At 40.5% G+C, this 138,665-nt stretch overlaps 9 protein-coding genes across 10 annotated transcripts; 5 read left to right on the plus strand and 4 right to left on the minus strand.

The window, feature by feature from the left end:
* Positions 1–7,867: 7,867 nt before the first annotated feature.
* On the minus strand, positions 7,868–13,185 carry actr5 (actin related protein 5). The gene is made up of 9 exons (XM_034208922.1): positions 12,802–13,185; positions 11,954–12,192; positions 11,600–11,769; positions 10,830–11,047; positions 10,448–10,612; positions 9,974–10,075; positions 9,662–9,801; positions 9,283–9,415; positions 7,868–8,811 (listed from the first exon to the last, which is right to left on the minus strand). Exons 1-9 carry the CDS (start codon positions 13,177–13,179, stop codon positions 8,494–8,496), a joined length of 1,863 nt encoding a protein of 620 aa, XP_034064813.1. The 5' UTR covers positions 13,180–13,185; the 3' UTR covers positions 7,868–8,493.
* A 9,532-nt stretch (positions 13,186–22,717) lies between these two features.
* Positions 22,718–25,888, plus strand: LOC117541770 (vesicular inhibitory amino acid transporter-like). The gene is made up of 2 exons (XM_034208946.1): positions 22,718–23,101; positions 23,845–25,888. Exons 1-2 carry the CDS (start codon positions 22,718–22,720, stop codon positions 25,030–25,032), a joined length of 1,572 nt encoding a protein of 523 aa, XP_034064837.1. The 3' UTR covers positions 25,033–25,888.
* An 814-nt stretch (positions 25,889–26,702) lies between these two features.
* On the plus strand, positions 26,703–33,459 carry bpifcl (BPI fold containing family C, like). The gene is made up of 16 exons (XM_034209317.1): positions 26,703–26,809; positions 26,970–27,087; positions 27,265–27,364; positions 27,473–27,604; positions 29,004–29,159; positions 29,243–29,306; positions 29,438–29,498; positions 29,938–30,029; positions 30,135–30,308; positions 30,393–30,452; positions 31,574–31,741; positions 32,027–32,094; positions 32,178–32,220; positions 32,319–32,379; positions 32,874–32,950; positions 33,066–33,459. The coding sequence occupies exons 2-16, from the start codon at positions 26,988–26,990 to the stop codon at positions 33,117–33,119; spliced, it is 1,410 nt and encodes a 469-aa protein (XP_034065208.1). The 5' UTR covers positions 26,703–26,809; positions 26,970–26,987; the 3' UTR covers positions 33,120–33,459.
* Positions 33,460–33,940: 481 nt separating this feature from the next.
* On the minus strand, positions 33,941–40,933 carry LOC117541948 (PRELI domain containing protein 3B-like). The gene is made up of 6 exons (XM_034209320.1): positions 40,793–40,933; positions 38,996–39,164; positions 38,124–38,213; positions 36,269–36,339; positions 35,963–36,065; positions 33,941–35,858 (listed from the first exon to the last, which is right to left on the minus strand). Exons 1-6 carry the CDS (start codon positions 40,822–40,824, stop codon positions 35,742–35,744), a joined length of 582 nt encoding a protein of 193 aa, XP_034065211.1. The 5' UTR covers positions 40,825–40,933; the 3' UTR covers positions 33,941–35,741.
* Positions 40,934–41,440: 507 nt separating this feature from the next.
* atp5f1e (ATP synthase F1 subunit epsilon) lies at positions 41,441–43,416 on the plus strand. The gene is made up of 3 exons (XM_034209321.1): positions 41,441–41,594; positions 41,956–42,080; positions 43,251–43,416. Exons 1-2 carry the CDS (start codon positions 41,563–41,565, stop codon positions 42,077–42,079), a joined length of 156 nt encoding a protein of 51 aa, XP_034065212.1. The 5' UTR covers positions 41,441–41,562; the 3' UTR covers position 42,080; positions 43,251–43,416.
* Positions 43,417–43,986: 570 nt separating this feature from the next.
* On the minus strand, positions 43,987–72,761 carry si:dkey-11f4.7 (piezo-type mechanosensitive ion channel component 2). Its single transcript, XM_034209318.1, has 49 exons — positions 72,743–72,761; positions 72,230–72,328; positions 71,974–72,015; positions 71,723–71,855; positions 71,465–71,619; positions 70,424–70,690; positions 69,022–69,124; positions 68,702–68,823; positions 68,534–68,593; positions 66,945–67,093; positions 66,667–66,831; positions 66,232–66,273; positions 65,898–65,930; positions 65,530–65,642; positions 65,091–65,266; positions 64,714–64,890; positions 64,472–64,636; positions 63,756–63,956; positions 63,466–63,670; positions 62,808–62,909; positions 62,539–62,704; positions 61,429–61,672; positions 61,219–61,315; positions 60,285–60,444; positions 59,829–59,918; positions 58,363–58,445; positions 58,175–58,240; positions 57,875–57,987; positions 57,608–57,728; positions 56,648–56,722; positions 56,338–56,504; positions 55,658–55,857; positions 55,395–55,556; positions 54,144–54,473; positions 53,768–54,026; positions 53,141–53,329; positions 52,803–53,010; positions 51,550–51,682; positions 51,292–51,439; positions 50,999–51,213; positions 49,002–49,160; positions 48,635–48,782; positions 48,180–48,368; positions 47,531–47,623; positions 46,777–46,946; positions 46,288–46,407; positions 46,035–46,114; positions 45,217–45,442; positions 43,987–44,395 (listed from the first exon to the last, which is right to left on the minus strand). Exons 5-49 carry the CDS (start codon positions 71,597–71,599, stop codon positions 44,140–44,142), a joined length of 6,882 nt encoding a protein of 2,293 aa, XP_034065209.1. The 5' UTR covers positions 71,600–71,619; positions 71,723–71,855; positions 71,974–72,015; positions 72,230–72,328; positions 72,743–72,761; the 3' UTR covers positions 43,987–44,139.
* A 9,941-nt stretch (positions 72,762–82,702) lies between these two features.
* LOC117542088 lies at positions 82,703–86,336 on the minus strand. Its single transcript, XM_034209572.1, has 5 exons — positions 86,202–86,336; positions 85,831–86,003; positions 83,841–84,279; positions 83,659–83,772; positions 82,703–83,542 (listed from the first exon to the last, which is right to left on the minus strand). The coding sequence occupies exons 2-5, from the start codon at positions 85,908–85,910 to the stop codon at positions 82,703–82,705; spliced, it is 1,473 nt and encodes a 490-aa protein (XP_034065463.1). The 5' UTR covers positions 85,911–86,003; positions 86,202–86,336.
* Positions 86,337–98,749: 12,413 nt separating this feature from the next.
* On the plus strand, positions 98,750–121,143 carry gnas (GNAS complex locus). The gene is made up of 12 exons (XM_034209322.1): positions 98,750–100,476; positions 104,593–104,665; positions 108,745–108,799; positions 108,905–109,024; positions 112,064–112,161; positions 115,448–115,502; positions 115,901–115,974; positions 116,133–116,191; positions 116,288–116,408; positions 117,549–117,679; positions 118,173–118,240; positions 118,783–121,143. The coding sequence occupies exons 1-12, from the start codon at positions 100,338–100,340 to the stop codon at positions 118,927–118,929; spliced, it is 1,140 nt and encodes a 379-aa protein (XP_034065213.1). The 5' UTR covers positions 98,750–100,337; the 3' UTR covers positions 118,930–121,143.
* Positions 121,144–124,161: 3,018 nt separating this feature from the next.
* Positions 124,162–133,417, plus strand: LOC117541889 (vesicle-associated membrane protein-associated protein B/C-like). 2 transcript variants are annotated; one of them, XM_034209175.1, is made up of 6 exons: positions 124,162–124,469; positions 125,742–125,894; positions 126,970–127,073; positions 128,078–128,158; positions 128,505–128,636; positions 131,435–133,417. In XM_034209175.1, the coding sequence occupies exons 1-6, from the start codon at positions 124,412–124,414 to the stop codon at positions 131,603–131,605; spliced, it is 699 nt and encodes a 232-aa protein (XP_034065066.1). In that variant the 5' UTR covers positions 124,162–124,411; the 3' UTR covers positions 131,606–133,417. The 2 variants fall into 2 exon arrangements, with proteins under 2 accessions (XP_034065066.1, XP_034065065.1); XM_034209174.1 differs by having other exon boundaries at positions 124,163–124,469; positions 128,454–128,636.
* The last annotated feature ends 5,248 nt before the right edge of the window (positions 133,418–138,665 follow it).

Consider the following 138,665-nt stretch of genomic DNA (forward strand, 5'->3'; position numbering starts at 1 on the left):
TTAGTGTTAGTGAGGACTCGAGCAGCGGCGTACTGAATCAGCTGCAGCTTCCTAATTGATTTTTTAGTGAGACCTGTGAAGACACCATTGCAGTAGTCGAGTCTACTGAAGATAAAAGCATGGACAAGTTTTTCCAAATCCTGCTGTGACATTAGTCTTTAATCCTAGATATGTTTTTTAGGTGATAGTAGGCTGATTTAGTAACTGTTTTAATGTGACTGTTGAAACTCAGGTCAGAGTCCATGACTACACCTAGATTTCTGGCTTTATCTGTTGTTTTGAACATTGCAGACTGATAAAGAAACCTCTAGCAATGGAGGTGAAAGTTCCTGATTATTCTATGGATATTTTCATACCACTGTGAAAACCTCTGTCCTCTGTGAAGAATACAGACTCTTATTCAAGAATGTGGGAGTGTTTTACTCAATTTCGAGCCGAGTAGCCCTTAAAGAGGAATATCTGTTAACAATAAAACAAATAAACATGTGGTCAGTTATAATACAGAACTAGATAAAACTACCCTAAAGTGTATATAAAACACTTTAAATTAGCTCCTGCTTACTTGATATGTACTTTGTTATTTACTTGTCACTATTTACTTTTCATATTCAAACTATATTTTGTTAATAAAACGTTGTAATACTTTAGTAAACATTTTATATTCAGGACATTATTCACTCTTATTTGTTATAGCTTTACATTTACATGAGAATATCTTCTAAATACACTGAACACAAATATAAATGCAAGACTTTTGTTTTTGCTCCCATTTTTCATGAGATCTAAAACATTTTTTATATACACAAAATAACCATTTCTCTCAAATATTGTTCACAAATCTGAAAAAATCTGTGAAAGTGAGCACTTCTCCTTTGCCGAGATAATCCATCCCACCTCACAGGTGTGGCATATCAAGATGCTGATTAGACAGCGTGATTATTGCACAGGTGTGCCTTAGGCTGGCCACAATAAAAGGCCACTCTGAAATGTTCAGTTTTATCACACAGCACAATGCCACAGATGTCGCAAGTTTTGAGGGAGCGTGCAATTGGCATGCTGACAGCAGGAATGTCCACCAGAGCTGTTGCCCGTGAATTGAATGTTCATTTCTCTACCATAAGCCGTCTCCAAAGGCGTTTCAGAGAATTTGGCAGTACATCCAACCGGCCTCACAACCGCAGACCACGTGTAACCACACCAGCTCAGGACCTCCACATCCAGCATGTTGATTTTATGTGCTTTTTTAACGATAAAATTGTTACTCTTAGAAACAAAATTAATGACCTCTTGCCTTTGACCAGTATAGTGTTATCAACAGCTCCCGGAAACGTAAGTTCTAATATTACACTAGATAGTAAACTAGAATGCTTTTCAGCCATAAACCTTGAACAATTAAATTCAATGATTCTCTCTTCTAAACCATCAACGTGCATGTTAGACCCAATTCCAACTAAGCTGTTGAAGGAAGTTTTTCCATTAATTAGCACTTATTTATTAAATATTATGAATATGTCTTTATTATCAGGCTATGTTCCACAATCATTCAAAGTAGCAGTGATAAAACCGCTTCTTAAAAAGCACAACCTCGATCCAGAGGTTTTAGCCAACTATAGACCTATTTCTAATCTTCCGTTCCTCTCAAAAATTCTTGAGAAAGCAGTCGCAAAACAGTTGTGTGATTACTTAAAAAACAATGATTTATTTGAAGCTTTTCAGTCTGGCTTTAGAACACATCATAGCACAGAGACAGCTCTGGTTAAAGTCACAAATGACATTCTAATAGCCTCTGACAAGGGACGTGTCTCTATTCTTGTTTTGCTCGATCTCAGTGCTGCATTTGATACTATCGACCATGATATCTTATTGCAAAGACTAGAGCACTTAGTTGGCCTACAGGGAACTGCTTTAGACTGGTTTAGGTCCTATCTATCTGAACGCTCTCAGTTTGTACGTGTCAATGATGAATCTTCCACGCAAACCAAAGTTAGCCATGGAGTGCCACAGGGCTCAGTGCTCGGACCTATTTTGTTCACATTATATATGCTTCCGTTAGGCAATATTATAAGGAATCATTCTGTACATTTTCATTGTTATGCGGATGATACTCAACTATATTTATCCATCAAGCCTGATGAAACCAATCATCTAAATAAAATTCAAGACTGCCTCAAGGACTTAAAAACGTGGATGACCTTAAACTTTTTGATGTTAAACACGACCAAAACTGAAGTTATTGTACTTGGCCCGAAGAATCTACGAAACAAATTATCTAAGGATATACTAACTATGGATGGCATTAATTTGGCCTCCAGTGAGACTGTAAGGAATCTTGGTGTTATATTTGATCAGGATTTATCCTTTAACGCCCACATAAAATCAATTTCAAGGACCGCCTACTTCCATCTACGTAACATTGCAAAAATCAGGCATATCTTGCCTCAAAACGATGCAGAGAAACGAGTCCATGCATTTGTTACTTCAAGGCTGGATTATTGTAACTCTTTATTATCAGGGTGTACCAAGAAGTCAGTCAAGTCGCTTCAGCTGATTCAAAATGCTGCGGCTCGTGTACTAACCAGAGTTAGGAAAAGGGACCACATTACTCCTGTTCTGGCTGCCTTACACTGGCTCCCTATAGAACACAGGATAGAATTTAAAATTCTTCTTCTCGCCTACAAAGCCCTTAATGGGCAGGCGCCATCTTACCTTAAAGAACTCATTATACCCTACTGTCCTACTAGGGCATTGCGTTCCAAGAATGCAGGGTTGTTGGTTGTTCCTAGAGTCTCTAAAAGTACAATGGGAGCCAGAGCCTTTTCTTATCAAGCTCCACATTTGTGGAATCAGCTTCCAGTTTGTGTTCGGGCGGCAGACACCCTATCCGTTTTTAAGAGTGCGCTTAAGACCTTCCTTTTTGATAAAGCTTATAGTTAGGGCTGATTAGATCCAGCCCCTAGTTTTGCTGATATAGGCTTAGTTTGTCGGGGGACATCTTACTTCTTCCTTCTCTCTGTCTATACCTGTGTACTCTCATGTTCCGATTAACCCAGCTTCCCCAAATGTCTTTCTTTTTGGTGTCTATATACGCCGGGATCCGGAGTCATGGATGATCCTGCGCTCCTCTGTCCTGGATCGCGAGCCCTGGATCTTGAGTCGTGGCTGTGGTCCTGGATCATAGGTCCTGGATGGATATCCTCGTGGATTCATCTTCCTATTATACACACATGCATTTCCAAACATTTGGACTACCTATGTTGCAAATGTATTATCTTTTCAATTTACACACGGCATCTATTGCACGTCTGTCCGTCCTGGGAGAGGGATCCCTCCTCTGTTGCTCTCCCTGAGGTTTCTCCCATTTTTCCCTTTAAACTGTGGGTTTTCTCCGGAAGTTTTTCCTTGTACGATGTGAGGGTCTAAGGACAGAGGGTGTCGTATTGTCATACTGATATTTTGTACAAACTGTAAAGTCCACTGAGACAAATGTAACATTTGTGATATTGGGCTATATAAATAAACATTGATTGATTGATTCACCTCCAAGATCGTCTGAGACCAGCCACTCGGACAGCTGCTGCAACAATGGGTTTGCATAACCAAAGAATTTCTGCACAAACTGTCAGAAACCGTCTCAGGGAAGCTCATCTGCATGCTCGTCGTCCTCATCGGGGTCTCGACCTGACTCCGGTTCGTCGTCGTAACCGACTTGAGTGGGCAAATGCTCACATTCGATGGCGTCTGGCACGTTGGAGAGGTGTTCTCTTCACGGATGAATCCCGGTTTTCACTGTTCAGGGCAGATGGCGGCGTGTGTGGCGTCGTGTGGGTGAGCAGTTTTCTGATGTCAATGTTGTGAATCGAGTGGCCCATGGTGGTGGTGGGGTTATGGTATGGGCAGGCGTATGTTATGGACGACGAACACAGGTGCATTTTATTGATGGCATTGTGAATGCACAGAGATACCGTGACGAGATCCTGAGGCCCATTGTTGTGCCATTCATCCACGACCATCACCTCATGTTGCAGCATGATAATGCACGGCCCCATGTTGCAAGGATCTGTACACAATTCCTGGAGGCTGAAAACATCCCAGTTCTTGCATGGCCAGCATACTCACCGGACATGTCACCCATTGAGCATGTTTGGGATGCTCTGGATCGGCGTATACGACAGCGTGTTCCAGTTCCTGCCAATATCCAGCAACTTCGCACAGCCATTGACGAGGAGTGGACCAACATTCCACAGGCCACAATCAACAACCTGATCAACTCTATGCGAAGGAGATGTGTTGCACTGCGTGAGGCAAATGGTGGTCACACCAGATACTGCCTGGTTTTCGGACCCCCCCAGACCCCCCCAATAAAGCAAAACTGCACGCTTCAGAGTGGCCTTTTATTGTGGCCAGCCTAAGGCACACCTGTGCAATAATCATGCGGTCTAATCAGCATCTTGATATGCCACACCTGTGAGGTGGGATGGATTATCTCGGCAAAGGAGAAGTGCTCACTATCACAGATTTTTTCAGATTTGTGAACAATATTTGAGAGAAATGGTTATTTTGTGTATATAGAAAATGTTTTAGATCTTTGAGTTCATCTCATGAAAAATGGGAGCAAAAACAAAAGTCTTGCATTTATATTTTTGTTCAGTGTACTTCTTTAATCACGGCTCGCATTTAGGTGCATTACTGTACAGCAAAAAAGTAACAATTCAACCCCTAATATACATTTTCAATTTGAAAAAAAAGTTGAATGCCACTTGCTTTACCAGGAAGACATCATGACATCCTGTGTTTTAACCACAGTTCCACTCGACCAACTGGAAGTCTCTACCAAGAACAAAATCCCAGGCTTCCTACCCTCTATTCCAACCCACCTGTTCGCAAAAGTCTGCAAAAGTGTCCCTGCATGTGCAGAGTGAAAACCTACAGGAAACATGGCAAGCAAAAGCACGGGTGTCTGCAACAAAGGTTGAGTTGGATTTCAACATGTCACCTTGTGTAACCGTGCCAACAGGACAATCTGCTATCAGGCTTTTTTAATCTCTTTAACTGTCAGGACAAAAATAGTAGCTAATGTTGTTCAGAATGTGTGACAGGCTCCGGTTTTAGACAGGGAAAATAAAATAAGATTGTCCAACCATTAGGAAAACTCTCATTGTGCATCTGTCTCATGGCCAACTCTAGCTCCTTATTTTCTGCTCGCCTCCAACACAGGACTGTGACATGAGCTCAGCCTGCTGCTGCTGCTGACCTCACAGAATCCTCCTAATTGGACAGAAGCCAACACCATGGCACAAACAGTGCCAATCCAGGATCCAAACAGGGCAGGCGTACCTGCAGCTTCACTTGAGCTCTGTAGAGAATTTATTTAGAAACCTAATGATGATGTACATTGGTCCTAGCAGGGAAATTGAGTCGTATATGGCTGACATCTGGCAGGGTGGTGAGTACAGGGGGAGGGAGCAGGAATGAACATGATTATCTGCAGGACACCATGAGCACCATCACATGTTGATGACGACATGAGCCGAAGGGATAAGAAGATCAAAGCTTTATGAAATAATACATATTAAATATGTCCCACAGTAAGCCTTTTAACCAACCAAAATCACAAAATGGGTTTAGAATTAGCTTAACACAACAAAAATACATTATCCATTGTCTTCTTTGAGTTCCACCTGCAGTGGATTTGTATTTATATTTAAATATTATTAAGAAAGCCTTGTGGGATTGTATTCATTAGAAATTAATCCTGTTTATAGCTTTTACACGTAAAGATTGCCTTGTTTTTTCCTTATTAATCCCTCTTGCTACATTTGAGCCAATCAGCCTGCATGCAGTCACAGGCCTGTTTTGGCTGATTAGCCTGTGTGAGTGTGTGTGAGTGTGTGTGTGTGGGTGTGTGTGTGTGTGTGTGTGTGTGTTGTGTGTGTGTGTGTGTGTGTGTGTGTTGTGTGTGTGTGTGTGTGTGTGTGTGTGTGTGTGTGTGTGTGTGTGGTGTGTGTGTGTGTGTGTGTGTGTGTGTGTGTGTGTGTGTGTTGTGTGTGGTGTGTGTGTGGTGTGTGTGTGGTGTGTGCATCCTTTGGGGAGATCATACTGTATATTCCCCTCATGCTTCATCGTTCCTAGCTATCTCTTTATTGCCTAGAGTCCCCCAGGGTGTTTAAAGATTGTTATTACCACATAATGCTATTACACCACAGGTCTGCTGGGTCAATAATGTGGACAAATAAGAAGCACACTTGCAAGACTCCGGATCCTCAGTGAGAGTCAGATCAGGTGAGCGAGGGAACTACAGGTTCCTGAGAACATTAGGCTGTTTAAGCAGTTTAATTTTAGATTAGTAGGCTGAACACACAGTAACATTTGTTCAAAAGGCATTCAAATGAAACATGATCTGTTTGAGCATTAGTAGAAACCACAAGCGTCTCTTTTTAAGGCCCTGTCACACTGTCCCGAAATTGACACCCGATGGACACACGAATATGGAATTTCGCACGAAGATGGCCCCGAACCACACACGAAGGCAACATTTACATTACATTTAAGACATACAACTGCAATGAAAGTACCAAAAACAATTATGTTACAGTACTATGATACTGTACTGATATCTTCAGACTTTGTTCTTTACTTTATCCGTCGTTATATGTAGAAAATATTACGTTTTCTCCGTAATGTTGTTTCCATAACAACAACAACTTCCTGTCAACTGTCCTTCAAAATAATATATTATATCCTTTTTAGTTTCACAGAACACAAATTGGGTTATTTACATAATATATTTACATGATTTTGTTGTGCAATAAAACAACCCGATGGACACACGATAAAGGAAATGTTCAAATTCGGCTGTGATCGTAGCAACATCGGGCCATTCGTGAGGGCATCTAAGCCATCGTATGACCGCCGGTGGAGTTTTTCAGGCTCCGGCAGCAACTTCGTGAGCGGTGGCAAAATCTTTGGCATGCCAAAAAAATTGCCGAAGGACCTTGCGAAGGTTCATTTTCGTGTTGAATTCGTGTGTCAATTGTGCCCTTCGTAAGGCCATCGTGAGGGCATCTTGTTATCATCGGTGCCATCGGGCATTCGCCCCGATCAGAGTGAGGGTGAATGCACCGATGATAACACGAAGATGACACGATTTGACAAGATGCCCTCACGAGTGCCTTACGAAGTTGCTGCCGGAGCCTGAGAAACTCCACCGGCGGTCATACGATGGCTTAAGATGCCCTCACGAATGGCCCGATGTTGCTACGATCACAGCCGAATTTGAACATTTCCTTTATCGTGTGTCCATCGGGTGTCAATTTCGGGACAGTGTGACAGGGCCTTTAAAGATGGCTGACGTTGCAAACTTTGCTGCTGTACTTACATGAAACAGCTTTTCAGAACAAAAGTGTGAAACTTGTTCTTTGGATAAAATCTACAAGACATTGCTATTATAGAGGTCAGTCTACTTTAGTTCTATAATATATCTGCCATTGCAGTTGCTGTAGAGGCTGAGAACAGGACATCTAGTGTTTAACTGTGTCATCTAGTGGTTTAAAACTATATTGCAACACCTAATTATACATACTGCTTTCAAAGGCTCAGTACACACTGTCACATAGATCTGGTCTATTCTATTAATGCCAATCTGTTTTGCACTGGTTAAAGCTTGGAGATGTTTGTCTGCACTGAAAATGAATGATCAATGATTTGTTGAAGTTTTAGTTATTAATCGTGCACAAATATTGAAGTTTCTCTGGTCGCAGCTTTTCGTAAGTGAGGATATGTTTTTGATTTTTTTTTTTAAGTTGTAAATTGATAATGGTTTCAAATCTTGGTTGAAAAACTGTGGCCTGGAAAACTGAGAGGGGAGTTCTTCAAGAACTAATTGATTTATTAGACATTGGGTCACTTCTGTAGAAAGCTGCCATACTTGACTCTCCACTCGTCATTCAATCAAAAGCCAACAGATGTTTGCATTGGTGAAAATATATTTTACAAACATACAAAAACAAAATCTATTTACATATACAAAATATAACCATTGTCCTTTTTAAGATCATTAATTTGATGACCATTCAATATGAATGTGATGTAGCCTAGCATTATGAAAAGAAAACAAAGCTAACTCAGTCAGGAGGTTACAAAAGTCAGAGACAAAACGCAGATAAAGGAATATTGAGAACAGACAGGTTAAAAGATGGAAATGGTGACTTTGTTGGTACTCAAAGTATTGAGATAATACTTGAATTGACAATAATGTTCGGGATCACATATATTCTGATAAACAACAAAAAAGACCTTGTTCTTTTTGACCTTTGTATGCATCAAGTTCAAACCTGCTTGTTAGGTGTTGTTGAAAGGCATTGTGGGAAAGATTAGAGGTCACAAAGTAGTCAAATGAAAGTGGGTGCACCGAAAAGGTAAACACTTCCCCTCAACAAAAAGGACTTTCGGAATTCTTTGAACATCATTTAGTTGTGGTAAAGGAAAGGTCCCAGTTTAGGAGGCAACCATAGAAACATCAGCAGTAACAGCAGAACAGGATGGAGTAAGGGCAGGCGTAACCGTGGTGACAGCAGCAGAAGGGACAGTTGATGTCGGCATGGTAACCGAGGGCTCGGCGGGGCGAGCAAGAAGTGGTTTGACGAGTTTCATGGGAATAAAGAGGTTGGAGGCACAGTGCTCGCTGAGGTACTCGCCTCCCTTCTCCTCGTACTCCTGCCTGCTGATCCAGCCCTCCCCCCCCGCTGGGTGCTCCAACGCCCAGTCCCTCGCCCCGTACCAAGCGTCCAGGGCCGGCTGCGACGCCATGGTTACCTAGAAAAGAGCCAGTCACAGTTCAGATGCATTAATAAAGAGGGTCTAGTATTTTCTACCATTCAATTAACTTCGGCATTCATTCAGTGAATTTATGTTATTACACCAAGATTACATTCGGAGCATTTTGGCAGAATGGCCTCGGGAACTTTTAGCTCGATTATGGGTTAGGGTTTACTTTGAACTATTTACTTTACTTTTAACTATACTTCTTAATTAAGTTACATTATGGATAGGTTATATTCTGTGCAAACAAAGAAAAAAATCAAGTTCCAGTTCAGAATATTTGTACCTGTATCATTTGCTCGGAACTACCGTATATACAGTATATCAATCTCAGAAACAAAAAAACCAAGACATTTCTTTATTGGTCAACATCAGTATCGAGGAAGAAGGCGGTGGTTCAGAAGTGGGTGGTTTGACCCTTTAGAAGTGTGTGGTGATAAATAGGGTTTTAAAGGGACCTTATACCTTGAATTGTGACTGGAAGGGCCTCATAGCCAGCAGCTCTCTCTCCACTCTCTCCTTCATCCCAGGGTACAGCATGTTCCCTCCTGTCAGAAACACATTGCTCACCAGCGCCTCCTGCTGCTCTGGAGTGTACCTGTATGACAATATGACATCTGTTTCACATGTCGTTTTCTAATACAAACAAGTTAATATGAGAAATAATGTGTTTAATATGCTAAAAGGAGAGGGCGAAAATACAGTATTTTTGTGTTAGATCAAATAAGAAAGAATATGTTGGTTGTGTCTGCAGGATTTCATTAGCATATGGCTATGTGTTCACATACACCTTATTGTATATGCCGTGTGTTTTGTGCATACACCTGTCCTTCTGTATCATTACCTGGCCAGGACATACTGCAGCGCCTCCATCAGTCCCATCTGCTCCTCTCCTGTCGGCGAGGGCTGAAAGAGGAGCTCTGGACATCGCAGGCGCTCCGTCCCTACGAACAGCTGGTGGTACTCCGCCATGTTGAACACGGGCTGGAGACAAGACCAAATGTTCAGCTTTTGAGCTAAGTGTGCTTCATCGCTGACTCAAAAACAAAAAACACAGGACAAACGTTCTGCCACACAGTAAAGAGGCAGACAGCTTCCTGCGCAGCATTAATGAGGATCTAAATCTTTATGTAATCCTGAGTCTCTGTGCCACTACCTGAACATGAGCAGGTTTTTCTGGTAGCGTGTCCTCAGGGAAGTCGGGGTCCATCAGCGCCACGCCGTCTCCCTCGTCCATGGGGTGCTCCAGCTCAGACACCTGGCAGAGAGCAAGAGAACAGCCTCAGGCTTCATGTCAGCTGCAGCACATCCAGCGTGATGACATGCAGATCATTCATTATTATTACATTTGAATGTGATCTCAGCTCTGTGGCTCCTACATGGATCAGCGTCATTACTCTTCCATTATGTCATTTAAATATTTTTATTTTATTTTATTCTATAACGGGACAACTAATATGAAACCCAATTCCTCCTGAGATAATTAAAGTATTCTGATTACTTTTGTGGACACTAAAGTGTTGTTTGTCCTGTTGGAAAGCATTTTATTGTTGGTTAAAGCATTTACATATCTAACCTGTAGAGAAGTTTTTATATATCTATGTATATATATACTGTATATATGACCCACCTCCGTCTTGCCCTCTGCTCCGTCGCTGTGCAGCAGTTTGTGTCGGCCCTGCTCCACAGCCAGCTGCAGTTTGTTGATGTAGGACTGCAGCTCTTCTGCAGAGTCCATGTTGAGTTCTACCAGGTTCTTATGAAAGTGATCCAGCAGGCCGTCTTCCAGCAGCTCCTGAATAACCAACATCAAATCAAAAACAAAGGAGTTAACGCTACTTTTTAAATTGTGGATGTTTTAGAGTATTTGTCCTAGTATACAGTTCATCTTTTATCACGTGATTGTCGGATGTAAGTCTTCCTGCAGTTTATTAAATCTCACGTCTTACACATATAAAAGTCATCTTAAAGACCTAAAGAATACACTTTGTATGATAGAATAGGCCTCTTGCCTGCACGCCCATCAGTCTGTCCAGCCTCTCCTGGTCCTGCAGCAGCTTCTCCTCCCGCCGGCGAGCGTTGATCTCCTGGAGCCGTCGGAGCTGCTGAGCTCGTCTCTCGTGCCGCTCCTCCACGCTCACAGAACCGCCCGGCACCTTCCCCGAGAAGGGGAGCTGCATCCGGTGAACCTCCCGCTCATAAAACTCTGGGCTGCGCCACTTCTCCAGCTCTGGGGAGAACGAAACAAGAAGGGAATGGAAAGTCAATTAAAAAAGAAAGGAAGAAAGTTGACTACCTGAATCCCTTCTGGCCACAGGGAAAAAAATGAATGTCTGTGTTTTTATTAAATAATCAACTAAAAACTTGCAATTACTGTACGTATGCTTTCTATTATATGTTTAGTGTACAATGCTTTGGTGCCATTTGTCTGTAATTTAGGCTTTCGTCCACATTACTGCAGTTTGTATAAGAAACTTGGCTTGTGTTCCTTATAATAACATTACACAAACAGCCTCCTTATTTATGATATCTAGTGACTCTGAAAAATATCATTAGCTTCCAGACAATTCTGTACATCATTCCTTGAACCTGCATACTATTTATGTGAAATGTCTTTTATTTTGTCTTTGTTTTACTTTGTACTTTTAGGTTTTAGGTCTGTTGTTTGTGCTTTTATTTGAAAACCTTATGCTGCAACCTTGGCCAGGAATAGAAAAAAAAAGACTTTAAATGTAAATAAAAATATACTGGTAAAGTAAAACATTTAAGATATAAAAGATACCGTCTTGATAATCCTCAGCAATGTAACTGTGTTCATGCAGCAGTTCCTCCACACGGCTCAGAGTGACAGCAGCGAGGTGACCAGGGTATTTCAGCTGGAGGAGGCGCTGCAGGTAGGACGCTGACTGACTCCCAGCCACGTTCATACGCTTACAGTTCACTGCGTCAAACCTGGAATCAAAACCATATAAAAATCGCGAAATGTTTGTATGATGCATGATGAGAGTCCTTAACCATTTTGGGGATCAAGGACAGACAGGAAAAATCCTTTCTTGGAGAAAAACAAAACAAGTAAGAATATATAAAGTGAACTCTAGAAAAGGACAAACAGACCACATATAAAAGGCTTCCTCACCTGCCATTAATGACCGGCAGGATGTGTGAACAGTGGTATCCTGAGGACAGAACGATGCCGGTGTGAGGCGGCTGGACGCTCCTTTGGGTGTTATTGTGGTAGAAACTGTACAGACTGTCCACTCCATAGGAGACGTACGGGACGTGGTAACACTCAAACAGCAGCTCTGACATCATCTGCCGGCAGTGCAGCGGGTTGCAGGGCGCCTCTGTCACGACGATGGGTTGTGACACACTGCCCTACAAAAGCATGGAGAGAGTAACATTGACTGGTTGTCAGGTAGACTGATGTAGACAGTGACAGATAAAACCATATTGGCCATACATTATCAGCATGCATTACTTTATATTCACTTAAAAAAAAAATCTCTTTGTGCTCTCATTGCTTAATTTTCCTCGCAATATTTGTATATAATGGAAGAAGTCCAATAAAGAGAGATCTCTCCTACTTGTTAGGCACAGTAATATGGAGTCAATGTGTGACAGGACAGAATATATTGAAAAAAGGTAATTCAATGTTTGATTTTAATTAACACATCAGTACAAATAATACAAAAATGGTTTCCAAATAAGACACATTTAATATATCTTAAAAGTAATTGATATGAGCAAGTTAACACGGAAGTATTGACATTATCATTAGTTTTGTGTCATTGAAACAATACTTTATTGATGGTCCCTAGGTGAAACCCTGTCCTTAAAAGCGCGGGCCAGGACGTGAAATAATTTCCCTCTGAAATTGTGAAACTGCGGAAGAACACGCAGCTAGATCCAGAGTGAACGTCTTTCGAAGACCCCAACCTTAACGAACCCCCGGGGTCTCTCCCCCAGTCCCCGTGCAGCACTAACCTCAGAGCCGATCCCCAGGTGAGCGAACACATGGTCGAACATGAGCTCCTGGATCTCGAAGTTGACCACCACGTTTCGGTCGAACTGGCTCTTGAGCAGCCACCGCAGCGGCTCCAGGTTCGGGATGTCGTTACCGATCTGGGTCTCGCTGCGCGCGGCCCCCCTGCTTCGCGCGGCCACCGACTTGAAGATAAGCCGCGGAGCCTCGCGCTCCTCCAGCGCCCAGCCGGCCCGGGTCTGGAAGGAGCCGTTATCGATCACTATGGGGGCCGCTGTGGGGGCCAGACTCTGGGAGGGGGGTTCATAAATCGGGTCGGGAGAGGATTTAAAGTCCTGGAAAGAGAAGATTTGATACACCGGTTCATGTTTGGAAGCCATTTTGGAAGTGCGTTACTGCAAAATACATTCGAGTGGAGTCTGTGTGTCACCCACTGATGGTTCCCAGTTGATTTTAAATACACTATTTCAACATACAGCCAGTGAATCCGCTTGCAAAATCTACAGCAATATAAAGAAAAATATCAGAGTAGAAATGTATATATTTTTGATAAATGTAATATAAACGAGGACAACAATAGTGATGTTTTTGCTTGTTTCAAAGTGTGGCACATATACATTCGTATGTTTTTTTTATTCTTTACAACTAAACACACTTATTAGGCAGTATACGAATGTGTTGTGTGTGTTATTGTCGTATTTCTAAGCATTTACATATTCAAAGTTGTGAAATTTGTTTCGATATTCTACCACCAGATGGCGTAATACACTCTTTGAGCCCAAGTCACTCTGAATTAAAGGTCCCATGTCTTGGCCATCTCTACTGATCATAATTCCATTGTTGAGGTCTACTAGAATATATTTATATTGTGCAATTTTCCAAACTCACATTGGTTTCTCATACAGCATCTCTGTATAGTATGTGTATTCACTCTCTGTCCTAAACGGCTTGTTGGAGCTCCTGCCCCCTCCTCCCCTCCCATACTTGCTTCGTTTCTGAAGGAAGTGACTTGGAAGTACGCGAATACCAAGCTAGCATCCTCGCGATTGTGAAACGGCCAAAGAGTGGAACAGGCTAGCAGGTGTGCGTCATATGAGAGGCCCCGCCTTACATTTTCCGCCACAGATTTGGGGAAATTGGTCCGTGCGCAAAGCATTGTGGGGATTTTAAGACCGCGGAGTCTACACATGTGCAGCCTCGACATTTCTCCAAACGAAGTACGCCGGGCTCGGTAGATTTCCAAGTATAGCCTACTGGACATTGGAACAGTACTTCGGCGGCACTCGATGACGTATTATGCTTGAAATAGTGGCTCTGGAGCAGCTTTACTCGAGATTGAGAAACACCGTGGCCGTTTCTCAATCTCGAGGATACTGGCTTCCAAGCCAATATTTCAAGGATGCTACGTCATCGAGTGCCGCCAAAGTACTGTTCCAATCTCCAGTATACTTGGAATTCCACCGAGGCCGCGCCCTTGGTTTGGGGGAAATTTCGAGGCTGCACATGGGTAGACTTCGCGTCCTTAAAACCCCCACAAGTTCATAATTAGATAGACATCGTGAGCAGCCGTGACTTTTATACCTAGGCCCTCTGACCCCCTCCCTCGAAAAAAAAGAAGAGATATTACGTCACAGCGTTTACTTCAGCGGAATATCAAAACAGCGGCCCGGGGTGCAAAACGCATCAATGACAGCGACCCAATACCACACAAAACAACACCATTTATATAAACACCTATCATGACAGGGCACCCACAGCCAAGTAACAATTACAAATGAATTAAGTCGGCACGGCGGCCCACATTGAAAATGACTTAGGCCTACCTTTGATGATCAAATCACTTAAACACAAAGTCTATCCTCCTGTCCTTTTGGATGAAGCACTTGCGGGTCATTCAGCTGATCCTTTGCCACTCCAGTTTATCATTGTAACTCAATCTTGAAAATGAGTCGGTTAATAATTTCGCAACGATGTCATCACTATCACTGACATGTGCCATCATTAACGAATTTATGCTAATTATAAATCTATCGATCATAAATCTATCGATTAGATTTATGATTCGAAAATAATAAAAGTAGGGTAGACATGTGGATATTATCCGGCTGAACAAAACGTGAATTTATCTAACAGGTTCGTTTTCCACAGACCTTATTTCAAGCTATCTTCTAAAATCCTATGGAGAAATCCCATTGCTTTCTGTCGAGGGAATCCGAGCGCAGCTTACTTCCGGGTTTTAGGACGCGTCACTGCACCTCTTGCATAGACCTCACAGCGGGCGGAACCTGTCATAAAGTCCGTGAAAATAAAGCCCGCCCATTTAGAGGGAAGATATGATTGGTCAATTGTACTGTCATTTGACATTACTCTCTCATTGAGTTACTATAGCTGGCCCTCTGTGAATGTAGAGAGGGACCAACAAGCCCTCCCGTCTTCACATAACTCGCAGAGACGGCATTTAAGCCTTCACATTCCAACAGAACTGAACAGGCAGATTCGAAGGATTTATTTCTTTGGAAATATTATTTTAAATACAATTAAATCAAGTTATTTTTGGTAAAACTAATGAAAAATATAACAACAACAAAATATAAAAAATAATATTTTTTAAAAAATGTTTTTTTTTTAATGTTTTCAAATATTATTTTTTAGAATATCTTAGGCCCTCACAGAGGGCCTAGAGGGCCCTGACGGCTCGCCACTGATCGTGAGGTATATTTATTTTCGGTACAGTTTATGTTGAAACCGTTTGAGAGAGTGGCACACTTGTTAGCCTGTTCCATTCTTCTTCATTTTCCGAAGCCGTGGCTTGGAAGCCTACTTGCTTAGTTTCTGAAGGAAGTGACTTGGAAGTACGCGACTACCAAGCCAGTATCCTCGCGATTGAGAAAGGGCCCCTGTGTGTTTAGATAAGGCTGAGTGCGTGTGTGAAGAGCTCCGCGGATTGGTCCATTTGGACCAATTCGCGGAGGGGTCGTCGTTACGTCACTTGGTTCCCGGAAGAAAAAAATGGAAAAAGAAAATCTCCAACGAGGCGTTCTGGGGCAGCATAGACAGGTCTTTTCTGTGTTAGTTTTACTCGCTACAGTACTTTGAGGGTTTGTGACTTTGCAGACCGTTTACATGCATAAAAAGCTACATAACACACAAGGGGACGGGTAATAACCGGAAAAGCATGTCATGGGACATTTAAGACACACTGTTTCATTCTAGTAGATTTCAAGGAAATGCCTATTTATTTTTTCGGTCAGGATCTGTATAAGCATCACATTTAAAATCTTCTTTTTCATATTTAAACATGCTAGGTAGGAAACTGCAATACTATATTTTAGATTACCTTTTTTAGATTGACTATTGTTGCCCAGTCGGATGGAACTCATGCTGTGCATTTCAATTTCTTTAGTGGAGAGAGCCAAAAATCTCAATTTTCAATAAATAATGTAATATTAAACGTATTTTTCAGAGCCATTTCTGGTGAATATGCAATTAAAAAGGGATGTTTCACTGCCATTCTCTTATCATCAAATGTTGGGTGAACTGAAAAATATGATAGAAATGTAGGAGAACATTTTGAAGCCAGATTGAAACCATGTGAACAGACATTTCCCCTCAGGCCCTGAGATCCCTGATTCCTCTCCGTCTGCCCTCCTGTTACTCTCAGCTGACCGAGTGAAGCCTCAGCTGGTGATGTGGGACACCTGCACACTGTACACACACCCCAGTCTGCAAAAACTCAGACCATTCCCTCAATGCTCGGCTCATGTGGGAAATCTCAAACTCTGATTTAGGTTATCCTGAACTGCATGATCTAAAGCAATTAACAATGCTCTAATGGTTCAAGAGTAGCTTTAGTTTATTTGGCTACAGTAAGCTAACACATTTACCAAACAGGCTACACAAATACTGCTGCCTGCTGTTCTTACAGAATATTTGACACTTTGTTTATCATAGCAGTTTTCATACCTATTTCAATGATTGGCTGAATTTGTTCTTGCCTTGTTTTAAATATGTTTTATATGTGCTGACGTGCTGACCAGTGCAAATCGTAAAAGCAAATTTGAAATGACTGATTGTTAGAGCCCTTTAATGCTGCCACATTAATCTGCGAATCCATCTTTACACTGAGAAAACTGAAATGTTGACTTTTAATTATATGTATTATGTCAACAAATTTCTCACAACTGTATTCGGCAATAATATTGAGTTGAACCTAATATTTTGTATTTAAACCTAATTATTGCTTTCAACTAACCCAAGTAATGTGAAATCTGTTGACATACAATATTTAATTTAAGTGAATTTTCAGTGTTTTTAGAGAATCTGCTGTCCACCCCACAGCACATTTTAATACTTATCAAAACCTCAGATATGACAAAAAGGTCAGGCATGTATGTATAAAAATAGTGCTGGAGAGTGCAGAGAGAATGCAGTCATATTTCATAGCTTCTCCCGTTTGAACATTTCACTCAATCTACTGCTATATTTACATTTAGTGGGAATGCCCCAACTGAATTACACATTTGGATACATTTAATTCCTTCTCTTAGGAATAATTACATTTTTAAATTAATGATGTCTAATATTGCCATTGTTTTACCTTGACATTGGCCTTAAGAAAATGCAAGTAATGAGTGCTAAAGTGTGTTTTCCGGGTGGGTTTATTTCCTGGGTAGCACATACATTTGGGAGCAGAGGATGAAAGGGATGAAGGAAGGGAAGTGTGTGGGAGGAGTGTTACTGTATGAAGCTTGATGGTGTGTCACTGAAGCACGAGCACAGTTCACTGCTCAGGCACAAAGCTCTAAGTGACTGCCGGCCCCCTCCTCCTGATGCTAATAAGCAGATCTGGGTCAGCTCACCCTCTCGCACACACACACGGTTACATACCCACTGGTAAGACACACACACACACACACACACATCCCCACCCACACAAACATGCACATACGGTCACAAACTCAAATGAACCCCCACCAAGTCTCTCTCCTCTCCAACACACACACACATTGACGTCCATCCCTCCCAGGAGGCAAGACGTGACATTGTGTCGCTGTCCGTGCACGACGCTCGCAGCCCTCTGCTTGTTGTGCTTGTCATCCAGCGGTGATGAGGCGCAGGGGGAACTAATAGGCTACAAGCACTCTGGGACTGCCACGCGTGATGCCAGGCAGCCTCCATTTTGTGGAGGAATGAGCAGACTGTGATTTCCCACTGACGGGGAGGGGAAGGAAGGGGGAAATGTTGAATAGGGTCTAAACATGTTTAGTGTTTATGAATAATTAAACAATTAAATAATGTCTTCTTTTTTTGTATTACTTTATCATTATTCTTTTTATGTATCTTTTACATCTTTGGTAGTCCCTTCTGAAACTGATGTGTTTTAAAAGAGAAATGTGTAGAAAATAAAATACCTGAGTTAACTTAATACTTTCTTATTTATATGATATATTTTTGTATAAGTGCATTTTTTATTGCACAAGGGTACATTGGCATGCTCACTTCCAGAACATATTGAGGGTTTTCACCGCCCCCCCAAAGGCTGTTTTGTGGAGGCACGATGCTCTTCGCAAGATAAAAAAACATCTGTCAGTGACGATTATGTTTGTGATTATGAATCACAGCATTATGAAGTCATTTCCATTCAGTCCGCCATGAAAACACATAATTGCTTTTGTAAACATGAGTCCTTTTTTCCATTTCAAATTCATATTAGCGGCCTTGTGTACGTTTATTGGGATGACCTTAATTCACCCAAAACTTCTGACGTAAATTATAACGTGAATTGTGGGAGTCAGAGGCTGAACACAGACTAGAAAATAGAAAGCTTAGTGTGTATGTGTGTATTGTATTTGTGTGTGTGTTTGCGTGCGTGTGTGTGTGTGTGGGAGAGAGAGTGAAGGAATGACAGAAGAAGGAGGAGAGGCCAGTTTATGTAACGATCGTGACTCTGAGCACTTCTGATATATCAGAGCCACACTGCGGACAAAACCCCCCGCAACCTCCATGACTCCTCCACACCCTGTCACGCCTGCAAACACACACACACACACACACACACACACACACACACACACACACACACACACAAATAATCTGTCACTATCGTTCTCTTCAGTCTCTGACCCTGTAAGCCAAGCAGATATTTTTGGGCCAATGAGTGATTAATGTGTTTGTGCACCTGCCACTATACATGCATTCATGTATGTGTTTGAGGTATTTTTCTAAAAATACTAGCATTTTAATTTATTAGTATTTAGTTGTGTGCATGTGTGATCAGTCAAAGTAGTTAAAACACTTTTTAGACCACAATAATACTCAGTTGGTGCTCTGTGAAATTGTTACAAGGGGCCCTGGTAGTTTCAATATGCCTCAGAAAAACAGTCACATCTGACACTGCAGCACCATGGACAGCACCACTGATTTTTGTGTGAGAAAGAGAGAGGATATTTCTACTATACCAATTAGTATTTGTAATGGTAAATGGACTGTACTTATATAGCGTTTTATCCAGTCTTTACGACCCCTCAAAGCGCTTTACATACTACATGTCATTCACCCATTCACACCCATTCATACAGAGCAGTACCACTTGCTCTAGGACCTAACATTCACACACCGTTGGCCATGCCATCAGGAGCAACTCAGGGTTAAGTATCTTGCCCAAGGATACATCGACATGTTGGCTGCACGGGCTGGGATCGAACCTTCTGGTTGAAAGACGACCACACTCCCTCGCAGCCACAGTCGCACAGGTAATGTGTGTGTGTGTGTGTGTGTGTGTGTGTGTGTGTGTGTGTGTGTGTGTGTGTGTGTGTGTGTGTGTGTGTGTGTGTGTGTGTGTGTGTGTGTGTGTGTGGAACATGTATATTGTTATGGTCTAAACTAATTTCTTGAGACATTTCAGACAAAGTGCTCATCTAATGTTTGTTTTTTGTTTGTTACAGTCAAACTAAAGGTTTGTGTCTTAAATGTTTTAATTTTCCTTCCACCCAGGCAGTTTTCTAAAATCTCAACACACACACATGCACATACCCTGTCCAATTACTGTGGCCATGGCAACTATCAGAGATTATTGCTTGCAGTCAGCACTGCACGGCTGTTAGACGAAGCTTTAAGCCCCTCCGTATCTCAGGCCTACACTCACCCATAAACACACTCAAACGGGCGTTCTTGCGAACATACACTCCCATCTCTGAGTGTCTCTTGCCGTCTCTCTCTCTCTCTCTCTCTCTCTCTCTCTCTCTCTCTCTCTCTCTCTCACACACGCATGAGCCTGAATTAATCCTTCTCTTTGTAGCCTTAGAAGCTAAATTGGTCGCCCCAGCAACCACAAAAAAAGCAATTTCAGAGAAAAAAGGCTGACTGAAAATCCATTTTGTCGTGAGGAAGTAGGCTATATCTGGAAGAGAGAATTTTGTTTTTTTCAATATCGATATTATTTATATTATATTATTAATATTCGCAAACAATATTATGTTTATACAACGTTATTTTTCTGCGTGTATTTCTTTCATATTTGAAGATGTAAACGCAGTATTATTTTGTTCATAGTTAGGGTGAGGCAGCATGTATTTCGCGTGCTTGCGTTTTTGTGTGTGCGCGTGTGTGTGACATTTGCTGCGGATCCTCTGTCCCAGCGTCAGCCCGGGGTCTGTGCATGTGATGGGGGAGGGAGAGACGCCTCAAGGACTCTCCCTGCTTCACACACACACACACACACGCACACACACACACACACACACACACACACACACACACACAAACACGTGGGCGCACATACCCCCAGACATGGATGACACACACTCACTAACAAACATTGTGTTGGCCTGAGCACAAATAGCAGCTGGCAAAGCAGCACAAGCCAAGCATGAAAATATGCGGAACTTTCTCTGTCCTCTGGCTGGTTTCTAAATTTAGACCATCCATGTTGCGTTTTTCTGTCTTGCAATGCTGCCCGTAATATATTGCATTTCTTCCAACATGTCTCTGTTTGACCATTTCAATCAACCTCGTATTCCCTAATGAAAAGCTTAGAAACGGCTTTGAGAGAGAAACCATTTTATTTTGCAGCCTTTATGCCGCAGCGGGCTACATATCTGCTAGCAGGCTGCAAAAATGTGATGACACATTTGCTCAGCCGTGTCACAGCAGATTATGGAGAAAGAGACGAGGTGCTTCTTCCCGAGGATTAGAGTTGAGAGGAAATGACTTTACCCTTGAGATTTGTTTCCAATGTGCACTGCAGACATTTAGTAAATATACAAGATCACAAATAAATATGGGTTTTAGTGCATGATAAATGGGTGGATTCTGTTTTTTGTTTTACTCAGTTTGAAAGTAAAAAGGCTGAGGAGGAGTCTAACCTGTTTTTTCTTTCAGTGTTTAAGGAGCTTTCCGTGGTGCTGTCGGGCTCTGCGGAATGCAGGCCAGCTGCAGGATGTTCATCATATCAGCAACGAGTTGCATCCCTTCACAGCCTGCTGAACATGCTTATCTGCATCAAGCTGTTTAATGAGCTGGAAACTTAAAATCTGTACACGTATGCATTTGTCAAAAATATAAACAAGCAGATCGGAAAATCATTTTGGCAATCATTTAAATGTTTTACATTTAAGATAGGGCCCATTTTGTATGGCAATACATGCATTCCCCCCCCCCCCCCCCCCCCCCGGTCTGTTTATAAGAACACATCAAATTAAAATATTGGAATGTGCATTGAAATATTTTCTGTCTATACCATCAAATTAAAAAATGTAATTTCATAATTCCTTAAAAATATTAATCTACCCTTGAAATATAAGGCCTTTTGTCTTGACATTACAGAAAATACCCATGCACCGATATGCTACTGCGGCTCTGTGTGACGCATATGTTGCAGTTCGCCTGCTTCAGTTCACAATGTAAGATGTATTTCACATGTTAAAATACATTTGAGCAGGTCAGACGGAACAGTCAACATTTTGTCTAACGAAAAAAAGTCTATAAGGTGAATTCATATAGACGGCGTTTTATTTGCTGCATTGAACACATCGAACATTTTGAAAATACAACTGTAGCTCTGTAAGAATGTAAACAAATGAAGACTATGTTTTAATTCAATAAATGCAGGGTGTTTTGTTTGAGAGTTATTGAGCATGACTATTTGGTTTGAAAGCATTTTGACCTGTTGACATGAAATCAGGTGAAATGTTTGATCTCTTCATTCATGGCAATGTCACGAGCGATTCTGTAATAATGTCTTTAAATGCCCGGGTTATCCTCGCGACGCGAGTCGTGATTACTCTACTGGTGAATTAAAGTCTCTCTCTTTCTCCCTCTCTTACTCCCTCTCTCTCTCCCTCTCTCTCCCTCTCTCTCCCTCTCTCTCCCTCCCTCTCTCCCTTTCCCTCTTTCTCTCTCGTTACAGTTATGTTGTGCGCGAGCTGTTTCTCTGCCACTCTATGCGGACACGTGCACGCTCCTCTCTTTTCGGTGATGCAGTCAGATATTCCAGCGCTCGTGCTCCACAGGACGCCCAACTGAAAAAAAGTGCTAACTTATATATATATATAGATATATATATATATCTATATATATAGATATATATATAGATATATATTATTTTTTTTAAAAAGACAAATTAGGACCAATTTCCCTACTGTCTCTTTTTTGGGGCGTTGCTTCGTTGATGCAGATACCAAGGAGCATTATTTGAGGGAGTACTATGGATGAGCAAGCAAAGAAAAGCGGCTGAGGATTGTTAACGGTTTGGATGAAACGGAGGGTAAGCTTACTTTGCGACGACATCGAAGAGGCAACAGGCATGACTTTACTGTAGCAGCTCAAACAAGAGAACAATCACCCTGCATGCATCTGCCTCTCTGCTCTTTACTCGGTAGTATCATTTTCACTTGAAGAACGTAATTTATTGGGGTAACGATGGCTCACCTAATACGACACAAGCTCTCCAACAAGCTGACCAATGCGGCCCACACGGTGTCCAACAAATCCCAGGCCAAGGTCAGCGGGGTGTTCGCCCGGCTGGGCTTCCAGGCCGCCACGGACGAGGAGGGTGTGGGGTTCGCCGAGTGCGACGACTTGGATTATGACTACAGGCAAGGGATGCAAATGGATGTCCTCCAGGGAGAAGATGAGGGGGGACAGGTGGAGGGCGAGGGCGAGGGGGAGCTGGATGGAGACAGCCACTACCAGAGAGACGGCACCGGCCACGCGCCAGGCCTGAAGACAGGAGGCTCTCTGGACGAGGAGAAGCCAAAGATCACGACGTGGGAAGCAGGCTGGAACGTCACCAACGCCATCCAGGTAAACTGCTCTCATCCTGCATGTCTGCATGCTGAGACCCCGTCTGGTGCATGGCTGAGGCCTGCACCAGGACCAAAAGTCACCTTGAAGATTTTCATTTTTTAAGATTTATTTCTAGAATTCCAGATTGTATTTAGAGTGGGATGCGCATGATTTCACATTATCCAAGATAAGAATAAAGCAATATGTTCTAACAAATATGCTGAGCTTTAAATGTCTTTAAACATTTTAAATGTTATCATGATTTAATGCAGGCTTCAATTCAACGTTTATTTCATGGTTTGAGAGTGGATTCGTTGCATCCAATGGGTGTTAGGATTTATGTATTCAAATCTTTTTATCAGTGGGGCTGCAGGCCGGGCCTGCTGCCTTTGATAGTCCCGAGGCTGAATGGCCCTGCGCGTGCTTATCAGCGTCTCCATCAAATTGAAAATGTAATCAATTTCATTTAAAATTTCGTTTTTACATTGTCTTTTTAATTGTGTTAATTCGATCCAGCACAGCCTGCTCAAACGAAAGGGCCGATTTTCAAGGGCATGGCTTGTGGTAACATTTATTTTGTGAGGAAAACATGGAAAATGAATATAAATAAGACTTTTCTGCGATGCATTGTAAAATATATATATCCTTTTTTGTTACTGTTATTATGTAAGAGGTGAGCTGTTTGAGCCCTTGCATGCCGGGTGCTCGGCCTGTCACTGTGATGCGGGCCTCGTCCATTAACTGCGCCTCTCTGTCCGCAGGGCATGTTCGTCCTCGGCCTTCCGTACGCCATCCTCCACGGTGGCTACCTCGGTCTCTTCCTCATTATCTTCGCCGCGGTGGTGTGCTGCTACACCGGGAAAATCCTAATCGCGTGTCTGTATGAGGAGGACGAGGACGGAAGGCAAGTGCGCGTGAGGGACTCCTACGTTGACATCGCCAATGCCTGCTGCGCGCCCCGCTTCCCAGCGCTGGGCGGGCACGTCGTGAACGTGGCTCAGATCATTGAGCTGGTCATGACGTGCATCCTGTACGTGGTGGTCAGCGGAAACCTGATGGTCAACAGCTTCCCGGGGTTCCCCGTCTCCCAGAAAGCCTGGTCCGTGGTGGCCACGGTCGCGCTCCTGCCGTGCGCGTTCCTGAAAAACCTGAAGGCCGTGTCCAAGTTCAGCTTGCTCTGCACCCTCGCGCACTTCGTCATTAACGTCCTCGTGATCGCCTACTGCCTCTCCAGGGCACGCGACTGGGCCTGGGATAAGGTCAAGTTTTACATCGACGTTAAGAAGTTCCCCATCTCCATCGGCATCATCGTGTTCAGCTACACCTCCCAGATCTTCCTCCCCTCCCTGGAGGGAAACATGTCGAAACCCAGCGAGTTCCACTGCATGATGGACTGGACTCACATCTCCGCCTGCGTCTTGAAGGGCCTCTTCGCCCTGGTGGCGTACTTGACTTGGGCAGACGCCACCAAAGAGGTCATCACAGATAACCTGCCTTCCACCATCCGGGCTGTGGTGAACATCTTCCTCGTGTCCAAGGCGCTGTTGTCCTACCCGCTGCCCTTCTTTGCTGCAGTGGAGGTCCTGGAGAAATCCTTTTTTCAGGATGGCGGGAGAGCCATGTTCCCTGACTGCTACGGCCCTACTGGGCAGTTGAAATCCTGGGGTCTGGGCCTGCGAATTGGCCTGGTGGTCTTCACCCTGCTTATGGCCGTCTTTGTCCCCCATTTTGCCCTCCTTATGGGTTTAACTGGGAGCCTCACCGGGGCTGGCCTGTGCTTCCTCCTGCCAAGCCTCTTCCACCTGAAGCTCCAGTGGAGGAAGCTCCTGTGGCACCACGTCTTCTTCGACGTTGCCATTTTTGTTATTGGGGGCATATGCGCCATATCTGGCTTCATTCACTCGGTTGAAGGGCTCATAGAGGCGTACACGTACGATCTCCACGACTGAGAGCTTCAGAGATGACCTTTATTGAATGGTGATGTCTTGAAATGCCGCACTCTGGCAGGTTGTCATGACGCAGACCTTATTACAACATCACGTTAGCCACTTGACAAAGAAGCTCGTGAGAAGGATTATTTGTGTGAAATGTACATCTTTTTATTTTGCCTTCGTGAAAATGTGCAATAATGAACTCTACAATCATATCGTAAAGTAGTCTAATCATTCCAGAAAACATGTTTTATTCACTGGACAGAGGATCACAAGCTCCGCATGAAAAAGGGGGTGGGGGTGGGGGGTGGCGAATACGCGGGGATTAACATGTCCAGGTATCAGTCTTCATGCAAAGTTGTCAAAGATCCAGTGAAAATATCCGCCATGGGTCTTACTGTGAGTGTGTACGTGTTTATATCTGGGAATGAAATAAGTGAAAACAATGGAGTGAATATGTTATGAGCTGCTTGATATTTCATTTATCCCACTTCAGAGAAAATATGACAACAAGGTGCTGGGTGGATAATAATAATAATAAACAATGAAAACCGTATGTGTAGTTGTTTAAACAGAATTTATTTATTTCAGTTCGTTTTTGTGTTTTATTTTCCATCTTTTGCCTATAGTAGTCTTCGTTGGCTTGTTTGTTTTCTTGGTGTTTCAAGTGTCATTCTGGATGAAGTGATTTCAAAGTGCAAGCTGGTGCAAAGTGGGTCCTAATTGTGTTATATGAAAAAATAAATGTCTGATAATATTCTCTTCCTATTGAACTTGTTAAATGTGATTTAATGGAACTAATCATGGTGTGTGTGAGACCAAGAGTATTTGTTGAATTAAGAGATAAATAAATCAAATATTTTATGGCTGGTGATTCTAATGTTTCCTTGAAATGTAGACAGGGATGGCCGAGGAGCCTTTTTATTTTAATTGTTATGTTCTCCAGAACAACTACATTTGCCCAATTAGAAAGTTTCCCAATGTTAGCATACCTCCAAAAACATCATGTTAGTCGTTTATTAAAAAAAAAAAAACTATTAAAAGCTAGTAAAATAATTAAACTTAATAAAAAATATATTCTTTTTAAATAAGGAAAAACTAGTAACACTAGTTTGATTGACATTCCCTTTAATGCACAAAATAAATAAAAAACAGATATATTACCTTTGCACATGAACCCTTCACATAGCACACTGCATGAAAACCTGGTACTGCTCTCTTTGGTTTGTATTCATGGTCCCAGGGGGATATTTGTTTCCACAGCTGGTAAACAACAGACCAGGGATTACAGAACATGCAGACATCAACATATTTACAATTGATATCTGTTGATATATCATTGGAAATATTGAAGTCAGATGTGAATTCAGGATGTAAAGTCAGCATAGAGAAGATCATTTTCACATCCTTTTTCATGATAGTCCACCATGACGGTACTTTATTTTAAGAATGAGGGTGTCGCTCAATACCCTGTTTCTGATCACAAAAACATTTACATCAATCTGCTTTTTAAAAAATGGTTATAATATTCTGCTTTTTTCAACATAAAAGCTGAATGATGTTGAGAATACAATATTCTTTTACACACTCAGAGCAGATTCAAAAATAGTTTCCTTTTCTTCACACAGAGACACACCCACACACACTCAAAATAAACAATTCAGCAGTTTGTCAGAGTCTGCATGAGTGCAGTAAGTTTCACTTCTCGTGAACCAGGAAGCTGCAGTAGTTGAATCAACGCAGAGAAGCAGTGAAGACGCCTTTCAACTTGGTTAACCATTCTGCAGTAATTCAGGTATGCTACAAAATATAACTTTAACAGCTTGACAGGATACTAGTTTGACTTTATTCACATTGCACAGTAACATGTAAAAGTCTCAGTATAGTTTGTTGACTGTGAGGAGTTTTGTGATTACATTCATACTCACAAGTTGTATTTGGTAAATTGCTTGCAGCTCAGTAGACCCAGGAAGATGCTTCCAGCAGTGATTGTGGTGCTGATGCTCATTTCTTTTACCCGTGGTGAAAACCCTGCCATACAAGTCATCCTGACTAGAAAAGGACTTCAGTACGGTAAGGCAAAATGAGGTGCCATTCACTCAGATGTTCAGTTTATTTAAACCTAAAATAACAGCTTCATGGGGCGTTAGTAGATTGCTTTGACTCTCTTTTTATAAAGAACCCAATTAAATCGTAGGAGAAATGTTTCATTCACAGTTTTAAACTGTACACATGTGCTGTTTGTCTCAGGAAAGCATTTAGGTGCAGGATGGGTTCAGGAGAAGTTGGAGCATATCACTCTCACTGACTTCAGTGGTGAAGTCTTGGGCATACACTACATTCTAACAGGGTATGATTACATTCCTGAAGACCTCTACATACTTGATACATTTTTATTTGACATCTTTACACCCCTAAGACCTGTGTCCTGTCTCTCCCCTCCCCATGTGCAACACAGCATCACCATAACGAAGTGTGACTTTCCAGAGCCGATTGTTGAGTTCAATCCGAACAACACAGGATTCACCACATCCATCGCAGGCCTCAGTGTGGCACTGACCGGCGGCTGGATGACACACTTTGGTTTAATGTGAGTTTCTGTTGCCAGTATACTGGAAGAAGTACCTGGATCTTTCAATTGAGTACAAATATCAATACTACACTGCAGAACATTAAAGTCCTGCATTCAAAAACTTAAGTTAAAGTGTACAAAAATATTAGCAAAGCATATATAATCTAAAATACCTAAATCAAAAGTATACTCAAAATGTTCCATTTCAGAATAATGCACTTTAATATTGCAGCTGGTAAAGTTGAAGCTCTTTTAAATGACTTTAAACACTGCCACACCTTAATCCATTGTATAATCCTGTAAATCATGTTGAAACATGTTGAAGTCGAAAGTATATTTTCCTCAAATATGTGGTGGAGTAGAAGTTTAAGGTAGATTGAAATGGAAATACGTAAAATGTTACTTAATTGCAGTACTTTATCAAATGTATTTAGTTGCTTTCCAACACTAGTGATGTTTGGCAGCTGCTCAGAAACCTGATATAATCTGATCATCCTCTTTACAACTATAGAAAAGTGATGACAAACAAAGATAACAATTTAAATATAAAATAAAACACTTCTCTTCGCAAAATACATTTACATGAAGGCTAAATGAGGAAGTGAGATTAAGATGAACATTTCCCTTTGTCTGTTCCGTTTATCTGGGATCAATTAGAAAAGGAAGTGTCTCCTTAAAGGCACCATGTCAATGTCTCACCGCAGAGCTATGGTCATTTTAAGATAATAAATCACGTGTTCACTTATGCTACATCGTCATTACTTTCAAAAATCCAGTACTATTTTGATTCAAGACCAGTTGGACCAGTTAGGCTAATGTTAGCAGTGTTGATTCTTAAAATTGGCACACAAGTTTGTTGTGCCCATTCTCCCAACCAAAAAAATCAATAAATCCAGTAAGTTCTGTGACTTCCTGTTCCTTAACACAGTACCATGATGGCCCTGAGAGTTCATACTGTAATGTCATCCACAGAGTTGAATGTTTACTGCAAGCAACAGCCTACTGGGGATATTATAAGGCCTTTTTTATCATGCAGTTTAATCAAAGCACATATCATTGTTTTAGATAGTGGCCAAGGTCTAAGGACTACAGAGCTGAGCCCATTCTTAAATTGGCATTTTAATCTGACTTCATACTTTTTCCTAACTCCATATTTACTATTTAGTCGCTTATGGTTAAATTGATAGCAAATGTAATCAACATGGCCAGGTGAGAAACAAATATTTGTATTTCTTAATTAAGTTAGATTTGCAATCAATACATGTATAATACGTTAGAATATTGACAAGTCACTGAGGTCAGTCTGCGGATTTTATACATACATATTCACACACGTGTCAAATGGTTTCTGTGACTTTGGGGGAAATAATTCTCATTAACACCAACTTGAACTTGCTTTTTTATTGTATGTTTTAAGCCATGACGGAGGAACCTTCAAAATGGCTATCTTTGGTTTAGATGTGACCTCGGTGGTGGAGCTGGGGAAAGATCCTGACGGGCATCTGTCCGTCACCAGCGTCAGCTGTGACGCTCAGGTTGGAGACGTGGACATTCGATTTGAAGGTGGAGCGAGGTACAGTAGAACAGAGGTAGAGAGAGAGAAAAGGGAGATACATGATGTGGAGATGTAAGTTCTGCATTTCCTTTTGTCAATAGTTGGATCTTCCAGCCTTTTGTGGAGCATTTCAAGGGGCGGATGAGGGGTGAAATAAGGAGCAAAGTAAGAGTTTGTCTTTATCACATTGAACAGTGGTGGATTTGTCAATGCTGTTTCGTCATCAGATAATTCTCACTGTAAAGATGTTGGTGGTGAGCATGGCAGCACATTGGCCTTGTTTTTTCTCTTTATAGATCTGCCCTAATGTGGAGGAATCCATTGTGAGCTTGGACTACCACCTGCAGGCCATGGAAGGTATTACAGCCAGTTATCTCATAATAAACAGGTTTTAATAGTTTTTTTTATATTTCCTTTGGGATCAACACCAAAAATATAAAAATATATATTTTATATTTCTTTCTGCTCTGGAAAAGGTACAATGATTGTGTATTGTGTTGGTACAGAACTACTTTATATCTGAACTTACTCTTTAACCAAACCATGCATACGTTTGGATAATTATATGTGAAATTATTTAATGTATTCCTTAAATCAGTTTGAAACCCTGGGGGGGCTGCCTCAGACTTTTAAAAACTCTGCCCCAATATATAGATGTACTCTTTTTTTGTTACACATTGATACTAAGTGCTTAGTGCAAATAAGACCTTTATTTTAAAGCAATTGTCAAATAAGAGTCAGGAATTTAAATGTATAATGAGATTATTCAGTAACAAATTATTTCTACTCTCATCAGTGTCCATTCAAGTGGATGAAGACTTAGTACTCAACATCCCTCTGACTGGCGTACCCGTCATTCATGCATCAAGTATGATTCTGGGTCTTAAGGTAAGCAACACATCATTTATATTGGGTGCCAAAACGTATGAATATAAATAACAAAATGGTAAACAGTAGCGGTAATGGGTCATTTTTCCAACGTTCTATTTAAAGGGAGAGTTCTACGATAGAACTCATGAAAGGCCTCCCTTTGAGGCCCAGAATTTCACTGTGCCTGAGCAGCCCGACTACATGCTGTCGATGGGCCTGTCTGAATTCACCGTGAACTCTGCCTCATACGCACTCTACTCTGGGGGACGGCTTCAGGTTCTCATCACTGACAGCATGGTAAGTGCACCTCAAATGTAAGAAGCATATACCCATTTTTGACATAAAACATGACTGTTAACAAATGTTGTTTCATCATCTCAGATACCTCCTTACATCCATGTACGCCTCAACACCAGCTCAATGGGGCCTTACGTTCCTCAGGTAAGTGTAACTGAATCAGCGTTAAAAGAACACTCGAGAGTTTCATTAATGCGGTCCATGAGCAGGACTGCATGATGATGTCATTGTGGTTCAATCATTATTATTGAAGGAATAACAATCCTTTAGTGGTTTAGTGAAACCACAGCTTGAACACTTAGTTCTGTCTCCAAAATAATCTGGCTTCAAAGTAGTAAATAAGTAAAATAACAAATACAGGGCACATTGTATCTGAAGTTGTATTCATTTATATTTGAAAGGCTTGTGCAGTGCATTATATTTACCTGGTGACATTAAATTGAGTGACTCTTAGTATGTGAACAACTCTGTTAAAAAAACATCTATATATTCAAAAAGCAGTTTTACGTCTGAAATGTAGAACCTTAAAGCTCTTTCTTAAAACCACTCTTGACTGCAGTTTCTTAGAATACTCATGGCTTTCCTAATATTTGATACAGAGGACTTTTAATTAAGTACAAAACATGTAGTTTAAAGTTACTAGTAAGATGTATATTGAAAGATACACTAAAAGTCTGGAAAACATCATCATGCAAATTCTCATGTGTTATTTGACCATACTGTATATATCATATTCATGATAAATGATTGGACGGATTTAACAACAGCCTTCAACAATCAATATATCATGTCATTATGTTTTTATAAATAAGGCAAACAATAACAAATAATGAAGTTGCTTTAGTTGACATCTTACCTCATGAATCTTTTTTTAGGAAGGAAGTGATTGCATGGACCAGTCACTCACTGTCATGATTTCAAACAAGAACAAATAAATAAAATATATAACTGACCAATTATTGAGTATCCTTAGTTGACATCTTACATTATGCATTTTCTTAAGAATATGTAAGAATATATTATTATTAGCTCTACGTCTACTCACTTAAAACTGGAGTTACCCAGGTCACAGTATCATATTCAATATTCATACAAAGAGGTTGAAAACGATCCTTACCTTAAGCAGTGGAGAAACACACACAGGCACACACACGCATGCACACCATCGGCAGAGAAGGGGGCCGCTGTAAGCTGTCTGTAAAGAAAACTGATGCTGATTATGTACTCTATTATCTCTCTCTCTCTCTCTCTCTCTCCCTCTGCAGCTTCCCAAGATGTTTCCTGGTCTTCTGATGAATCTGAAGGTTTATGCCAGTGAGGTGCCAATGTTTTCCTTCCAGCCTGGTGTTGTGAAACTCGAGCTTGCGGGCGCAGTGAAGGCTTCTGCCATCGAGCCCAACGGCACCCAGATCCCTCTGTTCAAACTCAATGTTGTGAGTACTTCTGCTCTCAGTCCTATGGATATGATGAGTACATTCATGCCACAAACAAACATTTTGCAAGCACATAAGAAATATTTTGTAGAAAAATTGTTATATCTCTAATAATAACTTGATTTGAGCAAACAAATACATGCACGTGCTTGGACAAAGGGTCACTTTTTAATGTGGAATCGTTTAACCCACTGTGGATAAATTAATTAACAACAAAAAGAACAGATGGATTGATCGTAATAAAATAAATATTGGTTGTTTTGACAGCTGGCACCTTTCTTTCAGGACTTAACATTTGACGGTAAAGTGTGGGTCGCTGCTGGAAGACTGAAGGGCTCCATGGCACTGCAGAAGTGAGCATCACCATGTCGTAAAACACACGCCTCAGCCTGCAGTTAACTAAAGCAAAGTCATGTTGTGTCTTTCTTTCAAACAGTTTAACACTGACGCTGGCGGACAGTGAAGTGGGACACTTTGAGGTACATAACTACATCACATAATACGTTAGAGGCAAACTTACGTGTGCACTGAGGAGAATTAAACCCAGACAGTAATATATCACATGTTCTCTCTGCAGACGGATACATTGGAAAGCTTAGTGAAAATGGGAGTGATGGCTGGCCTCGCAAAACTGAACGGTAATCTTTTAAAGTTTGCTTTGCTCAACAACATTTAAACTTGGCAGTGAAAGACTTTGTATTTCTTCACTTTTTGTGAAGTTTATCTGGGAAAATAAGCATAAAAGCTGTTATTTTCTATTGAATGTTGTGCCTTTTATCTATGTCTGTGTGCATGTGTATATGTTTTATTATGAATGTGTATATATATAGGTACAGGTGTATGTATAATTTTATTTTTGTATTTGTATTCCTCTGGATTGCGCGAGAAACCGCATTTCAATCTCTCTTTCTGTTTCATACAAACAGAAGATTGACAATAAAGTTGCTTTTGACTAAATATTTATAATAATTTATTTAAACGTGAATAGTGCTGCATCTTTAACATCAAGGGAAACAATGCATTTAGTCCTACAGTTGAGAAAAAGCACATTCCATACTGTATTGATCCAACATACTGAACATAATGTATTCAAGTGTGGCTACATAGTCTTTGTTTCTGTTCTCTGTTTCAGTGGAACTGGGCAAAGGCGTTGTTTTACCCAGAACGAGGAACGCTCAGCTGGTCAACACAGTTCTGGGGGTGGAAGAGGTCAGTGTTAGCAAAGGATCACTGTTTTCTGAGGTTAATGTTTGGCTTTGAGAAGACATTTTGAATCAGGGGCAGAAATTGTTCTTGGGCTGACCATTGTCTTTATTTCTCACAGGGATTTATAGCCATGTGTTCAGACGCTGAGGTGTTTACAGACAGCTTCAACTGACATCAAACTGTCTGTTTACCTCATCAAACATGGACGCTCTTCATCTCAGCACACATTCTTTGCACCTGTAAACAAAATGGATTTGTGTCCATATTTAACGTCATAAAGCACCTGTGTTTAAAAGGTAATGGCGTGCTGATACACAGCATGCCTACAAATATATGCATTGTGTTTACAACTGTCATGACATATCAACAATGATTTAGCCTGCAGTTGATTTCTATAAATGCTTCAGCCTGAAACCTCATCTTTTATGAATGTTTTAGCATTTTATATTTTGTTAATAAGTGCATTCTGTTTCATATATACAAAAAAAAGATGTGGTGAGAATAAAATCATTTTTCTAAGTTTGTTTATATGTTACTGTTGCATCAAAGACATGATCATTGGATCTGTCATTATAACCATTATCATGTGTTGACTCGAGGCTTAAACATTCGTACACGGTGCTGGTACCAGAGGAGACTACATTTAAAACGTAAAAACTATATATTCACAAATCCGTAGAAATGTGCAGGATGATGGATTTACCAGACCGTTGTCCTGCATGGGGACCTCATTTAAAGACACTAACTTTAATGAAATTGATGATCACTAAGAAATAATTTCTCAATGTATCTGCATCTCGAAACCAATTTAGTTGTGCATATTTTGTATTGAAGTAAAAAAACTGAGACGAGACACTACAAGATACGAGGCAACAGACTGATGTGACCAACTGAACCTAATGCAAGAACTGGACAGGTGAAGTTAGATGGTCAAATCATTTGTTTAGGGGCGATACACCTCAAGAGTACAGGGTAAAAAACATCACTACCAAATTCATGAAACAATGACATCTCTTTATTTTGAAACATTTCTTTAGATTCTGTTACATGTTCACATTCTTGGAATGTAACACCACCAAAATATAAATAAAAGCCTATGTACAGCCACTGTTCCTAAAATGTTCCCCGTAGAAACACATCACACTTCAGTAATGACACTCTGGAGGACTGGCTGATTCAACAGGAGTTAGTGATGAAGAAGCTTTGAAAAAGAAGCAGGCGTGATAAAGACACGACCTACTGTGGATAAAAGGAGATTTAATTAAGTAACTGAGAGCGGGACATCAACTGACCTTTTGATGTAGAGCGCCATCAACAGACATGATAACATCACTTTTGTTGTCATTTTAGCTTTTGTCGAACTGTCCTTGTTAAAATGTCTAGAGGAGAAAAGGGAAGAACGCACAGAGTTACAAAGTTATTATGGCGCCTTCATCTCAGTGTGGCCTTTAGAGGAAGCAGGGAAACTGAACTCTGTAGCACCTGAGAGTCTGCTATGGGGTAAAGAGAGGAAGTGCATACAAATACGACAAGCTTTTAATATCAAGTCAACAGCTTTTGTCAATGTTCACTAATACTATAAATAACAGTATCTATAGATGGTATGAAATGAATGGACGCAGCATACAGAGTGGGTTTGTTCACAGTTAAAGTGAATTGGGGTATTAAATGGGTAGAGTAATTGGAATCTGCACATATTATGTTGGCACACTCAGTGATCCTGAACGTAACCCTCCTTCTGAACGTTCGCAAACATTAAACACACTGCGGTCATTTTGATAAGCGCCCATACACTCCATTTTTTTTTACAGCTCAGTACTTGCCGCTTCTTAAGTGTATTTAAGTACACATGCTGAAAATAAGTTAGACATTCAAGTACTCAAATATGTATACTGTAACACACAACTATACAACACATCATCAGTGTAAGAGAAAATACTAACAAAGGCAGAAGAGACTTTAAGAAATGTAGAGACCTTTAGCAAGAACAAGAGCAGAACATCTGAGGACCAGTCCACCATGCTGACAGCTCTAACAGATCTGCATCGAAATGAACACTCATTTCCTTTAAACGGCTTTGACAGTTTGACAAATAAACCTATAATACAGCACCATGCAAGTACACCCATAAACTGGGCACGTAACCTAAATGCAGATCTGGCTGTCCGACAACAGCTCTGCATCGACTCAAATACATCTGTGACAACGTCCAGATGGGGCAAAAAAAGCTGTGTTACTTTTAACTTTTTTGTTAGACTGTTTTACTTTGGTGGCTTCTTGTTACCGAGATATTTTAGTCTGTTCTGCTGTACAAAGCAAGCTAAGCCATCCAGAAGAGCTAGACAAATGACTTCATGTCAGCGGTTACAAGTACTCAACCTGCTAGCAAGGATAAGGAAACAATAAAAAGAGAGAGAGAGAGAAGAAGAAGGGGAGGAAGACAGAAGAGAAATTGATGAGATGACATGGAGGCACAGTGTGATTTTTAAAGAGCTTTAACATTACAAGAATAATTCCTATGAGCTTCAAGTGCAGTCCAACTCAACCCCGTTTCTTTTTTTAACTGTCATCAGCTCAACTCTCCCCATCATTGCCCAAAGCAGCGAGAATCTAACTCGCCAACGCAGACTGCTGAGGAGGGAAGACCGCACACACACACACACACACATACACACACGTAGGGCCAATGGGTGAGGCTGTGGTTATCAGGCTGTGTTGGCAGGTTAGGAGAGAGTAACTGTCCGAGAGGTCCACCGGTTCATGATGGCGGGGGGGAAAGCTGCGGGGGCTGCGATCATTTGTCTGTGACAGCAGCTGCCATTGGAGCACGTATAGAACCACGAGCAGTCGCCGCCAACTCCTCGATTTCTGTGTTTAATCGCCTGATGACCCACTCCATGGCTTCCCGACCCTGAGACAGACACACAGAGTTAGAAACATAATGTGTAGCGGCAGAAAGGCAAATTGTTCTGAAAATATATATGATGATAAGGAGATTTAAGTAGTTGGCTTCACCTTGCCGGCGTTGACAGAGATGGTCTTGGCCATGAGACCCTCGAGGTAGCTGCTCAGACTGACACCTTTCACAGTGATTAAAGCCTCCTGTGTCAGCACTGTCCTGAACACAACAGTCAACACAATGTTAAAGCTGTTGTATTTTCAGAAGAAGCCTTTTTAATATTCTTTTAAAAAATACATGACATTTTTGCCAACAAAAGCCATTCATTATTCTTAGTAATTAAACTTATAAAAATATTCAGACCGTAGGCCAAAACCATTTATTCATTACCAATAATAATAATCAATTAAAAAGTCACTTACTTTTCGGGGTCCTCTGGATGCGGCTTGTATGTCAACTTCTCATCCACAGATACAAGGTTAGTGAAGGAGATCTGAATGGACAAAATAAAGCAAGCATTAGTCTTTGTCTCTTGCACTCAAAATAAACTATATTCATCATTTTTCATAAAGCCCCGCACACTGATCTGCTAGCTGTAAAGGGACCGCTCACAGTGACCACGGTAAGGACACAGGTGTAACTGATAACACTAACGATAGCTGGTTTGGAGCAATTATACATGTAATGTATTTACACCTGTGTTTGACATGTAATGTTTCCACTGTTAGACCTTTACAAAGACAATCACACAGCTTTATTTAACACCATGTTGGATTTGTGGTGAGGTTGCAAAAAAAGAGCATATCATGTCTAGGTGTAAGAAACACATAACATGGCAAACGCATTCCAAACATCATTGTAAGTAAATGGATATCTAAATATACAAACGTCTAAAACAGGGGTGGGGAACCTCCGGCCTCCGGGCCGTATACGGCACGCGAGACAATTTGGTACGGCCCTCGAGGTAATTTATAAACACACGCAAAAAAGAAAAAAATGTAAGAAATCTAGACCGCAAAAGAATTAAACAAGCGAGTGCCTGTTTTTCCTGGCCAAGGTCAGGGTCCTTGAACACAACACAGCCTAACGTGTCATCACGTGGTATATGTCTCGACTGACAGGGGTGCAGTTCTGATGGAGAGCACCAGAACGCAGCTCCAGCACTTCAAAAATTGCAGTACCGATAAGGAGCCGTACACATGCCGCAGTTTTTGCGTGTCTGTGTCTTTAGTTGAAAGCCCAGTGGCGATCTGTTCATCTGTCATTCTGATCATACAGTCAATAACGTTGTTGTTATTAGCATCTGGTTAGCTAGCTATGCTAACGAATATAAGAAGCTTTTTCTACAACCAGTGAGGTAAAGGCACATCTTTATATGATCATTATAGTTATACAAAAATAAGAGAATAAAGTAAACAGGTATAAAATACTATATGATGGTAAAAAAAAGTTGTTATTAATAAACAAGAATACAGTTTAAAAGGGGAGTGATTTGTAAAATATCCATAAAGAAAAATAAATCTGCTTCCAGTTCCGTTTTATATGGGTGTTGAGAGATGTTTCCATAGATCTCCTAATGTTGCTCTCAAAGTGCACCAGATTGATGCTTTTAACTTCAACATTTAAAACAAAATATGCCCCCCGGACCCCCCTAGAGGAGGTTAGGTCCCCCCCCCACTTAAATCATGGGACACTAAATACATTTGCACACATGTTGTGTCCATATCTCTCTGTTTTGGTGGTCACGCCACACCGTGCATGCATACGCGAGTCATGGTGAGATATCTGGATTAAGATGTTGCTTTTTCTTTGCACAGAATGAAATGAACGGGCTGTGATTTTAGTTTTTTAAGTAGAGGTCAATCATTTGTACGGCCCTCTGAGGATATTGTAAAAATTGAAATGGCCCTTGAGAGGAAAAAGGTTCCCCACCCCTGGTCTAAAAGGTCCCTCCTAACATGACCTAAAACAATCTTCAACAAATAGGAAGTAATAAGTCTTACGAACTGTGGATTGTATGTTAATACAATTAATAATAATCAGGCGCAAAGGATTAAGAGTTTAATCAGTGAAAAGTTTTACAAAAACAGATAAATGCTGTCTTTCCAGATATAAAAAGTAACACTAGAAACAACACTTGAAGTCCACGTATAACTTGGTGTTATCAATTGCACAGAAAAGTCAATGTATTCGTTTTCTCTCCTACTAAATATTGGCACTAATGCCACAAGTGTTATGTATAAAGTAATAACAATGATCCATGTCAGATCTACTTACATTTGTAGATTTCAACTCAAAGCTCTTTTCTTTGGGGTCCACCACAGAATGTTCCTCAACATAAGTGCATGACCTTGTTACCCCGAACATCTGCAGGAAAAGGACACAGCTCAGGATTAGTTCAAATCCTGACATTATATTGTTCGAGATGAGTCAGGAACCAATTTCTGCTAACACCAGGAATGCGAGGATAATTCTAATTAAATGTGTCCAACAGTCTGAATATCTCAGATCAATAATACAACAATAATAATCATGAATAAAATGGAAACTTCTGGAGCAAGGAGTCAAAACACAATTAGACACGGGAGAGCTGGAACTTGATGGCAAACACTGAAGATGTATTTGAAGTTACGGACAGAGAATTGACAAAGACAGTTGCTGTAGACACAAAGTGACACAGCTCCCGCCTAAGGAATTCTGAAGATCTCTCCACTAGTCCCATCTATTTAGCTAGCTCTGAGAGAATAATCTACATTCTGCATGACAAGACATAACAAACAAATCACTATAACACCTCTATCAGCTGACCCCAACCGGCAGGAATAAGGAGAAAAAACTACTCTGAGAGAGAGAGCGCAGCTTCCCAAGGTCGCAGGCCTGTGCTCAGCGAGGGGAGTAGAAAGTGATAAACTGGGTCAAAGTTATGGGCTTAGGAAAATATTTCCTCAACAATTAATGTATTTCCTCTTCGTGGGCATTTTAAATATTGCTTGAGAGGGACAGCTCGAGCAATGAAATCTGGGCAGAGGATTTACATAATGCGGAAAATTGAGGACGTCACAAATATAAACACTGAAATAAAAAAAAGTGTGTTATCAATCAAAAATAAAGCTTCCCTGCCGCTCTAGTGCTCTCATGATCTAACTTACAGTCTTGGCCATGCTGGGGAGGCCCCACTCTGTGCTGAGCAGTCGGTGGCTGTGCAACCGTCCCTCTGTGTCCACACTTCTGTCCAGGACATCTACACCGAACACACCGGGGTTCATGGGGTTGGGATACTTCTGCATCGCCGCCTTGGTCACCGTCTCCCATGGGTGGCTGTTCAAATCAAGATTACATTTAGAAACCGAAAGTCCCTAGGGAATACTTGCATTGTAATACAGTGACATATGGACTTACCAATACCACAAACTGCAAAGCTACTGTATCCGACAACATGTTGGAAATCAGATTTATTGATGATGTCAATCAGCCCATTTTCACCACTTAGTATGATGGGCAACAAAAAAAAACTTTGACGATCATCTAAGCTTAAAAGGGGACCTATAATGCTAAATCCACTTGTTCATGTCATTTATACATAAACATGTGTCCCCTCTGTGTAAAGAGACTCTGAACGTTTCAGGAAAAAAAGATTCACTCTTTTTGTCCTGATCCATTTCTATAAAAACCTGTCTGAAAATGAGCTGATCAGATTTTGGCCACTTTATGATGTCATAACGATTGTTTTGGCTTGTGTAACCATTAGCCAATCAGCAACCAAGGTAACACACCCCCCCCCCCCCCCCACACCTTATCACCTGAATCTCCTCCTAGAGCACCATTGTGTTCTTTTTAACCAAATATCTCTCAGAGGGGCGTGGGGGAGTGGCTCCTTATTTTATCTAAAGTAACAGACAGAGAATCAGCACTTTTGAAACAGGGCTGAAACAGAGGGGATTATGGGATGCTGCAATGATCTGTTTGGTATTTGGAGCCAAACACTTCAGAGACATGTTTTGTATATATCTGAGACCTATAATCTATTGATGAAAACCCGTATAATAGGGGACCGTTAAAGCAAAGCTGCTCCCATTTGTTCAGCCTTTTGCAAATCCACTGTAAAAATAATCCTGAATAAGTCTTAGTAAATATACGTACAAAAAGCAGTAACAACATGAACAACTGCAGAGATGTATTTACAAAGAGTGAACATAATCACAATCAAAATGGAGGAATAACCAAAGACTGAGCAGACAGGGGGAGGAACGCCCCCTACCACAGCATCATCAACATGGATTTCGCTGGAAACTTCTTATAATGGACAGAAGCGTTTCGACTATTGTTACACACTGAACGCCATCTGTCTGAAGAGCAGAGATATAAACAATAGACTATGTTGTATTTTCACCGCAGACTGACTAGTCGACAGCAGCCTATCCCGTTATGTAACTGTATAACAGCGGTACATAATATCATACTCAGCGGCAGATAACTTCCTTGTGATTAATACGAAACTCAAGAAAACCACAAGAATTATTTCACCATCAAAGTAACTTGAGCCTGAAACATTTTAATAACATTTATTATGACGCACACGGCTGAGCAACTACCGTTACAGCATCTGATAGCCAGCGTTAGCTTCAAGGCTAACAAAAGAAGCTAAACTAGTTAACTCTGCTAAAGCGGTTTACCTCTAGTGCACACACACCACCGAGATATGTGTTGAGGAAATGTGAAACAAAATGGCGAATGAAGGTTACATTTATTTATAAAAAACGACAAACAGTTAGGTATTTCACGGCAGGTATTTGGAGTTTAAGTTACCCAACTTATGTACAACCTTAGCAGCTAAGAGGCTAGCAGCTGCCCGGTGAAGCCACACAAAACGTTATTATAAAAGAGGAAACCAGTTGCTAAAGACACACATGATTATAATACACAACTACAGACACAAAACTACTCACTTGAAAGTGTGCTCTGACGACCAGATCTTCATTTTGTTAGGCTTTTCCGTCAAGGCTCGGGAGCCGGGTCGCTTAATGACAGCGTGACCGAGGTGAGGAAGGAAGGAGGAGCTGAAGGAGAAACCTTTAATGCACGACCCTGACGACCCTTCCCTGCAGGCCGGGACAAGAGCTGCACTCTACACAACAAGCTACATAGACTGTATAACAGTCTCAGGGTCAGGATAAAAAACACAATAACAAATCAGGCCTTCTCAACTGATAGACTCTTGAGTGTTTAACATACCAGCTGCTTGCACCTTTATCTGCACTAATGCATTATAAACATGGCTACCTACCGGGGGACTACTACATATAAAATGTGTTATACTGTTTTTTATATGCACGGTAGGTTTAGGCTACAGTGCTATATTTTTACTTTTCGATTCCAGCAGTAGGTTATATATTCAATACCGTTGGATCCACTTGTGACTTATTTGAACACATTCTTCTTTATAAATATACATGTACATATGTATATATATTTAAATATGTGTAAATGCGACTTGTAGAGCTTACTATAGGTCAGGATCATATTGAAAATTAACAATCATAAAACAAACTTGTATACTAAACAATTACTGGGGGCAGGACAAGCCAAGGTCTAAGCTGTCAGTCGTGGTCAGGCACGGTTCTAATTGGGTGGGGACAGAGCTGGGGATAAACAACGTAGATACATTACGTCATCACGCACAGATCCTAACTGTCCTTGAAGGTATAACACAGGCAAGATGGTCGCATACTGGAGACAGGCAGGCCTCAGGTAAAAAAATATATATAATATACATTTGCAGATTTCGCTTTGTGCTAAGTGTTAACCACGTTATTCTATTTAAGGTTTTGGCTTGATAACGTGGTACTTTAAAAAGTCCCTGTAGCTATTCTGTCTATTATATAACTGAACAGGCAACATAGCTAACATACGATAGTAGCTTTAGCTAGCTTTAAATCCCATATGTTTAACTTAGGACGCTTACGTTAGCCGATAACCCTCCGAAATATGACTCTGCATCGTATAATGCATAGGATACATTACTTGTTTTTTAAGAAGCAGTTGTGCTTTTTGGAGGTCAGCACACTGCTGCCTTTAGCATGCGGCTAACAAATGTGTCCTCTCTCTGCAGCTACATCCGCTTCTCGTCTATCTGCGCCACCGCGCTGCGGGCTGCGATGAAGCCTCAGCTCAAAGCCGAGGCGCTGAAGGCTGCGGAGTCCAACGTCAAAGTCTACAAAGCTAAAGTAGCATAATGTAAGTGCATTAAACAATAAGTACACGACAACAGAGATGACAGCAAATACATGCACCATGGCCTCTAAATGTTTGAAGGAGAGGCAGCTGCCTGTGACATTGAATGTTGACCCAGGTTACTTGTGTGGAGGAAGTATGTATAGCATTTAGCTTATAGCAATCCACCATTCCAATTTACGAGAATTAGAAGCTACTATATCCTATGCAGTACAGTAGTGACGGTGTCCTTTCTTATTTGCTTAATAGCCCCTTTCAGAGAGGTGTATACGGATTAATACAATCTGATACAATGGAGATATGTGAAATGGGAGTGGGACTCCCTTAAAAGCTATATGAAACGTAGGGGTCCGAGACACTAAGCAAATAGTATATACAACGCGTATAGATCTGAACAAAGTCTCACGAACTACATAACGCATAAAGCTTATTAAACACATATAAACGTACTGGACTGAATTGAACTAAACATCAGTAAATAGGCAAGAAACAATCAATGTAGGGATATGGAAATAAGTTTGATTTAAATGAATTTCAGAATAGATATTATGCTAGTTTATTTGTCACCAGCCGTTTAGAGTATTGAACATTTGTATTACAAACTACTGGCTTGCGCTCTCGGAAAACCAACAGGACATTTTCATAAGTCTGTATTGATATTGGAATAATATTGCTGCTCATAATTACTGTACCCAATGTATTTATATGCTATGAGTATTTCAACCTAAAACATATTTTCTGGATGCATTGTTTTGGAAACAGGCATATGTTTATTTATGCAAAATCACAACCTCAAATGAACTATTAATTGGACTGTTTGAATAAAACCTATAACAGTCTTATCTCATGCTTAAGTCTTTACCAAGACATGGTCATTGTTTCAGTGTACTTAACATTTTCGAATTATTTAAAAATCAATAGTGCATAAACCTTTATAATAACATCTTAAGTGATACCCAACCTACCTTACATTTAATGGTGTTACACCCATGGAAGTGTCCGCCAGACATTATTGCTCTCAACCCGTCTTTGCACCCCTACTTTGCAAGTAGATCAACTCCAAACCTTCAGTCACTGATATGAATGATGCCTTTGTTCTGTCTGGGATGCAAAATAATTTTCATGAGGACATCTTTTCAGTAATGTTTCTGTACTTTCTCTGTTTCCCTCCAGGATTTGAGAATCTGATGTTGATAGTTTCCCCATGAGTTGTGAGGTCCTTTATTGTCCTGTCCTGCACACCGCAGAGAAGAAAGATGGATGACATCAAGATGACGTGGATGAAATTCCTCTTTCATTTGTAATTTAAATTTTATTAAAGATGAATATCGGAAATACATTTTGTTCCCTTGTATTCTTGCACTTCCAGAACTGCACAAAGAGACACTGGAACATTTGTCTATAAGAATTTTTATTTTGGTATAAATAAATCAGTGCAGTAGTTTACATGCTATTTACAGAGGTGTGTGTGTTAACCATGAGTTCATCAATGGTATGTTGAGCTTGTGATGATCCTGCCAGAATCTGAGTTGGGGAATACTGTTCTAGTAAAAACTTGAATCCAAAATCATCAGAAATGAATGCATTGCCATGTGGGCTGGAAGTAAAACAACAAATGCAAAAACACTGGCACACGCTTTCATTGTTTTACTGTAACCAAATGTAATTGGTGTTATAGTTTAGTGACTTTAAAAGTATTCTGAAACATGTCAGTTGAGTTTCTGTATGATAGAAAATTACTCCTTTAGCTTTTTGCTAGGAATTGTAGTGTTGGTTAACAGATCATTGTTTCAATTATTTAAATGAATGAAACTGATCACATGTAAAGGTATGAAAACCATGTGATCATTTTTTTTTTATAGAAGCGCTTTAAAAGATGCTCTGCTTTCTTTTTACCCAAAGGTCACAATCTCGCTCAGATATTCAGCAGATTGATTACAACTGGATCATTTATCACAGGTTCCACCTGCTGCTCATTTTAATACAAATAAAGGACATTACTGCACCAACGGTTATTTGCTCTAATACATCCATTTTGAGTGATGGGTGTGCAGGCGTGACCCTAGCTGTCTTTCTTTTCTCTGGTCATCTTGATCATGGTTTCCGGCGATCGGTAGAGGAAGATGAGTTTCTCAAACAGCGTCTCCTCCAGCTCCATCTCTCCCGTCTCCCGGACAACGAAGATGTCCGTGCAGAGCTTCAGGACCCGGTCCACATACGGCAGCTCCTCAAACATGATGGACCTGGAGATCCCGTTGAAGAACTCCCTGACAAACTTTCCAACGACCAGCACCACCGACATGTACAGACCCACGATGCTGTGAGGGAGGGGGGGCAGAGACACAGGACATGTTCAATATGTTTATGTGAGAGATGCCACTGTGAAACCACAACAGCCAATCTAACCAACAAAAGTTTTATTATAAAAAGAATAATACACTTTATTTTTACAGCATCTCTTTTGTAGTGGTGTAGTTCAAACTCTTATAAGAAAGCAAAGAAAAGATAATACATAAAAACAGGTAGCAGCTGAAGATCTAAGGGTCTGTGAAGCATTATAAATAGACTAAGGATGTAGGCTAGTCACGAACCTTTAGAAGCTTAAAGTAAAATTAACTTTAAAATCAATAATAACACAATGGGAGCCAGTGCAGGTAAACTGTGCTGACATACTCCCTATTTCTTGTTCCCGTTTAAAGCCTGGCAGCTTTAATTTAAGGCAATCTATCAATATATGTTATGGGAACAAAACAAAGGGTGCATAACAGTAGTCTAATCTACTTGTAATGTAGGCATCTTGTTGGGATAGGAGCGTCTGTACCTTTTGCTTTATTGTAAATGATTCAAAGGCTTTCACATGCTACAGCTACAGCGTAGTTGTTGGCAAAGAATATCTAAAGAACCAGACTTCCCCAACAAAACAACACACAATTATACTTGAGACATAATAAATAAAGCAACCAAAGGAAATGCAGGAATAATTCAAATATATACACATACAATGGATTAAGTACATAAGTTATGAGTAACGTTTTACTGTCAAAATGCAGGTGATGCTTTAACCTCCTGATCAAAGTGTATTTAATGAAATCTGAAATAAAAACTAAGTTTAAAAAAAAAAAAAAAGCAGGTGACGTACCCGTGTCCGGCCAGAAAGCCCAGACTGGAGGGGCTGACTTTATCGCTGATCACCACGATCTCTATGCTGTGGCACTTGTGGTGGGAGTATGCGACGACGGGGGAGCATTCCTCCACCACCCACCACTGGTCAGCCCCTTTCTCTGAGCCTGAGTCCACCTGCTCCAGCTTCACTGACATGGGTCTGAAGAAGGACAGCGCCTGCACCTCCGGGCGCTCCGAGTACCCTGAAGGGAAAACACGAGACGGATTAATTAAACTGTATGTTTTCAACAAGCTTTGATCAAATGAGCTCGCCTTTATCTAAGATGGATGCCTTTGGATATTATAAGTTTAATGCAGTAATCATTGATAAAGGATACATATAAAATAGGCTGTCACAATGAGGTGGTTAAAATCAGAGCCATCCACCACTATATGGATAAAATAACACATTAAATATATATATAATATGGAAAGGTAATTTTACCTCCAAGTAAAGTAAAACAAAAATAGTCTATAGGATCAGACTCAAGCGGACTTGATTTATATAATTGTATCTAACAGCACACACTTTATTTGTATTTTTGTAATTTCCAAGGTGGAAGCGTCCCATGTTCATTTGTAAATAATTAAAGCTAATGTATAAATAGAAAATAATGTAGGAAGAGCCAGGCTGTAAAATGGGTCTCAAATGTACCGCTAATATTTTTGTTTTAATTGTGCACAATGCTATATGCTTTTAGCAATACCGATACAAAATAAAATAATAAATGTAAAAGGAATAGTTTCCCCCAAAACACCTGCAGGATGGTCTGTGCACAATAAGCTGCAACTTACCCACTTTCATGCTTTTTGCCATTTTGGACTCGGCTCCTCTGTTACCTCTGATGAACTTCGGCAGCAGAGAATGAATGAGCCTACGGGACAGAAAAACACGTTTAACACTTTTTAGGACACATTCTGCACCCCTCCATTTCAACAACAAGTCTATTCAGAGTAAATCTTAGTTAGAACGATTAACAGCATGATTGTTTGATTTAATTTCTCACATTATCATTTATAGTATGTAAAGTGTGTGTGTGCTACTCACACAGGTTTGCTGCTGCTGTTGCCTTGGAGCATGTGGATGATCCCTTCTCTCAAAGCTTGGTCCTCAAACTTCACAGTGTGTTCTCCCACCGTCTCTACAACCATTGAGATGGACGTGTTCCTGAAGGAAGGAGAGCAGCGTTAAGGGCCAAAGTTTACACGCTGCAATGTGCATCTGTTCGAATTCCAGATGCTTGAGTACTCAAAGTACTTCCTATTCTGATATGTAAAACAATAAAGGGTTCACAAACTGACCAAATTCCAGAAAACACAGGAAGTAATAAATATAATTGAGCTTTACATTTTAGAAAAATGTATTTACTAAATATCCATACTTAGGAATTCATTTCAAACCAGTTAATGTTCACATTTTATACAATGATTTGTATAATCATTAAAACCTACAACGAGATATACAAGCCCACTGGATCTGCACACGCACGCGTGCACAAACACGCGTGCACGAACACACACACACACACACACTGACCTGAGCAGCGACCAGCGTAAGGTCATGTATACGTGAGTGGAGTTGCTGAGCTCCTGTATCATGGCGGCTCGACTGGCCGGGCTGATGCTCCACAGCAGACTGGCATCGCTCTTGATCTTAGCCACGATGATGTCGTCTGCACCGTAGTTCATTATGAACTGCATCGCCGACTGGAAAGAGTGATATTATTTTAACAACAGTTCTATAATAATAATTTTAAATGAAAATTAGAAACTCAACCTAAACTTGATTACTTGTAGTTGTTTAGAAACTTTAGATGACAGAATGCATGTAAAGAAAATGTATGTTATTAATCTGATTATTATTAGCAAAATACCATATTCATTGCAGCAAATTTGTGAAATAAAAACCCTGACGTTACTGTCTTCATATCCTACATAAAATCCTGCCTGGATACATTAAAATAATGCACGGACTATTCTGTTGTGAATGAATGTGAAAAATGCCTTGTTGTTGAAAGATGCTTTACAATAAAGGTGTTGCTTATGCTACTTAACCATTTATCCACCAGGGGGAGCCAAACTGTTACTTGTGTATGTCTCTGCATACAGCAGTGCCTACTCCTGACCTTCAAATATGAATTACTTATTTTGAAAACACGTCTGCCTCCTGTGGCAACACAATCTGTCTCATTAAAAAATAATTAAAAACCCATATTTAAAGAAAAGATACCATAAGAGTGTACAATTTTAACATTTATTTTTCTGGTGTTTTAAAGTAAGTTAAATCTTACTGGATGGGTTGCGTAGACTTTGGTGAGTCGGTTGAATCCAGCTTCTGTGTACGGAACCAAGTTCTGCTCCTGGGCGGTCATGGTGAACAGAGGCTGTGGAAACACAATCAGACACACAGAGTAAAACATACACTCACACTGGAGATGGACAAGTACTGTCCCCTGACCCGCACAGATAGAGGACAAGTAAAAAACGTGATTGCTGGTATGAACCATATCTTGACAAATGATGGATTGCCAATGCAGTTTTGTGCAGAAATTCATGGTTCACAGAGGAGGATGTACCTTACTATATTTGGTGATCCTCTGACTTTCTTTCTAGTGCCACCATGAGAGTGTAATTGGACAGAGACCATGTTACACTTGCTGAACATCGGCATTTTTACTTGTTAGCATTAAGCTCAAAACAGTAAAGACGTGTACACCACATTCATTGCTGTAGACTCAAGTGTTTGACTTTCACTCACAAGACACCACACTTGCATTATTTTGCTGTAGTCCTTAAAGCTAAAAGCAACTTAGCTGTTTAGAAAGAATCCCTAGCTGAACATAAGCAGCCAGCTAGGTTCAATGTTTTAGAATATAAGTACAAGAACTCTAAAAGTTGAGAATTTAGCACACAGTTCGGTGTCCTCGTCTCCATGCTGACCTCGTATCCTGCGATGCTGAGCTGGATGGAGACCTCCACCGGGGGGTTGTTCACTCCGGCTGCCGACTGGACCAGCGACATGAAGAGGAGCGGGAACCAGATGATGCTGATGAGAGCGAAGATGATGAATCCTCCCATCCCGTATTTCACCACCTTCTTCTTCTTCTGACCCGGAGTGTGGGGGTATTTCTGGAAGAATTCAGTCATAAAACATATTAATATTAGTTACTTCCTGTCATCTTAGACGTTTTTATACAGCATTTTTACATAAAGGATAAAGGATAACACTACAATTATATTTTAAATTAGAATATGGATGATAGTTTCTGTCTGAAAACAAGAGTACAGGAGTTAAATAAGGCAACAAGCCCTGCAGAAATTCATATTGTAAAATCATATTGTAATTTTAAAGCTTTAAAAGTGAGAGGTGCAGCGAGTAGTGCACTATCAATTACTTTCTCGGACTCCCTCCAGCACTTGAGGATGAAAATGTTTGCATAGATGTCTTCAACACAGATCCAGCTGGAGAGGGACAGAGTGGTGTCGGTCCAGACCCAGTCCATCACGGCCCTCAGCTCTGTCAGGAAGGGAACCAAACGGAACCTGGAGCAGGACCCGAGTAAAGGTTTTTTAAGGAAAATTAAGGATTTTATTCAGTTTATTTGGTCAAATTCACCATAAAAACTATCCTTAAGATTAAATGAGAACAATTCAAATACACTCTGAAGACTCTATCAAGAGTCTTTAAAGTTTTAAAACTGTGTCTCATTCAATACAATAACTGCATGCGTAACAGAGTTACGTCAGTAACCGTTTTCTTACCCCTGGAAGAGGAAGAGGTTCAGGTAGTTGTAGTTTTTGGTGAGGAAGTTGCCCAGGATCTGGTTTGGGTAGCCACATTTGATCTGGTAGGCAGACAGGCCGAAGTAGATACACTTCACAAAGTACCAGAGCTGAGCAATAGAGTTCCTGTTGAACCTCCTGTGGGGCGAAAAAGACATGATGAGATACTGAAAGAAAAACACAGTGAATGTGTACTTTCAAAAAAAACTTGTGTACTTTCAAAAAAAACACTGTCTGTTTAATTTGGTCACAATCCTGTTTTATCTTATAATCAAAGCAATTAAAACACCATTTATTTGTAGTTGTGTATCCCAGCTAGCAGGGAACGTTCTCACAACTTTGGCTAACGTTACATACAGGTTCTAATAATGTTTTAAAGAAACGTTTTAATCTGATGTTCAAAGAACCTTTTTAGGATGTTTATCATTTTAAATAATGTTCCTATAAGGTTTAAGGTTAACTAAGACATAACGTTTTAACTGCAACATTCAGAGGACGTTTTGAGGATGTTATTGAGGCCTGAGATGACAGAAAGTGTTTTTATAAAACGTTCCTTTAATGTAATATGTTAACAAAGGTGGAACGTTTTGCCTGCAACATTCTAAGGATGTGTTGTGGACGTTGTTGGGAAACACATTAAAGATGTTCTTTATAAAACATTCCCTCAATGTTACATGATAACCAAAGAAGAACATTTTCAAAGCAACATTCAGAAAATGTTTTCAGGAGCTTATTGAGGCCTGAGATGACAGAACGTTTTTTTTTTATAGGTTTTCAGGAGGTTATTCTTTTTTTCTAAAACATTCCTGTGATGTGAAATATTAACACGGTCATCGTCAACGTCAGATTTATTTGTAGAGCGCTTTAAAAAACAAACCAGGTTTGTGCCAAAGTGCTTTACAACAAACAGAATTGAGCAGAAGTTGTCATAAAACACAAGTTGTTGCATTTGTTTGAAAAGGATGTTTTAAAAAATCTGATGTCACCACATTGTCCTTTTGAAAAAACAAACAAGCACGTAATTCATGATAAGCTGTAAGCGGATATTGCATGTTTGCGATGGCATGTGTGAGTTCCCAGATAGACATTTTTGGTTATAAAAACATTCATTGTTCTAGGAATGTTTTCAGTGGGACGTTTTATTTTGGTTCCTAGAATGTTCTTCTGAAAGGTAGGATAACGTTCTCTAAAAACATTCTTACATTTTTGGTGATAACCTTCTTAAGATGTTTTTGATAACATTGTTCGATCATTATGCCCTACTATTCTTAAAATGTTTTCGTTGTTTATGCACATGTCTCTATTGTCATATTGATAGAATAACACTTAGAAAACCAATTAGGTTTATTTGTATCATGACAAAAGCCACTTTTAGTATCGGCGATTAACGTTGGTAGTACTCTCCTCCGGCAGCCGAGTTGGTGCATTTGCATAATGGAGTGCATTGAGCCAATGAATAGGACGTATAAAAACGAATTTGCATGCCAATATTCACCCAGATGCACTTATAATCACACTAAGGTATGTAGGCCCACATTATTCATAATATCAAATGTGTAAAATATCAGAAAATAATCCCACTTTTTCTGACTATGAAGGTTGGGTCTCATATGTAGGTTCTAACTGTTAGATAAGCTATCTGGCCGTGTGTGGTTTGTGAGGGCTGCGTATAAACAGTGTCCGCTGTTTATGCATAGTGGATACAAATCGTTATTGCACCCTTTAGATTTGAGACCAACAGACATATAGAAAAACGGACTGACTGTCACTGCCCGTCCCTGAAGCCCCTGTATGTGTTTGTTTCTACTGTGTGTCTCTCTCCCTACCTAGAATGTTTTTAGAGAACGTATCCTACCTTTCAGAAGAACATTCTGGGAACCAAACTAAAACTTCCCGCTGAAAACATTCCTAGAACAGTGAATGGTAACATTCTCAGAATGTTTTTAGAACATGAGCATGAACATGAGCAGAATGACCTCTCAGTGACGCCCGGGAGGATGAAGAACATCCAGAAGTGTATGCCGAACACCAGCACCACCTGGAAAACACACTTTCCCAGCAGGGACTTCTTCAGGTAGAGGGCCCGGTCCACTATCATGGTGCCGAACTGCATGAGCAGCATGACCAGGAAGGCCTCTGGCACCTGGTCCTCCGACAGAGACTCTGAGATGTCGGCCGCTGAAGAATATTTCTACAGAGACCAAGATCAGTGTGTTAGTGTCATACTATAACAGGCACTTTAAGTGTGTGTACTGAGGAAGACTCTTACTCCAAAAGCCGAGTATCCATATATCGTGACGATGAAGTTGACTACATCGATGAGGAACATGAGAGCGTAGACGTCACACACAGGACTGTAGTCTGGGTGGATGATGTCATAGAAGAACTGTCTTATGGGTAAGTAAATGTGAAGGGCGCTGTGGATGAAACATATGCAATGTTACAACACACTTTTCTAAGCTGTAAAATGGATATGCTAGCTGTTAAAAGAAATGGTGACATATCTAAAATGTCACGAGGTGGTTACACTTCTATGATGGCAGCTTTGGCCTGCAGCATCCTCTCTTTGATCTGCTGTCGGATCCTCTGCTTCCTGGTCAGAGGAATCTTGTTTCGCTGTCCTCTCTTCTTCATGCTCCGCTGCTTCTTCGGCTTCCCCTCTCCAGTGAAAAAGAAAAGAGAAAGAAAGAAATGTAAGTCATGGAAGGTGAGGTAAAAAAATGTTTTTAGAAATCTCTATGTTTTAATCCCTGCAACCAGATGAGTAAAACCTGCCTTCCAAATCACAATGTGCTTACAGAATACTTAATTTGGTTTATACTAAATACTAGATATAAGATCCTTGCATGAGTTTACTTAAAAAGTTTAAACTGCTAATGGAGTATTATTTTTAACATTGTAGTATTGTTAGTGGGAGGCTATGGCTCAGTGGGTAGTGTGCTGGACTTCACTAATCAGGAGGTAGCAGTCAGCATGTCGTTGTGTCCCTGGGCAAGACACTTCACCCCAAATTGCTCCTGTGGGGATTGTCCACAGTACTGAATGTAAGTCGCTTTGGATAAAAGCGTCTAACAAATGACATGTAATGTAATGTAAGTTTTACATGCACAGGGTTCTTTTAAATAAAGCGATACACATATGCATTATTAAGTACCGTAGGTAAATTAATGAATATATAAATATTACAGCATGGCTACTGCGTGCCAAAAATATAGAGAGTCCTAAATCAAAAAATATAGAAAACTAAATGCACTATATGGAAACAATACGGTCACTATAAAATAGAAACTCACTACACAGCACTATCGGATATATAACTCCCTGTAGGAAGATTATTGAATTAATATAAATGCCTAGTAGACAAGGAGAGTAGGTCACTAAATGTAAGCTGCTATTCAGTATCACGGACTCATTTGAATTTCCTTTTAGGCAATAATGATGTGACAGCAGATACAATTACACAAACAGTATCTGCTGTTGTTTATACATAACATTTACAAAACCCAATGGTTAACTGTGAAGAGAAAGGGTTTTGTTAACCATGGGACCATAGAAAAAAATACAATAAAAAAAGGAAACATTTTACAGTGGATTCTCTTAAACTGGTCAGATTTTGATTTAAGTTTAGTTCACCCTGAATTGCTCCTGTGGGTATTGTCCACAGTATTATTATAATGTATTACATGTCTAACATATGTTTTATGTAATGTAAACAATTTGAGCCCTTGCAAAAGCACTAAAATAAATACCATGAATTATTATTATTATTAAATATTTTACCATCAGATTCTGCTGAGTCGCCTTTCCTCCGTCTGCAGAACAGGGAGGTGGTGGAGGCCTGGATAGGGAGGAACTTCAGCCGGCGTTTAGATCTATCACTGCTGCCCGTCTTATCTCCTCCTGTCATCTTCTTCCTGTCCACTTTCTTCTTCATCTTCTTGAAAAAATCTGGCATCTCCACCTCTTTGTTGTCCCACAGCCCGTGGCACTGCGCAGTCATGGACACAACAATTATTTTAACCTGATAAACTAGCTGAACTAAAACAATGCTGATGGTCCCCTACTGGACATACAGCAGCATGCAGGTGGGTTTATTTGAATGAGCAGATCATGATTACCTTGAGAATGGAGCGGTGGAAGAACAGAGCGAGCAGCTGGATGAGGTCGAAGAGGACGTAGCCGTCTTTCTTCTCCACCCCGATGATGTTGGGCAGGGCGAAGGGCCGCTCTGCGTTAATGCCTCGGTATGCAGAGGTGGTCCAGGGAAAGAAACCAAACTGGAAGAAGTACTTCACCACAACAGTCAGCTGAGAGAAACAGAAAACAAGTTCTGCATCAGGAATCAGCTAGAAACATTCGATCAGATCATGTTTTCCCAAGAACAAATGTAGTTTCTGTTTTCTGCACGTGACAATTAATCAGACTCTACTCAGCTCTTTCTGTAGCCATGTCTTAAGCTCTTTCTACCCAAGTATGGGAGGGTCAACATGCACCTTTACACATATTTGCGTACATTTAATCTAAGAAAGAAGTCACAGTCTCATGTTTACTAAAACTAAAATAAAATGCAGATAAGATGAATAATCAAGTTTAATTCAACAAAACGTAAGGCTTTTGATAATACATGTATTGGTGTCTGGTGTCAATTTGTTCTAAAAACAATATCCCACCAAATGATGACCCCTCACATTTGAATATTATGTCAAACACAGCACACAACAGAGTGTAATATTAACCTACTGTACCTCGGTGTAGATGATGGCGGTCATCCAGAAGCGCTTGGTGGGCCGGGGCACGGACAGCATGGCCCAGAGGAAGATGAGGATGGGCAGGATGAGCGAGAGGAAGGACGCCGTCACGATGTGGTTCAGGATGATGACAAAGTAGCACAGTATCTCTGACTTGGACACCATGGTGTTGTAGAGGGCGAACAGCAGCTTCAGCGGCCGCGGCAACGTCACGAAAAACTTATCCGACTCTGAGATCTCATCATTCTCAAACATACTACAGCCAGGAGGGGAGGGAAGGAAAGACAGAAATGATAATACTGCCATTAGTGATGCCACAAAGCAACTTGTTTCTCCTACCAAAGATTAAACATGCTTTCTCGTGTGTACTGACTTGTTGAGCAGCAGCTCGCTGGCGGTGAGGTTCCTGGTTTCACTCAGAGGTCGGGGGGATCCCAGGAGGTTGATGCTCTTCTCTCCATCACTCTCCCTTAAACTCAGCGAGGTGCACTCTGGGTAATCTGCGCATTCATATACTTCTCTCAGAGACGTTTTCTCGTTCAGCTCTTCTCCCTCCACCTCATGGTCCACCTCTCGTGGTCCCTCTTCCTCCTCTTCCTCCATCTCTTCTTGTTCTCGCTCACGTCTTGTCTCAGCCTCCATTTCTTCCTCATCTTCCTCGTCTTGTTTGTGCCCTTCTATTTTAGGGGCGCCATCTTCACAACTTTTGAGACAAGGAGAAACACAGGGACATTTAAGGTCAAGAATCTGGGACATTATTTAGTGAAATGTTTTCTGCCAGGTTTGAAAGACTTTTAAGGAATTCTAGATTTATTATAAACAACGTTCTTGCATCTTTGCACCTATCATAACAACTAATTTTTTCATATATGATTGAATTTGATAATTAAATGAATAATTTTGTTCGTAAAATGTCATAAAAAAAAAAAAATGTCAAACACCGTTTCATTTCTTCAAATGTCTTGTTTTGCCAGTCCAAAACCCAAATATATTAGTTGAATACGATGTTAAACAGAGAAAATTGATGAAATCTCCATATTTAAAAGCCTGTAAAAAGCTATCTTTAATTTAACACAAGGTTTCATAATTCAATTAATACATTTAAAATTATACATACACATTATATATTACATTTTAGTCTAACAAATCTATACCTTTAAAAAACTGCAGTAAATGATATACTTGTTATGTCAAATGATCAAGGGGACACATGTAAATCAGGAACCTAAGTATTTTCTTTATGCTGACCGGGGTCCCGAGCTAAATAAAAGTGAATGACCTCTGCCGTCTAATCGTTGCAGCTCAAGTACATGTATGTACTCGCATGAATAATTTAAACCGAGAAAGAGGTGCTTAAACTGTGAAGCACACTTTCCAGCAAGTAGTAGACAATTATATTGATTACTTTTTTAATCTTTATTTATTTATATGTTTAAAAGTTTATTTAACAGGGTTGCACATTAATAAACATTGCTGTAAATAAACAAAGTGGCTATTTTTCATCTGTAGAATCTGGACGGATGTTTAATAGTCACCCTAAAAGCAAATATAGGATAGGCCAGACTGGCCAGTTAAGAAAAACATTAAAAGCATACATATCAGTAAGTAAAGACTTCTCCCTGACCTTGGTGAAAGTTCAACAGTCTCAAAGGTGGTCAGGTCGATGTTGGCTGTCCTCAGGAGCCTGCGTCTGAGCTGGTCAGCAGCAGGAGACACAGCGGGGGGGTCGTCCAGCTCCTCCTGGGTCGGCTGCCGGGAGCCGAGCAGCGTCTCGTCCGTCATACAGCTGAGGAAGAGGAGCAGAGAGATAATGATAATATCTTATTCAGGTCTTTATTTTAGATATACAGGAAAGAAAATGTGAAAGAGCGACTCTGTGTCCAGTACCTGGAGACGCTGCTGCCCCAGGACAGTTTGGAGGCTTGGTTCTTCAGCTTAGCATAGGCGTGGGGTGAGGAGGGGACGTCAGGCGGGGAGGAGGGGGAAGGCAGGTAGTCATCCAGGTCGTCTTGGGAAGAAAGCGTGTTCTGACGGGATATCCAGTTTTCATAAAACTGCTTCACGATCTTCTGGCTCACCTCTTTACCCTGCAGCGAGGAAGCCACGTGAGTGAGTGAGTGAGTGAGTGAGAATGCACATTATGAGGTTAACATAAATGGGACGCAGCCATCACAATAAAGGGGATATATAAAAACTCAAAGAAAAAAAAATAGCCAGAAGAAATGTTTAGGCGATTTTGTAATTACAGCACATTTTTAAACGGAAGATATGGAAATACAGATAATGGAAGATTTTACATATTTAAAAAAATCTCACATATTGAGTGCACATATTTATTTTCAAATTCTGTAAATATTTGCATATAGTTATTCATCAACAAAAAACTGAGAAACAGACTCACTTTCTGTGTCACAGATGTTAGTCAGGTAAAAGTACCTTAAAGTCAGACCAAAGTTTTACTTGGGAATAGAATTTAAAATGATAAAAAATCTATGGATCGTGTTGAGGCTAAAACTCAAACCCAGTCTTGAATAAACCATCATCAGCTCTCCATCCTTTCCTCTCACCTTCTTCTGCTGCTGGTTGAGTAACGCACGCTCGAAGCGCAGCACCTTGGAAATGTCCAGGCCTTCTTTGCAGAAGGAGTTCAGGCCCTGCGTCAGGTCGTCCAGAAGAGACTTCACAAACACAACACCGAACTTCAGGGTGCTGACGACACGCTGCAGGATGTTTTCTGTGATCACATTACAAATGTGTTTAGATGTAAGGCTTCCCAGCTTGTTCATATCACAGTTATAACAAATAGAAAGTCATTTAGTCATATTCATTTTACTTGTGGTATAATCCAGTTGAATGCAGGGACTTATGTCTGTTTACCTTTTTCCTCCTCTCCCTCTTCCTCCATAACGCTTTCATCCAGGTCATCCTCACTAGAGTCTGCTCTTTCAATGCCTGGAACAAAGAAAGTGTTATTGTTGAAATATTTCAGCAGGATGTCTGAACAACTCAGGAGTCATGTGACCTCTTGACCTCTCCTCTGGCTCCAGAATCCCTTTTGAAGGTGTGGTTTACACCAAGGAACCAACACATCTGTCCAACCTGACCTTTTCTCAGGTGCCATATTGCCAACCTTTACACAAGATTATTATGTGATGGACAGAATGAAGCAAAGACGTATTTAATGGCCCTTTTATTTGGAACACTAAGGGCAGAAGAAAACTTTGGAAAAGAAAATGTTTTATCTTATCATCTACTGCATACAGAAAAATATAAGAATTGCTGGGCCTCATAAATTAAGTTATTAAGTTAGCTAAATCAATCAAATGTAGGTAAATTATTATTGATAATTGAATATGCTAAAAGAGCCTACATCACAGCTTTCCATTAACAGAGCTGCATTTATTTTGTAACAAAAAGTGTTGGCAGCTCATTCCTCAAATCAGCCAAAAACTTATGGAAATAAGTTATTGGGCTTTTTCTATCAACTAAGATTTGTCAGAGAATGTTTTCAACATGAATTGACTGTATTTATGTGAAAATGGGGCAAATTAATACATATTAATACTGTGTAGAATTTGGTAAGAAATATTTAAGAAGTATATTATGAGACAAGCACAAAATTCATGTGTGGGCCATATTCAATTATACTTCAGAATTGGCTGAGGGCCAATTCAAAATGGACCACAGGCAGCCGCTTGGACACCCCTAATCTACTGCGTTTAAATTATCCATATATGTTCATACTACGCAGAGGGTAAACCTTATGATTTGAATGACCCTCTATCAAACCATGAATAAATGAAGACTACAGGAGGGTTAGATGTGAGAGTCTCTCACCTTGCTGTCTCTGCAGCTCTCTCTTTGCTCTCTTCTTCTCCTCTTTCTTTATCTTTTTTTTCTCCTTCTTCAGGTCCTTAAGAGCCGACTTAGAGCTGTTGACCCAGGCGTCGTACGCCAACTGGGAAAAACAAAAACACAAACACACCTCTCAACTAAGGATAACAAAGAAACATCCATCAGTGTTTAAGATCATTTAACATATGGAAAAAACGAAATGTATTCATCATTCTTTTGTATGTACGCTGTGTTTTTGCTGGCTCTCACCTGGAAAGCAGATTTCTTCTTCGGTGGTGGTTTCTCTTCATTCTTCTCTGTAACGTCCTCCTCTTCCTCCTCACTGTCACTCTCAAACAGGTGGTAGCCACAGTTGTTTTCCACTGCATAAAAAGAGCGATGTCAGAAACTGCAGCACAATGCATACAATGATCCAAAGCTGCTCCAGTGCAGCTCAGAGGCTGAATTCACTGATTTACTGCATAGCCATAGAGTTAAAAACACGTGACAAATAATAGGAGATCGAATGATCAGAAACAGCTCTAAACAGTTTAACATGTTGCCTCTCACCTCCAGGCTGAGACACCCAGGGCTTCCACCATTTTCCGACGTCTTTCTTAGCCTTCTCATCGTCAGCTGGAAAACACAGATCGATCGGTTTAGTTATGTTAGATATATGCAGGAGTTTTCCCTTTAAATGACAAAGACTCCATTGTTTAATAAACAGTAGAAACAGAAAATGTATTTGTTTTAGTTACCCAGTGTAACCTGCTCCTGATCAGCAGGAAGAGCTGGTTTGTCTGCTGGTCCACCCTTCTGTTTAGATTTGATCTTCTCCATCCTGCAGGAAGAGGGTGGGAAGATGATAAAGTGGGATATTAAGAGGGGAAGTTGTGTTGGGAGACAGTAGAACGTGATGTTATTATTTCATTCAGTCAGAACAGCTGAGTTGTTGTAAATGTACTTTACACTAAATGTTATGCTATTTTACATTACATTACATTTAGCTGACGCTTTTATCCAAAGCGATTTACAATAAGTGCGTTCGACCAACAAAATACAAACTTGAAGAAAACAGAATCATATAAGTACATCAGGCTTCATAGAGCAAAAACATTTCAAGTGCTACTCAACTGGCTTTAGGTAAGCCAGTCCTTTATGAGTATATAAGTGCTTTGTTAATAGTTCTATCGCTCGAAGTGGAGTCGAAAGAGATGAGTTTTCAGTTTGCGCCGGAAGGTGTGCAAGCTATCTGCCGTCCTGATGTCAATGGGGAGCTCATTCCACCATCTTGGAGTCAGGATAGCAAACCCACGTGTTTTTGCTGATGGGAACTTGGGTCCCCTCCGCAGCGAGGGTGCAGCGAGTCGTTTGGCTGATGCAGAGCGTAGTGCACGCGCTGGGGTGTACAGTTTAACCATGTCCTGGATGTAGGAAGGGCCAGATCCATTCGCAGCATGGTAAGCAAGTACCAGTGTCTTGAAGTGGATTCTAGCAGTTACCGGAAGCCAGTGAAGAGAGCGGAGGAGCGGCGTGGTGTGGGAGAATTTAGGAAGGTTGAAGACCAGACGAGCCGCTGCATTCTGGATGAGCTGCAGAGGTCGGATGGCACATGCAGGTAGACCAGCCAGGAGGGAGTTGCAGTAGTCTAGGCGTGAGGTGACGAGAGCCTGAACCAGAACCTGAGTCGCTTTCTGAGTCAGCTGGAGACGTATCTTCCTGATGTTGTAAAGCGTGTATCTGCAGCAACGGGTTGTAGCAGCTATGTTTGCAGTGAAGGACAGGTTGTTATCTAGGGTCACACCCAGATTCCTTGCAGTCTGAGTCGGGGAAACAACTGAGGTGCCGATGTTGATTGTCAGGTCAAGAGTGGGACAAACTTTTCCCGGAAGGAAGAGCAGTTCAGTCTTGTCAAGGTTGAGCTTGAGGTGATGAGCAGACATCCACTGAGAGATATCAGCTAGACAAGCAGAGATGCGTGCGACGACCTGGGTCTCTGAGCGGGGAAAGGACAGAATTAATTGGGTGTCATCAGCGTAGCAGTGGTATGAAAAACCATGCGGGCTAATGACAGATCCGAGCGAGTTTGTGTATAAGGAGAAGAGGAGGGGACCAAGAACCGAGCCCTGAGGGACCCCTGTAGTTAATTGACAAGGGTCGGACTCGGACCCTCTCCAAGTAACCCTGTAGGTGCGGTCTTTGAGGTATCTATTTAATGTCTTACTGTTTCTTCAGTGTCTGCATAGACTTCTTCTCCATCTCCAGCCTGGCTGCTACCTCCTTCTTCACTCTGGCCTCAAACAGCTCAGCGCCCCTTAGAGGAGGAGACAGGTCATATTGAAAAACAGCCTGTCTCTGTAAAAAATAATATTCTGGTTTCAGCTATAGTCAGAAATGTTACAACATTTTTTGTAAAGAATCAATTCCTAATTTTTGTAATAAGATGTTTCCTAGAAAAGTTCTTATGACTTCATTTCAAATGAATTATTTCCAACTAATGGCATGCTTAACATAGATTATCTTTTAGCAAGTCTGTAACATTTTAACACGTATAAAGAATAACGTTTTGAATATTAATGAAAAAAATATCCACACACAATTTCTAGTTTCTAATTTGTGTCCCCTCTGCCTTATTGTACACTTCCTTTGCTGGTGCTATAAGTATGTTGGGGTCGCAGACCTGGAGGCCAGGATCTTGGAGGACTTGAGATCCGACACCACGTAGAGGAAGTAGTAGCTGAGGAAGACCCTCCTCTGAGCCAGCAGGACCGTGAAACAGATGGCGTCCCAGACGATGCCGGCCTCACCCTCCGGCAGCTCGCACCCATCGTCAGGAGCAGCTGACGGGACGGGAGAAATATGTTAGACTCTGTTTATATAATGTGTAAGTTATAGTATGAAAGAGAGATTTTAGATTATACATCATACTCTCACACCAAGAGGCGTAAACCAAGACGTGTTCTCTCAAATGAAAAATGATGGTGTATCATGATGGTTTTTCAAATTAATTATAGACCGTGACACACGGGTTTGTAAATATGCCTAATCATTTTATAATAAGAGAGGTCTCTGTTTTCTAACTGTGGTTTGATCTAGCTAAATATAATTGATTTATGTACGTGTTCAACAGCTCTTCTCATTTTCTCAAATTCGATGCAATAATTGTAATGTAGTGGATTTATATTGTATTATATAGGATGAAGAATGTGATGCTTATAAAGAGGATGTATCTTTGAAATATAGAATTATGGCTTTGGTATGACTGCTTTTTCTTTATGCAATTGTTCAATGTACTTTAATGGATTGTTAATAGACAGTTTGTTTTGGAAAGTTGTATTACCCTGGACGTTGTGGAATGTGTGTCCATCCTTTAGGTCTGCTGACCTGACAAACGTTAATTTAACTTTTGGGGCATGGATTAAGTGTTCAGGCATTAACCCATTTAGGAACGTCAAATGCTCCTAAGTAGTTTAAGTAACCTCATTTCTGAATCCTCTTAAGATGTAACTCTGAAGTCTAACATTAACTGTATAATTGTATTATTTCTATTCAGCAAATATGATAACACCTATTTACTATACAATGAGAAGATTGTGCTGAGATGTATCACTCACGGACGTCGTAGCCTTTGATGGTGCAGAACAGGCTGAAGGCCTGAATAAACCAGCAGCTGCTCTTCAACAGGCTGTCCAGGTAGGCACAAGACCCCAGCTGACCACACACAAATAAACCACATAGAAGGCACAGTTGACTGTATGAAGTTTGAAATAAATGAAGTGCTAGGCGTCTTAAAAACTGCATGTGTTTTTGGTGTGTTGACTCACAGACAGCAGGTTCTTCATGGCGATGACGAAGCAGGTGTATCCGATGAGCCAGTCCCACAGGCGCAGGATGTATCTGACCGGCTGCAGCAACACGCTGCCTCCAAACAGCATGAAGTAGAAACAGGCCACCAGGTAGCCCAGGCAGAAGATGTTGATCCGCGTGGTGCCGGTGATGAAGATGAGGCACAGCACCAGCCAGAAGAAATAGCTGAACACAAACACTTTGGCCATGTCGAGGTAGCACCTGAGAAGCAGACAGAGAGTGACGCTGAGAAAGAGAGGCATAAAGAAAAAACAACAAGCTGCCAGAACAGATTTCAAGAGGGGTATTTAATGAAATACTGTGAACAATACATGAGAAACTGAGATTTTTGTATGCACAGTCACCGGTCGGACTTAAAAGCCAGCTTCATGAGTTCATTAGAAACAATGCAGCTTCTTTACATTGTTACTGAAACTGTTAAAGGACCCCAGCTGATGTGGAATCAAGCCTATAAACTAAATCGGAGACGTCCATAGATGCTTATCCAGCAGTCTCAGTTTATTAGAACCGCTTTCATTAATTGAACATACAGAGCAGGAAGCTGTTTGAAGTAACTAAACAAGTCATGGAATATGTTATGAGTTTCCTGGCATATGTGAGGGTCTTTAAATAAAGACACTCAGGGCCATGTCGGGCAGAGAATTTTTTTTATCATACATCAAAAGTAACCCCTTAAAGTATAGACTCCTCATTCCTGTTTGCAATCACTGTCTCTACCACTACTTTATATCATTTATTTTATTGTTTTATATATCTTACATTTTAACTTCTGCACTTTTTTACATCATACATTCTTTTTTTGTTATTATTTTAAAGTAAATATATATATACCAAATATAAAATATTGTGTATACAAAATATAAAACATATATATAAAATCGATATAATATATATGTTAGAAGGAGCTTTAGATCAAGATTTAGTTGGTTATGACATAACATAAAATAAACCTAAAAACTGACCAAAAGAAGTCTGAAATGTATTTGAAATGGAAGAAGGACTACTTTACTGATTAAAAATACTTCATGAAAAACTAAATGAAAAGAAGTGCTTGCTGTTTTCCTGACCTGCAGTGAAGGAAGTTATCGACAGGGATGAAGGAGTTGCAGGAAGAAGAGTCCAGACTACGACTGATCTCCACGTTGTCTCCAGCCAGCAGTCTCACAGCCGCTCGGTTCTCCTCCTCAAACACCTGCCACTGCAGAGAGGAGCAGAGCAGCAGGAGGTGGTCGTCTGCAGAGGGCAGGAGAGAGAGGAGGGGTCAACATCTGACACGAGGAAGAGATTCAAATCAGGAGAGGAGAGAAGAAAATAAAGATAGCTAAATTAAACTCACAGAATATGAATAAAGGATCGGGGCTCATGGCGAAGTCCGGCAGGTAAAACCACTTGATAATATTTGAGGTGAGAGGTCTAAGTGCCGTTCTCCAGGGGTAATCTGGTAAGAGAATACATTGGAATAGAAAAGCATACAATGATATAGCATGACGTATATGCAGCAGGGACATTTTTTATTTTGAGGTTGTGTGAAAGGAGAATTAATCATTAGGTGAAGTGACAGAACATTCATTACCAACTTGTCTCTATTTCTACCATTGTAGGATAACGTTATATCACCCTATAATTTATGTTAGCTTACTTACCAAACCATTAATAGTTTATTAAAGTGACAGATCATTTGATGACATATTTCCTGTGTGCTTTGCCTTATATTTAAAAATGTATATTTTGCACATGTTTCTTTATTCAATCTCTTGTTCAGCAATTTGTGTAGATCATACTATAGCCTCTTCATCCCTAGAGTTTAAACTTCTTTATCACTACTCAAGTTCCTCATCGATATATTTAAATCAAACTGCTTAAGACTCTTTTTAGAAATATTCTTTCTGCGAGCTGGTGACCATACAACGACAGGGTATTTAAAAAAGGGACCTGAATTTATAATTATATCAATATTATATTTGCATAAAAATCTGAATTACAAGCGTCCATACCAACACAGACGGCAGGAGGGATGCCGATGCAGAGCAGGTACTGCAGCACCATGAGCCCCGCAGTGAAGCAGCAGTATTTAGGCCACACCTCCCCGATGGCCTTCCTGCGTCTCCGAGACACAACAGCCAATAGAGCGCAGGAATGCAGCAGGGCATAGAAATCCATCCTCTGACCAATCACATTGACCGCCACGATTAAACTGATCTAAGAAGAAGTGAGGGTATGTTATTAAGTCAAAGTCAAACACAGTTTCGATACACAGACCCACACTCCAGTTCCTGATAGGTACCTCCAATCCAAATTTGTAGTAGAAGAAGTTGATGAAGTACTTGATGCAGGGCAGGACGCCGTGATCAAGGTGCTGCCTCGTGATGCCCTGGAAGATGATGCTGAAGGACGGGGTCTTCAGGTTGTTATGGAGACGGAAGTAGAGTTGGTGCCGATGGACGGTTGCCTCGAACACCAGCAGCCCGAGCACCATCAGGTGGTTCTACAACACAAAAGTTAAAGGTTTAACATTCACACTGCTACATCTTTGATACATCTGACAGTCCAACTAAAGATGAGACATACCTCATTTAGATCTGGCTGATGACACATAAAAAGGCCATTACTAAATATAGTCTTCAGAAAAACTGAATGCCAGCCTATTTGTCAATGATGTTAAACACCTAAATCTACTTTATAAGACTCCACAAAGAATTTATAAATAAACCGCGGGAAAGAGACAAACCTCTTATAATTATTGTATGTACTGCAATATTGTTCTTTAAATGTATTGTTCATCCAATGGCCTTGTTATTGCTTGTTGTTACTTTTTAACTTAAAAAAGGAGAAAAAAGGAATTTATAAATGCTATTTCACCTACAATAAATGCACAGCAGGGTCCCACTCTTGATGGAATGTACTTGATCTTTAATAATGGATTTCAAGAGCAGCTTTGTATGATTGTTGGGATTAAGAAAGATACAATGTTTTTAGACTTCGGCAGGCGTATCACCGTACCCTGAGACAGGGGAGGATCCTGCCCTCACATTTGAGCAGCGCTCCGCACCAGTACACTGGGTCCACAGGCTCGATGTAGAGAATAGACCTGGTGAGCAGCTCCACCATGTTCCCCCTCAGCTTCGCCCCGTCATCCAGGCCCGAGCTGTTGGACGGCACCAGCCCCTGAGATACAAACAAGGTTAACGCCCACTGACAGGGGATGCAGCTGTTAGAAACACACATGCTGTAAGGATACTCACAACTGTGCAGTTAGAGGAGTAATCGAGCGGTTTTATGACTTTGAGCTGGTAAAACATCTTGCACACCACCATGACGCAGGCCCACACCGCTGAGATGCTGGAGGCCGCAGGTCGTAACCTTGAGAACGGGAGCGCAAACACCCACAGAACCAGGAAGAGTGAGTTCATCAGAGAAACCTGTGAAAAATGAAGAGGTATCACTTAACATTTAAGTACATGACTACGCAAAGAACACCACATTTGAACTGGGGCAAATAAAATGTTAGTGACAAATATTTTATTCCAAGAAAGCTTTGGTAAACTTTTTTCTGTACTTTTTTTATAATAATCAAATATGAGCTGAGTAACACACAGACTCCAACGTTTATTTACCCCACCTCTTGCAGTGACACCCAGATGATGCCGGAGGACACGATTTTGAGGCTGTGGAGCTCCAGCAGCCTCCAGCTCTGCTCCTGCAGCTTCTGGAGTCTTGACAGAGCCTGAATGAGCAGCAGGCTCGCCCGGTCCACGATCACAATCCACTTATCCTCCAGACTGCTGGGGACAGCTTCTGGGAGGAGGAGAAGACATCATTTGAACAACTCTCATATGGCTCAAACAGCAAAGATGTCTGTTGTAATGCACTACTTTAACTTGACACTATGACTCACAAGCACTTTAACATTATTGCCAATTGTATGTATAAAAAGAATCAATGAAACTAAAAACAAACTTGTTGTAAGCTCATTGTTCAATTAGTCCCAGGCCTAATTGGCCTAATGGAGGCTGAGGAGTCATATTTGGGTATTAAGCATGGTATTAAGCTGTAGTTACCCTCCTCTGTCTTCTCTTCCTGATCCTCCGCTCCTTTCTCTGAGGAGGTTTGTAATCCAACGCTGTCCAAAGTCTCCTGACTCTTCCCATTTCCCATTTGCTCCTTCACAAGTCTTGAGGAATGGAGAAAATGTCTTGAATATTAAGTATTGGAAAACTATATTAAGAGAAACTTACAAAACTGAGAAGATTCTGCACCAAGGAGAGGTTTTATCAGTTATTATGTGTCCACACATTAGTTGACACTAAGACTTTGATTTATTGGGTAGCCCACCTTGTGTATTTCATACAAAGGTAGAGGCACTGTAGATGCTGATCTGTAAGCTTTGATCTGAACAAAATAACCAAGATTCAAACAACAGCCTTACCTTTTCTGGATCTTTTCAATGTTTTCTTTGATGCTATAAATTAAATCAAAAAGAGTCACATGACAATTATGATATTTATGTTACTGTGATGAACACTAAAATAAGTCAATCATTCTTTCCATGTCACTTTTGATTACCTTTCACACAACGTAAGCAGAAACTAATGTTTCCTAGGTAATACATTTACACCACGTATAGCTAGCGTACTGACTAAACATTGATTACTGTATATCTACAGGCAATACATCAACTGTGTGAGATATGATCATTGTGATGGGCCATCTGAAATGTGAGGGCCTCAAAACATTTATGTAGGAATAAATGTATCTCTTACATCTCAGATATCACATTCATTGAAATCCTGAGCTCTTCTTCTCTGGGAGGAGGAAAGGAGACAATCAAATACAAATGAGACAAGCCGTTATATATGTTTTGCTGTCAATTAAATACAAAAACAACAGAAAGTGTTTGTTTTAGCATTCAAGAAAGAATGGTATAAATAGTAACGTTCATGAAGCAGGCTCAGGAATTTATTTATTTATTTGTACTATTTTTTAAATAAATAAAAATAAAGGATCAGTAGAAAATGCTCCATATTACTGTCTAATAATGACCAGATATAAATAACTCTGAAAAACTGATTTTGTGCTTTTCCTATAGAAACTCTTAATATAAGTGATCTTATTTCTGCTTGACACATTTATTTAGTGACACTTTTATTTCTTTAGGGCATTATTTTCTGTGCCTGCGCATATTATTGCCTTCTCACCTGGGAGCCTCTCTGATGGGGACGTTGTCGAGGTCAGTGAGAGTCAGGAAGTCTGAGTTGAAGTAGTGCAGCTGGAGTATACAGGCCAATAGGAACACAGCAGGAAGCAGGATACGTGCAAACAGCTCCACTGTGTCGTAACGCTCCAAACCAATGTCACGAAGACTGAGAAGAAACAGATGTATTGACATTATAACAAACAAGAAAGGTCTGCTGTCTGATGAATCATGAATTTTCTTGCTTCATTCTCAAAAAGACCATTAAAAAAAGAAGCTCACCCTTCCTCAGACATGCCCATGATCTGTTTGAACAGCCCGGACACGCTTCTGAACTGGTACATGTAGATGGCGATCAACACCACCATGGAGTACCCGACCACCACCGCCCAGAACGTCTTCAGCACCCGCCGCCACACGTCGTAACGGATCTGAGAGAAAACAGACAGAGTGATACAATACCTTATCGCTGCATTTACAGATCTTAACTCATTATTTTTCAACTTATTCTAGAGTCCAGTTTGTATCTTCTTGGTCGAATGCACTTATTGTAAGTCGCTTTGGATAAAAGCGTCAGCTAAATGTAATGTAATGTTACACTCATTGTAATGTAATAATTACTGCTTGAGTTAATTAACAATGAATTTAACAGTAGAATACATTGATATTAGTTAGTTTAAGAGGTAAAATGCAAAATAAAAAATAGTGCTTTCTATCATCTGGCTCATTTTGGTTAGTTGCAGTCAGTTCTACTACTTCTATTACTATAATGTTGGCAAATGCAGTTTTGTAGAAAGAAAATATGTCCTAAATGAAACTGTCCTCAACATCTTGAGTAACTGGGTGAGGATTTCTGAAAAGACTCATTGCTGTTACATTCTTTTAATGTTTTTTTCGCTGCAAGTCGAGTGCGATCTATTGTAGTTCCATTATATTGGAGAAAAGACAGACATCTCTACAACCAAAATCTCCAACTATCTCTGCAACTTACATTAAAACAATCTAGATTGATAAATAGCACTGAAGGTAAGATAATAAAAATGTAGTTTTGAACTGTCCCTTTAACCTCATTATTGAACTACAGCTTATTTTAGTGCTACAGTCATTGTAATTTAGTTCTCCTTTTCGTATTCAACAACAACCAAAGTTACTCAATCAGAACTCAAGCTAAATGTTTCCGTCTCCGAAACATCAACATAACAACAGTGTTTCCTATATCCCTTTCATCCCACTCTGCAGTATTTAAAACACCAGGGTGTTGCTGATGTTGTCCGAACAGATACATGATGTTGTTATGTCTTACGTCGCCTCAACAGTCATTAGGTCTTCCTGTAAGTGCCGACGTGATTCTAAAAGGTCAGCAGAAACATAAGATGGAGGAGGAAAAAACTGGAAAATAGAAGCAAAAAAGACTGTGTACGTGTTTATAAGTCATAATCAATACTTTTAACTGTAAAATAGCATCCATGAGCGGCACAGAGTTTATATAAGGGCAAGTGTTTTCATGCACAAACAGCAGCTGAATGGTTCACTGATGATAATTCAGGATCCAACACATTACAGTGTAAGCTGACCCTGAAATGATAGTGGCTTTGTGTGTTACGCAACAATGTCTCGGCTATAAAAGCAGATTTCCTCTCCATTTATTGAGGCCTGCCATCTCAATATCAAATTTACACCCCCTTTTAGTCCGGGAATAAATGCATTTACACACGAAGGTCTAACATACAGGTCATTGCTATACGAGATGTTCAATGAGTTATAGCTTCACTGCAATATCTTGATGACTAAAGTCACTTTACTTCATTACAAAAGACAGACAGATTAAATGTCGGCTGTGTATTAGCAGCCAAATTACTGAAATCACTTACATGGTAGAGGACAACACAGAAGAGGAAGAGGACAATGTAGAGGATCTTGTAGACAACCACCTAAGCAAGTGAAACAGGGTCATAATTAGGTGCATTTAAATACAATAAAACAATTAATAAAAGAGAGGACATCCTGCATTCTCAGGGTTTAAGTTTGTCAGTAAATACCTTTCCAGAGAAGCTGATCACAAAGAACATGGAGCAGCAGAAGAGGATCCAGTATTTCACCAGTGTCCCTTTCACTCCTGAGATCAGCATCACTGCCAGAGGTGATGGCGGACTTTCCTCCTCTGATAAAAAGAAAAGAAGGATGAGCAGGGACAGGAAATAATTAACCAACAGGAAGAGAATGAGAAAAAGTGAGACATTTTTTTTATTTTAGTCAAATTGAATTCAGTCTCAAACATTTCAAGAGACTGAAGACTCCAAATGAAATATTATTTTCTAAAATTCAAGCCGGTAATCAAAGCAGTTCAAAAATATATTACCTGACACGACTTGATCAAGAGATTCGGCCTTTAAGCTCTGCTCCTCCTGTCTCTCCTTTAGCTGCTGACGAAACATCAACCAGAAGCTGAAACTGTAGAAGACCTGCGGCACCAAAAGTGTATCATGAGTACAAAACACACAGTTTTACAATTTGCTTTTGTAAACATAGTTATGTTATAAACAGTTGTTGTGTTACTATCAAGAAATGGGTTACAGATATAAATGTAAGACTCTGCTTGGTGATTTAAAAAAAAAGCTTGATGACAAAGACAGATTAGGTTGAACTACATTAACTGGTGGAAAATGTGTCAGACGTGTTAAGGGCTGATCGATTTGCGTAGATCCTAAGAAGATGAAATGATGCCTTCATGTGTCATCTTCTTTAATGATCCTGAGTAGGCCTACCCATTTTCTCAAACCGCTTCCTATAAGCAATAAGATTAAACCATGCTGGTTAACTCCACATGGGAGATTTCGTTTTTTTCTGTATCCTCAGTGTTCTTGGGAAGACATGGCAGCATTATTCCAAGAACCAATCTTATTTTTAAGTAACATTTTGTTAGAGATGTATCAGATACCAATTGATGATATATTATTCTAGATTAAAGGTGGGGTAGGTAAATTTGAGAAACCGGCTCGAGATACACTTTTTGTTATATTCCATGGAATGCTCTTAACGTCCCGATAGCAATGAATATCTGAAGTGCTTTGACAAAAAATCTATAAAAAATGTAATCTGTGGAAGCCGTAGTTCTGTAAAAAGCACGACCAATCATTTTAGGCTAAAGTAACTGGATGGCCTACCTGCCTGTCAGCCTTCCATCCGTGCACAAACTTATCTCGTGCCCTCATTGGTCATGTGCGCGTTCGTGTGTGTTGGAGGAGGGGCTCTGTAAGGAAGTGGCAGATTTTTTCCGGCTGTGTATTTTCAAATTCTAGCGCACTCGAGCTGGTTTCTCCAAAATTACCTACCCCACCTTTAAGCTATGCAGCAGTACAAAAAATGATGTTGAAATTGATGAACACATGAATCCTATAAAAATCACAATCAACTAACATAATATTATTGTGAAACAGGTCATTAAGCATAATAAGTACTTTTAATATTGATACTTGAGTATATTTTGTTAATACTTTTGTTTGAAATTATTATTACACTGTACTGAATGTACATCTGAGTAACCTACTTATTCTACCATATAAAACGTACAATATTGATTGACAAAATGTACAAGTTTAAAGAAGGATACAACAGAAACACAAAAGTACCTTTGCTCGAAATGTAACCTATTTGTTACAACAACAACTTAAGTTGTAAAAAAAAGCACGAGAAAGTTTTCGTTATAAATATCTCCATGATCTCATAACGTTTTCAATTGAGTTAATGGTATTTTATTGTACCTTTGCTCCCAGGTGGACACAGGGCGCAGGATGGTAGCTGTTCAGGTCGAAGTCGGTGATGACGGCCTTCGGCAGGCCGGGGTACAGCTCGGCCCGGCTGAGCCGCAGGCCGCTGAGGAAGCCCAGAAGCAGCAGTGCGGTGCCGTATACCGCCAGGAAGGGCGCCGACAGCATGGCGTAGCGCCGGCGGTCCCGCATCATCCAGATAATACAGGACCACACCAGCAGGGCGAAGGTCAGCCAGCTGTTGTAGGTGATACTCCACACCTAAATATACACATGTTTGATAATGTGACATTGTTCCATTGAAAAAGCTTTTCAAATATATGCCTTTCTTATATTTTATGTTATCTTGTTCAGGTGGCAGTTAACTGCAGCTAACTTTAGCTAGCTACTAAGCTAATTGTACCTTTCTTGCTAAACATACGATTCTAACGTTAAAGACCATATTTGCGCTGTATTCGTCGGTTTTTGTCTCGAAAAAGCAAGATGGTAAGCAAACAACATGACAATATCAGTTATATTGTTTTAAATCCTTTGAATTAATGCTAGCTATCACAGCTAATGCTATCATGGTGTGCTAACTTAATTAGCCCAATAAGGTACTAAGCAAGCTAATCTTTACTCACTCAAAAGGTAAATCAGTCACTCAAGGAAAATGAATAACCAACTATTATATAATACCTTAATTGTTTAAGTAATTTTTCAATATGATAATACATTTTACCTTTGTTTGGGATTTGGGAAAACAAAACATTTGAAGAAATGAACTTTGGCTTTGGGAAATGTTCTTTCACTACAATCATTTAATTTAAAAATAATTGTGGAATCAATCAATAGTGTAAAGAAAATCAAATGTACTACACATTTAAGTTGCAGGGGTCTTTTGTAATATATTTTATAACATGTTATACTTATCTGTACCAACTTCTTCCCTTTTACTACTCTAACATATGAATCCTCCTTATTTTATGTTATCTCCACATTACTGAGCCAACCTATTCTAGAAAAAGATTCCCTTTTTTAGATAAGGTGGTTTACCATCATGATAATGAGTGCGCTGACATAGCTGTGTTTTTGCACCAGGCGTCCAAAGATGACCAGACCACTCGGGCCTGAGGGGGGAGGCAAGGTCTCTGTTTGGGTTTTCAAGTCCATTTCAGACTTCTCCTCCATTTCTCCCTCTCCTTCTGTCTCTGGCACAAGAGAGGTAAAAGTAAAGAAATAAAGAGATTAGTAAACAGATTAAGCAAACTAATACATATATTGATAAGGTTTTTATGGGATTTAAGTGATTACCATGTGACGGGGAGCCTTTGCCTTCATACTGTGGTGGAAGGTAACAGTTTGTGTACCCTGCCACGTCTAACAGAGAGCAGAGATCATTTCTATGGACATCTTGCCAGGAACTCCCTGGTATTAAAATAATTGGCTGCAGAAAGAGAGCACATCATACCGTACATTTAGTCCAATATTCACATGGCCCACCTTATAATCAGTCAAAAACACGATAAACCTTGAACTCTAGGGTTACAAATAAAATGACTAACCTCATCAGGAAGATAGGTTTCCTCGTCCGTGCTACTCAAAAGCTGAAAATTCAGAAAATCTTAGAGTGGTTTTATATTTATTGTAAAATGGCAATTTTTAAATGCTGACTTGTGTTTCAGCACGAAGTGAAATAGTAGTAAAACTATGACTTCTGTCACAATGTGTAGCTGATACTATCCAGAACACCTAAAAATGTGGACAACGGTAGAATACTGATCACTGAAATAATAAAACACATCAATTTTTGTGGGTTACCTCCTGCTTATCTCCTGTGATGTAGATGACCCGGGAGAAGCTGGGAGGATCCTCTGGACTTCCTGCTGGACTTTCACACTCCTCATCATCCACAGCATCCTGAGAAACACAACTCTATTTGATAAGCCTGTCACGTGAGGTAAAATTGTCTCAGTGCTTGTATGTGCCTCTATGTTTAACGCTAAACAGAACTTTTGTAACATTTCCAGTAGTAGCCGTGGCAATAGTAGGAGTAGTAGTAGTATTCTGTATTGTCAACCCTCCAGCATTAGCCTTTCAAAGTTGGAAGTGGGCCAAACTGTTTCCAGGGATGCTTGATAAATGGATGATAGAATAGCTTTAATGTGTATGTTTTGGTTAAAGAGATAATTCACAGTAGTAGATTTCTGCTTTTTTTTAACGTTTTCCCACTTAAACCAGAGTCTGAAACAAACAAGTGCCTCAGGAACACCAACGTCACACTCACACACAATATAACAAAACATCATTCCCGCAAATACCACTTGTACAAACCTCCTCTGTGATGTGGACCCATTTGTGCAGCAGAGCCACCAGAGTGTAGTAGAGCAGCAGCAGAACCAAAGGGTTGATAAAGTCGGGCCAGCTGACATGTGGGTGCAGACCGAGCATGTACGGGTCAGAACTGTTGGTTCGGATCACTCCTGTCATACCAAACAACCTGCCACAGGTAGAGTGGGACAATTGCAGGATAGAGAGGGAGAGATAGAGGGAGACATACTTAGTGGTTATACAAATATATTTTAGTCAAACTTTAAGGAGAATGCTAACCTGGAGGTAAACCAACCAGGAAGAAGGTAAAGGGCAATTTAAATAAAGCCAATAAATAAAGGTCTAGATCTGAATAATTTTTGCCTGGCAACAATATTTGCTTTTTTCTCATCTCCCCACGCAATAAAATATCACATAAACAAAAAAAACTAAAAAAAGCGTCAACGAAGTCCAGGATATATTAACAGGTGTGGGTGTATTGTCAAAATTGAGTTCTGGATTAAGTCGTGGACTTCGGGTCGTGGCTGAACCTGTCTCTGCGGTCCTGCCTTGGGTCTCGCCATGCTGCTTCCCTGATGGCTTCCACAGGATTGTAGCTGACATCCTCGTGGATTCATCTTCTTATTACAAACACATGCATTTCCTAACATTCGGTCTATATGCTGTAAAATGTATTATCTCTTCGATTTACACACGGCATCTATTGCACGTCTGTCCGTCCTGGGAGAGGGATCCCTCCTCTGTTGCTCTCCTTGAGGTTTCTCCCATGTTCCCCTTTAAACTGTGGGTTTTCTCTGGAAGTTTTTCCTTGTACGATGTGAGGGTCTAAGGATAGAGGGTGTCGTTTTTCTCATACTGATATTCTGAACAATCTGTGCTGTTGTATTTGCTGTAAAGTGTCTCTACTGTAGGCTATTTTTATTATATTTACAGCACTTAGGCTCGACCAAAAATCGTTTATAAATGTGCTATATAAATAAAACTTGATTTGATTTGAAAATTGATAAACAGATGACCTGATTCTGATGTAGATGCACCTTCCATTGAAATATTTACCTGACTAATTCCCAGAAAACCTTGAAGCATATTTTGTTTATTTATTAGTTTATAGTTTATTTATTTAATAATAAAAGCAGTCCAATATACATCAGTTTAATCCTACTCTTTTATCCCTACTGTACCTGGCATAGACGTCCTTCGGGGGGATCAGCTGCTGGGACAGAGGCAGCTGGTAGAGGTAGAGAGCCAACAGGTGTCCTCCGCTGAAGATGGCCAACATCACACACAGAGAGCTGAAGAGCAGCATGCTGATGGAGCGGCTGAACACCCACCACCAAACCAGCCCCAGAAACACTCCGAAATACACCCCTGAGGTGAGGGATGGTAGCATGATACCTGAACACACACACACACACACACACACACACAGTATGTCAAGCCAAGTAAAACAAAAAAAGTAGACAAAACATCCTAAGACACTTCAGGCAACAGCATTTTTTCATTCTATATGTCTATATTTCCTTATTAATGGAGTGATACAAAGATATAACCAACATTCCCTCTGCATAAACCTTTCACTCTAATATGTCAACAAAATAAAAAAATTACCCTGGCTTTATCCAACACCAGTATTTCAGTTTTTGCAAATTCGTAGTTACTTAATAAGATTATACCTCATGAATATTTAAAAAATATCAGCAATGTTTAATTCAAATAAATAAATACAAATAAAATGATTTCTTCATGTAAGTAATCAAGTGAGTAAGTTTCTTGGTAATATCTATTAGTTAAAGTGTTAACCTGACTCAGCTGTAGTGTCTCCCCTGAATACTACCATATACCTGCATGCTCACACAAGCTGCTGTAATGTACCTGCCAGTCCGAGCAGTAAAGTCACCACCACTTTCCCCGCCGTGTTCATGATCGCTGACAGCAGCAGCCTTAGTGCGGCTGCAAACACTATCAGCTTCTGGACAAACTGGGGCGGCCCCGTCTGAACCGGCACCGTAGTCTCATCTGAGCTGTCGAAGGACGAGCCCTCCGTGTCACTTTCATCCTCAGACTCTGATTCAGAGGTTTCCACTTCCTGCCAGACCCACGAAACAATCAGATTTATATCAATGTGCTTTCTAACGCATTGTGGAGTTACAACAATTGATGAGTGAACGATTACCTCAGAGTTTGACGGCGGTATTCCGTTCTCATGCAGACTGACTTGGGGCAAAGAGCGTAGAAGTTTTCTGCACAGCCTCAATATGAAGAGGGAAGAGAAGAGGAGGCCCAGGTCCGGGGCCAAGAGACGCACAATGTTCCCAGCATCCACCGAGCTGAACCTGAAAACACACAAGCATTATCATAGGTTTCTTCATAAATCTCCATTCAACAGAACGGTTTGAATGGAGATGTGATTGCTTAGTTACACAGTTGTCCTGTAGTTCTAGTTTTAAGAGTTAACTTACCTTAGTGGTACTGCTATACCATATAACAATAGCCGTGTTTCCATTCAATTGTCAGACACATTTTAAGAGACTTTTTGCAATGTTGCAAAAGATACTTATTGGGAACATATGAATGCATTCTAAAAATGCTTTAAAGTAATGTGAAGTAAATGTTATTCGAAGTCTTCTGCATAGTTAAAACTGCATAAATAATTATATGATCAATGAAAATATGAAGGTCAAGTGTGTTTCCATACCTTATAATGCCCAAATGGTAGAGGACATCTTCCCAGTGGCCACTAACTGTTAAAAAAATGGTCATCATTATTTTCAACTAGTTTTCTTGTTCCTTAATGTTGACATTATTACATAACAAGGAAATGTTTCAGTTTATTAATCTCTTTGTTATTTTTTCAACCTAATATACTTGAAGTCCACTCACAGGACTTGTGAAAATGTAATCTGTGAAGTTTCCCGAGTTTGTTTTTTTACCTTGCGGGGGGATGTAGGCGAAGGGGATCTGCATGAAGCACTGCAGGGTCAGGAGGGTCAAACTAGTGCAGATGATCAGCCGCAAGAACTGACCCGTTTTACCTGAATAATTAAGCAAAGGAAAGAAACCAGGACGAAACAAAAGCCAATTTAGAGCAAGTTATACAGAGTTAGTTTAGTCTTCAGCTACTTTTATCTCTTTATCTTGTGAAACTTCTTTCCTATTTCCTAGAAATTATATTTATTCTCTTGCCTAAATGGTACACACATGCACATTAATTGATGGACCCTGTACTTATTTTCAAGACATTTTTTATAAAAATATTTCTCAGAAACACTTGGCAGTATTTTAAATTGAACCAGTCCTGTCTTTTGTGAGCACTTTTACGATCAATAAGCCAGCTAAAGGGAGAGATGTGAGTCTTGGTAAGCGTTATTGAGGTGGAATATTAAAGCAGATGTTTCTTACAAATTATCTTTTTAAGGATTAGTCATTAAAAAAACCGCTGCCGTAAGTGCAGGAAACTGGACCACAGCCCTGTTACCGTCTACCTTAATGATTTGGTGGATTTTATCATTGATCCTGTAGTGGAAAGAAAACTCCTGGTTTCATATTTGGCTTGGCCCCAAACAACTGTTGTTTTGTTATTGTAAGTTATTTTGAAGTTGGCAATGCTACAGTGACTTCCTATTACATAGGTGATTGCTTCTGAATAAACTGCGCTTGACATTTTGAAACAACACCTTTAGACATTACCAGGGGCGGATCTACCGGGGTGGCATGGGGTGGCAACTGCCACCCTAAAAAATAGCCTTGCCACCCCAGTTGGCATCTTTGTTTTGAAAAAAACGTTGTGGCTCATCGGACATTTATGAGAGAAAATCTCTAATGTCCGAGTGCAAGTGAATGCAGCACAAGACGCGAGCCTTGTAACCCCTCCCCCGGCCCTGGCGCGAGCTTGGAAATATGCTTGGCGGCGATTTCATTTGAACGGGACGGCGCAAAACAAGAAGCATTCGGACCCAAGTAGACGGAAGGAATGAGGTATTTGCGGTCTACAATGACAGAGAAGAGACTGTCAAGTTTAGCTGCACTCAGCATTTAATCAAAACGCACTAAAACTTTAGATCTTAATAAGTTTGTAAGGCGTTTTGCTGAACAAAATGGTAATCGCGGAACTACCATTCAGCTGAAATAGGCATGCCAACTTGATGTTCTGCTCACGGATGACTCGATGAGCATAAAAAACTGTTAAGATGATGACTTTGTATGTGTGTATATATTTTTTTCTTTGTGGGGATCTGCCCCCAAAAAACTGTTTCAAGTCCTGAGAAAGTCAAATAAGACGGTGCGTAAAACTACACTGCCCAGCCAAAAAAAAGTAACCACTTTGATTTAACTAGGCCAGTAGGTAAGGGCTTTCCACTGGATAATAACTGCAGCGATGTATATGTTTTAGCTGAATACACATTTTTTTAACCCTAACGGCCCGTCCACACTACAGCTTCGACAGCTTCAAAAACGGTTTCCAACGCGTCTGCCCATTCACTTTGAATGGGGTGACGTCACTTTTCGCCGAATTGCATTGTGGGAAGCAGAGCGGAGCTTTCCTGGCGTTTCAGGCTGCAAAAGTTGAGCAATGTTCAACTTTTGAAGCTTCTGAAGCTTTCGGTGGAAGCGTCAGCCAATCAAATCATATGCCAGTACAAGCTCTAGCCAATCAAACCGCTGCTTGTGTGTCAGGGGCGGGAGATTCATGTGATTGGTTGTTGGTCGAGCTTCCCACACGCCCAGCTCCAAGCTTTTTTTGAAGCTGTAGTGTGGACGGGCCGTAACTGATGCAGTTAGTCACTTCTTTAATGTGTGTTCTTTCTGATGTAAAGTCAAGGTTGTAACTGTTTGCAGTAAAGTCGTGGGGCGCTGAACTGTTCCTTTGAATCTTTTGAATTTTGATATATGATAGTAATGACTTGTTTTTCAAATTTGAAGGAGGGTGGGCAAGCATCTTGAGGAACATTCATCATTAACTCCTCCAAGAAATATAGTTTATTCAATAATAAATGAATATGTGAATCATAACAGTGATTGACAGCTGATAGGAATAATATGATTGTTAATAGTATCATATTCATACAGACAAACATCGATGAGACAGTTAATTAATGTACTTATATATATTATAAAATATATATATATATATATATTATAAAATATACCAATAAAATGCTGTAAATGGGTAGCTTTTTGTTTGTTTTCATTTCATAGTCTGGAGTCTGACGCTTGTATTCAAATGTCGGACATATAGAAGCAGAGATGGCTGATGTGGCTCGATATTAGCTGAGCCTGCAAATGTGCTGTTGATGTTCTGTTTTTTTTTACTAAAAGCCTCGTTTCACTTAAACCCTCTCTGCTTCCCAATAAGGACACACATGCACTCTCCCAAGTATAGGTGGATGTTAAAAAAAAAACTCATGAAACAAATGCACGCAGGATGTACAGTACACACACACACACACACTTGACCACTTAGCTCACGGAGAGCAGATCATATCAGGGAGATGAAGATAACTGGGGGAGCTTTCAAAGACAATCTGAAAGGCAAACAGTTTTTTGATGGAGGGACGGAAAGGGAAAGATAGATAAAAAATGCTGTCAAAATGCTGACATCACATCTTTTAATTCCTCACTGTAATTACCAGGCTATGTATAATTGATTTGACCGTTCCGACCGCATCCCCTTTACAAAGTACTTTGAGGGAGGGGTACAGATACTTTAATTCACCAGAATGCAGGGATCAATACAGAGAAAGCCCACACCCACACACACACACACACACACACACACACACACACACACACACACACACTCTTACTCAATATAATCACTAGTGCTTTATCTGCGCTCTGCCTCTTTGTTTTTCTCTACATCAAACTTTGACGGAACAATTACGAGTTAACTCATCATTTAAGAGTTTACAGTTCAGCAGTTCAGCGAAGTTACCAAATCCATTTTTTTATTACCAAAATGTTTTATTATATTCCAGATAATCACTACATAATAAATGACAGAAAAACATATACAAACCTAAAACAATATATAACCTACACTGTGAAGTAACATGTTGAGTTTGTTTTTTATAGACTCAGGTCCTTGTCTGGCATCAAAAACATGTATATGCAGAACAGACAGTGCGGTACGAAAATATACACAACCTTGAAATTATTAAAGTGTATCACTAGACATTTTAAATACTTAAAACTGGCTTATTAGTAGACAAAGGAACATAACAATAATTTGTAACATGGTGAATTGATCTAATTTTTATGTGATCGTCTTGCAGATACAAGGGACCAAAACCTTAAGAGACCGTAAATTAATTTGAATTAGATGTATGCATTAAGACTTTCTTAGTGATTCCGAGCAAAAACCTGTGAGATCACTTTAATAATGCGTATGGAACATAATTAGTTTAGATCACTTGAATTTAAATGCATTTTCATCACATTTCTTTTCCACGTCTTACACACCAAATGTCCATAATAGTGATGGTATTGGTCTCTGTAGCCGCTCTCACCTTTCATAGTAACCAGGCTGGGGTTCGGCAGCAGGGGCAAGGTGAGGAGAAACAGAAAATACACCACCGACAGACCATTGTAGCGGAACGAAGACGCTGAGGGGCAGAGGAAAGAGCACAAACACTTCATCTGTTTAATAGAACTGGTTTTAGTTACTGTACTTCAATTTTTATATTCTTCGAAACAGGTCACATTAACCATCAAAACTAGAAAACAAAGCGGCAAATGTGATTGCAACCTGCTTCATGTCTAATTTGTAATGTTTGAACCAATACAAATGTATTCTTAAATGAAATAGCCACAGCTCATCTGAACCATGAATTGCTAAAAAAACATGGAATACAGAAACCAGTGCCAATTGAGATTTTTAACAATTACCAAAAATTACACATCTTAATTTATTTTTATATTTCATGTTTTATTATTAATCTGGATCTGTTAAGTAGCTTGTAATTTAGGTTATTAAATACATTTAATTTAAATGAAAAGTAGAATATCTGCCTGTGGTGAAAAGTATGTCAATGTACATTACAGTACAGACGCTTTTATCCAAAGCGACCTACATACTCAATACTGTGGACAATACCCACAGGAGCAATTTGGGGTGAAGTGTCTTGCCCAGGGACACAACGACATGCTGACTGCAGTGGGGTTTGAACCTGTGACCCCCTGATCCCACCACCAAGACTCCACCACTGCGCCACACGCCTCCACGTATATAAATCAAGAGTAAATGTACATAGTTGCTTTCCACCTCTGGATTTTCAGATTGTTCTCATTATGAAATAATAAGCTTTGTCAGTCTCTGTGTGACTCTTTGTCTGGTAATAAGACACTGGGTTAAACAAGTGTATATGAAATAATAATTTGTGAAATTGCCTTATATCCCTATTTTTTATGCAATTTCACTTTGCAAGATACCCATTTAAGTTATGTTTTATTTTGCTCTGTATCACATATTTCCTGTTATTCACTAATGAAAGAAGACATTCACGGCAGTAGCATATAACTTGTCTGACGGCTGAAAAACATTTTGACCATCAGCAGATCAAATTTAAATTTTAAATGTGTGAATTCATCACACATTTTGTGAGGTTAAGCATCAACTTTGCTGCACATAGCGGCATGCTTTTTTCTCATACTGATATTCTGAACAATCTGTGCTGTTGTATTTGCTGTAAAGTGTCTCTACTGTAGGCTATTTTTATTATATGTACAGCACTTTGGCTCGATCAAAAATCGTTTATAAATGTGCTATATAAATAAAACTTGATTTGATTTGATGCTTGATTTCATAGATTACCACAAATGGAGCCTGGAAAACAGTAATCCCTAAAACTGAATCATTTTTTTCCTGTTTCATTTCCCTTAGAACTGGACAAACAAAAGGTCAACCATCTGCAACAATAAGCACACATTTACTTGCTTTACTACAATAACTCGTACTCATCTATGCTGCCTTTAATACAACCCGTTTCCACTAAAGTAATGCATTCTAAACAGTATATAAACATTAACATAATGTTTATACTATTAAGAAATAATATCCACCACAAAAAGCAGCTTAGTTTGCATTTCATCCCTTGAAACCTAACGATAACTCTAACTGGATCTCAGGACCAGAAATGGCAGCAGACTTACCATTTTGTAGACTTTAGCCTAAAATGACCTATTTCCCCCTAGCTAAAATCTGAATAGGGACTAGAAGACAAGAAATGCCTTTTTTTCAGTTTACATGCACGTGAATAAAACAGACTCACCAGCCAGAAGGAGCAGTGGCAGTAATAAGTTGTAGAGCATCCCCACCACGAGGTCCCCTGCCATGTCTCTTCCTTTGTGTCAGAGACACAGCTCCTTCAAGTACGATTAGCAATGTGGAGGGAAACTCCAACCTGCTCACACATCTCTCAGAAGAACATCTGGGAAGCTTTGGTCAAAGCATCTTGCAATAGACCAGTAAAGATACAGAAAATATAGAAGTGTCCAACAAACTGCAACAAGACAGAGATGAGGGCCGTCCAGTGACGAGCTGCGCTGAGAGAGCAGAGTAACGGGAGTTAAAATTGTGTGAAGATGATCTTTGCTTGTGTCTCTGTCACACCCTCCTCTCCCTCCCTCACCTCTCTCTCTCTCTCCCAGACATAATGGGCTGTAACCCAACATCTCTGTTACTATGCTCTTATTGGGGCTAATCTAACTCAGGAGAATATCCGCTATCACTGCATGACTGTAAAGCTTCCATTAATACATAAAACCAGGCCGACAGAGAGCAGACAAAAACAATGACTTCTGACAAACAATATTATGACCTTGATTGATTCTGCTTTTCCTGTTTGCGCATTCATTCACGCAATATGTTGAAAGTACAGTCTAATTTCATTATTTGTGATACTCATACAGCACTGTGTTTGTTTCCGCAAAGCCTCGTCAGGCTGGCTCATCATATTTGCGCTGAGGGGTGAAGGGAAGTGTATCTAATATTCATGGCTGTGAGGCCATTAAGAGCTGGTGTGACTACAGAAGAATGATCAATACCAGGACTGGGACGAGCAAAAGCATTAACTTTAATCCTAAATATATGAGAAACACATTTAGTCTAGTGGGTAGAAGGGGGTATCATGCACCCCCCTGAAATATACTTCTAATCAGCTTTTCTAGATTGGAACAATTGTGTAGAAAACGATTAGCTATGTTAAAAAGTTGACAAATTGTCCCACGTATATTTTTTCCCCAAATTAGTGTTTATTTACCCTAAAAATCGAGTTTCACTCTTTTTACACCTTTCACTATATTTCAGCCATTATTGCAGATAACTGAACAAATAAGGTATCCAGATCCATGTTTTGAGGGTCAAGGAACACAATAAAACTATTCTTAAAGTGATCACATGTGTCTGTGGCATGCTATTATGCTAATTAGTGCCGCTATTACAAGAAAATAGCATTTCAGTCTTGTACCAAGAAGGGTGTATTTTGCACCGACACAGAAATATACTTATAATCAGTGTTTCCTAAGTGGAAAAAGTATGTAGAAAATGATGAGCTATGTTAAAATGTTGTCTGGATGTCCCACATGTATTTTTTATGCAAATTAGTGTCCCCATTACCAAAAACGAAATGTTCACACTTTTCACTCTATCTCAGCCAATATTGCAGATAAATGAACAAATAATGTGTCTAGACCCATGTTTTGATGGTCAAAGATCACAATAAAACTATTCCCAAAGTGATCACATGTATCTGTGGCATGCTATGCAAATTAAGAGACGCCAATATTGCAGTACAGTAAGTGAACAAATAAGGTGTCTAGACAGATGTTGTGTATTTAACCAATATGTATTTGTTTTGTACTAGCCTACAGCAAGGGTCAAACATCATAATATAAGTATTGATGTGACTACTCTTTCCCATTCCAGATAAGCAGTCAAGGTTTGGCTCTCCACTATCTGATTAATACTCAATCATCGTTTTCAATGCTATCATCAGAGTCAAATTCCTCTTCCTCTTCGTCTTCCTGTTCACGCTCTGTCGTGTCCAGGAGATCAACCAGGGAGGTTGGCAGAACAGGACCACAGGACCACACCGGTCTCAACACTCCATCAGTCCTCATCCATCCCTGCTCCTCATCATAGGGGTTTGGTTTTTCTAAAATTGATTCATCAGCTCGCTTGTACAGGGCGACGCGATGGTTCACACGTTGGACGTGCGGCTTCAGAGCATCATAGCATGGAGGAAGGCGAGCCAGGTCAACCTTAGACTTGGCAGTGAGTTTATCGTCCTGCCCCACCATTTTGCGCAGCAACTTGGCACGGACTACGTCCACTGAAGACTCACGACTCTCTCCATATATCAGACAGGTGAATTGCTCCAACTGCTTCAGTACCTCAGGTTTGACATTCCAGTTGTCACCGAGTTGACTGAACGCCCTGTGAAACTTCGGGTTCTTCTCCAGCTTTTTCAAGGGCCCCACCTTCCCCTTCCCTTTGAAGGCACTGGTGCAGTCTTCTCCGCTGAACACATGGAATCCAAGAAGTGTGGCACAGTAGTCTTCTCCCAGGGATTCTGCGAGCTCAGAGGGGTTGAGAAGTTGTCTATGTTTCCCTGACCCCGTATCCAGGTATATAGTCAGCTCGATGGCATGAGCGTGGTAAAGAAGAATCACAAAGATATCTGTGTCAGGTGTTCTGACTACAGCATTCTTGTACCCAAGGGCAGCAGCGTGATGAAGGTAGAGTACCACCCTTGTATCAGTCTCTTCCTGGTTGCTGTAGATTGTGGGGAGCTCACGTACCTCAACCTGATACACAATGGGACATTGCACTTTGATCAACAATGACAGAGACACAAATCACAGATAATCACTTTGAGTATAATTTAACCATCAATCACTTTTAATATGGGCTTTCAATTTACCTTGCCATTTGAGGAGAGAAGTTGATGGGCTCTCCCTTCCACAATCAGCACTGCCATTTCTGTTCTCTCCAGACTTGAAGCTGCCTGTTGATCACTCCATACTCGCAGCAGTAGCTGGCAGAGTTGCTTTTGTTGTCATCATTTGTGAGAAACATCTTAAAGTCATATGGCTTCCTGGTTGCTGGTCCAGCCAAAATGATCTTCTCTGAACTGCCACGTCTCAACCTCTCCTGTGCTTTGATAGATCCTGGATGGTAACTGTCAGTCGAGAACAAAAAGTGCTTTTTGGCCACCATCTGATCAAGCACTTGTAGGCATATCTCCCCACAGGTTGAGGGAAGGTTGGTGAGGACATGGAGCAGAGCCATGCCATCCTGGATGAACAGGGCATCCTTAGGGTATGGCAGATCCTTTGGGGTGGTGTCCTCCAGAATGTAGTGCAGAAGAGCCGCTTTATTAGTCTTGGAGAAAAACCCATCTGGTGTCCCAAGGCTAGGGGGCACAGGCATTAGGGGATATTTCATGAGTTCCTCCAAGTCCAATGGCTCCTCTGCACGTGGCTCCTTGACAATTGACAAGGAGCAGGAAAGCAAGATTGCTTTGCTCCTGATACTGGATGACCTGGAATGATATTGATAGTGTATCATTAACAAAATATGGGGTCACAACAATACAAAAATAAAGGTTATTCAAATACTTAATTTCAATAATATAGTAGACCTCAGGTATTGGAACATCTCATTACCTTTCCCTGTGAGGATGTGAGGTAGTGTTAATTTTGTCAGCTATTTTTTAATTTAGTTTTAGTCTTAGTCCTGTGTTAAATTTCCTTTTTAGTTTTAGTCATATTTAGTCACCTTCATCCTGTTTTTATTTAGTCAAGTTTTAGTCGACTAAAAGTCTGAGCATTTTAGTCTTATTTTAGTGAAAGAAAACTAATTATTTTAGTCTACTTTTTGTCAATGAAAACTGTTGAGTCTTTTTTAGTCATCAGATTATATAGAACATTTCAGTCAAACTAGTCTAGCCAAAACCAATAATTTGTCATTTTAGCATATATAAATAAATAAGTTTATATCTTGTCCTTATTTGATGAAAAACACAGGTTGAATGATTAAGAAGCTTTGCAGAGATTATCTGCTCAGGTTTGTGGTGTTTTTACCAGCTGTGTTTTGGCCACATTGCTTCCCTTCTGATGAAACAATGCATTCGCTTTTTTTCTCAGCCTCATTGTAGCGAAAATGGGCCCAAATATCACATTGTTTCTTTCTCCCAAGCAGTGGTGGCATTAGACTTTTTCATTGTCAGTCATTTTGACGGACAGGATCGTAAAATGTCTGTCATAATCCATTATTACCCGTCGAGTGCACAATTTATCCCTCACTCGCGCTGACGGGGGGGTATTTGGTTAACGCGAGTGCGACCACTGCTCCCAAGCCCTGTTGTTGCCTTTTTATTTTCTGTTAAATAAGGTTAGTTAGACCATGAGTTAGACCCGAGTCTTCCTGACAGTTCACAGTGTGCCGCTGGCCCGGTGTAATTCAAATGTACCGCCACGCGCAGCACAGACACACAGCTGCTGCCCTGCTGCAGCGCCGGAAATGGAACTGCTGGGAGAAAAACTGACTATGAGAGATGTAACGTTATCTTTGATAATATTTCGTCTCCTCATTTTTCGTCAACGAAAGTAAAGAGAGATTTTGGCATAGTTTTTATTTAGTAAACTACATTTTCGTCTCGTCACTTTTCGTCAACGATATTGCATGATGATTTCGTTACAGTTATTGTTTACTGCCGTCGGTGCCGTCTCGTCATCGTCTCGTTTTAGTCATGGAAAAAAAGGTCGTTGACGAACATATTTCGTCATAGTTTTAGTCAACGAAATTAACACTAATGTGAGGGTGACCTTTTTGTTACAAGCTTCCATGATCTTGAGCTTCTTCTTTTTGATTGGGTCAAAGAAGCTACCTGGCTATCTGCTCTGTAGCCGTTTGATGAACTCAGCTTTAGCAGCCTTGCCCACAGTTTCTGCTTGTAGCACGTCCATCTCGACCTCCATGAGGACAGGAGCACCATAAGCCAGGGAGTAGAGCCTGTCCTTGTCTGAGATGGTGAAGGGGTTCGTAAAGTTCCTAATTGTATCGATGGTTCGCTGAATGGCCTCCTCCTCACCCTTTTTGACCTCTGCCTTCTCCAGCTCCCGATGTTTCCCCGCCCTTTGGCAGTCTAGGGTCTTTGATGAGGTCCACCATCTCAAGGGTCTTTTCATAAAACTGCCCGTGTGGAGGTTGTTCGACACCACCTCTGGTATGCCCCAAACTGGCTGTATAGTCCAGTGAAGCCACCTTAAAAGTATGAAACAAATATGTGATCTACTGCTCCCACACAATAAGCTACATGCATTTTAATTCAGAAATCATCAAATAAAATGTGGTTTTGTGAGAGTAGTATACAATTGTATTATATAATATAATAATCTTGATACAATGTCTGTATATCTGTTCATGTACATACACAATATCTGAGTAAAAATCGAAATGTACCTGATGATTTGGCAAAGTGCATGAACGTTTCCTCCATGGTCTTGTCGACTGCACTAAGTGCCCCTGGTATCATTGAGCGGGCCACCGCAATTGCACCCTTAGAAAGCAGGTCTTTGGCCCCTGGGTGTGTGTTCTCCAGGTTTGTCAGATAGACCTCCAGCCAAGTCAGATATCCGCAGATAAGGAAATGCACAGATTACACATAGAAACATTTATTTTCAAAGCTTGTCTCATAATGCCAATTTGGTAAATTGTCATGTAAATAGCACAAACCTTGAGTAGTTGTGTCCATCAAATGCAAAGAAGATATTTGCCATCTCTCCATTGCATTTGTGAAACAACTGGATGTTGTTGGTCTTAACGGAGTGGAGTAGCATGAAGACAAGATGACAGTGGTTAATAAATGACATCCATAAGGCAGCTGTCTTTCCCAGGTGACCCTTGAGCACCTTCTCCTCATAGGCGTGATACTTCTCGATGAGGGTTAGAGTTGAGCGGTCTTTGAGGGCTTCATCGAGATGCTCTCGATTGCAAGAATGGGTCATGTTGAGAAGTGCAGCAGGGTCAGTGATAAGGACGCTTTCCTCCTCAATTAACCGCTCCATCAACAGCCTCTCCATTGACTCGCACACAGTGTTGAGGCAAAAGAGGGACTTTGCGTATGCCTTTCCACTTAAAACACCTTTGAGGGATCCACTTGTCACTAGTTGTGCCTCAAACAGAATCTCTGCATATCCAGAACCACATATTTTGTGGCGTGTGAGCATCCCAATATAGTTCATGGATGTGTGAAAGGGTCCAATCATAACCACATGACGGACAAATGTATCTGGCCAACGCCAGATGATGGGTAGGGCTTTCATACAGACACCAAGATCAAATGTATTCAGGACCCACCTCTGACCCACCTCATCAGTGGCTAGCTCAGAACGCTTCAGTAGCTCACGAACAACTGCATTGTCAGTGATTGGTTGATGGATGGGCGTGAAGTAGTCCACTGTTGATTTTCTGAGTGGAGGGGTGTCACGATCTGTCCGTGTTGTGTTTTGTCTTGTCTTTTTCTGTCTTTGGTTTCCTGTTTTATTCTGTAAAGTGTTCACCCCCCGTTCCTGCCTGTTGCTTTCTCTCTGTTTTCCCTCCCTGATTACCAGATTGTGTTCACCTGATGCCCCTGTGTTTTCTCCTCCCTCCTCACCTGTCTCTTGTTTGTTTGATTAGTCCTGTGTGTATTTAGGTTCTGTGTTTTCTGTTAGTCTTTGTGAGTTCCTTGTCGTATTTGGACGTTGTTCACGGGGTGAGAGTACTGTTTTGTCCAAGTTTGTTTCAGTAGCCTTGAAATAAAGGTATTTTTTCTGTTCATCTGCATTTGGGTCCTGCTTGCCTCACTCAGCCCTGACAAGGGGTACCAGTTGCAGAGGTGAAGCCCCCAAGTCCAGGCACAGGCTGCTTTCCATTGCTTCCGATGTACCTGATAAAGAGCCAGATGTAGTACACTTGCATCTCAGTTGCATAGACTGTGTCATTCTCTGCTGGCGGTGTGAATGATGAGCCATCATTAAACTTTGGGTCGGCGCGAGTGAAGTGCAAGGGTGGGAGTGTTTCTGGTGTGTTGACTTTCAGGCTACGCTGTTGCGACTTGTCGAGGACGGGTAGCATTCGGACCTTGTTGCTCTCAATCCCAGGCTTGACCTCCTGGACCATGATTCCCCCAGCACTGTTGACAATGTTGCTGCCGTGCACACTGGTCGTGGTTTTATTCAAATTGTCCCACTCACAGTGGAATACCAGGTTTCCCTCTCCTATCACAATTGCGGGTGTCCGATAGGATGAGACTTTGTCCAGGACCTTTGCCAGGGCAGTTTCCAACTCTAAACCAAATCCGTAGCTCTCAGAGTGGCCAAGCCTGTGTAATATTGTGGTGAGCTGCTTGATTCTGAACAAGTGCCTGACAGTCACACAGAGTAGAATGTGTTTTGGTAACTTCCATTCTCCCTCTGACACTGCACGGCACAGGTCTTGCCCAATGGAGAATACCAGGCGCTTCATCTTTTCATTCGTCTCCATGTCTTCCTTGTCAGCCATAACCATGCTGAGAAACCGGACGAGGTCTGTGGGTAGGAGATTTTCAGGAGTGAGCTCCATGTCGTCAGCTGTTGGCGACCACTTTAGGTCTTTGGACTCTCTGAAAGCCTGCAGAATATTCTGGCGAAGTAGGAGAGCAACGTTTTTGTACTTGTCTGTGGTTCCGAGAGTGTAAGCTCGTGCAACGGCATTCGATACCGTGATTTTCAAGCTGTACACCAGCCAGAATGAAATGGCATTGTCGTGGTCAACTCTCGTAAACTGGATATGCTCCTTGATTGGATCTTTCTGTAGCCGTTTCTCTGAGCGATAATTTGTGTTCTCGTACCCATTCAATTTCAGCTCTTCCACATACAGCAAGCGCAAGGAAGAGAGCTGTAGGACCTCATTTTGCTGGACTACATGAGTTCCAATGTGTTCCAGTACTGAAACAAATGCCTTTTCGTGGGGTTACTAACCAAGGCTGACACGAAAGCTTGGTTAGTATCCTTAGCTCCTGTTTTAAGAATACTGCTGCGCTCGTAGTTGGCGAATGCTGTGCGGAAAGATTTAAAGCACGACTGATGGTGTTTAGCCTCACAAGCAAAGAGGTCTTTGCCCTTCACTTGTCTTTGAAGTCGAACTAGACCCATTTTCTCAGCCCGTGATTCTATTTGCTTCCATGCATTTTCTTTGTTCTTATAAGATGGGAAGTATTCAGGTCTCTCAGTTTTACGATGACCATCTTTGATCTCAACTTTGTCGCAAAAAATGCATTCTGGTGGGAAGATGGGTCCCGCAGAACCCCCATAGGACAATTTACGTGGGGAGTGATTCCACTGTGAGGTTGATGGTTCTAGATTATCTTCCAGAAGTTGAAGGTTGCAAGTAAAGTGCTGATAACAGTTGCGGTGATACCCAACACTTTCCAGGTCATCAGGGAGAGTTGTAGGGATCTGGTCACACACTGATTGCATACAATATTGGGATTTATGTGGTTGATGGAGACGTTGGTCCCGGATCTCATGCAGCTGTTGTAGTTTTTCTATAGCTGTTCCTTTAATTTTAGTGAGGGGTGTAAACGGACCATGATCAGACATGGATGGCACATGAAGGATGCAGACACTTGGCGAGCATTTGTGGGCTGGACGATCTACACTTTGTTTTCTTTTGGGCATGCTGGCTTACTATGTCACTGTCAGATAAATGAAATAGAAATCACCATTCAAGTTAAAAGGCGCTTTCACACCAAGTACTTTATGAATATATATATATATATTAGGGGTGTAACGGTACACGTACCCGTACCGAAATTATTCGGTACGGGCCCTTCGGTTCGGTACAGGTGTGTACCGAAGTGTACCGAACGAATATAACGTTAAACGTAAAAAATTGAGAACGTGAATAACTTTTTGGAAGTAATCTCAGGTGCTGCGTCGCAGCATTCAGAGTAATTTTCTCACATTGGGTTCAACGCGTCATAGAGCGAGCAAGTCATTTAATTGGATGAGAGGCATACTATGAGAGCTGGTCAGAGGGATGCGTTCAAATGTAGTCAGTAATTTGAGGAACTGTCAAAAATGTATGGCGAACGCAGATAAAGTTGAGCTCGAAAATCCTCCAGCATCATTGAAGTCTCCGGTTTGGGAACATTTTGGTTTTGCAGTTACGTACAAGGATGACGGACAAAGACAGGTGGACCGAACCAAAGCTGTTTGTCGGCATTGTTCAACTAAAATTGGTTACGCGGCTGGCAATACATCAAACTTGCACACTCTTTTGAAAAGGCATCACCCGAACGTGAATATCACCGGTACCAAAAGAAAAAAGACTGAAGTGCAAACCCAACTCCAGCTAGCATTTAAGCCTCCACTTCTTCAGACCGAGCCAAAGCTATTACAAACGCCAACTATCCTTATGTTGCAATGTTAGCAAAGCGCTACCTGGCTGTATCTGCTACCTCTGTCCCTAGCGAGAGGGTGTTCTCCACAGCAGGAGACATTGTTAGTGCCAGCAGATCTGCCCTTTCGGCAAGCAATGTGGACAAGTTCATTTTTCTTTAAAAAAACATGAAAATACAATGACAAGCAAGTCCTAATGTCAAACTGGCTGCTTAGGTGCTAGTACAGTACAGTTCAAATACAGATTATTTCAGTTCATCGAAATGCTGCACCTTAATGTTCATTTTATTATATTTTGTATTTATTTGAGTGAATATTTACAGTTTAATAATAATTAAAAACCCCAAACTAATAGTTTATGTTTTGTGAGTACTAGTACAGTAAAGTTCAAATACAGATTATTTCAGTTCATCGAAATGCTGCACCTTAATGTTTATTTTATTATATTTTGTATTTATTTGAGTGAATACATTATTCACAGTTTAATAATAATAATAAAAAAATATATATATATGTTTTGTTTTGTGAAAAAAAATTCTGCTGTACCGAAAACGTACCGAACCGAACCGTGACCAAAAAACCGAGGTACGTACCGAACCGAAATGTTTGTGAACCGTTACACCCCTAATATATATATATGAATAATATTTGTTATCAAAGCAATGATACACCTGTGAGTTGGCTGTAGAAGTGTCAGAATCAATATAGATATTGCTGTGTCAGAGTAAGCTCAGGTTAAACCCCCCGCCTAAAAAAAACATAATGATGGAAACCCTCTTTCCTGGCTGCTAGTTCAGTGAGTTTTGTCGTACAGTGATGAGACTTATACCAATGGAATCTGATGAATCTCAGCTTTCATATGATATGTCATTTGTGCAGATAGCATGAAGTAGAAAAATCGCCAGTCATGTGCTAATGTGGCGTTGTGAGTGCTGATTTAGACGCTTGGTGTTGGAATTATGTTTCGTTTAGGTAAAAATGGTTATTATCATCTGTTAGCTTAGTTTCTTCCTGGTAAGTGGGTATGCAACGTTAATAGGTTGTTACATTTTAACAAGCCCTGGGACGCTGTGGTACCGGGGGCAATCGGGCTTAACGGGTTAAGAATACTGCCCCACAATTTTGCATTAGAATTACTGCCTTTTTTAATTAACATTAGCTAGCTTAGGAGTTCATTAAGCCTAGCTAGCTGTACAGCTAGCTAGCTACCTAGCACTACCTAGCTAATAGCTTTATTCAACAAGCTACACCATTAGCTATCCCACATTCACTTCACTGTTAGTTAGTTAGCTAACGTTAGCTAGCTAATAGTGTACCATATTTTACTGCAGTTGGCCTCTGCAGGGCAGAATAACACTAACACATGTTCTAGTGTGTAGCCTACTTTGGGCTGCAAAATGATGTGTTAACAACAATTAAGCTAGAAACCTACATAAAACATACAAAACACATGAGTCTAGTTGAGTTAGCTACTTACCTTGTTTGTTTGAAGGATGAATGTGTATGTGTGTGTGTGTGTGTGTGTGTGTGTGTGTGTGTGTGTGTGTGTGTGTGTGTGTGTGTGTGTGTGTGTGTGTGTGTGTGTGTGTGTGTGTGTGTGTGTGTGTGTGTGTGTGTGTGTGTGTGTGTGTGTGTGTGTGTGTGTGTGTGTGCGCGCGAGTCAGCTACTTGTTTGTTTTTGGCGGGGAAAAAGGTGGGAATTTTCACTACTGCCAGCGCTGTATACTAGCATGCCACAGATACATGTGATCACTTTGGGAATAGTTTTATTGTGATCTTTGACCATCAAAACATGGGTCTAGACACATTATTTGTTCATTTATCTGCAATATTGGCTGAGATAGAGGGAAAATTCCGTTTTTGGTAATGGTGACACTAATTTGCATAGAAAATACATGTGGGACATCCAGACAACATTTTAACATAGCTCATAATTTTCTACATACTTTTTCCACTTAGGAAACACTGATTATAAGTATATTTCTGTGTCGGTGCAAAATACACCCTTCTTGGTACAAGACTGAAATGCTATTTTCTTGTAATGGCGGCACTAATTAGCATAATAGCATGCCACAGACACATGTGATCACTTTAAGAATAGTTTTATTGTGTTCCTTGACCCTCAAAACATGGATCTGGATACCTTATTTGTTCAGTTATCTGCAGTGGCAGACAGGTCCACAGAAACTACCGGTATGCTTAGTCCTACTTTAGTTACTGTTCTGCAAAAAGCAGACGGCGCTGCGCTCAACACACACACAGACTCAAAACCATGGACACACTGGCACATAAGTTACATAAACAATTTATAGGCCTAAATTGCATAAGCTACAGTATTGCAACTAAGCAGACAGTGCTGCTGCTTCTCTCTCTCTCTCTCTCTCTCTCTCTCTCTCTCTCTCTCTCTCTCTCTCTCTCTCTCTCTCTCTCTCTCTCTCTCTCTCTCTCTCTCTCTCTCTCTCTCTCTTTTCAAAATCTATTATACAAACAAAATGTCCAAAGTTGTCCTGAAATTAACTTATTAAATAAACAAAACGAAAAATATAGCCATACTTATGCAAACAACATTGAATCTGGACTTGACATTATTCTGATTAGGCCTAGCCTACATTGCAACTAAGCAGACAGCGCTGCTTTTCACACACACACACACACACACACACCTTGGGTTTTGAAGACTGATAAATCCGAAATGGATGAACAAACTTTGCAGCCCAGTTTCCCAGCTTTGCAGTCTATCCACGGGTATTCCTCTTGTTTCCTCCACCACATCTTCTCCGTCCATACCTCTGGGAAAGGTGAGCTTGAGCTAGCCAGGGAAACGTTGCTAGCGCAGCTAACGTGCACGTTAGCTAGCATTATCTACGTCTTTAGGCGGCTCTTCTGATTATGTATTACTAGCAGCTTCACTTGTAGCTTCGATGCTGCTAGCCTCTTTCTTCTTGTGAATTATATTCTTTTTAGAAAATAAGTCAAGTAAAACATGTTAGCCTGCCATTATAGAGCTTTTTCGTTAGTGTTCTTGAGGGAAAGAGCTGCCGCAAAATCGGCGGGCGCGGCGAGCTGGCTCACCGTGGGTGTGTCAGTGACCGCGGGGTCAGTATGAATCATACTTTTTTAAGGAAATCGTTTTTATTTTTTATTTTAATTACTGTGAAATGTATTATGTTTTCGTCATTATTACAACAAATACACACTTGCAACTGATAACACTGGCAATGATTTTATATTTATTAGACTTAAAAAAAAAGATCATGCTCCAACTAAGTGGGGGTACGGCGTACCCCCGCGTCCAACGCCCACTACACCACTGGTTATCTGCAATAATGGCTGAGATATAGTGAAAGGTGTAAAAAGAGTGAAACTCGATTTTTAGGGTAAATAAACACTAATTTGGGGAGAAAATATACGTGGGACAATTTGCCAACTTTTTAACATAGCTAATCGTTTTCTACACAATTGTTCCAATCTAGAAAAGCTGATTAGAAGTATATTTCAGGGGGGTGCATGATACCCCCTTCTACCCACCCAACTAATTGCACTATTCTCCAAGGAGAATCGAAAATGATGTTTTGGTGTGTCAAATTACCTTTTTTCCTGCACAACATAAACTAACAACATAAACCTGCTCAAATGGCAGCGAGTCTGCACAAGTATTAGAGGCGTGAGTTGGAGAAATAGGTTAAATGTTTTATTACCAGTTACGGACATCTAAAGAGCCCGTTAATTCATTTAATGGCCATTTCAAGCAGGTATTTTATGCATTGGATGCTGTAATGTTGATTAAAATCAATGGGGAACTGATGTTATTCTGCATTGTATTGTGTTTAATATTACTGTTATTCCATAGTTTAAAGGATATTAATACAGGGTCAGAGTGGGACAGTACAGGACATGCCTTGCTGCTTAAGAAACAAAAGAGTAGCGAAACGCTATAGTGGGTTATGTATTTAAAAAACATTTTCCTTATACTTGTGGAAATACCCCTTACATCTCGACAGCAACCAATAAATAAACTGCTTTGACCAAAACAAACATGCCATCTGTTGCTGTGAATTGGCTGTTATACTGCCTTCCTGCCTCCCTACTTACCTGTGACAGCTCTAATACTATCCAGAGCTATGTTTGTCTTTTTTATTTATGTTACATGATCATGTTGTTGGGTGAGGGGCTGTGGAGGAGGCCTGAGGGGATGGGCTGTCAGTGTTGCCAACTTGGTGAATGTATCGCTAGATCAACAAGCGCTAGTGCTGCTGGCTATTGTCATTTTAAAAGAATTGGCTAAATTAAGATGGGTTTTCTTTGGTTAAATTATTTAAAAATCCAACTTGCTCAGCAGACATCTCACATGTTACTATGCAAGCCTTAAAACATAACAAAGATTGTGTCTTGAATTGTACCGTCCCTCAGTAATGCTCTGAAATCCAGACATTTTCTGCTTATTGGTTCACTTTTTATGGTGCATTGCATCCTCTCTAGCTTTAGAGTTAAGCACTTAAACTTGAGTTTTAGAAACATAAAATGGAATCTTATATTTCGACGATGTGTTTTTCTTACTTAAGTTTGAATTCAGACTCCTTCAGAGACCTTTCAGTAAAGTGTTGAGTAGGTGTTGCTGACAATTGAAATAAAATATAATTTGTTGGATTTTAGGAAATAGTGATTTTTCACTAGTTTCTCACATTTTATAGTCTCAAAAATTAATAATGAAAGAAATGAAAATAAGCTAAAATCAACAAGGGAAATCAAAGAACAGGAGCATCGCTTTTCTTATTTCTCAGCTTTACAAAATGCTCAGAATACCATAACATTTAGTTTACTGATTTCTATTTGACCATTGTAACCCCACAACACTCTGTTAACTAAGCCCAAAGTAAACTAATAAATTCCTTGTGTGTGTTTGTCTGTAGATAATGATGCTTCTCTGCGGACAGATAAACCCTCTGAGTCAATGAGAGGAAATAACACACTCAATTACTCCTCAGCAGTAGGTCCAAATTGATTTTTGATGAGAATGAGTGCTGATCAGGCAGCTAACATTTCATGACAGTGCAGTTTAAAAGCAGACGTACTGATAAAGGTTCTTGGGTGGTGATCTAAGGGGAGAAAAGTGTTTACAACTATTTACCTATTTATGAGGCTTTGAGGATAGAAAGATGAGAAAAACAGTTTGAGAAGTTCTCTGTTGTCTCAGGATTTGGGTGTAGTTCAGAGTGAGTCACAGCTTGTTCGATAATTTGTTCTCAGCCTTTAGGGAAGAGGAAGTGCAGAAGTGCATTTCCAAAAATGTAGTCACTTTGTTTAAGCCTAAAGTCGATAACTGGCACACTGACACATGATGGTTAAATTCGTACACATTTTAGTGCAATGGTTTTTAATGAGCGCTGAACTCATATCGATCTGTTGCCAGGAAAAGTATCACATCATTAAATGTAACATTTGAATGTTAAGTTGTCTTTGAGGTGTTGCATGCTAGCTATTAGTATTAAAAGGAATGAGTGAACAGTTTGTGAAAGTAAAGGACACAGAAGGAAAGGTCCCTGCTGCAGTCTGTTGTCCCCACATGTTTTAAACACTCCACCATCGTTCCTGTCCCCAAAAAGACAAAAATCACCAGCCTCAATGACTACCGCCCAGTAGCACTCACTTCCATCATAATAAAGTGCTTTGAGCGATTAGCCAAATCATTCATCACCTCCTCCCTCCCTGACTCTCTGGACCCCCTGCAGTTTGCCTACAGAGCAAACAGGTCCACAGACGACGCCATAGACCTCACCATCCACACTGCCCTTTCACACCTGGACCAGAGGAACACATATGGGAGAATGCGGTTCATTGATTACAGTTCAGCCTTCAATACCATTGTGCCCTCCAAGCTGGTCATCAAGCTCAGAGACCTCAGGCTCAACAGCGCCCTCTGTGACTGGATCCTGAACTTCCTGGCGGGCAGACCCCAGGCAGTGCGGGTGGGAAATATCACATCCTCCACCCTGATCCTCAACATCGGAGCCCCTCAAGGCTGCGTGCTCAGCCCTCTCCTCTACTCCCTGTTCACTCAAGACTGCGTGGCCATACACAGCTCCAACACCATCGTGAAGTTTGCTGACGGCACGACCGTCATCGGCCAGATCACAGACGGCGACGAGACGGCGTACAGAGAGGAGGTCGAAAACCTGACATCTTGGTGCCAGGATAACAACCTCCATCTCAACGTCAGCAAAACAAAGGAGCTGATTGTGGATTACAGGAAGCAGCAGAGAGAGGGACACGCCCCCATCGCCATCAATGGGACTACGGTGGAGAGAGTCAGCCGCTTCAGGTTCCTCGCTGTCACATCACTGAGGACCTGACATGTACTCTTCACACCACCACCATCACCAAAAAAGCTCGACAACGGCTCTTCTTCCTCCACAGGCTGAGGAGGTTCAACATGGACTCCAGGATACTCTGTAACTTCTACAGGTGCACCATAGAGAGTATCCTGATTGGCTGCATCATGGCCTGGTACGGCAGCTGCACCGCCCTCAATCGTAAGGCTTTACAGAGGGTGGTGAAAACTGCACAGAACATCACCAGGACGGAGCTGCTTTTAGCCCGCCACAGATGCTTTTACCTTTTAATGTTACTAAGATCCTCTGTCCTTCTTTTGTGCTCAGTTTCTGGGTTTTGAAGGTGTGTGCTAAGGATATAAGGTGTTTTCATGAGTTGTATAAAGATAAGGAACTAGATAAGATACGTGGATGCCTTATTGTTTACATAAAATGTTTGCCTCAACCAAAAGCAAGGCACTGTTCTCCTTTAATAAACATATGTATGTCATAACAATACAACAGGAATTTAATATAAATAATCTTACATTCCCTATTGAATTATTTAAATAGTCTTCATTCACATTTGGATTTATTTTGCAAACCTTTCCAGACGTAACTATTAAGACTGAGGAATTTTTTTTAAACCAGTTTTAGATATGAGTGTATGCCAATTATGCATTTGTTTGGGTTGAGTTTTCAGTATAGAAATTAAACCAAATGCTTATATTAGAGTTGGAAGACTGCCCCCTAGCGTCCAAGCTAGTGGTCTGCCCCTGTGGCCACTATTAACCTTTTTATTAACAGCATAACTCATTTAAAGAAATATGATTTCATTTAAAAATAACAGATGTTCTACATTTAGCCAAAAGTGGGTCAAAAAGTAGTTGTTTTTATTTGATCGTTTTGTTCAATTTAGTTTTTCATTCATTTAAATTATAAAACTACTAAGAGGACATGTGTTAGCAACTTGTTCTAACATTCCTTTTGCTATATAAACATTACACGGCTGATAAGGATGACGACTGTTTGTGCAAAAAGCGTTTTAGTAACCAATATTCAAAAACTTTGTGATATTTGTAAGCAGCATTTGTATATAGTACATGCAGTACGAGAAACTAACCCGTTATCCCGATTTTTTTTTGGAGAAAGTTACCGGTGCGCCAAGGAGGAAGTGGAGCGCACAGGAGACAACCGTTTCATTGCAGACTGTTATGTTTACGTGGGGAAATGACATGATATATGTCGTACTCAGACTTAATTTTAAGGACATTTCGGCCAGTGTGGTCACTCCAGGAGACAGCGGGACGTGCAATTCAGAGAAGAGCAGCACCAGCGCTCAAAGAGCTTTTACGCACCGCCTACAATGTGTTTTCCTTCATTCGAACAGCTAAAGAGTGACCGCAGGCTGTTACGTTTTAACCACACACACCTCTACACACATCAAACTGCCCGATTACTCCCCCTTTTATTAGTTTTATGAAGGAGATGTCCGGTCACCAAGGCGCATGATAGCCTATGTGTGTGTGATCTGCTCAGCTCCGCTCTGTCTGTATGTGTTCTGAGTGTTTGTTTACCTTTAAAACAGCTGCGGGCAGCAGGTAGCCTACTCTGAGAGTGACGTACATTAAATCATAGATCAAAGCAGACTGGTTTACAGACTCTCCTGTTTTGCCAATCCGGTGCTTAAACAAATAGCTCTACACCCCGGGCCGAAATGTCCTTAAAATTAAGTCCGAAATATATCTTAAATAATGCACTGTCATTTCCCCACATAAACATAACAGTCTGCAATTAATGACACAAAATGGATGTCTCAATGAGGCCTCATGGGACCTTTGTTTACAATCAATTAATAGGTTTGACATATTTAGGAAAAAAGTCATAATTCTCTGTTTCAAGCTTTCAAAGAATGTGAATGTTTTATGTTTTCTTATATGAGAGTAATTGGAATATTTTGTATTCGTCTCACCAATCAACATTTTGACCAAATAACTAATTGATGCGCAAGATGCAGCCCTGCTTCAAATAAACAAGCGCTACAACTATTTTCAGTTTCCAAAGGTTCATTACTAATCTTTGTAAACACACATCTTAATAATGACCACTTCAGCTCATTTGATCACATTCTTCACTCTTGTGCATATCTACTCGTGTATGTGTCTGGGAGCCCCCGGCCCGGCTGCTGTGCCCTGACCCCCACCTTTCAAACGGTGTTGGGACTTTTGTTTGAAGAGGGCGCCGTTTCCTCCGCAGAGCCGCGCCGCTGACGCTGCTCCGCGCCCGGGCCACGTGACGAGGCGAAGCGGCCTCTCCTCTCCTCCTCTCTCGGTCCTTCCTTCCCAGGGTTCAATGAGCGCCGTGTGGCCCCACCCCGTCTCTCTTCATCGCTGTCTATCTCCTCAATGTAAGCTAAGCTACTATTCTCGGAGAGAGAGAAAGGGAGAAAATAATAACCTCCAAGAATTGGTTATTCCTGTCTTTCACCTTCCTCGACCAGCGGCAGGAGGGGAGCGGCCTTCGCGGTGGGAATGTGCTGCTACAACAACCCCGCGTCCTATTTTTTGTGAATGTAAATGCACATGCAGTCTCAAGCCTGTAGCCTATTTACCCAGCACGGATTCAAGAGGAACATACATCTTTGTATGAGACAGTATACATATAGGCCTTATGTAGGCTAAAAAAAACTGAGCCTGACAGCGGGGGTTGCTTTTTCACCTGCAAGAAACGTGGATACATTTCGAGGGACTTTCACATCTTGGTCACGTTTTCTTTTTCTTTTCTTAAATCTTTTTTCAAAATGTTTTTTTCTCTTGGAGGGATTCTTCGGAGCCGAGCCGGGAATTAAAAAAAAGTATCGGTGCGCAGTTTTGGAGGCTCGGTGGTGATGTGAGGGGCTGATAACACATTTCAGCAACAAAAGCAAGGGGCAGGGAGAGAGAGAAGGCCTTTTGGAGGAGAAAACACACCGAGGAACAGCCAACACAAAAAAGGAGGACAAATCGGGGGGTATTTGGATCGTTGTTGACTCTGAGGTGGTGGGGGATCCAGCCGAAAAGACAACCGCAGTGAGTTTGGAGCTGTTTCGGGTTGATTCGATGCAGAGAGTGAAAACGAGCCGGATGACGACGGAAGCAATGAGAATATCACACATGTAGTTGGGGTGTAAATATTATTTCCATTCCTCCTGTCCTGTGGCCCCCCCGACGAAGACAGCCGTCGGGGAGACAGAGAAATAGCTAGAGAGTTTAAGCGTTCACCTATGGAAATGTTTAACATGACAGGAGACGTGGAAACGAGCCGCGCCGCAGCACTGGCGAGGTTTTCGGACACGCCGAGTTCGGCTCCTTGTCACGGGCAGCAGTGAGACGCAAGACCCGGGCTTTTGGAGATGCAAATTAGGCTGTCAATTCTGCCTCCGTTTGAGGTGAAACCCCGATATTTGGTGTCTTAACAGACGTTGTGGATTACAATTGTTTGCGTTACACAGTTGACCGGGGGAGAGAGAGTGGGGAAAACAAAACAAAAACGATACTGCATGAGAAGGAGGAAAAGCCCGAGCAGGATTCAGCAAACTGAGAAGGCGGCCTCGGTGTCGTCAGCAACAGTATCCTGCCCTTTCTCTGACAGCAAAATACGCGTTATGGACACATAATTTCTACAAGGCTGCACCACGAACAGTTTTTGATCAGGCCAGAGACGTTAAATGGTGTAAATGTGGGTGTCATTGCTGCCAGGTCCGCATGTCAAACGAGGGATCTAGACTAGTTTAGTTTATTTATTTTCTTCCTACATACCCCTCCACCGCCACTTCTTCTTCCACCTCCTCCCCTGGACCCCCTTTTTGTCTTTCTTCGTACGGGAAGATGGGTTGTTTGGGCAACAGTAAGACCGAAGACCAGAGAAATGAGGAGAAGGCACAAAGAGAAGCAAACAAGAAGATAGAGAAGCAGCTCCAAAAAGACAAACAGATATACAGAGCAACTCACAGACTACTACTTTTAGGTGAGTGTTTTTAATATTCCATGTGTTCTGTGCTTGCTGCTTTACAGCTCTGCTTCCTCCCTGCATAACCTTCTGGGATGTTGTTTTGGGAAACATTGTCAACAGTGTGACTTTGCTATTGCATAAGGCTAAAAATGCAGCACTGTGCTGGGTTTTCAGCATGTTGTTGTCAAAATGACTTTACAGAGTCTACCACTAGCAACACAAACATGCTTTAGCCGGTTGGTTTGGAAATATACATGGGGTGTAAGGTGGGAAACTGCTAGCAGTAGTAGGAGAACAACCTTCTTCAAATAAACTAAAACAACCTGAGTTTATTGTTAATACATGCACATTTTTAACAGACACTATCCTTTTAAGCTGTTTTAGTTTGGGACTAAATCTTGTGCCATGCATGTAGGCCTGAATGGTTTTACCCCAACACTGGTTACATTACAGTTTGTCAATGTGCCTGAGAGAAAAACAATGAGTCCTGCCTAAGGTAGAGGTGAACATGTGTTCATAAGACTCAACATGTGGTTGTGTGTCAGAGAGTACACTGGAGGTAGGCTGGGTCTCTACATTACATAAGAGCCAAATAAAAGTGTCTAACTTTCGCCCGGCATGCTCTATTCTGTACCCTCCTCGTATGTCTTAATCGCAGGTTTACCACCTCTAAATAACCTAGGTGTTCTTTGTCAAAATCATAATATTTGATTGCAGAGGTGCCAGCGAGGGTGCTTATTGTACGACACGCCTGTATTTATGTTGAGGAGGAAGTTGTGGTGACTTTAGGAAAGCAGAAGGACAGGACCCATATGAAAACCAAAACAAAGTGTCTGTTGTCAAGTTTGTCCCCTTTTCATTTATACTATCTGCTTGTTTGACTTTATCACAGACCTACAGGTTGTTTTTGTTATTCTGCATATTTTATATATGTTTAAACAGTTAACAAAGCTTAATGAAGTACACAAGAGTCACTATCAATTCAAAGCCTGTGCAGCTAAACAACTGTCTGTAACGCCTTGTGCTTGGGTTGTATCCATGTTGGAAATATTGAAAATATATATTTTTACCGTCAATAATTAGCAGTTTAGGTGGCTATCCTGAACTAAACAAATTACAATTGTTCATCCTTTGTGATGTCATCATTGGATTGTGTTGCTCAGTATTATTGTAACCTCAACTACAACTAAACTGGCCATCGGTTTAAAAAGATCTTCTGGATAAATTGGTAAGAGTTTGTGACTCCTGTGGTTCACAATCAACCATATGCACGAAATGTAAGATTGACTATCAGTGTTGCATCACTCCAGAGATCATTCACAATTTAGTTAATCAGAGTTCATGACTTACATCTGACATATTTGAACAGTTTACACCTGTGTTTGCTTTGCAGCCAAACTTCTGAAATCCATCAGTGTCTCAACAAACATCTGTACAAAAACAAATACAACTTAAATATTTCAAAGGCTAAATATCTGATCCGAAAGAGCATTTTAAGTCATGTATAAATAAGAATAGGAATCTGACTAATCATAGAGGACCGCTTTTTGTGTATTTCACCGCTTTAAATGCATTTAGCTATTGACACAGCTACTCAAAAAGATTCAGGTTCAATATGTAACTTGAATGAGGTTTCTGGTACACAAATATGGCAAGTTACACTGTTAAACTTTACTTTTACATGCAGATATTTTGCAAAATGCTGACTGCTTCATCATGTAGTGTGGGAAAAGATATGGAGATGGAAGAGGAGGACTGACATTGTGCCATGAGGTCCTCAGTCAGATTTGAGTGTGTGATGTTTTGAGCTCATGGTATTTGCTTTAGCTTCCTGAGCCACCAATATGTGCCATGTGATAATGTATCGTCTGTCGCTAATATGCATCAAGGTTGGGAAACACTGGCTATAACCTATTATTAAACACCTGTACTACAGTCCTTCAAACCATTTCGTATTAGGATTGCCATTAGATAAATGAATCAAATCTTCAGATGTCAGGCATTTATATAAAATCACACATTTATTTATTCTTTCCATCAGAGACCCAACATTGCCAAAAAGAAAGTCTCTTTACTGAGACATTTTCATATAAACATTATTCTCCACTATAATCAGCTGTTGTGTCAGTACATTTATTACTACTGCAAAAGTTGTCTCATTACACGCATTGTCTTCACTTGTAAGAAAAAGGCAAAATATCTGTTTACATTTCTTTTTATAACTGATATGTAGGCAGATTATTGCATTTTTCATAATATATTTTTATAAACTATACAACATATTTCAAACCCCTACTCAAATCGGTATTTATTTATTGCAGTTAAACAAAAGTTTGAGTTATTGTTAATCTTCACTTTAGTTGTATAGATAAAATAACATCTAAATCAAAACATATTTAGGTTTTGAGGCAGGAAAGGCCTTGGCCCGTGTGAAAAAGCTGTAACTTGTTGAGCTTCAGGTGGCTCTCCCTTAATGCAGTTGAACATAGCAGGCGTGGCAGCACTACACGGCCAGAGACGAGAGTTTCAGTCTTGCAGCAGATACATTTCACACAGGCCATCCACAGACCTGCAGCATACTTGCTAGCAATGTTAAGCTAGTCCTTTTTCAAACTTACTGTTCATTCCTCAGACAAGAGCAGTGTTTATGTTTTTCCTCAAAGGACATAAAGATATATAAGGAGTTCTATTGTTATTTAACACTTCAGCACCTGCTTTTAAAGGGAAACGTTTAAACGTGATTTCATGGAAAATAAAATCTCTTCCAGGAAAAAAGGCAGGTCTAAAAATGTCATCTTGTGATTGTGATCACAGTATCTAGTGAAATAATCCAGTTTATTATTTCAGCCATGACCATGCAGCTCTGTCCTTGCTTCTCCTCTCACTTTTCCCAGATAACGTCACAGTCATGTATGAAGTGTACTGTTTGTTCATTAAAAGTTTCCTGCAGGGCAAGGCAAGGCACCGCCGATTCAAAACAGCCTATGATCATCCAAAAATCTTTTTAGTGAGGGATGGCGCTTGTATCGATACACGGCATATGAAACTACTGTACACCAGGGATTCCGCTAGGATTATTTCTTGCCGGTCAAGTGTCCGGAAAGAATTTATTTTACCGGACAAATTTGAAACTTACCGGTCATGTTTCAATAATAAGAATAAGAATTGTGTAGGCGTGTGGTGCAGTGGGTTGTGCGTTGGTGTTCGGATCAGGGGGTCACAGGTTCAAACCCCAATGCAGTCAGCATGTCGTTGTGTCCCTGGGCAAGACACTTCACCCCAAATTGCTCCTGTGGGGATTGTCCACAGTATTGAGTATGTAGGTCGCTTTGGACAAAAGCGTCTAACAAGTTAGTGACATGTAATGTGTAGCAGAGTTTCCGTTAGCAGGTAATTACCGGACTATGACCGGATGCTGATGTTTAAAACTCAGTTAATGGGGTCGTAACGGATCGAAAGTTCAGATTCATTTTTCAATAAATGATGCGCTTCCACAAACAACATAATTATTACATTCAAACAAACTACTTATAGTAGATGAAGTAAATTATTCAAAAGTTTACATTAACTTTGAATATTAACACGGGAGAAACGGATCCTCTCTTTTTTCTCTCTCTCTCTCTCCCTCCCTCTCTCCTGACAGCCCGTCAGTATCTCATGCAGCTCGCTAAACAGTGGGCGGGGCTTCAGGTGATCATGCAGAGCTGCGTGTCTCAGTCAGACTCAGCAGCAGCTAATCTGATCTCTCTCTCTCTCGTCCGGTTGTACTTCACTCGCGTTTATGTCCATATCGATCAGATCCAGCTCTCCTGATCGGCCTTTATAGAGAGCACCGATCAAACTATTAAGAGTGAATATCAGCCGATAATGATCGGCGGCCAATCGATCGGAGCATCCCAATTATTGCCGGACATTGTGACCAGCAGGTTTTTTAATTTACCGGTTTTTAATTAATGTTACCAGCTAAAAAAACGGTAATTACTGGCTAACGGAAACCCTGCTGTACACTTACTGTAAAAGGACATTTCAGACCAATGTGTACTATCTATAACCCAGCTCAGTGTTTGTGTGTTTCAGATCAACAGATTCCTAATGTATCTCTCTCTCTCTCTCTCTCTCTCTCTCTCTCAGGTGCTGGGGAGTCCGGAAAGAGCACAATAGTGAAACAGATGAGGATCCTACATGTCAATGGCTTCAATGCAGAGTAAGCACCATTTTGTAAAAAACATTTATCTAGCCATTTCAGTTTGGATGTCCAAACTGTTATAGTCGGAACAAAGTGATATGTTCTCTCAACAGAGAAAGAACTGTGCTTTTATTTTGGATAAAAACATGGTAGACTTGTCAGACTGCCGTGCAGAAATGGAAGTTTGACCCTTGAGAGGTAAAAGCCAACGACTGTGGTGAAAAACAAGTTATGTACTTATTATGACGTGTCAATATTACAGATGTTTTGACTAAAATTGGATATTGAGGTAATCCATCTGCTGTTATCTGGCTAGCAGCTCCTTGTAAAGTAAATTTAGAAGTCCGTTTGCTTAATGAGACAATGTCATCTCACCTCAGTAAAGATAATATTTAATACTGAATTAATTGAGAGAAATACTTATCTCCATCACGACAGGATTGGTATCTTCCAATCAACTTAATTGATGCCATGCAAAGCCTTATGGAAACTGTATTTGAGAAGAATGCTATTGACAATTGTTGTTATACCTCAGTTTGAAATAAGAGTCCATAAAGGAACAAACCCTCTGTGCAAAAATAGACTGTGTATCACAGAGAGTTTTCTATATCTCTTCCATACATTTGTCTAAACTTTCTGGATATTGTTGTTCAAGAACCAATCTCCTGACCCAAGTCAAGTAGGACAAGAATGAAGGATCATTTTACTTTAGACACCCAGCTTTGCCCTTTGTTGTGTGAACTAAATGTTTTCCAGATTACGACTATTTCATTGATCTTTGTTTTTTATTTTCAGTACTTTAGACACACAAGTCACAATTGTTTCTTACAAGAGACTTCAATTGTGTCAGTTCTTTTATTTTTTCTGGTCTCTGAACCACATCCCTGACTTACATCCCTGACTTGCTGCTCTTGCAATAAGCAATGTTTTGTGTGTCATTGACTTGGCCTGTATTGGTCTGGTGATGGGGATGGAAGTATCGTTGCAAAGTTAGAATAGAAAATCAGCACCTAAGGCAGACAAGAGCGTATGTCCCAGCGCATGACTCCACAACACTGAGCTGTGTGTGCATGTTAGTGCGTGTGTGTGCTCAGGTGGATGGGTGTCTTCAAAAAGAAGTTACAGCATCATAACGGTTTAATCTGTGACATTGCATGGGTTATCCGGCAGATTTTGTTGTCATCCATTCCACGCCATGTATGGCTCCTTTGTTTCCTTTATGTTTAGTAAGCTTCCATATATGATGCTCCATGACTCACGGTTTTACTTGTATTTTCGGTCAGATGTCATCTTTTAAGTTCATTACAATAAATCACTTTATACTTTTAAGCCAGTTGCTTGTAGGTCTCCACATGACGAGCATAGTAATATGTTTTAATAAACTCAGATCCTGAGGCAGGACATACATTTACTGATGTGGGACTGAAAGACTTCAATAACGCCTGTGATAAAAGATTTTGGGTGAATGGATTGAGTGTTGTGGTAACCTAAAGGTCAAAGCAATTGGCTTGTGACCGGAAGACTGCTGGTTCCAATTGCTGGCCTCATTTAAAAAAATGAATGAATGACTCAGCCCTCTCTCTTTTCTTCTCAACTATGACTAAACTGCCTTTGGACAAGACATTCAACTACCAGCCTCATCACTGGAGCTGTTAAGTGGTCAAAGGCTGAGGACTGCCAATGTGCAGGACCATTTCTGTATTTATGAAGAAGCTTGAAGGAACCCATGGATGTAGAGAAGGAACTGGGTACAGAGTTAGAGGCGGGGCCCCTTTTTATGCCAAAGAAAGTTGCTGACTAATGGTGTAAAACCCTCAGATGTTCTGCATTTATGGGCTCATAGAGCAAACACAAAATTAGAAATATGTGATTTATCTTTAAAACGATTCCACGCTTTTGTCTATGGAAAGATTGATTTTAGATTCTTGAAATTGTAAGCAATTCTTACATTTTCATCAACATTTGCTGGTTAAGATAATATGTACTTTGTTGATCCCAAAAACATTTTGTTGCAGCAAAATAAAAATAAGGCATTGCACATAATTAGAAATTAAGAGTAGAAATAAACAATTCTAAAATATAAACCAATAATTTATCGAAGTTACAGCTTTTCAAATGTGTTAATTTCTATATCATTATTAATTAACTTGGCTTTTATTTGATGTCCCTCTTCTATGCTGTTATGGGACTATTTGTTGAGGTTGTATAGACTAAATGAGCATGCCTACAGTTCTTCGATTCCATTTAAATATTTGGATTTCGCAGACAAACCCGTAAACAAACACATTAAATAATTACACATTTTAATTATTGTGACTTTGATTTCACACCTTGTACCTGTCGGCTGCATTTATCCACCTTAACGTATCACAAGACATCTTCACTGAACCACGCTGTGAAATGTCTTCTTCCTCGCTCTAACCTCTCACAGACACACACACATGCACACACACACACACACGCACACACACACACACACACACACCACCATGTGATTTTGAATGACTATCAGGTTGATAATGTAAACAAGGCCTTCTCAATTTCCCATCTAACCCAATAAACTCTGTCTTACCTCTTCTTTTCTCTCTATTTCTCATTATGTTACCACTTGTCAACAAGTATAACTCAACATAATACATAACATGATTTTACTGGTAATTAAATCACTCACTGCAGTAATTCATGCCTTTCTGCACCAAATTCAAGAAAAACACATTGTAATTGTGTTTTTTTTCTTCTGGTATTCCGTTCTTGTCAAAGTTACAGTTTCTGCTTATTTGAGTAATAATAATCTCTTGTTTTCATATTTATTTTATTATCTGCCAGAGAGAACATTCTTTTACAGATAGCATTGCAGCCACATGGTAACTCGGCTCCTCAAAGTGTGTGTAATAGGGTAATAGCCTACATGTGGGCAATTCTTGTTTGTTTATGTAGGCTTTACGAAGAGCCTCACATACTTGATTGTATTTGACTGCAGGAGGCGATACTGACATGTCTTAAATTATGCTGCTAAAATAGCTTTTTTTGTATTATTAAAGCAAATATTGGCATGGGTAAAACTATAGAGAACTATTACAATGAAGTACTTCACAATCCCAAAACCTGATGCCCTGTTAAGTAAAGTTGTGAAGGAGTTGTGCAGCCTCTTGGGTAATTGGTTGAGAGAATGCACGGATCTATGGTGGCTGGCAGGATGGATGAAATCAAATATCACATGACAAAAACATGACATCACCTTGCTGTAATGCAGACTTAAAAACACAACACTACTGTAAAACCATATTATGAAACAAAGAGGCCCGCCTCGCCCTCTGTCGCCGACATAGATCTATTGTAAACACAATGTTGTCCTGGAAGACTCAAGGTGAAAGATAGACTAAGTGGCTCTCTGGTTGCCTTTAATAGAAACCTTTCTGTCACAGAGAGTCCAAATGTCTTGTATAAACAGCAGACAGACATCGTCTCTCCACCACGCGTGCCAACGAAGGTCTGTTTACCTTCTCGGATCAAAAACAAACTGAATGCGGCTCAGTGTTGTGTACCATGTCACGGTGACACATAACTCCTCTTTTGAACACCAAAACAACACTTTCTAAATAAACCCTTTATTTGTGTACAAAAGAAGAGCATACAAACTATTTTGTGAGGGATGTCACACTTAATGTCACTCATTTGATATTTTCAGATTCATCCCATTACATCTTTATTTTGAAAAGAATGTGTTTTGCTTCCTGCATTTTAACAACTATTTCCACAAATACTTTGATCTTGTTCGGTTATTTATGTGATAATTAGTTTTCTGTCATCTGTGAACTGACAGAATAACACAGATGCATATCATTATTGAATTAAAAGAACATTTACCAGCTTTATTCATTATAAATTGCTGTAGCACCCCTTTAATACTGCTTTAGAAACCTTAACCTCAGTGATTAATAGGTGTGTGATTTGCCCTCACTTAGCACAATACGATGGATATGTACATAGTACCTGTCTTTATTTTATTTTTACATACCTTTGGTGTGACAACACTCCTCAGGCTGTGTTACTGTTGTACATCAATAACGAGATCATCTGTTTTGTCTCCTTTTCAGAGAGAAGAAGCAGAAAATCCATGACATCAAGAATAATATTAAAGAAGCTATTGAAGTAAGTGGTGGAAACAACAACAGAATAGCTGTATGTGCTTCCTGTCCGGCTTCTGTCTCTGTCCTCTACAGTGAAATGTACTAAATGTTTGTTTGTTTGTGTTAGACCATAGTAACAGCTATGAGCACCCTGGCACCGCCTGTGCAGTTGGCCTGCCCGCAGAACCAGTACCGCATTGAATACGTCCTCAACCTCGTCACCCAGAAGAACTTTGAGTTTACATCTGTGAGTAGTACAAATATTCACAAAGAAATCACACACACACACACACTGTCAATTCACACCAGTTTTACAGAATTTGCTTATGCTTGTAGTTTTGCAATGACTTGGGATATTTTAACAAACGTTGCAAGTTAACCCTTTTTAGTTTTTACCTCGACATATGGGCTTTAGTCAAAGTAAAGCTGTGGCCGATATAAAACATTAGCAACAGCTGCAGGCATCCCCAGCGGTGTCTGTATCATTAGATGATAGGAAGTAATAGTCCCAACATCCCAGGTGATAATCCCTTGACAGGGGTAGCAAACACTGAGGTTCACTAATGACCTGATGGGTAACCTCTGTGTGAGTTTAATATTCTCCATGGGACATTACTAATTGTCTGAGCCAAGAGACCAAACTCATAGTCTGGGATTCCCTGGTTATCCTCAGCCACCTGCGGGGCCGGGCTAAATTCACTCTGCATTAAGTCTCACGTAAGAATAGAACCTGTAGTTAGTTTTCTAATATATATTTTTATTTAGTTTGAGGACTGGCTGTTTGATAGACAGTCACTGTCAGAAGCCAGAGGACGGTTAGCTCAAATCCAAACCTTTGCTCTTCACCATAGGGTTTCACTAAGGGACCATCAATAAACTACAGTTTTAACCGTGCTCGTGTTAGTTCAAATGATGCCAAAAAATGTGAACAGTCTGCCGCTGTGGCACAAAGTAGAGACTTGCGAGGCGGCAGCAGAGCAGTTTTGCTTTCACAACCTTTGTATGTTGATTTTTGCCTTTTTATTTCTACCTTTGTATGTTTATAGAGACACTTTAATCTGAGCTTGAACTGCATTTCCAGACTATGGTCGTTGAGATTTGATTTTGAACTGATGTTCAAACTGTTGATAGGAAATTCATTTCAGCTGCTGTGGTTCCGTTCTCTCAGAGCTCCTAAAGGGGATTGATAGTGTCACATCTCATACCTGAGGATTCAGGTTTTCTAGTTGCTCAGTTTGATGTTTGAGAAGCAAGTGTTCCTTGAGAGAAAAGAAGCAGGCAGCGATAGCGGGAGAGGAAGCAAGGAAGAAAAGGCATTACATCAGGAGAGGAAGAGTGAACCATTGCATGACTGATATGAAAGAACGCTCTGTTTGTAAACTCATGATGATGAAATCATTCTTTTTTTTACTTGAGTGACAATGCAGCTGTTAAGATTTCTCTTTGACATCCAACACGGTGTTGACATTCAATAAAGACACATTTAGTGTCAGGTGGAAGCTTAAAGCAGCTGATGCAAACAAGGAAATAGAAATGCAACAATGAACTGATTTGTCAATCATCAGAAATGTAATTGGTTGATCGATTAAGTATTTCAGATTTTTGCAGAAGCAGAAAATGTCAAATATTTCAGTTTCTGAGAGTGAGAATTCAAATATGTAAACTAAACTAAAACTAAACAAATTATTTGGAAAGAAAAAATTAATTGCAAAATGTCAAATCCCCTCGATTTTTCATCTTCTTAAATGGTCCAGTTTTTGCCCACATGTTTGCACACACATAGTTGTTACAGTGGAAGGTTATAATTTACATTTGGGGATCATTCACCTTCATCTTCGTTTTCACTTATAATAAACAACAAATACAAGTATTCTTTATAAAAGTTAATAAAAACGTTCTCATGAAAGATATTGATCTGAACATTTTATCAGGAAGATTAGAAGGTATTGGGCAGCACATGTAAAATCACAAATCTTGGCGGTCCAATGCTTGAGTCTTATGCTGAGTGAGCACACAGAGAACTAATGTCCTACTCAGCAACACTTCATTAAGACACATGAGCTGTTGCAGGTTTCAAATCTGAGTTTTCCTCCGCGGGTCGCTCTCTTTACCACTAAATAATCACTCGGCAGCCTGAGGAATTCCACTCATGCCGAGCTGTTGGGAAGCAATTATTTGTTTGCGGTTGTTGTTTGGCTTTACTTGTTTGGTTGGTTGACTTGTTTATGACGGGCGCGGCATGGTTTCCAAGTTAAAAAAGAGGATGGCGAAAGTGTACTCTGCTTTTCGGTCTGCATGAGTGTGTGTTTGTGTGTGTTTTCCCACTGTGGAACATGGAAGTAGCCTGTGTTTGACCTGAATTAGGACAGTTCATGAACACATCAATCACAAAGTTCATTCTTTTAAACTGGCCTACACCAACAACAAACTGCTGAGTCACTCTAGTTAGTCTGCTGAGTCACTCTAATGATGTATCTGTATTTCTACACCCACATACCTGAAACCTGCCATTGTTATCAAACGATCTGATAAGAAAAGCAGAAAATAATACTACATTTTTGAGAAAAAAAACGATACACATCATCGCCTAATTTCAAAGGGTACTCGTAAACAACCGTATGATTAAGAATTCCCTTTTGTTTTGAAGGAGTTATGACAGTTATAACCTTTTATTGGGATTGGGTATTGCACGTTGATATTGACATATGTGGCACATACTGCAGCTGTTAGAAGTGTGTGTGCTAGTTACCAGCTCACATGTACTACCTGAATCACTGGTTGTGTTTTGTAGGCAACTTTACAACATCGTTTAAATGAAATGTTCTCCTGTCGTTCAGTCAGTACTAATGATGTCAGAAGAAGTGGTTAATTCATGCTGTGTCCCTGCATAAAAACGAGTCTGGCTATAGTGTCGATGTAAAGTAACGAGTCTTTCTTTCCCTTCACCACTATTTACCTTTACATACATGCACGCAGGCATCTCTTCAACACATCGTCCAGTGCATGTCGTGTCAACAAGAAAACCACTGTTCCTCAGACGAAAGCACATCTGGGTTCACCTTTAATTTTATATTAGTCTTTTTTTGGTGTAACATGCACAGCAATTAATGCAAAACGTATCTTACATGTAGGGGAAATACATGTCTAAGATAGTGAACTGTGTGTTTTTGACAAATGCACACAATCACCGGACCCTTTCTCCCAATTAAGCAGCAAGAATAGTTGTCTCTTATGTGACTGACAGTGTCTGCATTTGGTCATTCATGTGTTTCTGTTTCCGCCGCAGGAGTTTTACGAACATGCGAAGACACTGTGGCAGGACGAGGGGGTCAGGGCGTGCTTCGAGAGATCCAACGAGTACCAGCTGATCGACTGTGCACAATAGTAAGTAACTACATGGTGTAGGCCGTGATGTAAGTTTGGATTAGTGGACCAAAATGAATGATACTTTTCTCATTAACTGATTCATTGTCTTGTCCTTACTTAGTTTTGTTGGTTTATTTTGGTTCACTCTGCCAGAAGTCAACAAGGGAAGCACGCATTGGCCTTGCAGCTAGCAACAGAGCAGCTGTTCTGTGTCACGTACAGTGTGGAGATTAAACCAGTTTAGCCCAATTATTTACAAATTGAAAAGTGGTTGTGATGGGAGGTTATCTGGTAACAAAACAAAAGCCTTTGGCCCAGGCGATAGAAAAAAACCATATTTTATAGCATTCAAATCGAGAGGAGTCACACCATCCTGATTCCTGGAAACCAGATTTGACGGTGCTTCTTGTTACTGTCTATCATTCTTCTCTCTTGCCTGCACAACACAATCAAAAGCAGAAGTCATTATACAGATTTAATGGAATACCACAAACATGCCTGACGTTAACTGCAGACAGATTTACAGTAATATGTTGTGTATCTTTCGAGATAAATTCTTACAAGTACGCAGTTGATGTCCAATCATAAAGGTGATGATTTTGCGCTTCAATCTAATGGTATCTGTAGGACAAGCTTTGTGCCCATTAGGTAACTTCAGAAATATGACTTCATGGGTACTTAGCAAATGTTGTTTTACAATACTGGTCTACAGTCAACAACCTTAATCAATTTATTTACTTTTTACGTTTTTTTCTTTCTCTCCTTTATGAACTGACAGGGATATTAGGTCAATGCTCAGATAGCACCAACATTAGCAACATCTTTGCCTGTCAAACAAATGAGTTGTGTACCAAGATGTGTTTATGAGCATGGTGATATTGCTAGAAAATACTTAAATTCTGCCTTTTTAATTAAGCTAGCGAGTCAACTCTATAGTCACTGGCATTCATTTCAAACATTTTAAAACCTCTGACGGCTGCTGCGTCTCTGTTATTTGCAGGAGCCTCTAGATCAGGGGTCACCAACTACATTTGTCCAAGGGCCAAAACTAATCCAAGAGACACTTTCGGGGGCCAGAGATTTTTATATATATTTATATATAAATCATAAAAATGTATATATATATAATTGATTAATATGTTCACTTTATTGCATTTTTTTATAAGCCTGTATCCGGGGTAATAAAACTGAAAGCAGTCCTGATTGGCAGGGAAATAAATCAACTTTTTTATTAATACCGTGTCCTGATTGGTGGGAAACGGTTGCAGGATATAAGAACATTGTTTGCCAGGCACGCATATCTCAAATAATGTATGCGCTGCCATTTCCCCACATAAACATAACAGTCTGCAATGAAACGGTTTTCTCCTGTGCTCCACTTCCTCCTTGGCGAACCGGTAACTTTCTTGTTAACCCGTTTTGGTTTAAAAACAGAATAAGGTCGGTTTTTTGGTTTTTCGTTTCGGTTTTAAAACAGAAAAACAAAAAAACAACACCGGTTTTTAGTTTTTCCTATTCGGTTTTGAAACGGAAAAACCAAAGAACGAACCATACAGAGATTAAACATAAACTTCTCCTCATATTTTTCTAAATTATTTTTTAGGAAAGTAATCATCATCTTTATATATATATATATATATCTATCACCTATACAGCATCTTTGGGAATGTAGTGTCTTGATCAAGGACACAACAACGTTTTTTGACGAGCGTGGGGCTCGAACCCGTGTAACTCGAGGTGACATGAGTGGGGGGTGAACGCACTCACCACTCCGCCAACGCCACAGTCACCCCCCCGTGCGGGCCGGATGAGAATGTCTGGCGGGCCACCAGTTGATGGTCACTGCTCTAGATTGTTTCTTTATTGAGGTACATCTGAGGTGGTCACGTTGGATACCATTTCAAATATATGCAGTTTACCAAACGATGACTTCTTCCTAATTGTTTCCCAGCATGAGCATCTCTCAGCCAGTATAATCTCCAAAACCAAACCTTTGCATCATCATATCTATATGATGCATATGGTTTTATTTGAAGAATGCACAAGGGCATCTTGAAAGGGATTTTAAGGCATGTAAAATAGTGGAATCTTTTTCATGTAACAGCAGCAGTCTGCAGTGTTTGGGAGCAAACATGGCCGAGGCTGAGTCATCCGCAGATCAGAGGAAGTTTAGAGGAGGAGAGGGGGGGATTTGTGAGGATGATAACGTCACTGCTCAGCTGTGGACTCAAGCATGCAGCCTCAATTGATATGTGCTAATAATCGTTTGAATATTAATTGCATTTAAATTGGTACTTTCAGATTTTGTTGGTGTTATTTGAAAGTTACCTTGAGGAGAAACTCCCCCCTGTTTCTTCCTCAGGTGGTTGAGTTGGTACAGTCCAGTCTTTTGTTCCCTCCCTCCTCTCGCTCACACATCCAGTATAAAAACTCACAAGCTCCTCCTGTTCCTGCTTTCCTTTTCCTCCTTTTCTCCATCTCCGTCCCTCTGTCTGTCTTCTTTTAGTCCAGCCGCAGTAGATTGGGAGCTGATGGACTATTAATAGCGTCTGTGGTTGGGTCTCCATGGTAACCGTGCTGGAGGCCAGGGCACTGGGGAGCTATTTTTGAAATCTGCTCTGTAATGTCAGACGGACGCCATAACGCTTTCAATCTCTGTCCTCCTCTCCCTCTGTGTCTTACCTTCATCACGTGCACTCTCACATGCACTCTCTCTGTAATGCACACATCAGGATGTCTCTGACCAGCCTTGGATGTTTTTACAGGTGAAATGGCCAATAGAGCTTATATTAAAGAGAGTTCATCTATCACTGGACATAAAGACAGTCTGTCAGAAGAGACATCTCTGGGATGTCTACAGTCAAATCAAACTAACCATCCATCATCTTTATGTAATCCGCCACTTCCTGTTCCTTTCTGATCGGTTTTATTTTACATCGACAGATCATGTAAAGTTCAGAGAAAGTTTTTAAGAGAGGAAATGGTGTGAGCATTACATATTCTCATCCACATTAAATATCGTACATAGAAAGCAGCCTTACAGGAATTATCGAATAGAATTCAGCATCATTTTTTGTGTTTGTCGCTATTTCTTCAGATTTGTGCAAAGGCAAGCTTAAAGAGCACTAAAGGACATACTTAATGTTCTGTTGGGGTTACAAAGAGGTTAACACGCAGATAATGATTTCACTTGATACTGAATGTGGAGCTTTAGCACACCTGTGCAAATCTTTAACAATGAACCCACACTCGGATCAGCATTGTTCTCTCTAACATTGTGTTATTTCTTCTTCTTTCCTCTCAGCTTTCTAGACAAGATTGAGATTGTGAAACAGAATGACTACACTCCGACAGATCAGGTGGGTGAAACATTTAAATGACCTACATTTAATTTTGCATGTATATTTTCATACACAGGAAATGGGTTGAAAGTGTGGTCTATATAATCCCTTATAACGTTTTCTCAAATGTAATAGTACACACCCACGTTTCAGTCGAGTCTTGATCTGATTAGTGCATTTTTTTCAAGTGCATTTTTTAAATTTATTTTCCAAATCAACAATATTTGCCGTTTGCAAAGCCTATGAGTGGGGGCAGAAAATAAAAACACATTGCGTCCCAGTTCTAGAAAATAAGTTCAGCAGCAACTTGCCAAGTGTAATGCCTGCTCCAGGTTTTCAGAATAATCATTCAAAATCCTGTAGGATGTCTTAATGACCTTGGAACCTTTTTATTCACAATTTTGTTTTTTCTTCAGGATTTGCTGCGGTGCAGAGTCCTGACATCGGGCATCTTTGAAACTAGATTCCAAGTGGACAAAGTTAACTTTCAGTAAGTAAAACCGTAAAGAAAAGGGCAGTGACATAAAGAAATTATTTATAACTTTCTTATGAAACTGTATCCTTATCAGTGTGAGAATGTAAGGTGTACAGTCTCTACACATGATGGCAGTATTTCACCTTTTAACGCCTCTTGTTTGATTCCCACAGTATGTTCGATGTTGGTGGTCAAAGAGACGAGCGCCGGAAATGGATTCAGTGCTTTAACGGTAACTCGAGATTCTTTCTCTGTGTTCCTCTCACTTCACTAAGATCACGTCTTTTTTTCTTTCACTGATTCATGCGTGCGCCTCTCCCCTCCTCAGATGTAACGGCCATCATCTTCGTGGTGGCCAGTAGCAGTTACAACATGGTGATCAGAGAGGACAATCAGACCAACCGTTTACAGGAGGCCCTCAACCTCTTCAAGAACATCTGGAACAACAGGTGAGCACACTCAGACCTGATCTGTCTGCATGTGGTTTTCAGACCTGAGAGTGAAGTGAAATGGCAAAGTTGCAGTGGTGGAAGATGTACTTGGATCCTTTAATGAAAAGTACCAATACCACACTATGAAAGTACTCTACATAAGTATCAAAAGTAAAAGTACGCTTTCTGCTGTCAAATGGTCTCTGTTGTTATTAGTGCTCCAATTAAGGAATACTACATCCTTGAAGTGCTATTTGATTATCAGTTACTCTGCGCGTGGTACCTTGAATTCTTTCATGCGCACACAATACAGAATCTAAAAACAGATTCAAGTGGCGATGAATTGAAGTAAATGGAGGCCGTGTTTATAAATCAGAAAGACTATGTTAAAACATCCAGGCTAGGTAATCAGAAGTAGAAAGACTGTCTGAGTTGGATTTAATAAACCGAGCTTAAAATATACTTGCTGCATGGTGCCGAAAACCTGCAGCAACTCCCACACAGGATGGAGGAGAGCAGCCCCGCTGTGAACTATTGTAAAGTTAGGACAGATCATCTCTGTATCTTAATCCTTCAAAATGATGCGCAGACTTCAGAATTTGTCAGTCATTTAAAAAAGAAAAATGACGGCTAAGGCGACCTATTCCAGTCACCTAGTCGAGCAAAACATATAATTGTCGGCTACTGCTATCGACGCATGTCATCTTATTTACCGATGGCAGTAAATGGGGCTAGAAGAGTAGATCACGTACTTTATTTACAAGATCCAGCTAAATGTAGGCCAATACATGTTTTAGAATAGATGGAAATGAACAAGGTCTTTGACAGTGTCTCTCCCACAGACACTGTGGTCACAGAGATGAATAAGTATTGAATCTAGACACTCAAAATGATTTATTCCAATCTTTATGTTGTATGAGATACTCTCACTTTTTTTTGGACACAGATTATGCAGTTGGGGATCAATGCAGATGCATTTTGGGATAATGAGTATTTTCTAATAAATGTAAATGTATCTGCTGATCAAGCAGTCCCCTCCTGACCCCCCGTTTGTATTTATTTGACCAACTCAGGTCAGAGATATCTTCTTGTGTCTCTCTTCATACAGTTTGATGGTTCAGTGTTTGATGTTGACGTGTTTTGTTTTGTTCTCTTCAGGTGGCTGCGGACCATTTCTGTCATCTTGTTCCTAAATAAACAGGATCTGTTAGCAGAGAAGGTGCTGGCAGGGAAGTCTAAAATCGATGAATACTTTCCTGAATTTGCTCGCTACACCACACCTGACGATGGTGAGCGGTTGAACCTCTTTCAGACCCCTGTTGACCTCCGACGGCTGATTGTTAGCTGCACAAATATACTTTTTCCAGCTTATTTATTACAGATAAGTATTTTTTTGTAAGGAATCCCCAAACTGTCTCAAAGATTCCCAACTGGAAACTGCCTTCTGAAAATCCCTTGCACATCACAATAAAATGTTCCTGAGCATGCAGAAACATCCCTGTGCTTCCAGAGGAATACACCGACACATAGCGATAGTTCTGCTGTGTCAAGTCATGTTTTTTTCTTCTCATTAAAGCAACTGTGCATATACTTTCACAAGCCTTTACATGCTATTCCTTCAAAAGAAAACTAGAACTGTGAGGGATAATGCATCTACAGTCATTTTCCAGAAAAGGTCACCCTTGATGTGGAAAATGACTTTCATCACATCATAAGGTATACCTGCTCACCAATATATGTTGTAAGAAATGTCACTTCATTGTTCTCTCTTTTCTCTTCCAGCCACACCGGAGCCAGGAGAAGATCCACGTGTTACAAGGGCAAAGTACTTCATAAGAGATGAGTTCCTGGTGAGTGCAATAGGGACAGGTTCGCTTTTGGGCTTTGTAATGTGCACACGTTAAGAGTCCTTGTAGTTATAGTTTATATTGTTGTTCATGAAACCCAACAATAAACTGAGGGCTTTATGATGATAGCTGAAATCACTCTTCCGCCATTAGTGGCCAAATAACAAATGTATCAATCCGCAGCTGAAAATAGTCCCTAACAAACGCAGTATTCACTCCTGAATTTAGTAATGTTTGCTAAAAGCTACAGTCCCCAGCTAATTCAGGTTATTACCTTATTCTTTGATTAAACTTGTTGTGACATGTTTGTTAAATGTATCTTCAGTGGGAACATATGGGCGTGTTGTGTCAGTCTTTGACTACAGTTAACTCATATAAAATGTTGTTGGATAGTTATGGCATGACCATTAATGTGTTTAGTGCTATATATGTCTTTGCTTTATATGATCAATGTTAAAAATGTAGATTAAAGACTGCAGATAGAGAAAACAGCTGTGTGAGTTGTAATACGCATCGTGACGTGGTTTTCCTCTCTCCATCCCCAGAGGATCAGCACAGCGAGCGGGGACGGGAGGCACTACTGTTACCCGCACTTCACCTGCGCCGTGGACACAGAAAACATCCGCCGTGTCTTCAACGACTGTCGAGACATCATCCAGCGGATGCACCTGCGGCAGTACGAGCTGTTGTGATGGGAGAAACCAACACATCGGACTATGAAAAACCCTGAGTCTCAAAACTCTCCTCTTCCACAGAAGGGTGTGAGCTCTTGTAAAGGAACGGGGGCCAAAACACACACACACACACACATAAAAAAACACACCCTGAACCCAGATCTTCCCCCTGATACAAACTCTCACATGCAGTAGACGGCGCTATTTTGCTGGAAAGGTTTTCGGGGCTAACACATAAACAGACTTTGATCTCCACCTTCAGCCATACTCACAGATCTAAACGACATATATCCCCACACACGTTACACACACCTTTCTAGAGAAGCCCTGAGTGGCCCCTGGACAGTATATCCTTAAGTAAAGAGGGTTTGATCCGGTTGTGAGATTTCCCTTATGTTGAGGTTGGGGTAAAAACTGAGCGACTACTTCAGTGCAGCAGATGACTGTTGAATAACTGCAAATAGATCAGCTGAACACTGCATCTTACAAAAAAATAGCACTGTGCTCAGGGCACAAATCCTTCCTATCATGTACACACATCCATGTGCAACCACAGGATCTGCTCGCACACAGAAACGTATCACACCTGCTTTTTACTGGACTGCACAACCGGGTAGGATCTGGAACCGTACCGGTCTGCGGACGAGGGGCGGGCTGATTTATCCGGCACAGTGCTTTGAGATTAAAGTGAGCGACGAGGAGCAGCGTCGCCACAGACTAAACAAACCAAGGGTGTGTTGTGATCGGGGGTTCACAAAAAATATGACATGGACTAAGATGTGAATTTTTCTGATGGAGTCACGACGACAGGTCCTCGCCTTCTCCACCGAACTGTTTTGCCACCTGACTTTGCCTTGTTGGTAGTGGAGCGAAATGTAAAGAGGATACATTGAGTTTAAAAGAAAAAAGAAACAAAAAAAGACTTTAATGGAGCTTGACTAACGGAGGGCGAAAAGCATCCTTCTACAGTACAGTACCATATAAGTTAAAGAGAACTCATCTTGTCATGGTTGACCCTGTTTTACTGTCTCCACAGCTGTTTTTGTCTGTGTAGACTTGTGTGCCATTGTGCCCTGTGCGCTCTCTTTCTTTATCTTTACTCTCCGTCTCTGTCGTTCTCTCCTTTTTTTCACCTGATGATTTTACGGCCTCATCTTCTCCTTCACTCTCGTCCTCGCCATCACCTGCCCATCTGCATTTCTACCTTCCTGGCAGTGCACTTTTGTTTTGAAGAGAAAATAAAATATAATAATCCTGGAATATAAAAAAGAACCACAACAAACAGGACACTAATTTCTTTTTCTTTTTTTTACTTTCTCTGCCGTTCCTCCATCTTTCCTCTTCTCTCCTCCACCCTCCCCTACCTCTCTCTCCTTTGTATGTCTGTCTTTACATTACTGCTGAACTATTATTCTTGTACAGACTGTAAAATGTATTATTTTGTACAACTTTATTGAAAAAATTAACTTTTAGAAGATCCCTGTGCCTTGATCACGACTGTACGTGTGTAATGAGCTAAAGTGGGTGTCATACTGCGCTGTATAGCTTGGCCAATCCCCTCCTAACTCCAAGCCTCCATCTCTACTTCCTCCTCGTTTTATCTCCCCCTCTCTCTATTCTCTGTCCCCCCTCTCCCCCACCCTCCCTCTCTGTCCTCTCCCTCTCTCCCCACGAGGACGGAGGACAACCATTCGTAGCTTTTGTAGTTTTATTTCTCTCCCTTACCCTCCCATTTTCTCTTTATGATTTAAATGTCTATTTTTGAATCCATATACCCCAAAAAGATAAATTTATGAAATGTATATGGGTTTTTAAAAAAGTATTTTATTAGAATCAAATGAACCTTGACAAATTGTACACTTGATAGTGTGCGTATTGCTATAACTTAAATCCTTTCAACTGAAGTTGTGTTCAGGTTTCTTTTGTTTTCTTTCATTGACATGGGCAAAGGACATTTTGAAGGGTTACAGAGGAGAGGACAGAACATTGCTTGTTTCTACACATCGTATTCTTTTGCTTAAAAATAATTACAAAAAAAGAAACTGTCAGTTTATTTCTGGATGAAGGGGGTCCTCCTTCCTAGCCTTGCACAGCAGAGGCAGCCTGTACAGTATTAGCATCTCTCTCCTTTCAGTGCCCTAGTCTTCATTTAATATGTACATCAAATATGGGTCTCTACTTTCTGAACAGACGCTCTAAGAAATAAAGTTGTTTTTTTGGTGCAGACAGAAACAGGTCTGTGATTACACACTCACAGATACAGTCCACACTACTTTCTACTGTTCTCACTTACAATGACTTGCATTTTTTTGCGAACTTATCCCAAATTGACTTCAGGCAGAGGGGTTGTAAATCCACGCTAGAGGAAGTGAGGTTTCCTGTTCCTTTACCGGGCATTTCCTCTTAAGATAAGCAGAGTATGTATGTATTGATATGACCATGGAGGACCATACAGGACCTCTGGTTTTGAAGGTTGTTTGTTAAATAACAGACATCAAAGTTTAACTGGTGGGCTTTTATTCTGAAGTGGGCTCCTCAGTCCCCGATGGTAAAAATGTAGTGATTGAAGTTCTGAAAACACAACTTCTGACACCTGACTTGATGGTTTGGCTGTGTTGCTATGACCAGTCAAAAATACATACACAAACGTTTTAAAAGGGTCATTTAAAAAAAAAAAAAAGATTGCAGAGATGGAGTTCAAATCAGGGGACAGAGGGGATGAAATGCGGCAAATGGTCCCGAGCCAGATCCGAACCCTGGTCCTCCGCTTGGGGACCTTGCCCAAGTGAAAGGGACATTTTAACCTAAGTTTTGGCACTTCTTCAATAAAACTCTTTGAGAGGAGTTAACTCCACACCACTAAACACAGCGAGTTACTTGTAGGTTTTTCATTTGACTTTGTGACCCTTTTTTTTGTTTTACCTCCAACACTTTAACTTTTCTATTTTTGGCCATACACATGTTGGCTGTACACAGATCAAATAATTGACCTTGTTGCATTTATCTTTTGGATGTTTTTAGATAGCTATGCAACCAATACATGGAGGATAGTTGAGCTTCACTTCATTTAGTGGGACTATCCACTTCAGTTAAAATGCAGTTGATGTGGAGGTAAGTAGAACAAAATACAGAATTAGTTTGAGTGACTTGTTGCCTCAAGTCTACAGGAAAAGATGCAATAAAAGCAGCAACCTAGCCCTGACCTTACTTTAATTTCCTATAACAAGCGGAGTATGATTGAATGAAAGGCAGCAGCAATTTCCCATATAATGAAATTACATCTGTGTATTTACTGAAAATACATTAAAAAAATATGTAACTTCTGTATTTGAATGAGGAATGTTACAGTCATGATCCTTATGATTAGGACAAACCGAGTGGGATTCTGGGAATTAATCATAAATCATGACTTCTGTGTAAGCGTTTAAAAATAACAAACCTTCAAAAGTGGAACTGATTTAAAACTGCACCTTTGCAGAACTCTGACTCAGCTCTTTCATTATTCATGAGTCCTTGGGATTGTTAGCTTGTCTCTTACACTACCTGTTAATATGTTGTTGTTTTTTAACAAGACTACTTCAGCCCTCGACAGGACCTGAACCTGCTATCAACAGTGTGTTTAAACCCTGTTGAATGTTTAAATTCCACATTTGCTTAATCTGATTTTTTTTTGCCATTATTTTAAAACATAAAAGGAGATTTCATGGTATTGTAAATGTCCATAGCAAGGCCTTGGCTGCTATTAAGAAACATTAAGATCATGTTCTGCTTACATTTTTGGTGGACTACAGTTTAAATAACATGCAAAGTAGATACTTTGTAGGCTAATTCTAGCATTTTTTGGACGCACTAACCTAAATGTCAGTAGGGGAGAGTGGGGTAAATTGAGCAATTTTTCAGTTATGCTGTCCTCTAAGCAAGGAGAACTGACACATAGTAAAAATGAAAACACACACCTATAATTCAGGATGTCTCCTATCAATGGCAATGATAAGAATTAGTATTTGATCAAGGGCAGTGAAAATATGACTTCTTAAAAAAAAAAAGTTTTGTGGCTCAACTTGCCCCAGTGTAGGGGTAAGTTGATCCAGGTCAGGGGGTAAATTGAACCACGGTTTAAACCTGGGCATACCTGTTCAAACCTGGGCATACCTACAACACATCTTAAAGGTAACTATAAACAATAAATAACAAACCAAATACAAGCTTAGTTTTTCAAATATGTTTTATATAAATTTCGATTGAATTGATTGATTTTTTTTTAACATGTTAAAAGGAAAAGTAATCATACAAATGGTGATACAATTTCATACATCTTACCAATCAAACACAGGGTAAATTCAACTTTATATATAGCCTACAATGAGCTCTTATCATCAACTTGGCCTACTTTCATTCATTTCTCCATTGAAAAAGTGGCTCAACTTACCCCAAGGCCCATGGTTCACTTACCCCATAGCCACCATTTTAGAAAAAATAGCCTAGCATTAAAATTCAGAGTCATCTTTAGCTTAATGATTCACATGGTTTAATACCTATGTTTAATACGCTGCCAGCACATCAACATATACAATATAAGTGTTTAAACCTGGATACTTTTTTTTTGACATGCCAGCCGATATAGCTGACATCTAGACCATTTACTTTGACAAGCAAAAAACTTTTTTTCTAAAAATGTTTACTTACTAGAACACAATGAGCATCTCTCTTTCACAGGCAAGGAGAAATGGGTGGAGCTTGCATAATTTCTGGTCACTTGATTACAACTATAAGGCGTTGCCTGGTTACAGGGGGTGGTTCAATTTACCCACTGGCTCAATTTACCCCTCTCTCCCCTATTCAACAAATTAATCAAAGTCTTAAGCAATTTTCCCATTTGGGGTTAATACTTCAGAACACAGCATGTAGACCACCATGTTTGAAAATGCCTAACTGAAAGGGATTGGATTGATAACAAAAATAATGTAAGACACATTTAAAAGATGTTATGTGATGACCGTTTAGAATTTAGACAAAAATATATTTAGCAAAAAAAATATGAGGCTAACTAACGACAACAACAATTGTTTTCCAAAATTAAATAAAAACACAATCTCAGTCGGAATATATTGCGGCCCCCGGTTATGTATACATGTTTATATTTAAATGCTAATATTCATGTTTTTATTCAAGGTGCGAACGTTTGTTTTTGCAACGGCCAAGTAACCACGTGACATCTGGCAGCAGCCCCACCCCTCGCGTGACGTGTCCTCTTCCTCTCTCCGTTGCTTGCTAGCTCGGTTAGCTCGTTAGCCTCCAGCAGCTGTCGGTGGCACTCAGTCAGCCAGCCAGTCAGTCCGAGTGGTGGTGTATTTGTAATCATCCTGCTCCTCCTTCCCTCCCGTAGATAGACCGTGGACGGCCGGCTTGTTTGTTTGGGAGCCAGCTGCTTCCCCTCCTCGGGCTACCTGCGGTAAAACCTCGTTGTCGTCTCCGTCACGACAGGAAGAAGCTCTGGGACATGGCCAGAACAGAACAAGTGCTGGTGCTGGAGCCACAACACGAACTGAAATTCAGAGGTAATGCCGAGCTAGAGGGCAGGGCCGGGGGGCTAGGTAGCTAACAGGGAAGGCGTCAATGATGGCTACTGTATCGATTTCAGCATTAACCAGTTAACGGTGGCTAGAGGTTCGTTAATTGTTGTTTTTGCTGTTAAATAAGACGGGTTATAGCTGGCTGTAGTGAACATTGTTTGTGGACAGAGAAAATGCGATGACAGGTGAAACGACACTGAGTGCGACGACGCTAAATAGCTAGCTAAGTAGCATTCCGCTAACCTAGTGCTAGCTGTCATTGCAGCGTCAGTGCAGGCCCGCCGTCCCATTTCTCTAATTCACTAATTTCCTCCCTTTGCTTTGTCTTATACTCTCTGACAACATTTGAAAAACCGTGATGTGATCGAACACTTGACATACTCCTTCATCTCGATGTGTTTGCGATCACAGGTTTGCCAAGAAGTGACTATATTCTAGCAATTTCTACGATCAGGATGTCATTGCTCAGCCTTATTACCATGCTTATTTCACAATGTTTTAAGCTAGCAAGCTGTGATTTGGAGATTTACAGTTTTACTTACTGTGCAACCTAAATTCCTTTGCAGCTTTTGCTATATCCAGGCAGAAAGATTGTGAAAATACAGACTGAGCTAGTATGCCTTGGGATAATAGCTGAGGAAATTGCCTTTTGGGTGGGATATAGATGGAGAAATGGGTCAAGTGATGGCCTAAGGAAGAGTAGCTGGTTGTTCACTGATTGATTATTGCAGAGCTTTGAATGCAAATATATCCCAGGAGAAGATTCTTACGCCCACTCACTTACTGAAGCACAGTGTATCTGAACAGAATGCACAGTGGGTTTGTTTGTCCAGCAAACAATTCAAAAAACAACAAGGTTCAGTTTTCAAAAGAGGCTGAATAATACATTAAACTTGGTCAGGTGGTGTGATGAATGATGCTGTGAGGGTGATCTAAATGCCACACAAGCAACAAGAAAACATAGTAGTACGTTTTTGACAGTGTCAGGTTGTGTCTGAGGGCGGGGCATGAATAATACAGTAAATACTTTTGCTGCTCATTCCACAGTTTGAATGTTTAATGTGCAAGTCCCTCACAAACACTACTCCTACACTCACCCTTGCAGACAGACAAGACATGTGTATGTACTTTATCAATCACTCAGGTTTGATTCCCACCCAGGAAACTGAGCCATGCACACAAATGCCAAACAAACACCCCAACTAATAATTTCACCAACACCATTGAGTCACTGTTCTGTCTCTCTCTCCTCCTCAGGCCCGTTTACAGATGTCGTCACTGCTACTCTGAAGCTCACCAATCCCACAGAGAGAAATGTGTGTTTCAAAGTCAAGACAACTGCGCCTCGCAGATACTGTGTGCGCCCCAACAGTGGCATCATTGACGCGAAGAACTCCGTCAATGTTTCCGGTTCGTAAGCATTTCTTATATCTTCCCAGTCAAAGTTCAAAACCCACAGTATGGTTTCCACATCTCATTTAGAGAATCAAGAATAATGTGATTATCTGTAGTTGTTTTCAGACAATATATCTGAATAAGTGCTAGTTATTTGTTATCAGAGAACAAAATCACTGCTTTGTAGATCGAATTGCCGAGCAGGAGGAGGCATTTATTGATCATTTCACCCGGCAGCAACACAAACAAGTTTAGGAAATTGTATCATTTTTCCTGATTGCCAGCAGAAAACTGTGTTAAAGTTAAATCAAGCCACCAGTCGGCATGTATTGTGTTTCAGCACCAAAATCAATCTTCTACCATTGGTTGCACCGATACATCTGTCAGCCTCTTGGGGTTAGAATCATTGTTGAGCAATCATCTGGAGGAATATCTGAATATTCTTTGCAGGTGATGGGTAAAATACAATACAATGCCTGCAATTTTCTTTCCTGGTCATAATGATTTAAGAAAAAAGGAGAATAGGGAACAATAAAAAGATGTTGCATTGTCAAATTGAAGACATATCATCACTTCAAAAAAGTAGTCACACCTATAATCGATATATATATGTGAAAATATAAAAACGTATATGTGAAAAATGCTATATATATAGCATTTTTATTTGTAGTGAAACCAAAATAATATTGTATTGATATTGTCCAATTAATGCTTTTCCAAATTGAAGCCCAAAACAGATGTAATACATAACATCTCTAACATATGGTTTAAGTAGTTCAATTTGTTCACGGCTTTCTTTGTGAAATACCGGTTTGATTGAAAACAGTCCCGCACCTGTATCATCTTCTCTGTTGTCAATTACATCTAACAGATAAACTGGATTCCTGACATTCATTACGAGCACAATCATTGTACTGCTCAGTGGCTAAGTCAGTTATTATCCAGGCAGGTCACAGTGTGACCCACATCATAAACCTGATTGACACCTTTTCATTTGCAGGTTACACAATAGTTGTTTCGGGCCAATACAGGAAGTAACACTTTCCCTAATATTCCTGCTTTCTCTATCCTCTTTCTGTTTGGTCTACAGTTATGCTGCAGCCGTTTGACTACGACCCCAATGAGAAGAGTAAACACAAGTTCATGGTGCAGTCCATGCTGGCTCCATACGACATGACTGACATGGAAGGAGTTGTGAGTACCAGAGCATAGGATAGGATTATATTATTGTTGATGTATATTGATTTATTCCCTTCACGTGTGTTGATCCTGAGTGGCTCTTGATGAAGCGTGTTTTTGGCATGTTTTTTATTTTTAGAAACATAAACCCCCTGCAGCTGAACTCTTGAATAATGCAGTTTAGATCTGTCCGTCCCATTGCACAGAAATAGTTTTGAAATTGCCAGAACCAGCCATCCAAAGGGTCCAAGCAAGGCCACTTAGTGACTTGGAGAAGTGTGGGAATCCCAAGTCATTCCAGTGTCAAAGTCCTTTATTCTAGTTTTTAAATCAAATGCATAGCTATTCCTATTGGCCATTGTGGTTCTTGCTGTAACAGTAGCAGGCCCTTAGCTGAATATGCTATTAGAGATCCCTTTTGCTAACATGGCAAGGCCACTGTTTATAAAAGAGTACAAATGTATTTCTCCAAAAGGATATAAATGGACGCCTTACTTGAAAAAAGACCGTTTTATATTTCTTGACAGAGGTAAATGAAAATCTGGTTTGCTTCAGAGCACCTTGTGGGGCTCAAAGATAATATTTGGCGCCACTATCAGACACATCATGGCGGAAAAATATAACAAATTGCAAGGACAAACTGAGGACAGAAAATATAAATAGTTGTCCACGGTTTGAGGAAACAGCTGTGTTTAGTCATAGCTGAGACATCAGTTAAAAGTATTAGGCTGGTCATCAGCTGTTATAAAAATGGACTGTTAAGGAATGAATTACAAAGGTAAACAAGGGGAGGTTTTGCTTTTTTTAGGTTATTATGCAATGGCTTCTCAGGTCCAGCCTTTTTAAAAGTAAATTGGGCTTTTTTGGGGCCATGAACAAAGAAAAGTTTGACACCCCTGTTTTAGATTATTTCCTGCAAAGTAATGACTTAACGGAATGAACTGATCTGATGTTAAAGAACCCTTGTATGTAGTTTCCCTGTACTAAGTTCCTGTGTGTCTCGATGTTCTCGCCCGCAGTGGAAGGAGGCGAAGCCTGAGGAACTGATGGATTCAAAGTTGAGATGTGCATTTGAGATCCCTCTAGAAAATGACAAAACTGTAAGTCTATCTCTTTGCTGTTAGCATTCAATCATTGCACAAAAGTCACATTTTCTCACGATGCCTCATGACTTTCGAATATATTTAAATAAATGCAGAGTAGATGTTTCAAAATAAGATTTGATTGAAACATTCTCATTGCATGTTGTCTTAGTGTCTACCCATCACAGACACACTGTATCACTCATAACATGTTTGATTTATTTGAATTGTCATCTCACTTCCTTCCACGTCTCTGCATGTCTCTTCATCCCCGTCCCACCTCTCGCCCCCCACCCTCACTCTCTCTCCACAGCATGAGAGTGAAAGCAACAAAACTGTGTCTTCCTCTACCTCCTCTGTTAAGACTGAGCTCTCCTCGCTGCCCAAGTCCTCCAGCACCTCTCTGGATGACGGGGAGGGGAAGAAGATCATGGAGGAGTGCAAGCGGCTGCAGATGGAGGTGCTGAGGCTACGGGAAGAAAACAAACAGATCAGGGTGAGGCGCAGTAAACAGAAGAGGCAATCCCTCTGCTGTTTCTTTCAACATTTCCTCCAACACACACACAGCATTTATATTGTAAACTTGCATTGTATGACACTGAACTAGTTGCTTTCAAATCATTCCAATCATCATATGAATTATTATTATTATTCAAATTAGTCTTGAATTACTTAAAAAATATCATAAATGTGTCTGTTATTTAGGTTTCTAATATTTGTAAGACCTATAACTAGGGATGCTCCGATCGATCGGTCACCGATCGAGATCGGCCGATACTCACTCTCTACCGATCGATCGGTGCTCTCTAAACATGCCGACGCGAAAGCCGATCACATGACTTAAAATACATGACACTTTTCTCTGTGCGCGGCAAAACAAGCTCGCCAAAATGGCTTCACCGGTCTGGCAGTATTTTAAGGTGTCCGAAAAAGACAGTAAAATAGCGGTATGCAACGTGTGTGAAGCAGAAATCCTGCAGCTCCGCCCGTCAGACCGGTGAGCGGAGCGCAACACATACGAGTTAGACCTAACACACTTAGCTATTTTATCTACCTCTGGAACAAGCTAAACTAGTTATAAATATATTTATTCTTCACTGTCGGGTCACTCATTACTGGATCAGTGAGCTGCATGAGATACTGACAGGCTGTCAGGAGAGAGAGAGAGGAAAAGAGAGCGCTTCCGCTCATTTCTCCCGTGTTATTATCCAAAGTGAATGTAAACTTGAATAATGTACTTCATTTGAATGTAATAATTAAGTTGATTGTTGTTTGTGGAAGCTCCAGTGAATGAGCCCCATTAACTGAGTTTTAAACATCACTTTAAATGGAAGATTTAAAGTGATGTTTAAATCTTCCATTTAGGCCCCGCCCACTCGATCGGATCGGCGATCGGTATCGGCCGATACTGATTACGGCGATCGGCCCCAAAATTGGCGATCGGAGCATCCCTACCTATAACACATTCAGCTCTAGTGCCAGGAATAATGTTAAAGCTTTTAGGGGTGGGGCCTCGAAATGATTTTTATAAAAAATCAATAATCTTAGCTTGCATTTGTCAGAGCGTTAGTCCTCTCTGCTCTACCTACCAGTGTTGCTGCCAACTCTTTGTAGGGAGGGCTGCTATTGGCTGTTTACAAATTCACCAAATTACTGTAAACTTAATTTCAAAATTATAAACCAACAAATCATCATTTGTGATTCAAAAATCATGTGGTTCAATCATCATCATTTCTTGATATTCTTCTACATTTTTGTATCATGACACTCGTCTCCTCTTGGTCTTTGGTCAACTGAAGACCAGCCTTCAACCAATCGATGGGTGGAAAAACGTATCTCTAGATTAATTAAACGGGCCAAAGCAAGCTGAATGCAATATACATTAGGCACTTTCACACCGGAGTACTTTTCCCAGTTTAGTCCCGAAAATGTGCGTTCACACCAAAAAAATCCAGAACTAGAACTTAGTTCATGGGAACCTTTCCACCCCCTTTTCAGTCCCTGCTAGAGAGCAGGTACTTTCATGGGAGAAAAAGGTTCCCATTTCTGATTGGCTGGGCGGATTGCAAACCACGCCCCGTAAAACTCCAAAAAGTTTTGTGAAGCCGCCATTTTATTTGCTTGCATTAGCATTATTAGCATTAGCATTATTAGCATTAGCATTAGCCCAGCGCACCAACGGAGAGAGACTAACTTATGGCAACACAAAATAAAACATGGGAGCGGTGGAGATGAGGAGGTGTCGGCGTTCTGGCGATTTACTCTGAAGGCTTCAGTAGAAGCTGCTGAGAGTCCCAGCAGCTTCTACTGAAGCCTTCAGAGTAAATCGTCGGCGTTCTGGCGATTTACTCTGAAGGCTTCAGTAGAAGCTGCTGGGAGTCCCAGCAGCTTCTACTGAAGCCAGTCCCCAACTCCGGGGACTTCCGGCCGGGGACTTTGGGCGGCAGTATACGCCGTGAAGTTGTTTGCGGCCTGCCAGTAAACCCAAAGCAGAAGAAGAAGAAGTGACGTCAGCTGCTTAATTTGCCTAATCCTCCCTCAGGGACTCATTCCGGTGAGTTCTGATGAACTAAATTCTCATGAACTAAGTACGACAAAGTACTTAGCCTAAATGAATAAAAACATACATAAAAAGCCTTCTTATTTTATAAAAGGCCATCAAGTAGTGATGCGCATGTCAGGGTTTTTAATATCCGCACTCAAATAGAAGTAAATCAACCAACCAAACACAACCTCCAAACAGGTGACTTTATACTTTACACTAGGGATGCATATCGTTGACTTGTTTTACGATACCGATGCCACTGAACGATACCGATACTCGACCGATACATATCGTGGTACTTTCATGCTGCATAGCTAGCTGCTGGCAGTTTGGGCGTGAGTTTAAGGATATTACGCCTAACTTGATATACTTTTTTTTTTTTTTTTAAACAACAAAAAAAGAAAAAGTATCGAAAACCGCATCTGATTTCGGTACGGTATACCGTAGCCGCCAGTAACCGGTAATACCGGGAACCGGTATGCACCCCTACTTTACACTCGCATAAAAAGAGGATTCAGATAAGTATACAAACACACATGTCTATTCAGCTACCAAATATTATAGATTAAGAAGTGCTCTGCTACTTCCTGTGCTCTTCTCTCAGTGAGAATTCAGTCTGACAAGAGCATTTCAAATAATCACAGCGGAATGTGTACCTGCTTGCATCAACAGTCTGTATCCGAGTGGTTTTGTGCTCACTTGACTCCTCTCTTCCTCTCTCTGACTCCGCTCTCTCTCTCTCCATGCAGGAGGACGACGGGCTGCGGAAGAGAAAAGTGACCTCAATGGGCGCTCCCCACTCTTCCTCCTCCGGGATGGCGACCTCGACCATGAGGGACGAAGGCCTCGGCACCCGCGTCCTGGCGTTCTGCGTGCTCTTCTTTGTCATCGGAGTCATCATTGGCAAGCTGGCCCTGTAGAGACTCAGACAGACGGAGCGCAGCGACAGAGGGACGGCGTGTCGGGACGACGCGTGTCAATGACGGCAACGGGGATGTCTTATGGGTTTATGTTGGTTTCTCTTTCTTTTCATAAAACATAAAAGGCAATATCATAATGGTTTGTTGTCTGGATAGAAAATCATTTAAAGTGTAAAAAAGAGAACTAGGGAAGGCGATCCCATGGTAAAACATGAGTGCGAGCGTTTTTTGTCACAGGTCTTGCCTTTTTTCGTTTTTTTTAGTCAAAAATAATCACCTCTGATCTGTTCTTTCCGTCCATCCCTCCTTCCTAAAGGATCTTCCGCTACTTGCACAGGTAACAGTTAGGTGTGTGGAAGTGGCTTCACGCTGGCTGAATGTCTAACGTTTTTAATCGTTGATTCTTAAGTCTTCACGTTCCTCACTTTATCTCTAAGAAAGATCTAACACTCCTCTTCTGATAATCTCTCTTCCACCTATTACTGATAATCTGCAAGGAGAGGTGAACACACATGATCAGTGAAATACTTTTTTTCTAGATTCAAACTCAATGTAATTTCTTCTAAACAGTATGCGGTAAAAATGTGAGCCAGTAGAAGCCGTGTGCATGTGTTTCTTCTTGATTTTGACTGCGTGTGGATGTTTTAATGTGAGTAAATGGTGAAATCACACGCTGTTTTAGAACGGAGGAAGAGGGGTGGCTTAAACAAATCTCTCATCTGCACAGATTACCTGCTTACAACAGAAACATGGGGGTCTTTGTTGAAAAGTCGACATACAACTTCATCGTATTTGTCGCTGATATGACATAGAAGATTGTTAAAAATCTAATAAATCAATACTTTGTTCATTTCATTATTAACTGGTCAAATGAAAAGTATAATACATAATATATGCTGCATGGTGATCTAGTTAAACAACAAACACTTTAAATGTACTTCAAGACCTTCTAAACGCTAGATAATTACTTCCTCAGGTTGAGAGACGGCACTAGACCAAAACAACAAAAACTCCCCCTTCTTAAAGCAGAACATTTGTCATGCAAAACCATTCTGGATATTTTCAACATATAACATACAGTATGTAACGATAGCTTTGGCCACCTTGTTTGATTTTGCCCATGGAGTATTGTATTTGCGTCCTCTAGTGTATAATGGCAGTTGTTTGCTTTTTTCTTTTCTTCTATTATCATGTAGCCACGATGCTTTGTTTATAATATTCACATGCACTATATTAGAGTGTTCACTCTGCAGTCTGCATGAAATGACCTGGATTTATTATGATTATTATTATTATTTGAGTGTTGAAGTTATATTGGCGAAACAAAAAAAATACTGTCTTCTCAAAAGGGACCATCTTGAGTCTGGTTTATCAGTGTGTGTGTGTGTGTTTTGTTTCCTTTCGGTTTTTGTTTTGTGTCGGGTTCTGGTGGTGGTGAGATCACTGAGACAACACAGCTGTATTATCTCGGCTGTCACATGACCATCTAAGCAGGTTGTTGAAAAGAGTAAATATCTGTGTTTTTCGTTGCCTGAGGGAGCTCGAGGAGTGGAGGAGGACTGACTGTGAATACACACTACATTAAATAGAACAAAAAGGCATCAGCGCTTCAGACCACACTTGCAAAGATACAGTCACACAACAATGTAATCACACGGTAATTGGATACTCTTTTGTATGTACATAAAAATAAAAAGACTTAAAAAGATAACTGGCAAAGTTATTAACATGCTGTAGTAAAGGAAGGAAATTATTAAACAACCACCATTGATCATGTAGCATCATAATGAATTAAAATACATGAACCCCCAACTGTCTGCTTCTGTGAAAAGTTGACTCTTTTTTCTTAATTAGGTTTGGAGAAAGATGTGGAGGCAAAATCAGTTTGATAGTTAAACGGCAAGAGACACTTATTAATCGTCCTAAAAACCAATATTAAGTGGGGTATGAAGTACTGAAAGAAAACATATTTTGAAATGCTTTACATTGATTCCTTAATATAACACATGAAGATTAGTCAACAAGTGAAATATATTGTATAATGTATCTTGGCTCTGGATGGTGTTTATTAAAATCATAAGAAGCCTCCTTAGAGACTCCTTTTTAATGTTGGGGTTCCAAAGATGTGTCGACCTGGTCCAAAGAACATGATATGGGAATTGTGGGAATTTTGAGTTTGAGCCATATTGTGAGTAAAAGACAGGACATAATGGAATCTGCTCCATACAGTTCACTGCTCTTTATTTGGTCTCTGCATGTCAACCAACTTTATAATTACTTTGTGTATGATAACAAAACTATCAAACTAGTTATGTCACATATCCTGCTTGTATGTTCTGAATATAAATCAAAAGTGAAAGCAAAGATTAATTGAACAAGAATGTTCAGTGACCTGCAGATGGGGAACAACTTAATATCAGACTTCCAGTTCTAACTGCACCATCATTCTGCACAGGGATGCCCAAATATCTAAGTGAAGTCACTTTTATTTTTAGTGGAGGTCTATAAGGCATTAGCACTTCTACTTATATAACTGTCAGAGATGATGAGGGCCGCACATGATCATAACATTTCAGCAAAGTTATTCATATGGTAAATAAATTAAGGTTGGAAAACAAATCCGAAAAAATGAATAACTATGTTCTGGAGTTGTATTGTTTTTATTAAACCAGGATTGTGGCAAAATAAGCAGAGAAATGAATCCAATATACTTGAATATAAGCAATTTTTAGTATCAGTATGCTGATACAGGAACACAATCATCTCTGTATTGTATTAGCCTATTGGTATGCATGCCTTAGTGTGCTGGCTGCATTGCCTCTGACAGCTGATGGAATCACAGGAAGTGACATCAGCGGTCTGGGTGAGGCCCTTTATATATACAGTCTATGGTGAGGCCACAGGATCTCAGCAGCAGGGCAGTTCACCAACAGGTTACTTTACAAGGTTCAGAAATTAGTTTAAATATTTAGTAGAATGAATATGATGGGGAGTAGACAGCCAACTGAGACCCTGGGTACAGACGAACAGAATAGACCCTACAGCAGGGGTGGGGAACCTTTTTCCTCTCAAGGGCCACTTCAATTTGTACAACATTCTCCGTACAAATTATTGAACTCAACCTATGCTTAAAAAAAAATCACAGCCCATTCATTTCGCCTTTCTTTCATGCTGTGCAAAGAAAAAGCAACCTCTTAACCCTTCTCTTGCGTTAGGTCATACCCCCCTTCCCATGCTATTTTCGGTCAAAATTGACCGGTGTGTTTTGCACAGTGATATCTCTGGAACCCCGTATCCAATTTTGATGGTTGACATCTCATTTGAACAGTCAAAGCAAGTAGAATCAAGGGATGACACCAGGGGTGAATTTCATATTATATTTGGCAGTAAGTTCAAATATAGTGCTTATTTTACATTACTGTATATTATAAAAATGCTTGCCATGTAGGCTGTGTTTACTGGAGATGGAAATGATTTAGTTAATGTTGTAGCTGAGATTATTCCCGTTCCAATTATGTATGGGATGTATTGATTTGATACAAGCAAGCCAGTGTTTCATGTCATGGTCCGGACCAACCGGTGGGCCCATCAAGTTCAGCATTCACTGTGATGAATATAAAATAAGACACTGATACTGTTTTCTTCAATTAACATTTATTGAAAGAGAAATATACCATAACAGAACATTTGTGTGTGTGTGTGTGTGTGTGTGTGTGTGTGTGTGTGTGTGTGTGTGTGTGTGTGTGTGTGTGTGTGTGTGTGTGTGTGTGTGTGTGTGTGTGTGTGTGTGTGTGTGTGTGTGTGTGTGTGTGTTCATGCACATGGTTGGTAATGCAAAATTGTGGAATGTCACCTCAGGCTCCTCTCCCTCAGGGGCCTCTCCCTCAGGTGCCTCTTCCTGGTCTGTTGTAGGCTCATAGTACTCGTACAGAAAATACCCAATCGGTCGCCTGCTCATTGTGTCAATGAGTCAAATGTGAGCAAGGCACAAATATAACTGCTTGAGAGACAGTAAGGGAGGCGCATTTAGCACGAGAAAGTGAGAGGTTTGTGTTTCTCGAGGGGCACAGAGCTCGCACCTGTGAGAAGGTATGATACATTGTATCATAGAGCGTGAGAAAGGGAGAGGTTCCCATAACGTGTGTGTGTGCGTGTGTATATGGATGTTTTCCATCTGCAGGATGAACTTAATACACTCATACCCATTCATTTTCAAATCTGACCGAAAACATCAAGGGTGTTTCACTGTTGAATAAATCACTAAAAATGCAATGCAAGTGGATAACATGGTATTGAGGCAATTGGATGAAAAACACAATATTTATGATTAAAATAAAAGTCATTCGGTCACTTTTGACCCGAAACGCAAGAGAAGGGTCCAGATATTTTACCATGACTCGCGCATGCATGCACGTGCACGGTTGTGGCATGACCACCAAAACAGAAAGATATGGATGGACACAAGATGTGTGCAAAATGCAAATGTATTTAGTTTCCTATCCATGTGAACATGATTTAAGCAGATTTTCTTTTTCTTTGTGGATATTTTACAAATCACTCCCCTTTCAAACTGTATTCTTGTTTATTAATAACAACTTTTTTTTACTGTCATATAGTATTTTATACCTGTTTTTCCTTTATTCTCTTATTTTTTTTATAACTATAATGATCATATAAAGATATGCCTTTACCTCACTGGTTGTAGAAAAAGCTTGTTATATTCGTTAGCATAGCTAGCTAACCAGATGCTAATAACAACAAAGTTATTGACTCAGTCATAACATTGAATCAGTATGACAGATGAACAGATCGCCATTGGGCTTACAACTAAAGACCATAGCTAAAGACACAGAAAAACTACTGCATGTACGGCTCCTTCTGCGTATTGCAATTGTTTTGCTCTCGGTCAGCACTACACCTAATACACATAATTAACCTCTCCATAAAACAGGGAAAAGTACCCAAAGACTTCAAAATTGCAAGAGTAACCCCCCTGCACAAAAAGGGCAGCAAATTGGACCCAGGCAACTACCGCCCTGTTTCTATACTTACCTCCATCTCGAAAGTCATGGAAAAAATAGTATATGAACAGGTCGAAAAGTACCTCGCGGAAAAGAAACTAATCTATGAATTTCAATCTGGCTTTAGAACATCCCACTCCACTGACACATGCCTTCTTTATTTGAGCGACCACATCAAACAAGAGGTGGACGAGGGCAAGTACTGCGGCATGGTGATGCTGGACCTACAAAAGGCTTTCGACACTGTCAATCACCCCATTCTGATTGACAAGCTAAAAGCAATTGGTTTTGATAAACTATCGGTGAGCTGGATGCAATCCTACCTGGAGGGGAGAGAACAGATGGTGGAGGTAAACGGTACTCTGTCCCCCCCCCCCACCCCCCCCCCCCCCCCCCCCCCTCCCAGTGAGCTGTGGTGTTCCACAAGGAAGCATATTAGGTCCGTTACTGTTCCTAATTTATGTAAATGACATGTCATCAGCATGTGACTGCAACTTGTTCCTGTTCGCGGACGACTCAGCCCTGCTGGTCTCTGACAGGAACAGGTTGCAGGTTGAAAAAACCCTCAGCTCCGAGCTCGGCAGAATCTGCACCTGGCTCGCCGATAATAAATTATCATTACACCTGGGTAAAACAGAGTCCATTCTCTTCGGTTCGAAACATAATCTCAGCAAATCCGACGACTTCTCAGTTGCAGTGGGTGACATTATTGTCACAAGTAAGAAGGAAATTACATACCTAGGATCTATTCTTGAGGCAAACCTCTCCTGTGACAAAATGGCATCCAATGTAATAAAAAAAGACAATCAAAGAACTAGATTCCTATACCGGATCTCCTCTCTGCAGGGGCGGATCTACCGGGGTGGCATGGGGTGGCAACTGCCACCCTAAACAATAGCCTTGCCACCCCAGCTGCCACCCCAGTTGGCATCTTTGTTTTGAAAGAAAAGTTGTGGCTCATCGGACATTTATGAGAGAAAGTCTCTAATGTCCGAGTGCAAGTGAATGCAGCACAAGATGCACGTCATGTAACCCCTCCCCCGGTCCTGGCGCGAGAGTGGAAATATGATTGGTGGCGAATTCACTTGAACGGGGGGACGGCGCAAAACGAGAAGCCTTTCGGACCCAAGCACTGAAGGAATGAGGTATTTGCGGTCTACAATGACAGAGAAGAGAATGTCAAGTTTGGCTGTACTCAGCATTGAATCAAAACGCACTACAGCTGTTGATCTTAATAAATTTGTGAGGCGTTTTGCTGAACAAAATAGTAATCGCCGCATTCAGCTGTAATAGACATGGCAACTTGATGCTCTGCTCACGGATGACTCGATGAGAATAACAAACTGTTAAGATGATGACCTTGTATGCGTGTATATATTTTTTTCTTTGAGGGGGTCTGCCCCCAAAAAACAGTTTTAAGTCCTGAGAAAGTAAAATAAGACGGTGTGTAAAACTACACTGCCCAGCCAACAGAAAGTAACCACTTTGATTTAACTAGGCCAGTAAGTAAGGACCTTCCACTGGATAATAACTGCAGCGATGTATATGTTTTAGCTGAATACACGTTTTTTAACCCTAACTGATGCAGTTAGTCACTTCTTTAATGTTTGTTCTTTCTGATGTAAAGTCAAGGTTGTAACTGTATATCAATAATGATATAATTACTTGTTTTTCAAATTTGAAAGAGGGTGAGCAAGCATCTTGATGAACATTCATCATTAACTCCTCCAAAAAATATAGTTTATTCAATAATAAATGAATATGTGAATCATGCAGTTCTTCACTATATCTGTAAAGCGACTCTTTGAGCACCTGTAAAAACGCTAACAAATTAAATCTATTATTATTATTATTTATTAACAGTGATTGACAGCTGATAGGAATAATATGATTGTTAATATTATCATATTCATTCAGACAAACATCCATGAGACAGTTAATTAATGTACTTATTGCAGCAGTCTGTATATATTTGGTTCCCCTGCTGGTCTAAGAGTGAGACAAACTCATTCAGTTATTGTTCAGTTAAAATTCATTAA

This window comes from Gymnodraco acuticeps, unplaced genomic scaffold (assembly GCF_902827175.1).
Source record: "Gymnodraco acuticeps unplaced genomic scaffold, fGymAcu1.1, whole genome shotgun sequence".
NCBI lineage: Eukaryota > Metazoa > Chordata > Actinopteri > Perciformes > Bathydraconidae > Gymnodraco > Gymnodraco acuticeps.

Bases quoted from the DNA above. Each gene is read 5' to 3' on its own strand.
- actr5 (XM_034208922.1), bottom strand. From the start codon at position 13,179: ATGGCTTCCAAACATGAACCGGTGTATCAAATCTTCTCTTTCCAGGAC. The intron at 12,193-12,801 runs GTTAGTGCTGCA...ATGCTTTTGTAG, and splicing joins ACCTGGGGATCGGCTCTGAG to GGCAGTGTGTCACAACCCAT. The intron at 11,048-11,599 runs GTATCTTTTATA...CGTTCTCCCCAG, and splicing joins TGCTGAGGATTATCAAGACG to AGCTGGAGAAGTGGCGCAGC.
- LOC117541770 (XM_034208946.1), top strand. From the start codon at position 22,718: ATGGCTCACCTAATACGACACAAGCTCTCCAACAAGCTGACCAATGCG. The intron at 23,102-23,844 runs GTAAACTGCTCT...CTCTGTCCGCAG, and splicing joins ACGTCACCAACGCCATCCAG to GGCATGTTCGTCCTCGGCCT.
- bpifcl (XM_034209317.1), top strand. From the start codon at position 26,988: ATGCTTCCAGCAGTGATTGTGGTGCTGATGCTCATTTCTTTTACCCGT. The intron at 27,088-27,264 runs GTAAGGCAAAAT...TGTTTGTCTCAG, and splicing joins TAGAAAAGGACTTCAGTACG to GAAAGCATTTAGGTGCAGGA. The intron at 30,453-31,573 runs GTAAGTGTAACT...CTCCCTCTGCAG, and splicing joins TGGGGCCTTACGTTCCTCAG to CTTCCCAAGATGTTTCCTGG.
- LOC117541948 (XM_034209320.1), bottom strand. From the start codon at position 40,824: ATGAAGATCTGGTCGTCAGAGCACACTTTCAA. The intron at 38,214-38,995 runs GTAAGTTAGATC...CTTTTCCTGCAG, and splicing joins TCCCCAGCATGGCCAAGACT to ATGTTCGGGGTAACAAGGTC. The intron at 36,066-36,268 runs GTAAGTGACTTT...TGTTGTGTTCAG, and splicing joins CATCCAGAGGACCCCGAAAA to GACAGTGCTGACACAGGAGG.
- atp5f1e (XM_034209321.1), top strand. From the start codon at position 41,563: ATGGTCGCATACTGGAGACAGGCAGGCCTCAG. The intron at 41,595-41,955 runs GTAAAAAAATAT...CTCTCTCTGCAG, and splicing joins TGGAGACAGGCAGGCCTCAG to CTACATCCGCTTCTCGTCTA.
- si:dkey-11f4.7 (XM_034209318.1), bottom strand. From the start codon at position 71,599: ATGGAGGAGAAGTCTGAAATGGACTTGAAAACCCAAACAGAGACCTTG. The intron at 54,027-54,143 runs GTCAGTACACAC...TCCTGGCTGTAG, and splicing joins AGCGAGCTGCTGCTCAACAA to TATGTTTGAGAATGATGAGA. The intron at 51,440-51,549 runs GTAACCACCTCG...TTTCATCCACAG, and splicing joins AAAGCTGCCATCATAGAAGT to CGCCCTTCACATTTACTTAC.
- LOC117542088 (XM_034209572.1), bottom strand. From the start codon at position 85,910: ATGGTGGACCTCATCAAAGACCCTAGACTGCCAAAGGGCGGGGAAACA. The intron at 83,773-83,840 runs GCAACCAGGAAG...CAACTCTGCCAG, and splicing joins AGATCATTTTGGCTGGACCA to CTACTGCTGCGAGTATGGAG. The intron at 83,543-83,658 runs GTAAATTGAAAG...ATTGTGTATCAG, and splicing joins TTCTCTCCTCAAATGGCAAG to GTTGAGGTACGTGAGCTCCC.
- gnas (XM_034209322.1), top strand. From the start codon at position 100,338: ATGGGTTGTTTGGGCAACAGTAAGACCGAAGACCAGAGAAATGAGGAG. The intron at 104,666-108,744 runs GTAAGCACCATT...TCTCCTTTTCAG, and splicing joins GTCAATGGCTTCAATGCAGA to AGAGAAGAAGCAGAAAATCC. The intron at 115,503-115,900 runs GTGGGTGAAACA...TTTTTTCTTCAG, and splicing joins ACTACACTCCGACAGATCAG to GATTTGCTGCGGTGCAGAGT.
- LOC117541889 (XM_034209174.1), top strand. From the start codon at position 124,412: ATGGCCAGAACAGAACAAGTGCTGGTGCTGGAGCCACAACACGAACTG. The intron at 125,895-126,969 runs GTTCGTAAGCAT...TTTGGTCTACAG, and splicing joins GAACTCCGTCAATGTTTCCG to TTATGCTGCAGCCGTTTGAC. The intron at 128,637-131,434 runs GTGAGGCGCAGT...CTCTCCATGCAG, and splicing joins AAGAAAACAAACAGATCAGG to GAGGACGACGGGCTGCGGAA.